This window comes from Paralichthys olivaceus, chromosome 22, assembly GCF_024713975.1.
Source record: "Paralichthys olivaceus isolate ysfri-2021 chromosome 22, ASM2471397v2, whole genome shotgun sequence".
NCBI lineage: Eukaryota > Metazoa > Chordata > Actinopteri > Pleuronectiformes > Paralichthyidae > Paralichthys > Paralichthys olivaceus.
In genome coordinates, this window is record NC_091114.1 from 11,865,566 (window position 1) to 12,007,842 (window position 142,277).

The 142,277-nt window shown below is 42.4% G+C and overlaps 3 protein-coding genes and 2 long non-coding RNA genes across 10 annotated transcripts; 3 read left to right on the top strand and 2 right to left on the bottom strand.

Moving 5' to 3' along the window:
* The first annotated feature begins 625 nt into the window (after nt 1-625).
* On the top strand, nt 626-21,973 carry rell1 (RELT like 1). Its single transcript, XM_020095549.2, has 8 exons — nt 626-862; nt 6,393-6,596; nt 9,435-9,506; nt 12,352-12,406; nt 15,564-15,830; nt 17,618-17,750; nt 18,920-18,971; nt 19,060-21,973. Exons 1-7 carry the CDS (start codon nt 838-840, stop codon nt 18,950-18,952), a joined length of 789 nt encoding a protein of 262 aa, XP_019951108.2. The 5' UTR covers nt 626-837; the 3' UTR covers nt 18,953-18,971; nt 19,060-21,973.
* Nucleotides 21,974-24,929: 2,956 nt separating this feature from the next.
* LOC109634932 (uncharacterized) lies at nt 24,930-35,825 on the top strand. Of its 3 annotated transcripts, XR_011240018.1 has the most exons (5): nt 24,930-25,138; nt 25,743-25,827; nt 26,052-26,148; nt 32,574-32,707; nt 33,915-35,825. It is a non-coding gene; the product is annotated as an uncharacterized lncRNA (long non-coding RNA). The 3 variants fall into 3 exon arrangements; XR_011240016.1 differs by lacking the exon at nt 26,052-26,148; XR_011240017.1 differs by lacking the exon at nt 26,052-26,148 and having other exon boundaries at nt 35,661-35,825.
* LOC109634930 (uncharacterized) lies at nt 26,951-45,106 on the bottom strand. Of its 2 annotated transcripts, none has more exons than XM_020095790.2 (3): nt 44,844-45,106; nt 33,283-33,335; nt 26,951-29,019 (listed from the first exon to the last, which is right to left on the bottom strand). In XM_020095790.2, exons 2-3 carry the CDS (start codon nt 33,312-33,314, stop codon nt 28,209-28,211), a joined length of 843 nt encoding a protein of 280 aa, XP_019951349.2. In that variant the 5' UTR covers nt 33,315-33,335; nt 44,844-45,106; the 3' UTR covers nt 26,951-28,208. The 2 variants fall into 2 exon arrangements, with proteins under 2 accessions (XP_019951349.2, XP_069375316.1); XM_069519215.1 differs by lacking the exon at nt 44,844-45,106 and adding an exon at nt 35,944-36,119.
* On the top strand, nt 45,079-48,512 carry LOC138406624 (uncharacterized). Of its 2 annotated transcripts, none has more exons than XR_011240020.1 (3): nt 45,079-45,213; nt 46,512-46,595; nt 48,114-48,512. It is a non-coding gene; the product is annotated as an uncharacterized lncRNA (long non-coding RNA). The 2 variants fall into 2 exon arrangements; XR_011240019.1 differs by lacking the exon at nt 48,114-48,512 and adding an exon at nt 46,833-48,085.
* Nucleotides 48,513-49,288: 776 nt separating this feature from the next.
* LOC109634927 (NACHT and WD repeat domain-containing protein 2) lies at nt 49,289-89,441 on the bottom strand. 2 transcript variants are annotated; one of them, XM_020095785.2, is made up of 8 exons: nt 89,301-89,441; nt 88,100-88,271; nt 79,816-79,904; nt 70,027-70,143; nt 61,962-62,165; nt 61,073-61,223; nt 59,752-60,341; nt 49,289-56,287 (listed from the first exon to the last, which is right to left on the bottom strand). In XM_020095785.2, exons 1-8 carry the CDS (start codon nt 89,313-89,315, stop codon nt 52,394-52,396), a joined length of 5,232 nt encoding a protein of 1,743 aa, XP_019951344.1. In that variant the 5' UTR covers nt 89,316-89,441; the 3' UTR covers nt 49,289-52,393. The 2 variants fall into 2 exon arrangements, with proteins under 2 accessions (XP_019951344.1, XP_069375309.1); XM_069519208.1 differs by lacking the exon at nt 89,301-89,441 and adding an exon at nt 88,988-89,116.
* Nucleotides 89,442-142,277: the final 52,836 nt, after the last annotated feature.

Here is a 142,277-nt window from a genome sequence, read left to right on the forward strand (position 1 = left end):
ACCTTGCTTCTTTTCACCGCTGAGCTCAAGCTTTTTCACAGTTGGGTGAAGAATTAGGGCTCACACTGTGACATTGTGGGAATGTTTTGTGTTTGTCTGTAATGTTTGTGCAGATCAGCTTCTAATTACTAGAGGTGAGGGACTCAACTCACATTAGACTCAATTTGACTTTAATGACTTGAGATTAGATTTCGACTCTTTTTAATTTACAATGTGTATTTGCGCAACGTAACAAAAAGCACATTTATATTCAATTATATTATACAATTTTACATTATAAACAATATTTTAAATGAAAACTTTATTATTATTGAAATGTATTATTCTTACATTTCAAATCATGACATACTCTATCTCAGGTTTTTTTTCAGGTTTCCATCCTCTTTAAAATATAAATCAGTGCACATTTATAGAAAACACACTTCATCAATAGAAACAGGGACATATACAAACTATTATGTGAAACTATCACTCACAAGTTTTGAGTTATTCAGGTATTTGAATTGATTTCACGCTCAAAACGAAGATTTCTTATCAAGACCCAACGAAACCGGAAACCCTGGTCAGTGACTCCTCTTGCTCTCCTCCTCCTCCTGCTCTCCTCCTCCTCCTGCGTACCGCTCTCTGTCGGGGGGGCGGCGCTGCGCTGGAATCAGGGCGTATCCGCTGTTTGGGAATCAGGAAATACGCTCACGCCCTGTGGTTAAGTTGACTTTAGTTTACTTTGACCACGGCTCGTTAGCGACCGGCCCCTCGTCCATCTCCTGCCCGTCACACGCATCACCCCCGCCCGCCTCCCTGCTCCCGGCTCCCGGCTCCCCGTGGTCCTGCCCTTCCATGGCTCATCCAACCATGGCCACACGTAAGTTTTCCAACTTTATTAACTTTTATTCTTGATGGACGCGGGGTGATGTGACGCCGCTGCGCGTTCTAGAGTCGTTGTCATTGCGTGTCCTCACTTTTACCCGCGGGGAAGTTGTCTCCCGCAACAAAATAAACAAACACATGTAGCAAGCAAGCGGCTAATTCAGCTAACGTGTGACAGCTACACGTCAACACACAGTGTTCACCAATGTGGGAAGATGGAAGAACACACTCGGCTAAAACCATTCAAAGTTATAGCTTCCGAAATACCACTGCTAACTGCATTATGAACAAGAGCTCTGTCAAAGTGATATATTATTGAAAAGTTAAGACACTGCATCTGTGAAACATGCACAGTTTGTAGGATGTTGTTGTTTTTCAATAATGAAGGTCAGTCCATCCTAGTGGACTTGTAATGACTCTTGCAAAGTTAAAGTCGACAACTTAAAGGTTAAGTGTGTGGAGTTGAGTGACATCTAGTGGTGAAGTTGAATGTTGCAGCCGAACACCCCTCACCTCACCCTCCACTTCAAAATATGACAGAGAACCTGTGGGTGCTTCATTTGTCATAAAACCTCGGTGTTTAGTTTGAATATAATGTTTTTAAATATAAAGAATCTCTCTCTCTCTTGTCTTTATTAATGTAGATTTTTGGAATAATTAAGTCTTTGCACAGAAACCACACTCAAATATTCAGTCTTTCATTGACAGCCAAAGATGTCTCATGAGCAACAATTGATTTTTTTTTACACATCCTGATGAAGCCCTTTTTAAAGGTCTCTTGTGGATCTATTTGAAATACAGCTCAGACCACTTAAGCAGACGACTGTATGTGTGTCTGCATCAGCAAGCGTTCTCTTTTAGTTCCAGCCAGTGCTTTGGTTTTCTTCCTAACCTTTAAAATGCCTGGCCTGTTTCTGTTTTCCACGGAGAGTCCACAGGAGTCTGTGGCACGAAAAGGCCAAGGCTGAATCCTCATGCTAATTCAATGAGACCCAGTCATCCAGTGCCTTGGTTTGAAAACAGGAATACGTTTGTGTTACGCATGTGTGTGTGTATGTGTGCTGTAAAAGCGTACTGTTTGTTTTGGATCGTTCCATGTGTCTTCACTTCATTTAAAGCTGAAATTTAGGGTTCGTTTAGGGTCGCAAGAATAATTTTGAGGAGTTACAAAATCATGAGAAGGATACGAGAGGTTATAAAATATCAGCTGTGTTTCATCTATTCATTTATTTTCTCTGGCTTTTAACAGGTTAAAAAAAATTCTGAATAAGTTAATAAATAAAAGGTGCTCTGTTGTCCTGTCTCCTGATTGCAATTGGAGACGAGGAAGCACCCGCACTGAGTGACTAGATGGAGGACGAGGGTTTGACGTGACAGGACTGTCTCTTGTTATCTGAACTCACGTGGATCGTTTCAGTGAAGGGGTCTTAGATTTGCTTGCCAAAGTGCACATGATTTCCTCAGTAAGAGGAAATGCCGCAGTTAGACCGAGTCTTTATGAACCTCTAGTATTCACTGCAGAGCTGGAGACTACAGGATGTCATTCTGATGTTTGTTGGTCAAATGAAAAGCTTTGGTGGTTTGTTTAATCTTTTTCTCTGTGTTGTGTATATTTTTTACAGCTTTTAATTGACTAACTGTGTTTTTGAAGATAACAGGACAAGAAAAGAAAGATTTGAGGTGTAGAACAAAAGTATTTATATTGTTTATATATATATGTATATATATATATATATATATATATATATATATATATATATATTGTATTTTTTAGTTGCACAGTTTGATGTGAACATACAAAATGTGGTTATTCGCATGGTGAGTGAGGAGAGTTTCCATTTCCTTTCTATCTCTACATGACTAAATGCATGAGAGTAATGCAGTTACATATGTCAAAGATCACGTTACAGGCAGATGAGCGAAGAAGTCTGTCACTAAATTCTTCATCTGTTTCTGATTTCCTGTTTTAAAAGCTGTCACTCAGGCTGTAAACGTCTCACAGAGTCAGAACTCCTTCTACAAACTAAAATACATCTGAATAAGGTTCATTTCCTTTTGTAAACATGTAGCCTACTCCCTGATGTCATGTTGTCTGCTGATATCAGTGTGAAGAAACATCACATCCTCTTCTCTGAAATGCTCTTTTGGCTTTGTCTGCAGGTCATGTGTTGACCACTGATGAGTAATACCGTTACTTCTGTGTGCAAATTTGCTGTTAGCAATAGCAGGAACTATGCAAAGTACGATTCATATATTCCAGCACACAAAAGCATTAAAAGTGTTAAACTTTGCTTTTATAAGCAGCTGAAATCATTCCCTGTGAACAGTGGATGTTTAAGAGAGAGGAAGAATACACAGGTTAAATCTAAAACAGCCTACATAGCTAAACTGTCTCACACTTCAGTATTTCAGGTTATTTCTTTCAGGTATTTCCGAACATAAATCACCCCCTTTGTGTTTCTGCAGAGATTGATTTTACATCATCCTGTGAAAGAGGCTTTTGTGGCAGACGTCGATAACCTTCAGGCAGACAACTTCTCACACGCTGATTCCCGATAAAACTGCAGGAAATTAAACCAGCGGAACTGTAATGCTGACCTATTCAGGTGCATCCTACGAAGGATGTTTCCCTCTCTGGATTTGACAGTGTTGACAGAAATACTTTTTGGGAGGATATCACTTATCAAAGTTAGAGCGATATCTGCAGGAGTCGCTATCATATTGAGGTTTGTAGTTTCCAGGGGAATTTGATGTTTATGTGCTGTGATCCTCAGAACAGCAGTTGCTCACTGTAACACAACATGCTTCCCTTGTGGCCAGGGGCAGTTTGACCCCGTCAGCGTTCAACCGAATCTTAAAATGCCCCGTGCAGCACAGTGTGTCACTGTGACCTTCGTGTAAAATGTTTTCTTAAACCCAGATTCTCTTCTCACCCTCTTATCCTGACGTTAGAATAAACACGCTCGCTTCTTCAGGCTTTTTTTGGAGGATATCTGGAACTCATCAGCAGTTTTAATGTGACACTCAAGTATATTTAACAAAGCAAAGACAAGCAGCCTTCAGCATCACAAGTACTCTGTTTATCAGCAGCACCAGGATACCACCCCTCTGTACCACGATCACCACCGAACAGACTCTGGCTCTGAATGGCATCAAAAGATGGCAGCACATTTATCCAGGATATTTTAGCTCCGTTTTTATACAACAGGGGGAAGGGGAGATGCAGCGTTCTATTTATATACAGTCGAATGTCCTGCTTCGTATGAGTCATGGAAAAAAGCATTTGTTCACTTACACTTTAAGTGTCAGCTGAGTCAATATATTTACTACCATTATTTGTAATTTTTTAATTTATACTGCACATGATTCCAGAATGCCTGTCTCTTTTCCTCTGTATAAATGCAGAATTATTATGTGATTCACATAATTACCGTGTGAATCCACATCTTTATTTTTGGCTGGCGCTCTGTGGACTTCCATCGTGGCACCATGCTTTGGTTGCTAAGCGATTTGTGACTCAACTCCAAATCCTCCTCAAGGACTCTCTTCAACCCAGTTTCCACTGTGTGTTTTTTTTATTTGACGCTTTTAATACAATCCTCAATTTGGACTACGATTCCTACTGAACCACGTTGAGAGGCATGGGACTCTGCCAAGACGGCCAATCAGAGCGGCCTCCTCTAGATATAAGCCAGTGGATGCACAACAGTCGGTCACAGTGCGGTCACTGAGAGGACAATAGTCTGTAACAGTGTGTGTTGGGTCTGATGCACGAGGGAAGTGGAACAAACAAAGGAGGAACACAAATGCCTGTATGCATCAGGAGGCACATGGTTAGATACACAGACACATGCCTGTACACAGCACTGCAGCACATTTCAGAATGAGATGAAGATATAGTTTTATTGGAAATGATTGAGATTATTTAAGATTGGCCCTGTATTTCTTTTGGTCTCTCACGCACACACACACACACACACACACACACACACACACACACACACACACACACACACACACACACACACACACACACACACAGACGTGAACAGGAAAGAGGACAATAGCCCTCTTGTGTGTTGTACTGGAATGCCTTATGTGGTGCTCCGACAGCAGGAGTCAGTTTTCTCCTAAAGCTGACCGCAGGTCGCCATCCACACTTTGACCTCTGACCTTTATCCGTTTCACGATGGCTTGACCGAAATCTTATATGAGAGCAGTCAGTCATGTACATGGAGAGCCTTTGAGAGAAATAATAGTAATTAACTTTATTTATGTAGCACTTTTCACTGCATAAAACAAAGTTGTTAAAGCGACGTTTGGATTACAACAAAATAAAGACGTTTTCTGTACATTTTTTCAATTTCTTTGAAGGGATGTCGAGCGGCAGTTTTTTTTAGCATTTTCATAATCGATTAATTGTTCATATTTAAAGCATAAATTAAAAATATTTGCTTTTCTTCGCCATGTAAGATATCATTTCTTTACATATAATAGAATAAAGAGATTAAGCATCACCAGGTGTTTCTCTTGATGAACCAAACTAATATCAGTTGTCAATATCATTAACATTTCCTTTTTGACAATTTATGGTATTTGGATGGAGACTTGCTCACCAAATACATTTTTTACAGATTTACAGCCGTGATCTATATTTAAAAGTATAGTATAAACTCAGGCATTGTTTCAAACACACTTCCCAAGAGCCGTGTTTCACCCTAATGGGTCTAAAGTCTGGTTTGTAGATGGTGGGCATGTGGAAGTGGAAGCAGGAAAATTGTGATTTACCAGTAAAGTTTATGATCCTTGTGTTCCTTTTACTCCAGGTACATAATAAACCCTGAGGTATGACCAAACATGAAGAGGGGCTCTATGAGCTCTTAATCTAAAGTGAATGAAACAAGTGCATATGCGTGTCCAAATCCACCTTTGCTAATTTAGTGGTGGGAATAAAGGTCGCTGCTTCAGGCGAGGGATTCAAAACGTTTGTGCCTAATCTGTGCAACAGCATGACGTGAAACATAAAAACTCCATCAGTCTGAAACTAGCAAAGACACTTGGGGGCATGTGTTATGATAGGGCTCTTAATATTAATTGCACATCAGCAGCAGGACTGTTGCATTTACTGACCTCTAATGTATTTTAATGCAAGAGTCATTACAGGAGGGAAAGCACTGGATTGCTCCCACAGGACACGTGTAAAGCTCTTTTCAACAGCTTTACTCTACAAGTCTTCATTTTGCCTCTTGCACCGAATGCTGTGGAACGAAGACACAACAGGTTTGCATCAGATGCAGAGACAGCAGCAGCCTCGACTGATCCAGGACGAGAACATGAAAGCTCAGTTGTGTTGCAGCTGATAGAATTTAAATCCTCTCAGCTGCTCAGCACAGGCCTCAGGAGTATCCTCCGTGTCAGTGTCGATATCAAGTTACCATCAAGGGCGTTGTGTTGATTCTCTAAACCCTGTGCCGTGTTGCAAGAAATATTAAATTTTTAAATAATCTCTTTCATTTCTACATTAGATGAAACTCCAGTGACTGCAGGAGGAGGGGGCAGCAAACCAGACTACATCGCCTTCGTCCTGGTGCCTGTGTTCTTCCTCCTTGGCCTGTTGGGGGTGGTGATCTGCCACGTGCTGAAGAGGAAAGGCTACCGCTGCACCACAGAGGCCCAGGGGGACGATGAGGTTTTCCATGAAGAAGAGAAGGATCCTGAACTGGGTGACGGTAAAGAAATAAATACCAAGTGCCAAATACCACAAAGTTTTTTTTTCAGATAAAAATTGTCCAACTAAGCGGTAATTTAAAAAAACTTGTCAGACTCTTGGAGATTTGTTAATTATTTCTGTCACACTGATGCTGTCGCTTTTCGGTCAGTGGAAAAAACTAATGCGGAAGAAGAGATTTCTTTTGCAACATTTTCCTGTTAGTCATAGGTCTGCGGGAGGTTTTCCATTTTCCTGTTGTGTGACTTTTGAAAATCAATATGAGACGTTATGTAATAAAGTCACATTGGTTTAATATGCATGCCCTACAGTATTACAGGCTGGTACTACATTCCTGACTCTAATAACTTTGGTATGTACCACTACGTACTGTAGGTGCGGACAGATGATGATGATAATAATAGACCTGTGTGATGTGAGTTCATTTCCTGTTCATCGAACAAGGTTAAAATGCTAAAGTTCTGCATAGGTCAGAGCTTATTGAAGGAATACGTGTGTATTTTCTGCACCACTGAATAAGAAGTGGTTTTCACTAGTTTTGCACTGATGAATGGATCTTCAGGAAAAACCCTGAGCTCAGCGATACAGATTATGCTGTTATTTAAAGTCATCATATCTTTGACTTTTACTGCAGTCTTATCTTATCCATACTCTTCTAATGACAGAAAGCCAATGTCCTTTTTTTTAAGGAGTGGAGGCAAATAGCAACCAACCATCACTCACGCTCTGACTTAACAGGGGTGTGTTCAGTGAGGTGAAGCCAAACAAAGTCTGCGCTTAAGGCCTGTTTGATTTCCCTGGGCTTCGCTGCAGATAATGCTTAATTGTTATGGAATTTGTGCTCATGATGAAGAGTCTTCTGGCCTCCCAGAGAAATAGTAAAAAAATAAAACCCAGGACTCCCCTTTATTTTACAGTACATGGTAAGACTGTCATATAGTCTACAGACGAGAAACTCCTGGCATCTCTTGTTTGCCCTGAGGTGTTTCATGGGCATGAGAAATATAATGGAGAGAAGGGACTGTTTACACGTGAGGCATCTAGCAACTAAAGAAATGGCGGAGAACAAAATGGAGCAGAAAGTAGATTTGTTTCTGTCCTGTCCTCTCAGTAGTTCCCTCTTTCTGCATCGGTCACATCTGGTGCGCTCTTCTCTCCTTTCAATACTTGTGTGCTGACGAAGAACTCCTGGAATCACTGGTTGAACCGAGGGGATTTCACAGGCATGAGAAATGTACAAACTGTTTGTACAAGAGATCCTGCTGTCGGCCTCTCTCGCTTATCTGTTATTGTGCAACTGACCTCTCAACGGTTTTCCTTCTGGAATATAAAGTCTCTAAAGTAATGTTGACCAAAGCTAATAGCACTAATTCCTCCTACCAAATGTGACCACATTTGTTAAGTGGAGTACAGCAGGTATTGTAACCGACAGGTGTAAATCTGGTTTTTAGATTTGAGTTCCCTGCCAGCAGCAGCAGCAGCAGCTCTCTGTGTCTTGTCTTTTGTCAAACAGCCCTACCCTCTCTTCCTCATACATCGAAACAAAAGAGCAGCAGGAATAAAAAACATTTTTTTCCACCCATGTTCAGTTCTTCCAGTCCCCTCTTGTTTGTTAATGAACAGGTTTCCTCTTGCATTGTTGTCTCTTTCTCTTTTTGCTTTTGTCTCTTACATCATCCACTGCTTTTTAGGTTTATACCCTGTGGACAGCTTTTATAGGTCACTGCAATTCAGAGTAATCAGACACGACATGGCAGAGGATTTCCACAAGTTGTGGAAAAAGTATGTTTAGGGGAAGTGAGGAAAAATTGAGAAAGCAATAAACAGGAAACTCTGGGAAGTGCCTCCTAGGGTGTGTTCCGCATGGAAGGGCTGGTTTAAATTTTTGCAGTCAGTGATTGCACATTCTTATGGATTAGTGCGTGGTCTCAGGCCAAACTTAAACATTCCAGTGGTTTCACTCAATACATTGACGCTGATAGTTTCACAATGTTTTGGTGACGAAAATTGATGAATTAATCAATAATTCTTGCATCAACAATGGACACGTTGACAGAATTATCACCCATCGTTTTGGTTTTACAGCCAGCGACTTGATTCTCTCTCACAGCTCTCCTCTATTTTGTTTCTCATCATAACAGGCAGCCTTTTTTATTTGAAAAGTCCTTATTCCAGACAATGTTAGAATCCAGCTGTGAAAATAACGCAGTTAAAGAACCAGATATTTCTCTCAGGAGCAGGTGGAAAACAAAACAGAGCAAAAAGTAGAGTGTTGCTTCATATCTGCCAAATGGGTAGATAGTAAAATAATGTTTGATCACATGATATCAACTTTATAATTCAAATAACATGACAGTGTTGTGTTTATAGCTTGTTACACTGCCCCCAAGTGGCCAAAATTTCAATTAAAGCAGCTTTGCCAAACTTTAATCTCTCGAAAGGAAAACAGTCACACAAAACGCTGCATTTAGTGAACGTGTTGGTTCCCATTATAACTAATTAATTGCATTTCTGCTCCAGTTAAACAATAAAACCCTCGGGAGTCATGTCATCAAGTTCTAATATTAATTAGAGCTTAAGTCCTGATTGTTGGGCTTCTTGTTTTGCATTTACAAGGGAAAGGGCTCCAGGTTGTTAGAGTCCTAAGGCCAAACCTGAAAAGTGCTTTAAAACTAAGGTTTTTTAAACTGAAATGGTCCCGTTAATTAATATGACTGGTCTTTATGAAACCGAAGCCTAAATATTGGTGAGCAATCAAAGCTGCTTCATGATATTCTGTTTTTACTGCTTATTGCTGAAGCAGTAACACAAGTGTTTCCCGTTGTGTTGTTTTTTTCAGAGCTGAACGACACCCTCAGTGAAAACAATGACACAGTCGGGCAGATTGTTCACTACATCATGAGAAACGAAGGTATGTTTCCGACATATTAAAATGACAAACAAACAAAATACACTTCTAATGCCACATTTATAATCCTGACTTTGTATTTCTCATTGTCCTGTATGCAGCGGCTGTCAGATACATTTCAAGCACAGGAATGTTTCACACTTTCTCACAATTCATAATAAAAGCCTTGGAATGCGGCACTGTGAGCGTGTTTGACCCCGGTCAGGTCCGCCCTTTACGAGCCCTCCTTCATGAAGGTGTTACAGCCGGTACTCCATTATCATTTTGGCACTGCCGCTCTCTATTTGGGAAGGAAGTGAGTGTTGACGGGGATCTCTGTGGAAGTCCATTATCAGGACAAACCGTCCGCTGCCAAATATGTGATGATGCTGTTTACGCACAATCGATTCTGTCACTGTTTCTTATCTGAATCACATAAATCTTCATTTAATCGCTGTATTCCTGAAAATGTAATACTGGCATTACTAACAGTTAATTCCTCCTGAGCTGGAAGTGATATAAACGGCAGCACTTATTCCAGATAATTGCTTTTTCTTTTAGTTGATATAACAAAAGGAGAAATGAATAGACCTCCAACAGCTACAGAGTTTCATTGAAATCACATAGACTGTATTTAAGATGTGAGGATGATATGACAGTGCCCGAGGAGTGAAGCAAAAACACCTGTATTGCCCCCTGGTGGCTGGCTGCAGAATGCGTCATAGTCCCAGCCTCCTCCATGTTAGTGGATGGGACATTGGCCAATCTGATCATTTTGGTTTTGATTAGTTATTTAATGCTATGATGATGCGGTGAAACGTCACGGTTGATAGCAGAGACTGACTCACATTTGGTTGAGCATGTGACGGTAGGACGTCGGTAAGACTCTGGGTCCAAGAGACCACAAGCGCAAGATGGCCGCCCCCGTATTAAGTATTTGGTCTGAAGGTGAAAACGAGTGCTTGGATATTCTTCACTTGAGTGTATATCTGTAAATATCTATCAAAAAATAGGGACTTCATCTTGTTTGAGTTATTATTAGGTTACATTGAGGTCATTTCATATCATAGATGTTCATAACAAGATGTAGATATAAATGTTTATTAACAGATAGTAGCGGAATGTGTTTAGCAAACAAGAGGAACAGTAAGACTGGTCCGAAGTGAAAGGAGGTGGAGAGAGACGCTCGAGTCTGGTTGTGTTGCAGCCGGAGAATCTGAACAGACTGAAGGGATTTTGCGTGTACACATACAGATCAAACATTTTGTTCTCAACCACTTTCACTTCATCAAACAGCTCAGACATCACACGGAGCCGGGGGAAGGACGAGGCAGGAGATGAAGGAAAAATAAAGGAGAGAGGGAGAGAAGTACACAGTATAAGATTTTTTTTTTTGGCATGCCACGCCAACTGTTTATGACTGTGAGCTACAAAACATATATCCCTGCAACAACACTTAAATGTAAACTCCTCTCTTATACTTATATACTTAAGGTTGGTTTACGACTAATATAGTAAATCTCTCCAAGTGTTTATGGTTACAGCTATCATCACTCTTATTTCCTCCTTTTGAAGCATCCACACTTGGTACTATATCAACTGGTAATGAATGACAAGCATAGTAAAAAAAAGTTGTAAAAGGGTAAAACTTTAGTTGTGTAAGAATACTGCACATTAATACAAATTTAAATGTCTTTATAATTATGGTGTGTTTTATATGATAAGTGCATGGGTGAGGGTAAAATCAATTCTACGAACTAAGATTATGGCTTTTTAAAAAGAAACAAATATCTCAATGGTTTAGCATCAGTTTTACATTTTATTGTCTTCTTACTTTTTCCCAGCTCTATAAGGTGAAACTAATTCCTTCTGTGGAATCTAAACCTCCCTTCATATCTTATCTAAAGGCTTCACATATGATAACTGATGAAGGCAGTATTGTCCTGTCTCGGTCCCTGTGTTAAAAATTGATTTTTCTTTCCTCCTCTCCTCCTCGTCCAGAGTTGAGCTGTGAGCTGAGTCATCGCTCTTTTTTCTTCTAACTGTAGTATTTGTAAAGTTGGAGTCCGTTAACTGTGACTCACCCTCACTTCAGTTTTGGAGACGTGGAGACGTGGTTCAGGGACTCGAACCATGGAAAAATTCAGTATTATAAGGGTGTGACAGAAGAAATGTGTTTTTTGTTTACCAGCAGCAGTTTAAGATTAACTGTAATTATCACAAAATAAAGACGGGTTTCTCTTGAAAAAGAAACTGCCTGATCAAATAAAGATTAAATAAAAATAGAAACATTACTTTGTGGTTTAGATGCTGAAAAAGTATTTCCATTAAGTTAAGAAAAACATTCAAGATCATAACATCAAAACCTATAAAACTACATAAAAAGTATCTGCAGTAAATCATCAGTAAACTATGTGAATGTGGTTCAATTGGGTTTAATTGTAGCCTAAATATAGCCTGCAACATACAAGAAATGTCTCTGCAAGAAAATTATATAAATCAGCGTCGGAGCTGTTATTGAAGAGATATTAGCAGGTAATTCAAGAAATTCTGAACTTTATCCCTTATTTGACTAGAGGTGAAACTTCTCAGAGTTTGTTTGGTCTGTCTAAAGTTCTTCCAGGTTTGTCACGTTCCCCCTGATGTTGTTGTGTACAGTGGCTTCAGCTCAGTGCCGTTTTAATTGTGTTAAAGAGTTAATCTGTTGTAGCCATCTTCTTCTAAACGCTCTGCTTTTGAAGTCACTGGAGCGTTCTCCTTGCTAATTCCCAACACCACTGTTATCTCTCTCTCTCTCTCTCCCTTCCCCTCTCACTTTTGCATGAGTGTCTAACTCCCCCTCTCTCGCTCTCTCTCCCCCATTTTCCAGCAAACTCCGACGCCCTGAAAGCCATGGTTCATGAGAACAGCATTGATTCTGATGGGTAAGTGTCTCACTCAAAAACAATAAAATTCATCCATGTGTTTTTCAAAAAGACTTCATTTGAGTCTCTCTGATAAATGAATAAACAAGAGTGCTGCTAACCATATCAACCACCAGGTGGCACCATAAGCCTCCTGGACATCCTGAGGTGAGAGCAGTTGATGCAGGGATGTACGAAAACACAAGCAGGCCGTGTGTCTCTGCTGAAACACTTCCAGATTGGCAGGGCCCGATCGAGGGCGAGCATTTGTGGGGACAGTTCCTGAAATGTGGCTGTGCCCCACATCGCTGCATCGAGGGGTTTTTAAAACATATTGAGCCCAGTGGTTGGCATGTTTCCTCACCTGATTTTCAGCCAGAATACACCGAGTGTGACTCTGACTCAAAGTTCAAATGGGAGCAGTGGGCAAAGAAAGAGTGGATATTTACAATCTAGAGCTTTAAAAGTACAGACGCTTTCATCAAAGCTGAAAAAATCAAAACTATTAAGTCTTTTATAAGGTTTCCTGCTTCTGTGCCTCATATCACAACACAAGTTATCTGGAGTATTTTCTTTATCATATTATAATAAGAAATTATAAGTAATTGATAGATTAACTGATTATTTTAATAACTGTCATTCATGACCAGCAGAGGGCGACTCAAGATGTCTATGAGAAACTCTCACTTGATGTGTAAAGTCACTAAGGACTTTATTATCTGATTCTCTACTTTCAAGTCTTCTTCAATACATCAGGTTCATTTAGTAAGTCACGGTGCCATTTAGAGTCAAATAGACGATAAAGCAGCAATATGTGTAGGTGGGCGTGCAGTGTCCTTGAGCTTTCAGTCAGTCCAAATATAAAAAATTCATCTCTAAAACAGAAACCCAAAGGCTCAAGGCTTCAAAACAGAAGCTCCTGAACCATTGACATCACGGTGTGTTAACACAAGTCTCGTGTTCTGTTGCCTCACACATCAGTTAGTCCTCATTTTAAGAAGCCTTCTTCTCATTAGAAGTGAAATGGTCTGTTTTGAATGTGAGCAGCTAAATATTCAGATTATATTTCACTAACCGGCTCTACACAGAACAACGCTGTTCATTTCCACATCCTCTGCATGAATCATGAACTGGGGAGGATGCTGACTTTTTGTCCTCTGAAATCACGGACCCATTGTTTGCAAATGATCTCAGATGTAGAGCGGTTGATGCAACGGTAACTAAGCTACCAATCAATAGAGAAGTATCTGATGAGCTGGATGTTTTTTTTTTTAGCAACACAAAAAAATCTACAGGCCCTGAAAAGGATTTTTTTTTGAGGATCATTCATATTGTCGTCTCAAATCAAAGGCTGTGACCCTGCAACGTAAGAACAGCAGCCGATGGTTGGAGCAGAGATTAGACGTCTACACGTTTCATCCCAGCGTTCCTCTGCGCAGAGTAAATGAGCGAGTGTAGTGCTGAGATAAGAGCCGAGAGCGAGCTGGGCAGATAGACGGATAGAAGGAGGAGGAGATGCTCGCGACAGTGGAGGAGTCTTAAGTAAATCGAGTTAGAGGAGTATGTTTTCCCTCTCTCTCTCTCTCTCTCTCTCTCTTTCCTCCTGTCATCTTTCTTGTCCCGCTGCATATTGTTCTCGGAGGAGAGGAGGGAGATAAAGGAAGGGGAGATGTTCTCTTTTGTTGGGGAAGAAGCAGTGTTGATAAATGGCAGCAGCATTGCCTCGGCGAGGATTAGGTACTGAGGTATTCTGCTCAGTCACATTGGGCATCCTGGAAAGAGAAAATAAAAAAAAATCAGCAGAAATCTGCAATCACCTCCATGCATCATCTTCTGTGCTCTCTCCAGATTTCTTTTCACACGTGTATTTCCGCTCCCATGTTTTGTTTTTTCCTCCTCCCGTCCCTCTTTTTCTGTCCAAATTTCTCTTTGTGTTACTCCCTCTCTCTGTCGCTGTTCATATCAGTCTCTGTTTTTCTCTCGGCCCGGTTGGGCAGCCGGCCAGTGGATCACTTAGAAATGGAGGAATGGTGGGAAGAGGGGGTTTCACCGGGTAATTTATGGGACACTTAAGGGGGGAAAAGGAGGCAGAAGAGAAGGAGGAAAAGGAGTTAGGGATGGAGAGAGGCTACAGGGAGGAGAGAGTGACTGTAGTGTGGCCAGGCCTTGCTATCTGCCTCTCCAGATTCACTACTTCACTTCCCCTCTGCTCACTGCTGCTCTCCCCATCACTACTCCACCTCTCCGACATCCCTCGCTTCCCTGTCGTCTCTCCACAACATGCTCCGTTCACATCAGCGTCTCCCTTTAATCATTTCCTCCTCTCCTGTGTCAAACTCCTGTTTCATACCTCTGCTCCTCAGAGACCCTCACACTGCATATGTACTTCATAAATATTTGCATTTGATTTAAAAACAATGCTCTTGCTCACGCATGTACTTATACGCCTTGTTTATAGTACCCGTCCTGTAAAGCTTGTACCACGTCAACTTTGTTTTAAATTATTTCAAAAAGACACGAAACACCAGAAATCATCTCATAATTGTAAATAAATGTCTTTGTATATTCAGAAAAAATAAATAGGGCTTTAACGTACATACATACAATTTTACTTCCTGTCCCTTTGCGTCATGCGCACGAGTTTCTGTCAGTGAGCGGAGCTGCTGTTTATTCTGCCTTTGTGTGTAAACAATGTGAAGAGCTGCTCTCCAGAGTCATAAACATGCACACGCTACTGCTGCTCTCAAATACATATATGAGAGAGAGAGAGATAGAGAGAGAGAGCAAACAGACGAGCGAGCGAGCCTCAATTAGTGTCTGTTAACACTCTTCTAAGATAAATACAGTACGAGTGGAGAGAAAACATGGACTGTTGGATATCTCGTATTTAATTCTCTACATCTCTCGTGACGTCTGCTCTTTAGAGGTTATTACTTTGAATATAATTACATTAAACATCATTTCCATCTCTGCACTGGTGTACAGTGACATGAAAGAAACTCTGCAGCTCAACTCTGTCAAATGCAAATGTGTCGGACTGAATGTCGTTCAGATTTTGGAAGTTCTCAAAGCCGATCATAAAAAGTTTTTGTTTATGTAATTGAATCGTATGATACTACAACAGGTGCTGATCTCATTGATATTCTAAAATCTCTAACATCTGCTTCCTCTCCCTCAGTCCTCCTCTCACTCCGACCTCCCCCGGCAGCCCGGGCAGCCCGGGCAGCCCGGGCAGCCCCATCACTCCCATCTCACCCGGGGCGCCCCCTGGAGCCCCCAAGCACACCTGCAGCCACCTGCACACCATCGGGGGCCCCGGCGGCCACAAGAACATCTGCACGCGCTGCAGCCAGAAGAAATGGCCGCTGATAAGGAGGCCGTCACCGCGCAAGTCGGAGCATCGTCGCAGCCACTATGGAGAGGTCACGGTCCTGGCTGTGGGCAGGTGTGTGTTTGTGTGGAAAGAGAGTTTATTGCCGTGTTTAATCTCCGGGATTCCCTGGAATCACAACACACAGGGTGCTTTAATTAGCGGAGGTAAATTAAAACTTACACAGTTTGCCCCAAAGCCACATCAGACAAAGGTGCACACAAAACATTAACGATCAAACATCAACTCAGAGTAATTGCCGGTGAAAAAAAATCCACACTTAAAGTAGATTGAGTTTTCAGTGCACTTTGACATTAGACCAGCCACCTGGACAATGACATGGCTGGGCGGTCACAGAGAAGCCTGGGAAAAACCCTGAAGCTGCAGAGCTCAGTGGGAGTGGAGGTTGAGTGTGAAGCGTCACCGGTTGACCTGTGTTGTGTTGCGGCGACCTCTGTTTAAAAACACACCAAACTGGAAAGACAGAGACGGCAGCAGAGAAGCCGGTGATATCTCGAAGCTCTCTGCCTCAGTCTGCTGTTTGAACACACGTCAACAGCAACACTGTTAGTGTACGTTTCCCTTTTTCATAGATTGTATTCAGCTGCAGAAATTGATAATGCAAACTGATGCTGTTGCTTCCATTATATTTATCAATTTTATTTGAATTGCCCGTATTTACAAATCACAATTTGACTCATAGGATTCAGGTTTTTTAATGTTTCTTCATCACAGAACTTTAGGAGAGATTAGTCGATGAAGCAAAATTTAAAATTGCGATTACACAGCAAAAATGTGGACAAACAGGTTAATTTAGCTCAGTGAGCTCTGTCCACTGATTAGATCACTCAGGAGGAATCGTAATACCAGGTCTGAACACAGTCAATGTGTGGGAGGCTTAATATTTTTTTAGGATTCAGGAATCGTAAGGTTTCATCCCAGCTGAACATGCATGTGTGAAAACCACTGACAATGGACAACCTGAAAACATTTTACATTCCTTTCCAGTGTTTTATGTCAAAAACTCCACATCAGGAATCAAAACTCTCTCTCGTGTCATCTGAGCCCTGGATGTTTAAAGTGCAGAGGCAATTTTACAGTCCACTTGTGAACCCAGGAGAAGTGTGCAGCGTGGTCCCCTGTCATGCAGCGAAGAATCCTCCTCATCCCTAATGTCCCGGTGCGAGCTGATTGGGATTCAGAGAGGCTGCCTTTCATTTGCACGCTCAGATGAATGGCTGTGCACGCAGAGGGGTCGGCACGAACTGGATACGAATATTTATTTGCTGATTTAATTAATGTTTTAGAGGGTGTGTGTGTGTGTGGGTGTGCGTGCGTGTGTGCGTGCGTGCGTGCATGTGTGTGTGTGTTCGTTGAGAGAGGTGGTTGAGAGACACACACACACACACCCACACCCCACCCTGTTCCTTCTGTCGACAGTGAGAAGAGGCTGAAGCAGATGTCAGCTGCAGCACAAATGAGAATCACTGATACTCACTGAGATGATGTTCAGAAATATGAGCTAAGCCCTGATGTTATAATTAAAGGGCTATTTCGTAATGGCTTGTTTTATTTTGCTTATGCTCACAAATGTTCTATTGACACAGTGAAAGAACCGAGAGCAAAGTTCTGTTTTAGTTTGACCTAGAAAAATCCTCTTTTTAAAAGTTTGCTTAAAAATGCAGCCATGTAAACTGCGCTGTGTGTATTTTTGTGTCATTTCAGCCACTGGTGTGTCCTCACATTTGAGCAGAGTCTTGTTTTAATGAGCTGACTCTGCTCTGTAGGAGACTTCCTTCCTCATTTGTCTCCCAGGCTGCAACAGCATCCAAGTTCTACATTTATTTCTCCTCCATTTCCAGGTTCCGGGTGACAAAGTGTGAAAAACCAGTCAGGGAGAGGCGGACTCTGTTAATATCAGACTCCAATGGGAGTGTCCCCACATCTCCCACAAAGGTGGAGCCCAAGAGCCGGACGACGTCCGAGTCCCAGCAGGTCTGTGTCCTGGAAACTTAGATTCATCTCGTTCTCTTGTCGTCATTGTTTCTCATTTGCCTCCCCCCCATTAACACCCTGTGTGTAAATAAGCAGTGTGTACGTATGCAGGATAATTTATGTGTGTCAGTGGAGGCGCCGCAGTTGGTCTGTGATTATTATTATTTTTTTGATGATGTGCATGTTCACATCACCTGGTGACATTAACCCCCCTCTGATTAATAGTTTCCCTCCAGTAGAGAGGAATCTGTTCTGAAAGCAAGTGGTGGCCCAACACTTTTACCGACTCTAGGATTCACAAGTGAGGCTGGATTCAGAGAGGGAATTTAATTGAAACTTCGCCAAGGAGGTTATGATTTCACCAACAATTTGTTAAACATTCCTCAGAGAATAATTGTGTGAATTCCAAATAACCTAGATCAAATTAATTTAAATGTGGTTTCATAAGAGGACTGAGAATTATAGTGGACTAGTTGTTTCAGCTTCAGTTTTGACAGGGATAGCACATTCCCATGTGGCCGAACACAAGTTTAATTGTTAACAGACAAACCACATTTTCACCGGCACTTCGACAAACTGTTTATTATCATTGTGGTGAGGTTAATGTGAGTTTAACAGAATAAGTTAAATGAGTTAAACATCCATGATGAAGAGCAGCAGCAGTAATCGGCCCTCAGCGCTGCATATTTCTGTTTACATTACCTTGTGTTCAACACTCGCAGCTGCGTAACGACAAACTGTGTCAGAAACCTCCTCGGAGAACAAGCAGAGAAAACTGCCACTGCTGCTTTAAAGTGAGTCCTGCGGGATTCAGCTCTAATTCGGCCTGTATATTAGTCATCAGGGCTTCATGCATGATATCACATTCAACGGTGCATTGTGTAAGATTTAGGTGAAAGGGATTATTGGCAGAAATTGAATATAAAATAATCCTAGTGATGTGTTCACCAGTGTGTTTCATCTAAATTGTATGAATTGTTGTTTTCTTTACCCTAGAATGAAAAATCCTTTATATTTACATGAGTAAATATAATTGTATTAATTAATTTTATTGACTTTCTAACAATGTTGGGTAAAAACTAAAAGTCTTATATGTGATGTAATACATTGAAACTTAAAGACAAATTCCCAACATCCTTGATCAATGTTTTTTTTCCCTCTACCACCAGGAGCAAACAGACACCACGGACAATGAGAAATGATAAAAGAAAAAAAAATCAGGTAACCTGTCACATATTAAATTTCTTTCATCTGTGAGGTCCTTGTCTCCATTTCTCTGTCTAACATGATTTACTTTCTAACTCCACAGCTTTCTCAAGAGAAAAGCAACATCTGGACGCTTTTTATAAAAACCCAAACGAGAACACTCAAACATCTGCACAAGAGGAACAGAGAGCATCGAACCGAGGATCGTTCCCTCCACACGCTCGCTCCACAGGGAGTGAAAAAGCTGCTGCCGATGAAGGCGAACAATGTTTTTTACAAGTAGAAGAATGGAAAGGTGTGTCTGGTCACGATACAATCCATTTCCTACGAATCTTACAGCCGAACCTTGCTCCAAGACTTCAAGGCAAAGGAACCACGAGCCGGGGCTTTTCCCAGCAAACTAATCAGCCAACATGCCGATGTGTCCATGTTTTTTTTGCATGTTATCAAGCGGTTAATTTGTAAAACGACACCCTCATGAACGGGCGCTGCCAGACTGAGATAAAGTCGTACGGAGTCATTCCAGGAAGAAGGAACAACCTGATATCGTCGTCGCAGAGCCGGGAAAACACAGCGGAGCATTAGCATCAGCGATAAGAGCAGAGCAACAGTAATCACATCCTGTAGAGGTGTGAACATAACGGTATTGATGTTCCCGCTGAGACACATGCTCGACCAATCATGAGTCAGTTTCAGCTGTCAATCATGATGCCACGCCCCGTTGTTATATAGCATCAAATGAAATAAAACCAAACGTCTCAAAAAAAAAACTAAAAAAAAACTCACTTGAACCTTAACCCTCAAAATGACAGAAACCCTCTTTTTGAAAAATGCATTTAACATTTACTTTGAATTTTTATTTTGGACCATGTCTCATCCATTAACCTAGAGGAGGCTAGGTTTATGACTTATACTGCAGCCAGCCACCAGGGGGAGATCAAGACACTTGGGCTGCATTTTTGAGGAGCTGCCATGTCATTCATCTTTATATCGAGTCTATGAGCTGCATTATTGTATTTTTCTGGCCACTTGGGGGCAGCAGTCCAATATTCACTGTGCGTTTGCCTCTATTTTGGTAGCTAACTGCCTCTTCAGCTACTTAATCTGCTAGCTGCTAACTTTGGCGGCCTTGTGCTAAACTGTTATCTTAAGCACAGAAGTCTAGAAATTACGATCAGAGCTGTGAACCAAAATAATAAGGTTGTGGACTGAAGCTTTAGCTTAAAGACACCAAAACGTGACGTAAAGCCACTTAGTTGACCCTTTATACATAGTCATGTGACCAGATGTTAATATAAGACTATATTTTTGTAGCTTTAATTTGTAATAATAAAAGTCATTTAGATTTGAAGTAGGTTTTTGTTGCATGCTATAACATAAATATAATTCACTGAGGTGTAACATTACATTGTTTTGTTTGTAAAACGTTAAAACACTTTTCTATTTAAAGACGGTTGAAGGAAAATGTCGACTATTCTGACTAAACAAACGTGAACGCCTTTACTTCTCCATTTGATCTGTCTCGTCCCTTTCGGCTTCGCTCTCATGTTACAGAATAAATCTTATTCTGTCGAAGCCAAACGAAGCTACTTATTTTAACTCAGCCTGGATTTATCATATTTTACCATGAGCTGCCTTCTTTACATGAATCGTCATCGTAGTAAGAGTTCATGAGCAGATACAAATGACTTCATCCGTTACAGATTACCTGTCCGTTCTTCTGCCAGGATGTAATACTTCCTTTTCTTTTATTGCACGTGCCGTTGTTCGACGAGCGTTTACAGTGTCAAGAACCATTTGACGTGGAGAGCAGAGAAAATGTTTTTCGTCACTTTCATGTTGACTGTTACCTCCTGAAATACGTGTGGTATGACTCTAAATCTTTGTTCGTGTGTGTGTGTGTGAGAGTAAGAGAAAGAACGAGCAAAGATTTGAAATCCTCCCTTTAACACAGCGTCATTTCTTTTTTTAATGGGAAATTCTTATTCTAACGTGTGACGAGTCACGTCAACCTAGAACCTGTCACCACAGATACACAAACGTATGTATATCGTGGCGAGCAGCACAAGCGAATGAAAACAAAGCCCAGACATTAGATGGTTAGCGTGATCCCGTAAAATCAAGACGGATTACCATCTGCCTTGTGATCTAATGTGGACGCGCACATCACATCATTGAAATAACAAGTGAACCTGGAGCCTAAAGAAACACAGAACTTGGTTGTTTTGTCCGAGTTCATTTCCTGAATTTCTACAACAGAGCCGAAGTGCAGCATCAACATGACCCTCAGTCAGAAAGGTCACAGTTATGAGAATAAGATCCAACGTAAGAAATCAAACTTTTTTTCAAATTTACACTAGAAAACAGAGAAAATTACCACGAGAATGTCACAGTTCTCTATCGCCCAGTGTTCTGTAACAGCCTCATCAGTCAAGTTGAATATTTATTTGTTTTTATGCTCAACTTTTTTTTAACGAAGAGTGCACAGGGTCAAGATGTACTTTGTACTGATGTCTTTAGTTTGAAAACTCTACCTCTTTTGTCCTTGTGTGGAAAATAAAATAAAACTGTGGCAGCAGGAACAGGATCAAGGATTGAATTTATCATAAAGTGGCTCTAGTGAATTTATACATAAAATGTTAGTTTACAAGTCACGAGCAGGGTTATCTGCTCCCGGGCTTTGTGACGACGAACATGAAACACAAAGCTTTTGTTTGTTGGAGTCTCTGGAGCTTTGCCCCAAAACCAAAAGATGTTCATCAGAAAACCTGCTGCTTTGTTTTTTTGGGGGGGGTTTGTAGCTTTTTAAAAACCCTTTCTGGGGTTTGACATAATCAAACAAGTAAAATCGTTGTGAAACATATTAAACGTGTTTGTGAATGTCATTTCATTTTAAAAACTGCATTGAAAAACATGCATGTGTTATTTTTCATGTTTTGGGAAAGTTTGCTGTTTTTTATTGTTGTATAATGAAAGAAATAAATCAAATAAAGACGACTAATACATCAAACCATAAATAATTGTCTAACACACTGGTGTGAGTGGCCAATTTAAGTCAATAATGTGAATTTTAGGCTTAAATATGTTAAAATATTATGTGATAGGTCTCTGTCTCTGAAATGTTCTGGACACAACAGGAAAATAACCCGCTGCTATAAATGCGTCTGACCCGGACAGTCTCCTGCTGTGTTCTTAATATCTGCACCCAATTTTCAGGACATTTTCAGCTCCTCTCCCTCCTCCCTCATGTCACCTAACCATCCGTCTTCATATCGTATTCTTCCTCATTTCCTTCTTTCCCCTCGTTCCCTCTCTCTCGCGCCATAATGACAATATGATTTGTCTCCTTCATCTTGAGTAGCTAGTGCGATGACCTCTGTCCTCCATCGTATTATTTCCAGATAATGGAGACGGAGAGGTGTGTTTTGAGGCGACGCGCGGCACCGAGGATTAACAATCCTTGACTCTTTGAGTCCTCTTAACCATCTGATTCTTATCAGGATCACTGTGCGGACGAAACGCCTTTTACTCACGGATCCAAAGACTCTGACCTCAATGGGACTAAAGAAGAAATCAATTAATTCAGATGATGGCTTCATTAAATAATTACCAGGCCTATCTATTCTGAACAACAGCGAGGGCGTGATTAAACGAGGCCTCTGAGTGACACACGGTTGTCGCTGGGGTCACTCGACGACGCTGGTGGACGTATTGACTGTCCGAGTGTTGACAGGGACGGGGAACAGAAAGCCTGACGACACACAGGGCGTCGTCACCCCACCCATCACTGTAGGCTCAAAGCAACACCTGCCTTTTACAAACACACACACACACACACAGGATAGCTTCAGGATGTAAAACCTGTCGGAGCGATGCGGTCGACTGTGCAGGACGTAAATAAGCAGCTCAAGGACCTGGTGCAAATATTGACTCCTGTGTTTACTGTACTTATTACCAGGGAGAGAAATATAAAGCTAATGTTGTTTTTCACTTTCTCACACCACATTGAAGCGGCTAAAAATCCCTCAAGGACATTAGGAATGCACATAAGAACTGCACAGATAACAATAAAGCTTGGTTCTGTCTCTTTTGCACGACTTTCATGAGCAGTAAATTTATCTCAGGCACTGAATTATTAAGGCCTCCAGGCGACAGGATTCCCAGGCCGATGCCAGGCTAAGTGCCCTACATCTTATCTCTGTCTCCCGCTATCAGCCGAGAGGACGGAGCTGTAACTCAGGAGGAGGGAATTCTTTTTCTTTCTTTTTTCTTTATTTTTAGCAAAACATTCAGGACCTAAGGGAGGAAGACGAGTCGATGTTGGACACGTCTGAATCACATCAGAGCTGTGACCTTCTGAAATAGCTCAGTTTCCCGCGAGAGTAGACTGTATATAAAGACGAATCACGTGTCTCCGCTTCCTCGCACTATCCAGAAAAACAATCCGCATGCAAACGCCACAATCTCATGCATTTGAAGCCAGACCTGGTGTCATCACCAAATTAAAACTTCCTGCAATAATCGGCACTTTATTTTACATGTAGTTTGACTTCTTAGCTTGGTCCGTATTCCATCCACTAACATGGAGGAGTATGACCTATGCAGCCAGCCACCAGGTGGCGACCAAGACACTTTGGCTTCACTTTTGAGGAGCTGCCATTTTGAATTTCATGAGCTTACTGACGTTTGTTCGTGTTATTTTGTAAGTTGGGTTTTAATAACAAATACAAAAGAGGTGAAACATCATGATTGACAGCTGAGACTGGCTCACGACTGGTCGAGTGTGTGTGTCGACCGGAATGTTTTGTTTTCAAGCGTCGCCTGTGGTCGTCACCAGAGTTAAACATTACCGGTTTTTAGGGATGTTGGTTGAATTCCAGGATTTTCGACTATTTGAGGCTCTTTGAATGTCCACACTGATTAACAGATTTTCAGGTAGGAGGTTAAATCAACAAACAGTAGAAGGTTGTTGACGGGATGATGGGAACCAGGAAGTACACTGAGAGGACGTCCCTGTTTTTACTGTAACTGGCTCCAGAAAGTCTAAGAACATTTACCACTTTAACAATTTACCACTCACACTATGTTTCAAAGTTTGTAGAAATAATGTTAACCATCGAGAACCTGTGGAATAATTCATCTTCATCCTCTTTAAATACAGTCCAACCTGTTCCTCCGAGACAAGTGCGAGTGTGTGTGTGTGTGTGTGTGTGGGGGGGCAATTAAGTGTGACATCATTAACTCCAACAAAAGCCTTGAGAAAAACAAACATGTTAACTGAGAGCGTGCACACACACACACCTCGGGGACTCTCTAAAGCAAGCTGCCTAATGGACCCAATAAAAACAGCACAGAGGAATCTGCCACAGAAGTGCTCTTAAGTTGCCATCACACACACACACACACACACACACACACACACACACACACACACACACACGCACACACACATCTACTCTCGACGCACTGCAGGTTGTGGCACAGATTAGCTCATTGCAAAGCGACTTTTGTGTTCTTATCTTGAGGCGGGGCGAGGTGCGCTGATTACACGTGAGTCAGTGGAGTGTAACAGTGATGGACACCGAGAGTTAAACTGGTAAAATGGAAAACCAGATAATCAAGAGAGAGGCCGACTCCATTTCCTGCTCTTAGACTTGAGGTCAGAGTTCACACACACAAACACACACACACACACACACACACACACACACACACACACACACACACACACACACACAAACACACACACACACACACACACACACACACACACCTTAAGGCTAAATGACAAAGTGCCTATAATGACATTAAACACATGCACCTCTGCATCCTCATGCAGGTGTTCATGGGAAATGTAGTGCACACTTGTGAAACTTATGAAATCTGTTCCGATTTCCTCATTGCTTTCTGTATACATCTCTCTGGGGACATTGGAAACTATAGCTGTGAACTACATTTCCCATGTGGCCTTGCATGAAACTCACAGGTGCGATTCATTGTGAGCTCTGAGATTCCTGTAGTCAAACATTTGTCCAGATGATGGAGTGGAAACTAAAATATTGTCTTTTTAATCTAATACCTGCAGAGAACTGAAGTGTTTCTTTCTTTTTGAACTCGTCCGTCTTTCACCTTCGTGCTGCTGTGAAACACCTTGAAGACGCTGCGAAGGGTTCCTGACAAAGGTACGAGTTTGATCCTGTTTGAAAAATGGAAATGGAAATCACTGATCTTCAGTTAGAACCATTCAGGATGAAACAACACTTTGTAAGTTTTGATCTTTGCTGAGGAAAAAGAAAAAGAAACGTTATCAACCTCATCAGTTAAATACCCCTCGTCCTCGGACTGAGATATGTTTCAAATTCTTAAAGGCTCCTTAAACTCTCACGGAAAGAATTTAGATTAAATCGAAAATCAAAAGACGAGGCTCAGGACCTGTCGCAACCATTTACTGCTTTAATGTGGAATTTGAATCATTATTTGAATGTCATTTAATAAATCGAAGGATGAGTAGCACTTCCATCATCTCACATCATTTTTGTATCTCAAAAAAAATGAATGCATGTATTGCAAACCTGCCAAAAGTTCATGTTTTTATCGATGTAAGTGATGCAAAACTTGTATTTTTAAGTAATTTAGTTTTGCCCTGAATGTTGAATCATCACATCTTCATGCTCTTCTATTTTATTTTGTCCGTCAGTGTTTAATCTACCTTCCTCAGACTGATTGAAAAGTTCAAAGTAATCTGGTGATGCACAAACTGACGTTCGCTCTGTTGTTTTGCGACAGAACGAGACACTGATGAAGAGATGAGTCACTGGTCTCATCGAGCAGGAGCTCCACTGCGGATCTGTTGTCTTCACGCTCCGTGGATGTATGTAAATATTCCTCTCCTCATTTTTACATGACAGTAACACACCCTTAGTGCAGGTCTGACTGCTTACTCATCTGGGTGCAAACCTAAGTTGTGCGTTCAGAACTTCATAAAGAAAAGAGTTAATTCTGGAAACAGTTTTTTTTATTTTTTATTTTGGAGCAGAATCCAACTTTCTACAACTTCATTTCTTACGCTTCTCCTCTGATCTGCTTTCTCTACAGTCACAAGGTTATCTGGTCCATCATGGGTGGAAAAGTAAAAATAAAAACACAACAGCCTCCTTCAGAGACACACACCTTCTTGTTAAAACGCTTGAAGGTAAATAATAAGAATAAACTGTGAACGTGTCCACACACACACACACACACACACACACACACTCAGGCCTCAGCTCGGTCTGGTAGCGTCTCCCTCCGCGTGACATCATGTTGTATATGACATGAAACTATCTCGTGTTTCAGGCGGTATTGCTGTGTGTGTTTGAAACTCAACACTTAACCAGTACGTGAAGGGATATAATGAAACGTCTAGAAGATATGACGAGCATGAGGAATTGTGGGTAGATTAAAAACTAAAAACCAAAAACCCTCCAAAGTCCAGTTATAGAAGTTTCTGTCCTGAGCTGCTTCCCACCTCCTGCGCTTAGAGACATGGGGGACAGACAGGCTAACAGCCTCTCCTGCCCTGAGGAGTGAGAAGTCAGTCAGCCGACCAGGATTTTTATTTTCTCCTCAGTCGCGGCTGTTGTGGAGGTTTTCAAGGCTCGCTGTGTGTGTTCCTGGCTCAAGTGCCCTGAGGTGTTCATTAGCCGAGGCCCTCTGGGGCCCTGGACGCCGCCTGCCGAGGCTCTAACTGCTGCGATGGCTGGGTTTTAAACACCCGAGTCCCACAGTGACACAACGTGCTCGTAAACAAGTGTTTTGACATCCTGTAGAAACAGAATCACTAAGTCAGTCCATCTGCTTTTTGTCCTTTTCAAGATTTACTACAATTGCAGACGATGTGAAAATACAAAATATATATTATTACTGTTGCCCACTAGGGCTGCCACTTTTTTATTTGAGATTCAACCATTCGTCCTGCTCGTGGCAGAATAAATAAAACACACAAAGTGCCTCAGTTTACATTTTTTAAGTACATTTCTTTATTTTACAATACAAATACAATAAGAAGAAATGATTTGGCAGGCACACGATGACTGATAACTGGAGCTGCACTGAAGCAGATTCAGAACTTCATTGAGCAAACAGAGGATTTAGCTTAAAAATGCTGAAAACTTAAAAAAAAAAGCCATATGTGCAATTTCCACTGCACCGACTGGCCTCAATTAGTTCATTATAAGGCACATAAGCAAAATCTGAGTTGAACTAATGTCACAGGCCAGAGTAGAAACACAAATCCTGACCTATAGAAATATAAAAAATAAACAGGCTGAATCAATAGTTTGACACGTCAGGTGGTGGGTCACACAGAACCATCTCGGAAAGGGCAAGTGCTTTAAAAAGGACTTGGCAGGTGATTTATTAGGTGAACCATTTTATCTTAACCTGCTCCGACTTTTAAAAGGTAAATCTGTCTGCTCATATTCCGCCACATGACATGGTCTCACGCCAAAAATACACAGTGTGTCTGATGAGCACAGTTCGTAAACTAATTCCTAACTTTGCAAGTAGCTATTTTATTAATCTCTTACATTGTGAGGAAATCAAAACTGACTCGTGAGTGGATTCAAGCTACAATCAAGGTGTTTGCGTGTCCTGTCACAATAGATCAAAAATGACGTGGGTGTAGATATCATAAATAACAAAAGAAGATAAAATGGGAACACAAACATGGGCGGCATATAAAAAAAAAAAAAAAATGCAATAATGACCTTTCCTGTTTGAGTGAAACAAGGACGAGATTCCTGAAGAGAGCAAGATATGGCATATTTATTCAGGAAAAACTGATGCTGTATGCTATCAATTAGCATACCGATGGTCCAAAATGTGATAGAAGCAGGTAAGACGTTAATCTTACAGGAGTACGAGCAAAGCAGGGACTGAGTTCACAGACGTAGTAGAACTGTGGAGTGTTAAACAGGACGAACAGGCTGATATGGCAGCAGGCGAAATTCACAGTCTACACACTGGTGTCTCTTTATTTGTGGCTTCATGAAAACCTCGCAGCGTATTGCCTTGTTCACAGGGGCAGGCATTCTCCTCCTTCAGTGTGACCAAGACAGAAAAACATTCCAGTTCAAAAATACATCTGTTTGTCTGTAAACAGAGTTTTCCTTCATTCGTTGCTGATTGAAACCACAGAGTTGTTTCACTCTGTCAAGTCGCATTTAAATCTGAGTCAAGAGATCAATAAGTGAGTGAAAGCGGAGTTGTCCGTCAATCAAATTCCTCCCCAGCTGTGGCGGCTTCGAGGGCAGCTAGAGCCTCGGCCACCATTGAGTCTGTGACGCTCTGCACCTCCTCCTCCTCGTCCCTAGCCTCCTCCTCCTCCTCCTCCTCATACTCGCCCTTCGTCACAGAGATCCCGCTCTCAATGGTGGAAACGTCCGGAGTCTTTCGCAGTCTGAGCTCGTTCCTGGTGTCAGCTGAGGACAGGCTGGGGTTGCTGGTGTGGATGTCCACCGATAGGACGCTACCCTCGTCCCCGGTGTCGCATGGATAATCTGGCGTCCCTCCCACGCCCTCGTCCATCTCAATCTCATCAGCTGATAGGCTTTCACTGCCATTCCCACACTTGCTGATGGAGGTATCCCACTCCCTCCCCTCACGTCCCCGCTTCCCCTCTTGTCCCCACTCACTGTAGCTTCTTTGGTTGTCGTACTCCGTTATATTGGGGTAAACCGGCACCTGGCTCGGTGTCATCCATCTTGGTCCCACAGCGTCTGGTTGGATGATGTACAGACCGCCCTCTGCAGGTAGTCCGCTCGCCTGCTGGTGCAGCTCCTTCGCAGTTACAGGTGCTGCGTGCAGCCTCTGGTTGACGTGGTTGTTGTCCACCTCTAGCTTCAGAGTGCTGTCGTTGGACTTGCTGTAGGCCAGGTTGTTGATGCCCTGCTTCTGCTTGTCGTGGCTGCTCAGTGGGTCACTGCTGGGGGCCCTGCCTGGAAGGTGGTGGGGCTGGTAGAGGGAGCTGCCAGCGGAGTCGGTCTTCCTCACATCCACCGCCACCGAGGGGTCGTAGATGTAGCTGCGAGACAGATGGACACAGTGTTATTTCTCAAGCGAAAAAGAGTTTATTAACTATCATAAATTCACGCTAGCGTTCAAATAGTGAGCGGCCAACACAAACAATTACAAACAATTATTACTTCTTTTACACTCTTATGTTAGTGGAATATTTTTTAGAGGAAAAGGCAAAACCCCTGACGTGAATTTGGACACTGATGGAATTAGTGATGTGGAAATGGACCTTACACTGAGCTAAATACATTTTTTGAGAATGAAGATTAAATTGTCCGATTTTTATTTTCACTGAAAAATTACAACTATATTGTTTTAAAACACTCATGTATTTGTTGCTTTTATTAAACTTTACCAATGCTGTTTTTATACTGTAAATATTTTATTTTAGATTTTCACAGAGCAGCACGGTTGCAGACTTGTAGGGTTTTTAAACTGAATCGATAAAACAATGAAATAGAAAACATTATAATTGCCTTTCTGTCGACCAGATGCAATCAGTAGTTGCAGCTGTAGCAATTTCAGAAAATATAATCTCTCATACTTTATCATTTAAACTACTTATTTCAACTCAAATGTGACTTTGGATCAAAACCGCTACACAGGAAAAATAATTTGTAAACTCATTCTTGGTTTTTAAAAGAGTCAGAGTCATACTTGACTTGGCGTCAGCGTTTCATTTCCTGGATCAGTGTGGCGACAAACGAGCGAGGACTATTTCTGTCTGTGTGACTGATCCAGGAGTCGGATGTTCCCGTAACAATCGATACAAACTGCCTCACAGACTGTTCACTGACGCTTCCTCGTACAGTCAATGCAGTTTATTCAGTGCTACTGTTACACCGACACTCGCACATGATGTTTGCACAGAGCCTCAGCTGTGATAATGCTTGCACAGCTCATGTGAATGTCAGATGTAGTTTATTATGAAGTCTTTAGAGGGAAGGGGGGAGGGGGGGTTAAGATTGTTTCTGTTATTTTAAATTCATATGAGCTGCAACTAGAGCGATAGGTCGAGTATCAGTCTGCGGTCTATCACCCCTATTTTTACTAGATAGACTTATTACGTCAATGGCGGTAGATAGCCGTGGTCAGGTTTGAGCTATCTTGGTGACCATTTCTGGATAGTGGGAGGAAGTGGTGACACGTTATCCATTTTTATTCCCAGTGTATGATGATACTAATGCACATCACACACAAACGCCGATGTGCGTCTTATTCCAGGCTCCGAACAGCTCAGAAAAAAACCCTTATGACAGTTAACAAAATAAAATGAGGAGACGACCTAAATTAGTTGAGAATAACTGATTACTGTGCTGAAGTCCCTGTCAGGCATTAAGAATAAATAAATAAAGGACGAAATCTCCCTCAAAAAAAATTAAATAATAAATAAAATGGCTCTTCAAAGAAACACAGAAAATAATGAGTCCTATTTGTGCCACGCTGTTCCTTAATCAGCTCATTAAAATGAGTGACACGAGCCTGGGAGACTTTTTTTCACCTTCAACCAGCGTAATAAGATTCTATTCTCAATCAGAGTGGATGACAATTAATACTGATCCATTATTTAGCGTAGAGATGATGTATTTCCTGTTCATTACTTCATCACACGCTCTCATCTGCTCCCTCTCTGCTGTCAAATGAGTCCTTTATTGGGTAATTCACTGGAAGCCATGTGTTCTGACAGAGATTTGTCGATTTGTTTATATAATAGAGGTTAATAAAAGTCACAGAAGAAGCGGTGATCATTTAAGTTCTATCCACAGTGGCTTCACCCATCGGCTTGTGTGTTTGAGCCTCAAGTTTGGCGTTTTGTCCGTCGCCGTCGTTATATGGTCCATGGTTGTACATCTTGAATAGCCTCCTATAGGTTGTAATAACCATGTTTGGGGGATTTTCCTATAAGGTTAGAGCAAGTTTGTTCACTCTCACACTCCTGGACAGGTATTAGGAATGTTGGCGGGGGGGGGGGGGCCTTAAAGCATAACAGCCTGTCAGACATCACCTGCTGTGAGAGCCTCATGTTTGTCACAGCCATCTTCCCTTTTCATTTGTTTTCTACTCCAAGCTGCGAGCTTCCTAACCCCCAGCAGAGCTCCCTCCATCTCACAGCCCTCCAGGTGCCTCTCCTCCCCCACCTCCTCGCGTCTCCTCCATTGTCACTGTATTGTAGTTGCAGCTCTCTAACAGACTATTCCTTTGCACTTGACTTCTCCTTGTCTCGAGCGCTCTCCCTCGAGCTTCAATCGTCTCCCTCCTGCATCCTCGAATTGTTTTCTTCACCCTTGTTTTCTGTGCTAGTTGTGTTTTGTTCAGAGAATTGAGAAGTTAACTTTCAAAATGTATTGATCAATCGTCTCCTGGCAAGAGGACATGCTAAAACTTCTCCCGCCCACACGTCTATACCTCTGTGCTCACCCTGCAGCCTCTCTCCTCTGTCTGCCTTGACAGCGGAGAGCTGAGAAAACGTCCTGGCTGCCGAGGTGAAATCTGAGGCTCGCTTTCAGAAAACAGAGCATCGGGCAATAATTCACAAAGCAAGACAAAGGACTATTTGCCAGCTCAATGCTATCACCTGCTCCTGCTATGTTCCATTACTTTTTTTTACCATCCACGCAGAGAATCAGACCTCAGACCACAGTTTAAGCTGCAGTCGTGGTATTCACTGCAGGCAAAGCATATTGTTCTGTTAAGTGTGATGGAAACTTCCATCTTCGAGTAACAGAGAAAGTTTGAAGCTGCAATATGCAGCTTCTCTTGAAGTCAAAATGTAAAAAACATTTGACGCAAAGTTATTGAGTTAACTTTCGTTTCTATTAAAATATAATTTTCTACATCATATTAATGCTAAATCTGCTCTTATCAAAATGTCTACATAATGAAAGCGGTCTCAGTGTTGAACCTACAGAATATTATCACCCAAACCAGCCACAGCTGTTTTCAGTACAAACACTGGTGAGAAAAGCAAAACTATCAGCAGCAGGACTTGGTTCAGATCAAAAACAGACAGAAAAGAAAATGAATATTGGAATTAAATTCACATGCTATTGTTGCTCCATCGGTGCATGTGTTCACAGCTTATTACCACTGCCCCCAAATTAGTTATTAATGTAAAAGCATATGAGAAAAGCATCTATTATAAAATGATTGCAAAATAAGTTTTATCTGCTTTTGTATTCTAGATGTAATTAAAGCAAAATACTGGAAATAAAGATTTCTGCTGCATGGCAGAAAAATATAATTGTAATTGTGTTGTGCATTCTACTTCTTTCAGAAATGCTGATTTAGGCACAAACATGTGGATATAAAGGGACATTGGTTAAGTTCTTTTTTTTTTGTCTTTTCATTAAAATGGACCCAGCGGGAACTGCGGGAAATTGATTTTCTATAAAAAATTAAGTACAGAATGGGAAGAGATCCAGATGAAAATGTAGTTGGTTTAAAATGTGTAAGATAAGAAATGAGAAAGCTTTGAGCAACTATTGGCAGTTTAATGTGCACTTTCAGGATGATTGCTCCGACTTGTTACGATATAAAACACGATATTGTCCTTTTCTGCAGGTTTGTTGGGACTGTGTGAGCGTCAGCCTGCTGCTACCGAGGCCGTACTCTTGACCCAGTAACCTACAGGCCCACCCTGCCAAGCCCAAAACACCGCTAAGCCCAGAAATGTGACACTCCAGACAATTAGGAAGGTATGTGTGCGTGTCACAAGCATTCACATGTGTCTTTGACATGGGAAAGAAAAAAAGAAATGGTGTGGAGGGGGATTACAACTCTGGTATGTGAGTCGCAGCGTGCCCTTTCATTAATCTGCAATCAGAATCTTGTTTCCCTTCTCCTTGTTCACTTTTTGAAAAGCACAGCGATGTCAGGCCCTGACATCCGCGTCTTGTCGGCCTTTAATGAATGGACAGTCCTGTAAAGAAATACAGTAACCAAGGGTGATGGCTATTGGCATATTGACTCACAGTTTGTACAAAGAGCCCCCGTGAGGCTGAGGGTGGAGACGTATTATAAAATGGACCTCTCACTATCTGCATAAAACAAGACAAGAAATCATTATGTGGCCAAGGAGAGATTTGAATTGGCACCGTGGACGAGCAGATAAGAAAATCTACTGCGAGAGGCTGTTACTGAGGGGATGGACCTTGGTCACTGGTTTCACGTATAAACCTTTAAGAATGCGTCCTGACATTATTTTATATAAGAGAGAAAAGAGCAGCGACAGGAAACAAGAAGAGGTGACAGCTGCGGAGTCACTTCTCACCTTTTTATCATCCTGCAGCATCGGCACCCCATTTGGCCAGCTTTGTCGAGGAGCTGTGGAAAGACATTAACGTAGAAATTAAATTCACGACACAAACAAACACTTCGGATAAATGATACAGACAGACGGCAAAACTTCTTCAAAAAACATGAATGTGTTGTTTGTAGCATCAGTGTCTCAGGTTACTCATTAAGTAAACGTATAGGTTGACTGCAGAGCTTCTGGTCTGGACTAGGGAAGACATTTCAAATTAAAAAGATTCATGTATCATATCATATTATATATAATTGACCCATTTAGACTTGATATGCTAGCTTTAGCGGTAGGTTTTTAAGACCAGTCACCAGAAACAAATAAAAACTAGAGAAAATATTTGTTTTTTTTTAACTATGAAAGTCACATAAACTAACTCTAACCATTTATATTTTATTGACCAACAAAAATCTGAAAATCATCATCCTTAGTCTGTACAATGACAAACACACAGAGTCGTGATAGGGTCCAGGACTGTTATTGATCGGTCAGTTCACCATCTTTGACATGTGAGTGGTTTTTAAATGAAGGCTTTTCGAGGCTCTCTTGAAGATTTCACCTCATCAGTCAAGTTTTTCCTTTGCCCTTGGTCTCGACAGTGTTTGGACACCAGGATGAAAACTCTGTCTGCCTGAAGCACCGATAAAGATTTTATTGCCATCCATCACTGCTGTGTGAGTGCGTATTGAAGAGTGTGTATCTATGTGCAGGTCTGGAGTGACCTTTTCTCTCCTGGTGGTGTGTTTCTCTAGGCATTGGCATTTCATTGCCTGAGTAAATAATTAATCACTGGGTCCTGAATGGGTTTGTCTGCAAGCAAAGGAGGGTGAGGGCGACAGAGGCAGAGGACACAGTATCTCTTCGTGGAATAAAAGAAGAAACTCTGCCCACAAGACAAAAGTTTCATGTCTTCAATTTAACTTTCTGACCCTGTCGGCTTTCGTTTTACCTTCGGTAAAATCTTTGAAGAAAACGGAGTAAGAATCAACCTGAGAAGTGTAAATTACACTCGAGTGCCACTGGTGCTCAAACACATTGTCAACAGATGATGAATTATAGTCCTGACGGAAGGCATAATGTGGACACCACTGCCGTAAAAAGAGCGTTGTCTTCCAAATAAATCAAAAGAACAGCGAGACTTCATTCACATTATATGTCGGGCGTTACTCTACATTAATCTTCATGTCAACAAAACCCCCGATTTTGAACTGCTGGTGATTGTACATTTTTTGAAAGTTTTTCTTTGATTGTGCTGCCAATTCAATTTAGTCAAGAAGCCCAACCACTTTATCAACAGTTCATATTTCCTTTTCACTGTGACAGTGATTATTTTGGGGTTGTAAAGGCCGATTTCTTCTTATTTCCCAGAAGTTTACACACACATTTACTAAGATATTGGTTCACAGGATATATGTGTGTATCTTCTGTGTTTGCGGTTTTTAAGCGCAAAAGAAACATTCCTTGTGATGAATTTGTTGTATATGTGACAATACAATGTATTTTACCACTATGAGGTGGAAAAACACAACGCCAGGCACCAGATTTATATCTTCTATATACAGTGATCACATGGGAGCGTATGACTGAGGCCAACCTTGATGGTATCTCTGTTTTGCTGACATCATGTTATTGTTGCTATCAGGAGAGAAATATCTCTAGGTGGAATCTTTTGTTTTCTGTGGTTTTGCGATGTGGGAACAATGTTCTTGAACATTAAGTCGTAACTTTAAGACATTCCTCTGCACTTGACTTTCTACCTGTAGAGTGTCGCTCTACAATGGAGGTGGGGGGGGGGGATATAATTTCTCTTCATGTTAGCATCAATTAAAAAAGCGAATGCATCTCAAGAGGCCCCGCAGAGATATATAACATTACAAGCTGCCTTACAAACAAGGCTTTCAATCTGAGTTTGTAGACTGCACCGACACATTTTGGGTCACACTGTTCTTCATGAGAGTACGATTTATGCAAAATCAACAAAGCGTAACATAGTTATCCCAAGACATCTAATTATCCCTGCTGTGAACCATGAAATAAAAAGACTCCAGAGCCGGAGGTGACTATAAGAAACCGTCTGACAAATGTCCTGAGTAGCGTCCTCTTGTCCCTGAGTGCCCTCTGTTCTCGTCTTAAAAACAAGCTCTTGTGATTTGACTGAAACCTGGCTGGAACAATTCCCACAGCTACACTTTCACCGGGACCTCCGGCACATTCACAGCTGCTGATGAAAATGCCAAGAGGCAGTTCAGAGCAGCGGAGAGGCCCAGTGGCTTCGACAGCACCCTGTTTTACACACTGTTGCTCTGCCAAGTAACCACCCAGGTGAAGTGTCCCTTATCTTCCAGGAGCGGCGCAGGAGAGGAGGTAATTTCCCAGTGGGCATCGGGAACAATCCCCATTAATGGAGTGCCGAATTCCACCGGACAGGGCACCGCGGTCACTATCAGCCGACATGTACAACTTCTATTCCCATTCAAGCAGGTCAGTGATCTTCTGCCATCCTGTAATCTCTATAAACACAAGTGAACATGCAGAACCTGTAGCGAGGGACAAGCCTTCTGGTTTCCGTTTCTAGTTTGAGGTAAATTTTCATTACACGATAGCCAATGGGCTCCGAGATTGGCCAACCTGTAACTCTAAATCCTCCGATCGCTCGAGGTGCGACTGCTGGATTCAGGCTCCACCACCACCAGCTTCTTCCTCCGTCTGATTTCCTCTTGCGCGGCAGCGTTTTCTTGCCTTGTGCATTATGTATATTCCACATGACCACATCCCAGTGATATGTGTGTGTTGCTCTCTGCTCTCTTTACCCTTGGGTGTGTTTTAATGTGCTCGAGTATTGCAGGCAGCACAAATTTGTTTGCAGAGCGTCCTCAAGCTCGGAGCCTCCTATGCCAAATACGACTGCATATCTTTGCTGCAATAAATAGTCCTGAACCTTTTGACATAAATGTCTCTGACTGAACGGCTGTGAATTAATTATAAGGTATGAATAAGTTGAGTTATTTCTTAGCACCATGTTTTCACGACAGATACAAATGCTGTGACAGTACATGGATAACTACGTGTTGTGACAGCAGAGTAATTCAGGAATACTTCGAGTTGAATGACTCACTCTAGATAAACGACGGCAGTAATGTGAGAGTTGCAGACAAATTAAATCGGATCATCTCTAAATATCATCTTTCATCTCTCTCAGTTGAGTTGTTAGACTTAAAAAAAGAGCTAAAAGATCAAGTCAATATTAGACCTGCATTCATCAGATGACCAGAAACTCCAAACGAGTGCCGATGTCTGCATATTAAACACATTTACCACTTGAATAACAATCCTCTTAAAAGGTGTTGAGTGGATTTACGCGATCATTTGTTTTAAGAGTCACAAAACTGTTGCTGCTTGAAATTAGACTCAAACACGTTGGTTTGCTGTGTGGCCTTCACGGCTACAAACAAAAATATTCGACTGTTGTAAAAACACTAAAAATATATATTGTTAAAAAATCTATTTCAAATCTGAAGTTTATCAACTCCACATACAACACATACTATTAGTAAACCATAAATGAATTAGTTTTGTGGTATTTTTGAAATATTATTATCATACTTCTCAATAAAATCCATATTAATCTCACTGTTAACACAACTACAGAGAAATAGATACACAAAACAGCACAGACGGGACAAAATGACCTTTTCAGGCATCTTTAGCCCTGAAGTCTTGAGTCATGACTTTCCCTCTCGTGTCAAACCATGAGAGTTTATAGATGTCTGGAGAAGGAAAAAGCAGGAGGACTGGTTTCTATTTCAATATTGGACTTGGGAACAATGCAGATCATTTGTGTGAGATTAAATAAGCAGCGAACTCTACGCATCAACCTGCTTCTCTCGGTTACATAAGTCTGTGTTGTGAATCCATTGTAAACATTGGAGTTAAATGTGTATCTGGAGTTCAAGAGTCATTTAACTTCACTGCTGCATATTTATTAGACTCCAGGCTGAGACACTAGTTTTATCATAACATGCATTAGTTTAAACTTCCTATAAAGGAATTAAAAAGGAATTGAAACTGGACAGCGATCGGTTTTATGTGGGTTTTAATTTATTCTATGTCTGCTGTATTTTAGCAAACATGTAATTTGTACTTTTGTCAAACCTCTGGTGTGGACGTACAAGTAATGTGAAGAGTGGCTCGCTGACTGAGTTGGAAAAACCTGGTTTGCATCAGAATGGAGCCGATGGCAAATTTGCAAGGCAAAAACCGGCTCTGGGTTGACTGAGCGCTGACAATGTGATTGTGGTGTTACCTGCCTCGGGCTAATCTTTCTGCTGCCGGTCAGCACAAACGGCTCTCAGTCAGAGGGGAGCTAGTCCTGCGGGGCAGAGATGACACACTACCGTCTTAGCCCGAACAGCCAGCAACACGCCTCCAAGCTACATTGGGCTCCATGAGTAACGAGCCGGTCACATCGCTGCACTGATATCGCCGTTAAAACTCAAAGACACCTCCCAAGAACTCTGCCTAAAGAAAACCATAGGGCGAACATGACGAAGCACTCAGGCTGATGTATGCTGCGGCTCCAGTGTGTCTGCACGCAGCTGTCATCTTTGCCACACTGTGTTTGCAGAGTAAATAGCTCCTGATACACATGGAGAGGAAGAAAAGCTAAGAAACGACATGCTAGTGCTGTTAACACACATGAATTCCCATTAATCTAAAGAGGAGACCATATCTAAGACTCAAAGCTATGTTTATGAATTACTTTTATTATTGATTTATCCCACAATAATTTCCCTAATTATTGAATTGATTGATTCGTCTATAAAATATCTTAGAATAAAGAAATATTGCCTCTAGTTTGTTTGTTGGTTGGTGTGTTAGTTAGAAGGATTACCCTAAAACAACAGAACGGATGTCAATGTAACTGGTGGGAGGATGTGCAATGGGTCAGTGTAGAACCCATCCATACGAATAATTCATGGGTCTCGATAAACACATATTTAGGGGACTGATCGCTATCAGTCTGTGATATTTGGTGCAGCTTGATTGAATTGAAGGGGACTGTCGGGCCTTGGTGGAGGTGTGAGCACTATTGAGCTTTTTGTGTGTTTGTCAGCAGCGTTACATCCAAAACTGCTGCATCGATTTCCATGAAGTTTTGTAGAGGGCTGCAGCATGACCCAAAAAATGTCATGATTTGGATAATGTTAAGTTAAATACGTTTGACAGCAAGCAACAGCATTCCACTGAGATTCACATCGGAAATGTGCGAATGACCAATCATGTTGAAATCCCAATGAGATCAAGGATTCAATCTGTGCATCCAATGACTATTATTTATTTAGATATTAGTCATTGATGGCAGGTAATAATAAGTCTTTATCGGCTCCCTCTGCCATTCAATATATTATTATATAGCCCCTGTTTTTATGATTGGGAAGATCGTGGGACGATTACTGAAGGGGAGAGATATTTCAGAGCTGGCAGCTTGGCCCCACTCCCATTTTTTCGCTTCCTGATTTTTCTTCAGAGGAAATTGAAACGTTTAATCTCGGGGAAACAGGTGCAATAAAAGTGAGATTGCAGTAGAGTGTCACCTAAATGTGGATTGGATTGAAATCCAGGGGATACCGTGGAACTGGCAGTCGGGAGTGTGTGTGAAAGATTGCTGTGGGTGGAAAATTTAATTGGGAAAGATGAGGCTTAAAACAATTCTTCTCCAGGACAGTGTCCAGATGAAATTGGTTTTACCTGTCGAGAGTTTAAACACTTTAAAATCAGAGGTAGATCAATATGTGTCATACCTCCTCGTGCCTCATTCATGGTATTTTCTGTAACTAAGCAACCAAATAGAGAATACACAATCAGCTTACTGTTTACGGTACGTGAGACGGAGATCTTTTAAGTTTTAAAACACTGTTTAAAAACTATAATGCATTGTGTCGTAAGAGCTGCAATAAAACAAAGTTTTTAAGCCTAAAAAGTTCCAAACTTGTTGATGCCACCTCAAAACAAGACGAGCACGGTGAGAATGTGAAAACACCAAGAGGTGGATCATTTCTTTAGAGAAAAGACACAACTCTCTCATTCTTGTTGAACCACAATTACACTGTCGCTGAGGAGTGCTACTGTTGCATAATAACACTTTTCAACAAAAATGATCTTTGGCTGAGACAGGCGAGGGTTTGACCAAAACAACCTCCTGTATGAAAAGATTATTTAATAACTGTAGCTGATATAATTTGCCTGTGACCTATTTTTTTTTTTCATAATTCCAAGCAGAAACAGTTTCATAAGAGGTTAAAGGTTTTATAAGATTTAAGTTTACACCTGAAGTCAAAGGAAGAGAAATTAAATAAACCCTCAGATTTCAAACTTTCTGTTCCTGGAGATCTGAACGAGCTTTGGAACTGAACGGTATAGTCAGAGTCATGATTCGATCTGGGGCCTCTCACACCACCTCCGAACACAACAACTCCGTCGCCTCCTTGAGATTGTCTTCCCCCCGTCTCACATATCTGATACCAGCTGTTTTTGTTGTGCCCTTGGACGCCTGAAATGTATCCACAGCCTTTTTCCCTATAACTGTGGGTTTGAGTTGCTGGTCTAAACACTGCACATTCCAGCGTTATAAACCCAAATACAGGTAAACGAGGCTTAGAAATGTGAAAACAGTGAGCTTGAATAACATTAGAGGCCTGTTAGTGCATCATTAAATCCTCTGAAGATATGTACAGACCGTAACTGAGAGCACATGCGGAGCTGTAGCCTCAGGTGAGGACATGAATGTGAGTCTCCAGTGAACTTTTCAACAAAGAGGCAGAGTCTTCTACAGACAAGATGTTGCTGCTCGGTCACCTGATAGATCTCCGAAAAGGTCGGCTTATGTAAGCGGTGGGTTACGTTATAAAGTCATGATTTATTTGATGACACCTACTGCGGGCTGGACTGTGTGTGTGTGTGTGTGTGTGTGTGTGTGTGTGTGTGTGTGTGTGTGTGTGTGTGTGTGTGTGTGTGTGTGTGTGTGTGTGTGTGTGTGTGTGTGTGTGTGTGTGTGTGTGTGTGTGGACAGTGAGAAGGGAGATCATGTTCATGCGGGTGACATGTGGAGGGTGTGGTGATGGAAAAGTGGGCGAACTGGTCTGACATCCATCTCACTCCATCTGTTGTTTCCATAGGGCTGTGTTTTGGAAAGAGTCGGATGATGCGATGCGTAAATCACATATTTAGAAAAATATTAGCAATAATTTAAGTGCGACAATATATCTAAATATATGATTTTTTAATTTGGTCAAACTTTAATTTACATCCATGTTGAGTTCAGTATCTTAAATGTGCAATCTGGGTTCACACTACATATCATGCATTTATATTTTCTCCTTTTCCTCTTAGCTGGACTCACAAAAGTTCATCTTATCCTCGGAAAATATGCTGCTTTAACTGCACAGCCGGACTCGGTGTTGTGTCACAAACTAAAATCTTGAGCAGCCACTTTTCACCACGCAGCCTCTCAGTCTGTGAGACTGGAGACAGGGGAGGTGTGAGACTGAGATACTGTCAGAAGACGGACTGGTGGTGACAACTGTGACTGAAGTGTTGACTCCAGTTTGGCAGAGAAAAGAAAAACAACCGTTTCATCAACTGATCTCTCGAGCTGCTTAGAAATCCACACAGCACAGGGAGATGATTCCGGTTGGTTGATTGATTGATTATCAGATTTTATCAAGTAAAAAGCAGAAACACGTCCCAACCAGTGTTTGTATCATTTACTGCAGCTAGTTATGCAGCTGCCTGCATAGCTAGCTCATTAGCTGTATTACTGGAGCACAATGAATTCTAGGATAGGTTGGCCCAAGAAGGATCCACCTTTCGGATCCCTTGTTGCTTGTGAATGGACGGATGCGTTTGATGGCCCCTGAATTGGGGCACAGCTAATGATTGCTATGATTATGTGATGCCCTGTTCTTGAACAGTGAATCATTAAATATACAAGATTAACTCCACATATGATGAAAATAATGTTGAGTTACAGCTCTAAATAATTCAAAAGTACAGAAATAATTAAGACCGGGACACGATCAGTATCATTAAATCCGGGATCAATACCAGGAACAATCTGTAAAACCTCCACAGTACAAAACTTCCAAAGATGTAGCTAAATTTTATTTCCCATCCAATATCCACCTTCCCTTCACATTCAGAGAGGATTAACTGTCCCTGTCTTTGTTGGACAAACTAATGCGATTAATGAATTCTAAATGTCATCAGCATGAATAATAAGAGTTCAGGTCTCGACCCTTTGACCTCATCTCTTCCCTCTGGTTTCTAAATGAAGTCTGACACCATCGGATCAGAGTTAGACTTTTGTCTCACACACACTATGTTCATGAGAAGCAAAGCGGAAACAAAGCAATTATTGACATAATTTCCGTACAGTAATCAGCGGCCGGTCTGACCCCCCCCATCGCCTCTTGTATTTCTCTGAGAAAAACTGCAGCGGTCGATAATGTGGTCGGTTCGGGCGTCTTATCATCTCCGATCCGGCGTTTAATAACCTGCACGTACAGTTGAGATTAACCCTCCGCACCTGATAAGGCCGAGAGCCGGAGCTGTACGTCTGAGTCACGTTATTGTTTTTCCAGTAATGACTCGCACAAAGAAAACTGAAATAAAAACGTCTCTACGACTTCGGCGCACGTGCAGCGGAGGGTCGATCTCGAGTTGGGCTGATGTGAAAACGCCAGGTGTGATCACGCAAGTGTATCCGTGGGTGGGTCGCCATGGTTACTGATTTCTTTAAGGTCCTTCTCCATTATTTCTGTGAAAACACGATCAAATATTTTGCTCAAATAAGAAGAATCTGAAATGTCAAAATGCATGTTTGAGTGTGTGTGTGTGTCCCGATGGCCTTGAGCAGCAGCTTGATGAAAACAACTCCTGTCTAGTCTCTATTACCCAACATCCCTCACTTATCAATAGCACCCCCCTCCCCCCTCCCCTCCACACCGCCTCCCTCCCTCCCGTTCTCGTCCTCGCTCTGCAAACAGACCTGCTGCTGTTTTCCTCCCGTGGATCCTCCCGGCTCAGGAGCCACGAAATTCTACTTTAGTGAGTAAACAAACCCGAGAGGAGCCCAGGAGCCTGAGACGAGTGCAGTTTTACATGATAAAGAGCCTGTGACACAGACGCCAGTAAAACGAGGGTTAACCACGAGTGGATCTCCAACCTCATAACATTGCATTGAAACCAAAATCTGCTATTCACACATCTTATCTAGGTTTTATGAGAAATTGTACTCTGGGGGGTGAACCTAATCTCTGGGATGAGTTTCACTTGTAAATAATCTAGTGACTAGACTGTAGTCAAAGCCAAAGATGATATCATCTTGTTTTGTCCCAAATATTTTAATTTTTAAAACAATATAAAACATCTTTACACCACAGATGCTGGAACCAGAGAAAATTGTCGATATTGATAAGTTCTATTTTTACATTTAATCCATTATCAAAGTAGTTGCAGATGAAATCCCTGTTTGTAATGGAAGTTGTTTCTGTATCTTGTGTATATTTACATGAATTTATATCAGAAAATGCAAAGACGAACTTCTTTAGCATTAGTTTAGTTGGTGATTAATAAGTGTAAGTGCTGCAGCTGATTATTTTCATTATTGATTAATTTCTCTGTAATTTGTACTTGTCACTTAATCATTCAGTCTGAAAAATATTGATCATAATTCTCTGCAGCTCTAGAAAAGTCTTCAAATGGCTCATTGTGTCCAGTTATGTTTTTTTTTTATTGACATTCCTGAGAAATATATTTCAAAAATAATATTTTGGGCTCTTTGCAAGGGTCCAAAACAGACCAAATATTAGTTCCTGAAACTGAAACTTTTAAAATTGTCATGAATATGTTACTTTGAACTAATAAGACTGCCAGTACAAACTATTTCCCAGGACCACAATGTAAACAACAGTACTGAGCTCCAGCCCCGTGTTTACATCCTGGTTCAGCTGAAGTCACCCAGCAGCAGCTCCTCTGCAAAGCAAACTAGATCTTTGGCAAATATTATTTGCATCTGCTTTAAAAGGCTTGTTCTGTCTAATGAGCTGTCACATGGGTGGAGTCCTGTGCAAAACATCGACCTAATCGAGTCGGAGAAGGATCTGACAGTGATGAAGCACAAGCCGCTGTTAACATCATGTTTAAGAGCGTTTGACAAACGACCAACATGGCAGGTTCGGCCTTACACAACGTTTGTGTGTCTCTTTTAGGTGACACAGGGTGCAGTGACGTTATGTGTTAGAAGTGCAAACAAAGCCCAAGGCCGTGTACCTGAGTTCTGGTTAACTAACTCCAGACCTCTCCTCCTCCTCCTCCTCCTCCTCCTCCTCCTCCACCTCTTCCACCGCAACAAAGAACAAACGTCCCCACATTCACTCATTAACTTCACCTGCTCAGGTTGGGATGGAAAGTTTTAGCTGAAGCTGATTATAATGATATTTGACTGAATCCATATTTACTCACAGAACAAAGTTCAGAATTTAACTAAACTGTGTAAACGGCAGCGTCATTTTATAAATGTACGTCAAATTACAGAAAAATAAATGAATGCACGGAATGAACAGTACAGTGGTGACAGTAGAAAAGTTTTTTTTTTACGCTTGTATGTTTGCTGCTAATAAACAGAGCTATGATATGTCAGTAATGTAAATTTAGTATCTATAGTATCATATTTTTGGGATAATAACATAATTTAAGTCACTTTTAACTAAAAATATTAAACATTTAGTATTAACAGCTTTTCTCTGTGGGGTTTGGACTGAAGCAGCAAATCTCTGTCACTTTAAAGACAAAATTAATTCATTCAAAACAGCCTTAACATGTTTTTTTTTAATAAATAATGTGAAATTTTAAGATAATTTTATATTCTTGTGTTTTGAGACTCGTTATATTGAAGCTTTCCAACTCTTCACCTAATTAATTCCATATTTCATAAAGGATGCAGTATCTTACAAGCGGGATTTTATGGAGAGGATGTTTACAACTGAATTTTGGGAAATAAACTTTACAGAAAGTTAACAGAAGAGGAATTTAAAAAAAGGTAGAAGCCTTGTTTCTGTTTAGAGGGGAAACTTCTCAATATTTTCAGGTACGACCCTGCCCACGTACAGTATATACAGTATTTGAATTTATTGATGTATATATACTTTCTTTGTAGTAAGTTTAGCTCCAGGTGCAACAGGTGTACACTCACCTGCTGGTTAACTTTGCAAATACTACTCAAACATTACTATTTAACAGTATTTCTATTCACTGAAACACGTTACTACACAAATATTATCTATACATTAGTTTTTTTGTAAAAGTTAATATTTTGCTTTGTTGGTTTTTTCCACCGTATGTGTGACGTTACTGTAAATAAGCACCTGAACCAGGGTGAACAGAGGTTTAATGAGACTTCAGCAACACTTTCAGAGGAGTATTTGAAATAAGAGCCATAAAACCAGAGGATGAAAGTAGTTTGAATTTACCTGTAGCTCTAAACGAAGGTGTGGCACTTTGCCCTTGGTATCAGAAAAGCCCGGATAACTTCAGCTGTCATTTAACTTGATGTTGTTGTTGTTTGGTTCCGTTTGTTTTCACTGGTTCGGAAATAAAACCACAGGCTCCGGTCCTCGTCCTCAGCTGCGGGGGACTTCCTGCTCCTGCTCCGGGCTGCGGTGACTCCTCGGCCCCATGTCTCCTGTGTGAACACCGGGCTGCTCGTGGCTCCTGCAGCCGGGAAACTCCTGGAGCCTGTGGAGGTGCACGCAGCGTCACGCAGCTGCTTCCTGTCCACTCCTTCACAATAAAACCTCAACGCGACAACCTGACAGTGCAACTGCACACAGCTAAGAAAAGGTAAAGTTCAGAAAACCATCCACAGGTCTTGTTTGTTGGATTGTTTGTTTAAGATTATGTTCTTTCACAATCTTTCACCATTAGTTTTTCTGTCCTGTCGTTTTATTTTAATTCTCATTTCCATACTGTGTAAAGCGGCCTTGACTGGAACAGCAATATCATAATTTTCATTATTTATATTATTAGAATATATTATTCAGATCATTGTTTAAAACACATCTCTTCTCTTTTGCCTTCTTTTTTTTCGAGTTGAGAACGTTTTTTATCCCGGCAGATTTTATTTTATTTCATTTTATATCATTAGTACTTTGATATATTTTGTGTTCCTTGTTTCTTGGTGTTCCTTTTACTTAGTAAAGCACTTTGGTAACCCAGGTTGTTTTAAATGTGCTATATAAATAAAGTTTATATTGCTATGGCTTTTATTCTGTTTTTATCAAGCATTTTTCAAACATAGTTTTGCTATGAATTCATACATTTATTAATCTATAAAATTGGTGAAAAAGAGCATAACTAGGCTTTTAATAGTGAAAAATTTTACACTGAATTTTAAATATTGTATCATCTGTGAAGAAAAGATGTTACAAACCTTATATAAGCCTGATATATCTCTCAATAATCCACCATAATGTAGCATATAATATAAATATAAATAAAAGAGGGTCACATAAAAAAACATATGACACTCCTCAAGTCTCCTTTTGCTTTTTTCAATATTACATTTCAATGTTACATATTCATATTATAAAGTGATAATACATAAAAACATAAACATAATTGAAAAAAATAAATATTAATGAAACCTGGGGGAAGTATTTTGCCTGCATTTGCCTGACTTTGCATGACTTCCTGTTTTGGTCTGTGAATCTGCAACCAGCTTTACACAACTGAACCTGCCTCTGCACGGTTACCATGGTTGATCATATGACTCGAATGCGATTAGAGTGAAATCGGCCTTTAAGACTTGGTCCCCACTTAACAGAGCTTGGCTTCATCCAGAGAGAGAAGAAAGAACCAGAGATGCACAGAGTCAAACACATTTACTCTGCAAACATGCACAGAAAAAAAAGTTATTATAGAGAAAAGCCATGTTTGTGCCTCAAGAATGAGATCATCCCATCATATGAGCTGCTCCATATTATATTCTACTGCAGTTTAAACTATGTTAACAGGAATGTTCAGAATGCATCAGCAGTGTGAACATAAGCAAAATATCTGATATATAATTATTTTCTGCAAACAAGACTCCCATTTATGAATATGAAGATAATGTATGCTTATATCCTTTTTTTTGGCAGATTGTTTTGTACGAGCTGACAGATTTCCCCGAGGCTGACCCACAATTGAGAAACAGTTAACAGTGTTTACAGCTACATGCACAAGTAAGTTTTTAAGTACGTTAAACTTTAACATAAATGTGTGAGTTAATCGGTTACACAATTTAAATGGAGGTGGTTTTAGGTCCAGATGATTCACGATGAGTAAAAATACTTTAAAAAACCTGATGACATTGAGGAAAGTACGATGGATATACAAGCGTTATATGCATATATGTCTGTACATGTATGTGGCTTGTTTTTATGTGTTGGCACATTCTCATGATTTATGTATGTGTGAAGATATGAGGATTTATGGAGATGAAAATACTGGAGAGGTTTCCCCCTCTGGCTGCAGCTGACAGGATGGTGGCAAATATACAAGCGAAGACACAAAACATGTTGAGTATGTGACACATCAGATGCAAAATGGAGCCGGGACCGTGGTGCTGAATGTGTGTGTCCCTGTTTTTGCTCCACTGCCTCCAAAGCTCCTGGGAAAAAGGAAGGATGAAACTTTGTTGCAGCTGGAAGAAGTTAGAATGTAATAAATAAATCCTAGACATTTGACATTGGAGAAATATACTTTTTTCAGCAGAATTATGAGAAGATCAATTAGCCCCACTGAAGAAATTCTACCTTGCCTGGAAATAATCCAGCAATTACAATTTTTATATTAACCTGAGCTAATATCTCCTGGTTGTAGCTTTTTACTGTCTGTATGGACGATGCATCTCCACTTCCTGATACTATCCAGAAACGACACAAAAATATCCTGGATTGGAACGCTGGACTCGATCTTCTCCACCTTGACACAAAGTTTATCTCCATGTTACTCAACTGATGTTTCCAAGGTCAAGGTTTCAAGGTCTGAGGTCTCGTACAGGGATTTAAGGTCTTTTCTCCTTCAACAAAAACAAGAAATAATTTGAATCTTTACCTTGGGTGTGAGCGACCTCTTTAAATCTTTCTGTTCGTCACTAATTATCATTTTAAAAGGCTTTTCATACCAAGAGCAATAACTCTGATCCGTTGTCAAACATTGCTGAATATGCTCATTGTGTAGTGATGAATTAGTCGGCAGGAAAATTTATGGACTTTGGCAGGTGCTGAGTCATGGCTGGAGAAGTATTTGCCTTTCAAACCATCTCTGACATAAAAGAAGAAGAAGAAAACACAGGATTTAGTTTATTGTGATTATTAAAATCAAAGTCTGTGTGAGTGTAGAAGATGATACAAGACGTTTTAACTTCTTCGTGAACTCTACTTTGTCTTTCTGTCACCATTTTTAATTTCCTCCTCACAGCGGCAGAGTGGACGCCCTAATCTCTTTGACCTATCACAGGCAAACAGCTTTCCTCACATCCCCCATTGCCTACTGTTCACCTGAAATCAAAACAGAGCGGACAGGAGAGCCTTCGCATACTGGAGCCTCTCCCCCCAGCATGCTTCAGAGGAATTAGGTCAGGGCTTGTTGGTAGTTATCTTTCCTAACCGGAGAGTCTAACCGTCGAGGCAACGGGGGAAATGTGAGGAGAGAATACGGGATGAAATGAGCTCTGATCTTTCGCTGTTGTGTTTCAGCGACTGGATTTGTTCTAACTCACCTCAGAGATGGAGAAAGGCACCTCGACTCTTGAGCGGGCTAAAAGTGGCGTGACTTCCCCTGTGCAAACACGCTATATTTAGTGAGCGGCTTGTAGTTGGACAAGCACCGGCTTCTGTGGTAGATAATTTCCTTTTAATATGATTTAAATATCAGTTCCCTGTAATGTTGACGTGAGAGAGAGAGAGGGAGACGAGTGGGGGAGTCTGGGTCATAGGTTTCCCCCATCACTGAGAATACAGGTTACAGGTGGAAGGAAAAAATATAGTGATGACAAAAGGAGGGCCCTGGCTTTCAGACTTTCAGGGCTGCGTGAATAAAAAACAATGTCGTTCTGTACAGGTACTGTAGGACACACACACACACACACACACACACACACACACACACACACACACAGAGAAACACACAGTGTGACCTGTGGGGACCTCCTGCTCAACAAACAAGTGGTGTAATTATATGCCTGTGCGGCGCTGCAGGTGGAATGTGCCAGTGACAGTCAAGCCCTTGTTGTCATAAGGACTGGAAACAGCCCAATGGCCAACAGACGTGAGCTCACCATCATTACAATGAGAGGCGTGGCCAAGCCTGTCGCCGCTGCGGACCTGGTGTTGCCGTGGAGACGGGACACACACACACATGTACACACAAACACACACATAGATTGGTTTGGAGTGACACCGCTGGGAAATTAAAATGGTAGCTCAAAGCAACCGGATTTTATTGGCCAATCACAGCTTGATCTCGGATGTGTTTACCTTGCAAGTTTGTGTGTGTCAATGTGTGTGTGTGTGTGTGTGTGCATGTGTGTGTTTTCACTGTACAGGTGCACCGAACATCTTCTAATTATACTGACAATGTCAGCCAGTGTTGGTGAAATATTCACCACGCTTGTCTAACGTTTGGAATCAAACACAGAGGAACAATTACTGACCTATCAAATAATTCTACAGCTCTGTGTGTGTGTGTGTGTTAACATTAAATCTTAAGGTTATGATTTAAGTTTAGGTTAAGGCTAAGCTAAGTTAAGGTTTAGTGGTTAGGCATGAATTAAAGTCATGGAGACGTGTGTCTGTGTGTGTGCACGCTGTCATCACTGTAGGTAAAAAATAACACATGAATTACCGGTTTCCCAGCATGCTCTGCAACACAACTAATTGCTGCTGCTACATCAAGACTTGACTGTAGCCAATTAGAGTGGAGCTTGTTCACGTCTGAATGTAAATAAAAACACTTGCATGTCTAAAAGCAGAGACGTGATTGCGACGTCTTAAAGCAGCAACCTCTAATTACAGTGAAGAGCCCGAGGCGGAGGAGTGGAGGCAAAAAGTGAACCATTTTATTACATTAAAATGTTTCATACAAACAATGCATACACACTAGTTTCATATTGCTTCAGACATAAGTTTTCTTTTCTGTTTGAATTCCAGTTAAACAACTCTGTAACAAAATGTAAGTACAACATTTATGAAAATATAAATCTCTAAACAGGTAAGTCAGTCTTGACAATACAAAGAATACCATAGAAACATTCATTACCAGTATGTCAACTATGAGTTGCAAACATGTAAGTTATTAAAAGTCATTCAAGTTACTGAACATACAATAATACCATGTACTGGCTTCGATATGGACACATTCAAATATACTCTTAAACTGGCATTCCAATATACTGTATTCTATAAGAGGACTCTTTTTTTAAAACTTTTTAGCAAAGATAGCACATATTCTCTATCATAAACATAATCACAGTCAAACACTGAAACGATTTGGTAACAATATAATTACAGTACAAGCCTCAAAAACGAAATGAGACGGTTAACAGAATAAAACACAAATCTCAGCTGGGACTTTGGCAATTACGTGATCTTTTTTTTTGTTGTTGTCAATTTCGAAACTCTCGAGTTGTTGGGAAATAAAAGTATTTTAAAGCTCGATGCTGCTACCCAGTTTGAAATTATCCAAGGGCCGTTATCTCTCGACAATTAAAACCTAGTAAACGTACAATAATAATGGAATAGCCCTTTAAAAGTATATGTCAAAGTGTAAGTGTGTGGGGTTTGTTTTTCAGTCATGCCTGGCAGATCATAGGTGTCATCGGAAAAAATTCCAAATGCTAATTAGGTTTTGGGTTATTACAGACATGCTTGTAAAAAAGCTACAACCTCAATTTTTTTTTTTAGATTGTCAGCGAACCAGATCTTAGCAATTCTTTTTTTTTTTTACTGTGTGTCAACCTGTCATCATGAGTCAGCATCTATTGGCTCATTTACAGCTTGTAAATGATTCACGATCATTTTTGTATCACATATGTAAACCTACGAAAAAACTCAGCATGAATAAATTTAAGTAACTGTGCAAGAAAAAAATTATTGTGGGGGGAAAAAAACTTGAATTTGGCAAAATAGGTAAAATTGTGAGGTTATTCTAATTATATACAAAAAAATAACTGCTTTTGTGAACGTCTGAGTACAGTTTATTTATTCAGAGTATTTTATTTTGAAGTGAAGAAGGTAAACAGGGTGAGGGTATGACATGCAACAAAGCTCCCAGACCAGACTCAAACATTGCAGTTATGTAGCATGCACTTTAACAATTCAGCTACCGAGACGTTCCTTGAGTACGGATTTAAAGCAGAAGGCACACATTCGTTTTTAAAAAAAGACAGTAATTCAAAATGCACATTTTGGCCCTGATTTAGGTTGTAAAGACAGGGCCAAAGTTTATGAAAACATTTTTGGGTTCAATCTGTACTTGGATGTTCACAAAAGAGTTTTTTTTCCCAGAGTATCCTCATTATTTATATTAATTTTGCCAAATGTGTATGCTGAAAACTTTGTGCCCAAACTTTTCTACAACATTATTTTCCTACACTTTCCTGACTTTTAATTTTTCATGCAAAGTTTTTTCCCACAAAGGTTCACAAAAGTTGATACATCACAAATTTCAGATTTCTCAATTTCTATACAAAATATTATTGACCCTTGTTTGAGCCGATAGATTTGTCCACCTCTTCAGTTCATTGCAAGGATGACAACATCTTTGTATTGTATTGGGACCAGGCATATATGGAGAGACTGAAGCATTTCAGCGAGTCAGCTGTAACCTGCAAGTACGTGGACGGCCTTGTGTATTTTTTTCTCGGCAAATCCACAACCTTTTTAAGACAAATCTAGATCACTTCAAACATTTTTTACAATGTTTAATAATTAAATCTAATAAGTTCTCACAAACCACTCATAAAGTGCTTCCAACTATTGTCTAAATCTCTAAATATATTCACTCCTTGTCCTTTTCTACTAGAACATTTGAACAAACTAAACCTAAAGCAAGTACACTGGTTAAGGCGTGAATGTGTATGGTGCTATGCTACACTGTATGCTCAATAGTGGTGTTTCCCTTAAAACGAACAGCACACAAATCGATGGAACAGCAGGTAAATTCACGTCAAATTTACGGCAACCGCTCCAAGATATTTCTACAACTATCATTACAAAGAGCAATGCCGTCGATCTCTCGTGTTGTTGACTGGTTTTCGGTAAACTGATCGATTAGATTTAACGTCAATGCAAGTATTATGCAACTGTGTGAATACTGTGTTTACAAATTCCCTGCATTTTCATAAATCTTGTAATCTGCCCATAAAGAACATTTTAAATTCCAGGCACTCACTTTGATTGCATTAAGCACAACATAACATTTTTTAAGGAGTTGCACAAATTGCAGCAGCCAAAAAGAGATATGTACATATGTTCATAGTTCTTCCATTTTGTAAAGTACTGACTGATGTAAATACAAACATAAATATACTTGTAAGAACAACATTATGGCTTAATGTGCACAATGTAAATAAATATAATGTACAATGAAAGTGGCTAAGATCACTGGAATGGCTTTGAAAATGTTTGAACAAGACATTTGAATAATAACTTTGTTCTTCAAATGCAAAAGGACACATAATGGCAAACTAATAACTCACGCAGTTTACATTTTTTTTCTTTTCAAAAACATAGTATTTTTCTAACAGTCTTCATGTGTAAAACAAACAGTAACTGTATCATAAGTTGGAAGTAAGTAATACATAATTTGAGTGCAGCGTTTAAGTGGTCGGCCCATTAACTACCCAGAGGGCTGACATCTGCAGCTGAATCACGTGGCTGTAAACAAGAATCAACTGCAACCCCAGAGATTCTAAACTTGGTCATCTTGTCTCCAACCTCCTGTCCAAACTCCACCTCCCTCTTTTGTTCTCCACCTATCACTGCAGCAGTTCAGTCTTTTTTGTAGGCGTTGTTGACTCCACTTCACCGGAGTCAGACACGTTGATGGGACTGTCCCTGGAGAAGACCTCTGTTGACTCCCTCCAAATGCAGTCGGCTACGGTCTTGAAGGAATGGTTGCCACATTTGGGACGCACCTTTTGCGAGGCATTGTTGACAATCTGTCGGCTGTTGGAGGTGGCTATCTTAATCTTGAGGGCAGCATCTACACGGTCCACTACGGTGTAAGTGCCGATGCTGCCGTCTTCAAAGCCGATGATGATGTTTAATGCTCGCTGGGAGAGAGACAAGAAGGTGGGAGTTTTGTAAAGCGAGCATGTACCGATACTCTTACCATCAGCAAGGCGCATCACGATCAGATTGGACACAACACCGGCTTCGTCATCTTCATCACAGTTCCGGAAACAGACATAGACTAGGTAACGTCCATCTCTAGATAATTTCTGACGCCAGATTATACCAGCAGCATGGACAAGCCTCAGCTTCCCACTGTGGAGATCCAGGACGTTAATATTCTCATCACCCTTGGAGACGATTCCTAGTTTCCCATTGGGTGAGATTTGGAAGTCCTCTAGATTTTTGAGGAAGTTGGTTGGTAATTGGACACGCCTGCAAACGGACTCATCTGCCACATTCCAGATGAAGACAGTCTCGGTGGATGTGATGAACACAGCACAGTCGGGGCAGTCAGGAATCAGCTTGAAGTTGACAATGGTAATACCATCATCGCACACAAACTTCTTGGATACGCTCCCCGACCATAGGCTGACAGCAAGGAGTTTGTTTTTGGAAGTTCCCACAAGGAAAGTGTTTGCTGTGGTGACCAGTGCATTTTGGAGGGTGACTAAGATGTTGCACACTTTGTGACCAGTAGCAAGCCTCCAGACTCTGGAGGCGTTCTGCTCACAGAGCGACACCACAAACTGGTCATTGTGGGTGATTAGCAGCTGCGATATTCTCTGTCCATTGATGCGGAAGATGTTTTCTCCAGTGTTGGTTTGCCAAATGTACTGGCTGGACTTGTCATCTGAAGTCACCATGAGATCCCCTGAGGACGTGAGGACACAGTTCTCCACTATACCCTCGTGCTTGAAGATGGTCTCAATAAAGCCTGTGCTGAAGTTCCACTTGTGGACAGCTTCTGAGCCATCCATGGTAAACACGTAATCTTCTCTGCCAGATAGCAGCAAGGTCTGAATCTTCTTGCCTGTTTTGTCAATATTTGACATGGCGGTGATAATGTCAATGTCCCAAACAGAGAGCACTCCACTACTTGCAACAGAAAGCAGCAAGTTGTGGTGAACTGATTTAATGAGTTTGACAATAGCCCCTGAGATCTCTATCAGGCTGGCCATGCACTGTCCACTGTCCCTCCTCCAAACAAAGATGGAGGAGGTGTTCTCCATTGAGGCCACAATACTTTGTCCATTCTTTGAGAGAACAGCAGCAACAAAGCGTTCAGTGCGTTTGGCCTTGAACTTCTCTACCATTTTCCACACTTTAGTATCGAGTACTTCAATACTTGTGGCCTTGCAAATGAGAATGGAGCGCTGGTCCTCTGATAACTCAATGCCCACCACTTCACTGTCATCCCCTCTACAGTCGTAATCCTCCATCAGCCTTGGGTTGTTGATCTCTTTGGTGTTCCATACTGACAAACTGCCTTCATTGTCAATCATCACCATTTGGTTAAGGGTGTCCAGCACAAGGATGGATTTGACGAACCCCCCAGAAAACTCGGAGGTCACAGTGGCCAGCTTGTCCCCATTTCCTAGATGAAAGATGGATGCAGTGTTGAGGTACTGGCCGCAGAAGGCATACATTCCATCCGGAGAGCACTGGACACACGTCACCTCGTACCAGCAATGGAACTGGTAGAGAGGCCAGCCGTAGAGTAGGTCAATGACGTTGACGTCTTTACTAGCCTCAAGCCAAGCCAAAGCGTGATGGGTGGACAAGGTAAAACCATTGATGAAGGCAACCCCACCAGCGACGCCACCATGCTTGGACCCCTTGATTTCGACCTCAGATAAAAGGCAGGACTTGTGATTATCATAGATAAGCAGCGTGTTTTTGGTTGTGGCCACGACCAGATACTTTTCATCAGTGGTTAGCCTGATTCCCAGCACAACAGATTTGGCTGTGTCGATCTGTCGCAGGAGCTGTCTGCTCTCTACATCCCAGGTACTGACAGACCCATCTTCCAGGGCTACGAGGACTATGTTTGGAGCTAGAGTTGGCAAGATCTCCACAATCTGCATGTAGCTAGAGCACAGAGGAAGCCTCTCTGGACTGTAGGTGACGTCCATAGAGGAGTGGAGAGGCACTATGGAGCAGTACTTCGGACCATCTTTGTCACACTCCAAGAGTAGGTGTCTGAGTTTGGGGAGGGAGGTGACAACGGGCAGGAGTCGTTGCTGCAGTTCAGCAGACAGTGATGCTGGATTCTTCAGAACTTTCACCTTGATGCTACGTAAAGTGGTGGCCAAGAACTTTAGCTCTTTCTCTTGGGTGTAGCTGTAAGCTAGGTCAATGTCAGTTAAAGCCTTTTCAAACTGGCCGATCTTGATCATTGTGTAGAGCCAGCTGAAGTTCATGATCACACCAAACATGAGGTCATCGGTGCGCCCACTCCTGGTGAGGTGGTACACCAGCTCTGTCATCTTTCTGTGGTTGACAAAGAATATGTCAGGCTCCAAAAGGTTGCACTGGAACACCCAAGGCTGCTCAGGAGTTTGCCTGTCATAGGAGTACTTATCAGATGATGTTTTTTCATGGGACTGTTGATGGGGATTTTTGTGATGAGATATGTTGAGTGAAGTGAAATGGTTGTTATCGTAAGTAAAGATCTTCTTCCTTCCTCCTGACCAGGCTCCCAGGAAGTACTCCGCTAAAAGGCTGTGCATTTGATGGACATCCTCCTCATTGCTAAGATACAGCTTCTGGGCAATGAGATGCAGGTGCCTGTTGGCCCAGACCATCAGGGTGACGTTTCGTACTTGACGTTCCACCAGATAACCCTCCAGCTCCTCTCTGAGCCTTGCAACCAAGTCATAGGAAATCCTCAAAGGGTTTTTGAGGTAGGTTGCTACAATAACATCCCCAAGAACAATGTTATCCAGAGACAGAATATCCTCCAGCTCAACCTCAGTTAGTCCAGCCTTGGCCATGGTGATGTACCCTAATGCTCTGAAGACAAATCGTTGTCCCAACTTGTTCTCCACTGAGTAGAAGAGCTGCTCTATGCTTTCATGCACTGTGGAACACAAGGACTTATCATCCACATCTTTGTGAGACCTCCAGTGAACTACCTCTCTGTAGATGAGGTTGACAAACATGGGTAATGTACACTTCGCAAGTGCCTCATTGACGTAGATCTGTTGGCCTGAGGTGACTTTCCTCTTCACCCCCAGCAACTGCTGCTTCAGTGTCTGGCTGCAAATCTTGCGGTCTCTCTGAATTAATTCCACGTAATACCCCTCATCGTGGATGAGATGTCGAAGCTTCTGCAGGATCCCGTGTTTATTCGGCAACGTTGAGACTACAATGCGGACTGTCCGGGGCAGGTGTATGGGGAGCCACCACAGCTTGCGAGCTTCATCTGCATCTGAGAGCTGCTCCAGGGCATCCAGGACGATGACCAAGGGCCTGTGGAACGTGGATTCCCCAAGAAGGTTGATCAGGAGCTCCCTCATCTCCTGGATCTTGTTAGGCAAAAAGTGAATCAGGCAGCGGTAGTTAATTGCAATCTGTTCACATATGCTCTGGAGGAGGGTGCGCAGGTCTGTGGAGAGCTGGCTGGAGCCGATAAAACGGACGACAACTACTGGGTCGGTTTCAGGGCCCATCTCTTTCTGCAGCAACGTGTAGGCCTGAAAAACAGCATTGAAGTTGAATATTAATATAAAATAATATATAAATAGAGAATATATTCTTTTCAGCAAGTACTCCATATTTTAATAACTAATATTATTTCAGGATCTAAACTGGAACCCTAATCTGTAAAATCCTCACATTTCTAAAATATAGATTTTGAAATGGAAAACATTTCCCAAAACCACTGGGAGCACACATTTTTTTACGAGAGTAGAATTTACTATTACTCTGTGAGGTCTGGTTAGAGAAACACAGTCAAACAACAAGAATAATGAAGCTCTACAGTGAGGGCAGAGGGATTCAATTAATTGTTATCCTAACAGTATGAGGCAGGGCTCATTAGCACAGCACAGAGAAGAGATCTAATACAGTTTCACCTTATGACCGCTCGTCTCTGCTACACCAACGGTCTATCTTTTATTAGATACAGAAACATATATAACACATAACATGTAAGTTTTTAATGTCCTGAAAACGTCCTCAGTCATTAATACATATTACTTAATATATGAGTAATATTACCATGAGAAATACTCCATGAATGAGCTCTACTCCTCCATCATTGATATTATAATTTCATTCATGAATTCATTACATTTCGCAGCTGAGGTTTCGTGAGACATTAAGATGTTGTGTGACATTTTTAGGGCAACGACGATGATGCCGATTCCACTTTTAGCTGTGAGAACGCGTGAGAGAGAGAAAAACAGAAACGTAGAATCAGCCTGTGGAGTATTTACCATTAGAAAAGATTTTTTGTGTGTGACTGAATTTATGAAACTGAAAATAAAGACCTGAATATAATCTTTTTTCAGCCAGCCTGATATTAATACACTGTTTTTCGCTCATTTATGTAAAGTTACAATAAAAAACAATTATATGATACATCAGCTAATTCCTATTGTTACAATCATCCATAAATGAAAGTCCACACAACTTTAATTAACCTGACTCGTGCACAGCTATTATCACATGCCCGAAATTCAGCAACGTCTCTGAAGACTCGTTCCTGCATCGCCAATATTCTCTAACGGTGCCAAAGCAGCCGTTGCACTGTAAAGAACCTATTAGAAGCTGCTGTATATTAGGCTATAACAGTCTATTTAACAACTAGGGCCCTATCTCACAGCGCAAAGCGGAACAAAGCGTGATGCATGGGCTTGTCGGTCTTAAAATGAGGTGCAGTCCAACGCATTGTTGGCTTGTTGCTGTCATGAGGCGGCAGAGAGGAACTGTGTGATTGACCTAAAAATAACTGGTCTGAAAATCAATGGCTCCATTTTTGACAGTTATTTTATAGGTGCATCATCAAGATAGTAATAAACACCAATACAGGCGGGTGCACAAGGCTCTTACACACAGATGGTCTGCTCTTGCACAAAGTCAAAGTGCGTCATCTCTCCTTATCACAACCTGTGCACAATAAAGTTGAGAATAAAAGTGAAACTAAAAACTAGGAACGTTTTTTTGACCTAGAAACAAACCAAAATGGCAACATCATCGACCTCTGTTGCTTGAAGTAACAGGAGGTAGATGATTCACTAAAGTGAAATACAGAAACGTGAAAGATATACTTTAGGTAGTTATATCCCATCACTACTTTTAACTACAAACAAGCCACAGCTCGGGCTTCTTAAAAGGACGAGAGAGACCTGTATTTTTTTAACAGACCCTGTGTGAGTCCAGCTCAATAGCAAAGACATAAACGCTGCAAGAGTCCAATGAATCAAAGGAAACAGGTTCGATGTAGAATCTCACCCTGTGGACAAAGTCCCCAAAACACCTCTGTCCTCTCTTAGTCCAACAGAAATCTAATAATATCTACCTCTCCTTCAAATCCCAGGGCCACAAGGGATTTTAAACTTTTCAATTTTTAGTTTTTACTTGAGTAAAGCTTAAAAAATGACACAGGACTAATACACAGGCATGTTTTCAGCTGTAGAAGCAGGTTAAAAGAAAATCGGAGTAAAAAATTGGCTTTGTCTTTTCACTAAATCACAAAGTGGACGGATTCAAAAAATATAAAACAGCCCACTCGCAATACGGTCGTGCGATTAATCATTCAGCTCATCTTTGTGTGGGCAATAACATACTTTGCCTCCAGCCGTTTGTTAATCAAGTGTTTGAATGAATCATTTCATTTTGTTTAGCCACAACAGGCTTTTTCTTTGCACGTGTGAAAATGATTCGTCAAGTTTGACTTGATGAAGCAGATATTTACGTTTCCTCTGCATGTCTTGTGCATGTTTCCCCCTTTTTTATTCACAAAAACTGCTGGTGCGACTGTCAAGGAGCAGCCGTGCTACCGTGACGGAAACTGAAAAGATTGAACCGCAATGAAAACTGTTTGTAGCAGCTGAGCATTTTCCAATTCACCCACTGCCGTTGTACAACTTCTCAATTTTTTACAACAGTGATTCGTCCTCCTGCATCCTTGAGTTTGTTTTTCCTTCCCACTCCTCTCATCTATCAGTAAGCTCTGCTGTGTGTGTGTGTGTGTTGGTGTCTGTGTGTGTGTTTGCACTTCCTTTACTTTATGTAACTCTTATTTCAAATTTTCTTATGTGCCTACCTCTGCAATCTTTAACTTTTGCCTTTAGTCCTCCATCATCATTTGTTCTGCTGCTTGTTTTGTTTGTGTTCGTGTATCTTGTAACATTTTATAAATCTACTCCCAGGTGATGTGAATGGCGCTTCTAACAAATCGCTGTATTAATGTGACATTTATAATAAAGCTTGGACGGGAGCAGTGGAAATGTGGGTGTCTCGGCTACGGTGTGATGCTAATGTAGGTGGACGCAGCCAGATGGTACACACACACACACACACACACACACACACACACACAATTTATTTGCACTACAGATGTTCACACCTAAATGTTGAAAAAATATAACTTCTATAAATTAGACATGATGGTGAATATCCCTTGAACATTTTTATTCACATTCATTTGTTTTTAAACCTGGCTTTTCACATTTCCATATTTGGAATGTATTCACAGTTTTACTTTCTTTACTGCACTGTACATTTCCTTGTTAGAGTTTTATGTTCCCAGCTTTAGGTTTAGGAGTCGTGGAGCTCAGGATCATGGGACGTATCTGCTATTATAAGTTTACACCCTCACCTGAGGAAGGCCATGGTGGAGTTTATGATTAGTAATCTTTGTTTTCTAGAAATTATAATCGTTAGCAAGAGCTGGATCTAATTTTCTTTCTACTTTAATCTGCTTGTTTTTCGTGGTATTTAAAATTTGGAATCCATGTCTGGTTCAATCGTTGACTGAACATGATATAGACACACAGATGGTGAAGCAAGTGTCTGATGAGATGGGCATTTGCACAATCCCAAAGATGGACACACGCTCACATCAGACAGACACACAAATGATAACGAACGGTGAGAGTGACACACAAAAGCAGAAGCATAATTTCAACCTGTAACCTCGCTGACACCTTACCTCTTTGGCCACCTCAGACAACAGCAGCGTCTTTCCGGTGCACGGCCCTCCATACACCACCAGGGGGCTCATTCTGCTCCCCTTGGACGGCATCAGATACTCCTGCACGTAATCCAGCGTCTCGGCCTTGTACTCGTAGTGCGCTGCGTAGTTCTTACAGAGCGACAGGTGCTGCAGGATCTCGTCATACAGCGGGTCAGTCTCCGTGTCAAAGTTCTGCTGCACCGTGGCCTGGATGATGTCCACCATGTCCTCGTAGAACTGCTTACACAGACCCTCCACATAGTGGCTCTCCACTTCCTGCGAGTAGCCCAGCTTCATGTCGCAGTGCGTGACCGAGGAGTAGACGCGGAGGTTGGAGGCAGCGACGACCGTCGGGATGAATTCGTCCCGCACCTTGAGAAGGCGTTCGTAGGACTCCTGGTTGCGCATGATGCGGTCGCCACTGACCACGATGTCCATGTAGCGGGTCATCTCGGGGAGCTTGGCGAAACGGTCGAAGTTTGAGATCTTGCGAATGTAGCAGACGCATTTCCTGAGAAAGGCAGGAGTTTGTTTCCCGAGGGCAAAGTCTAGTTCATCCTCTAAGGCTGAAACAAGAGGAAAGCACCAATTTTCATATCTGACGTCATAAAAAAACTCCTACGTTTCCTAATTCTGTAATTTTTGCAGGCAGCTGATAAAGGCCAATCGTAATGTACAACCTGTGAAGATTAAAGTCGAGCAGATGTAGGATTTAGATTTCTTCCTCTAGCAAAGCGGAACAGATTTTAGGAGCTTTCACCCTCCGATTAGATAGATTTCTCTTGAGCCTCATTTAAGAAGAAACAAAGTTGATAAAATCACATAAGCCAGAGCTGCTGAACTGTATCGCAGGCTCCCCCACACAGAGCGGACTGACTGAGACTCTCCTGTCTAATTAGGTGGGAAAATAAAGTGTGAAATGGAAAAGTTTGGGAATTCCAGGAGATGACAGAACTTCCTCTGTACAGCGAAATCAGATTTGTGTTATTTCTAACATGTAAAAGGCAACAAGCTTAAAATAAAAAAACGGAGAAATCACAAAAAACAACAGATAATAAAAAGAACAAATAATGTTTTTCTTATTTGCCGACAGATTCAGTGTCGTGCAGAACGTTCACAGCTCAGATTGAATGCCAAACCAAATTTAACGATGTAAAAATCAATACATTATTTCTAAAACCCAGAGAAGCTGAAGTGAGCTGTGACATAAGTTTCAAAAGGTCAAAAAGAGACCGAATCAAGATTAACGATATGAAAAGACATCAAAGAAAAAGAAGAGCGTGGACCTGAAACTCACCAGAGCAAAGGAATTTCTTGGCCTGAGCGCTCTTCATGGTCCCCTTCTCCTGGAGCTGCAGCACGGCCGTTCTGAAGATCTTCTTGATCTCCTCCGACACGTTCCTCCAGGCCTTGTCGTTCTTGGTCTTGGCCGCGCTGCTCGACTCCATCTGAGCGGGACAGAGGACGAGGGAGGGGACGCAGTGGGTTTACAGTGACACGGAGCATGTCATCATGGGAACGCTGCCGTTCTTGTTTTGACACGTACAGTTACCATAGAGATGTTGCTGCGTGTCTGATGTAGGAAACATTTACGCTGATTGTGTGCTCGTCCCACGCTGGAGAACAATAGGGCAGATTCTTATGGGTGGATTTCCCCATCTTGATTCAAGACTGTGATCTTTCAGTTTGAGAGCAGCGCTTGTTTATTGCACATTCATATTTTGTTATGCTTTCACTCAAAAAGCCCCTGCTTGTGCTCAAACTCAGATATTTTGTTGCTTGGACAGATTTCCTACACTTCAGCTTCAGCTCTTTCCCTTAAACTGCTTCTGTGCGCAGGAAAAACATCTGGATTCTTAATTCTGTGCTCAGAGTCTTCCCTCAAAACTACCTAAAGCTAAACATTTTTATTCAAAAATAACTGTGCTGTTCCTAAACGAATTTTATGAGACAAAACAAATTTGGTTTCTTCTCCATACGGCAGATAAAATGTTCCACTAGGAGAAGTAAATTCAGCTCCAGGACGAGAATCTATTAACTGCACCGTTATAGCCTTCCAGTATGTAAAGTTATCACGTCGTGTGGGTATAATAACACTTTAGAAAGACCAATAACCATCAACAAATCCCCTTTTCTGCCAATAACAGTGTTTAAAAGCGTCTTTTACAGCAGGTGGTTGGACTTACAGAGTTCTGGTAGTTCTTAAGCATTTGGGCTTTGGGTTTGAGGTAGTATGCGGGTGGCACAGAGTTTTCATCCCTGCAGTACCACTCCTCCAAGATGTGTGTGTCCAGCCCGGCCTCCACTGCTGCGTCTAGGATCATCTCAAACTCGGCAGACTCCACTTCCCCCGGCACCCGGATGCTGCCGTACTTTTCTCCCACCAGACCCTGAGGGGAGGGAGGGAGGGAGGAGGAAAGAGGTGGAGGGCAGGGAAGGTGAGAGGGAGAGCAAGGCAACGTGAATCATCCTGATCTTCTAAGCTGTTTTATGGCTCTATTTTTTGGATCAGTGGCGCATGGTGAGTGGTGGAGTCAATGATGCCCACAGTGCAACGCGTTTAAGGTAATTTCCGAGCTGCAGGGTTGACGGGGGTGCATCCAGCAGCCACTTTGTGACATCAGGGACGTACAGGCTGCTGGCAACTCAACATTACAAAGTAGAAATTAAGCTGTATTTACATAATTCATTTTAGAACAAACAAATTACAGTAAATTCTACAAAATAATTGTTGAGCTAAAATTATAAATATAACTTATTTTGAAATACTGAACAATTTAACATTTTTCAGTATTTATGTACGATTCATTATAGAAAAGAATAAAGTAGGACTCTCACACACACTTTGTCTAAATAAACTTGGGTTTTAAAGTTTACATATGACATTCACTGCTCAGTGCGATACGAACAACCTAAAATTAAAAAAAAACTTTTTTAGCTTTCTGTCCAGTCAGAACCAGGAGCATCAATTCCTACTTGTCAATCATCGTCTTAAATAAGAAAACAAGTCGATTTGTTCTGCTGCTGAGACACAAACGTTTCAGTGACACACTGTTATATAAAAGCTAAAGCTTCGGCCAAATTCCCTAATGCTCAGTAATCGGCAGTGTTAAATAAAATGAGCAGATTTGCTTTATATTTAGAACAGATGGCACTGTTTTAAATGAAAGGAAATTAATGCTTTAATTTGAAAGGAGGTCTGTTTATTTGAGAGAATAAATGTCTGGGAGTGTGAAATTAAATTTAAAGGTTATTTTAATCTTAATCACGACCTTCGTCATCATCACCGTCATCATCATCATCGGGCTGACACACCAAAGCCAATTCTGACAATCTGTGTTTAGTCAGAAACCAGAACACTGGGCACAGTCGCTGCATAATTAGACATTATCATATTAAATTGTGGCCTTTTCATTTCCCTATTATTCCCACTCCACATGGCATATCTACTGTAAGCTCCAGTGAGTCTTCCCCTCGGAAAGGATCGGGGCCGTTTCCTGGCCTGGTTCATGAAGTGCTCCATCAGTCACATTCAAGGAAAATAGGAGAAAAGATTGGCAACACTGGAAACCCCCCACCCACACTACATGACCGGCTGATCTTTGCTGCATGTGTCGTAATTCCCATGTAGCTGAAGCCTCGGGGAGGAAGCTGCAGAGCGAGTGAGGGACAGGCCAAGTGACTGTGAGCTCTGATGAGCAGGAAAACTACGTTCGCACGCTCGCGGCAATGGCGCTTCAAAGCCGCGCCACGCTGGACTCCTCGTTCCCTTGGCAGTCGCAGCGGGAACAGATGCAGAGAACGAGCGGAGTCAGTCGATGCGGCATGTGGCACGGGCTGCAGGACGGCCTACTCTCAAAACCCACAAATGCCCGCGCTCGCTTCATTTACATACACAAAGCTTTGCCCATGTTTTTGCACAAATTTGGTACCAAAGGGTCATTTTACAGCATCTTTTGGATGCAGGAGATAGTTTCTATGTAGCGTATCAGTTGTTTCGGAGGAGGAGGTGTCATTTGCACCATTGGGCATTGAGTCCCTTCCATTTTTTTCCCATGTATCATTGCATAAACACAGATTTAATCAGTGAAACAGATTAAGTCACCTGAAATTAAGTTTAAGGGCCACAGACAAACAAAGAGGAAAAAGTAATAAATGAATGTCTGTGACTGAGTCTGCTGTGACTGGAATATTCAAGTTAATCCAATAAGAATGTTAATTTAAGAGCAAAACAAGAGCCGGAAATCATTATGAGTAGCAGAGAGAGGGGGCTGGGATTCCCCCTGTGTGTGATGCTTTGTGCCAAAAATAAAGAATGAAATAGATAAGTAGGGCAGGCTGCTCGCTATCTTCACGAGTGATTGACGGTGGAAGGTCACGAGCTGGATTCAAGCCCGAACTGTTTCCAGTGACAGATGCACCTTTTAGCTCGGGGGGTGCTTCAAAAGAGAGAAAACGTTTAACTTCTTTATTTTTGACAGTCGCTCTGCAGAATGGAAACAGACGGGTTCAGTTCTCAGCAGAAATGTGGAGCAGTTAGCTTACAGTCAGATGAAGTAAGTCAGGAGCACACAACTGATGTTGTATCATGAACGAGGCTTTTTTCTGGCCTGAACCTGTAACATTATACTGCGTAACATGCTACTATAGACTTTATATAAAGATGGACGACGTGTTTCCACTTCCTGCCACTTCCAGACATCGAGCTAAAATATCAAAGGCTGCCATCTTGGACTGAGAAAATCATTTGGAGCCAGTCATCACAGATTAAACAACTGAATTAAACAATTACAGTATGCCGGGCCAATCAGTGGGGATAGTCAGGTCACCTCATCTGCCAGCTTAAGATGAATCGCTATGAGTCACGGTGCTGCAGTGTTGTGTCAGGAGAGGATGAGGGGAGCTGAACTACAGTAATGTAGAGAGAGAGACATACAGTGTGTGAGGGAGAGAGAGTGACGTAGGGAGAACGGTCACTGTCAGCTTGCCTTGTGTGTGTGTGTGTGTGTGTGTGTGTGTGTTTCCAGTCAATATGACAAGAATCAAGTGATCAAATGCAAACACGGACAAATGTGTGTGTGCTTAATCTTCTGTCACTGGCGTCACCCTGCTGACTCGCAAAAGCCAAACTGTAAAAAGAAATGTCCAAATATTTGCTGGGCGGTTTTAACGCGCCTGTCTTAGCCAGAGCTTGTGTGGAATGAGGCCGTCTGAAGTGGATTAGAGCGGCTGACAACTTCACTCCGCCCTGGTGTGTGTGTTCGTGTCGGGGTTGCAGAAGTTCTTATTATATTTTAGAAATCGCAGGTGCAAGAAAGACGGGAGGCTAAAGTGACAAAAGCAAAGCAGATGGGGGCCAAATGCAGTTCTAGTTTTTGCCTCACTCCTCCTTGGCCTCCTTCCTTCCCTCCTCCGCTCCTCCCTCTTCTGGTTTTTCATCCTCTGAAGGGGTTTTTATACTCGGACTAAGTGCACTTTATCTGATGAGCCAGCCGGGAGAGGCGACGGCAGCTAACGCAGCTACAGTATGAATCAACAAATCAATGGCTCACGCAGTCAATCAATCAATGGGGTTCGCAGTCAACTGTTCTGACATTTGCTGCATAAGCTTTGGCACCATGGAGGGAGAAAGAAACAGATGATCTGATGAGAGAAATATTTCATTCTCAGTCACACACACACACACACATGTATATTCATAACAATATAAGGGAGTAAAAAGGTTCATACCCAGATAAACAAATCGTCAATGATTCGTAAGATGCTGATAAAAACATGTAATTGAGGCTTATTATATATTATATATTTTACAGTTGAACCATAATCTTTCTTAAAGATAAAAAGAAAGCACAAAAACAAACAAATATATAAAAACGTGAACTGAGAAAATAAAACAATTTGGCATAAAATGCACATTTCTGCATCTACAAAACAACAGAAATGTTTTCCTGCATTATTAATGCGATAAAATAAAGGTTTTCATAAAGACAGATACTGATACGTCAGGGAAGAAGCTCAAATTGACACCGATAAAACAGTTTGGATCAAACGCTACTCATCAAAACATGCTTTAAAGATTGCACGTTTGATTTGAGTGATCTCTGCACAACCACGCAGGCAGATGCAACTTCAAACCCACGGTCTGTTTTCTTCTTTGCTGGATTCTTGACACCAGTTATAAGGTTTGCACTTCAACCTCCACTGAGGATGAGAAGTAAACCAGCTCTTCCAGGTAGCTCGTCTCATCAGCAGTAACATCTCCAGAGAGAAAATAAGAGCCACAGAGTCCTCTGCTATCCTCTTACCGCCGGTAAATCTGCTGCATAACCAGATAAATGGAGGAAAAAGAAGTCGTGGAACTGGATGAGCAGCTTCACGCTGTTTGTTGATACCCGTCCTTGAGGCGTTTGTCAAGTTTTTAGTTTTTTTTACACGAGGGAATTTGAGACTGTTGCAGAGTAGAGGGGAGGAGAGGGAGAAAAAAAACAAACAGTCAAGCCTCATTGTCATGCTTAATCTCCAGGTCAATGACACCATCTCCATGCCAACCCCTGCCATCGCCATGGAAACCAGCTTTATTGCATCAACAGGTTAGAGAAAAGACCCCCCCCCACCCCTCACCCAGGTGTTGTGTGTCTGTGTGTATCTGTCTGTGTGTATCTTTGTGTGTGTGTGTGTGTGTGTGAGTGTGCCCTTTGAAAGCTGCGATTGACCCTCACTCACAAAGAAAGACTGACAGGTTGAGTGAAGAGCTGCTTATATAACGGCTCGACTCTGTTTTACGTCGAGTATGGTCTTTAAAAATCTGAAGAAAATAACTGAGATATGGATTCCGCTCGATACCTAAACTCTGGGGGTCTTCACAGCCCCCGAGTGATTCGTGAAGGCAAATGAAAACGTGGTTAAGAGGTTTCCTGTCGGCATAAAACACCTACACGACTCCGCACGTCAATCCTGTTTCTTTGTTTCCTCAGGAGTGCTTCTGAGGAACCTGTTCTTCTTCCCACCTCACTTCCTCATCTTGTCTCACACACACACACACACACATACACACACACACACACACACTCCCCCCACCCCCCATTTCTTCTGTTTCATCCCCTCTGATCCAGGCACTGGGCTCTGTGACAGTTGTTGTGGGCTGCAGACCCTCAGAACAACCCTCTCTCTCTCTTTGAAGTCTCCTTTAAATGCTGCATGGGTGTGTGTGTTAGCTCTGGTGACACTTCTGCAGGGGTTACATCTAAAATACACGAGTTAGAAAGGAAATGAAGGGAATGAAAGCAGAGGGAACGGGAATTTGCTGGAATCATGTTTGGTATTAGAAGTGTTTCCATACAGATACCAGCATCTGAAACGTCCACCACGTCTTATTTGAATTTTAAATATCAATGTGTGCGTAGGGGGATTAGTTCTTATGAGACCTTTTGAATTCAGCATAAGACTGTCTGAAGTAGTCCTCCTGATCCAGCAGAGGGCGATCACTCTCAGTTTGACCTATTGCATGCTCTTTTGACCTCCCAGTTAAATAGGTCATTAATAATACGATGCTTCGCCACGAAAATGGAGGACGCTTGCAAGCCAAACCGTCCCGATCGAACAAACATGACACCAGAGCATCTGAGAGGTGGCGTGTGGAAATATCCCTACATATATACTGAATCTAGGTCTACCACCGACGACAAAAAACAACAGTGTTCCAGAGATGGCCCAGACAACCCAGAACTGTCAAAAATGAGGATTCAAGTCCCTGATCAAACAACCCACCACTGCCTCCGCCACTCTGAGCTCTCCAGGGCTGGAAACCGGCCCGTGTGGCAGCGCCGACGGGGAGCCGGGCAGCAGCAGCTGGCTCTGACGTGTCTGAATGGAATTTACTTCTGTCGAGCTCCTCATCAGAAAACGCTGCGTCCCTGCCATCAAGAGCTCATCGCCATAGTATGCCATTAAAGATTTAAACAGCCAGATGGGGAGGACGTGCACTGTACATGCATGTGTGTCTCTTGAGTGTGTAAAGATCCTGGATCGCCTGATTCCCAATCTCAACAAAGAAAACGCTTGGGGTCAAAATGCTCATGGTGTGTGTGAAGATAATGAGAGAATCAAGGTGATTCAGACTGTGTATGTGTCCATTCTCCGTGTGTTGTCTGGTGTGCCTCAGGGTCAGTTGGGGTTAAGATGGTGAAATTGCAGCAGGCACAGTGGGCGGCCGAGCTGATGAGAATGAATGGAATCAGTGGGGCCGGCAGCACAAAGAGGGAGGCCGAGTCGCTTCTTTTCACCTCCGCCGATCGTTTCGGCTGCGTTTGGCCTGATTGAGCTTTTACTTTACAGCCATGCACCACATCACAATGTGTCGATGGGCTTTAGAGGCCGTGACATCAAGTCTCACGGCGAGATCTAAAACTTTTGCACAACTCCCAAAGCTGACCACCTGTCACCTCCTCCAACGAGAGGAAAGACGAGAGGATCAACAACAACTTTATATTTTAGTTTTACAAACACCAGTCTTTCAGAATTTCTACAACACGGGTGTTGGTTTAAAAAATACAAATACGTCTGGATGAAAAGTGGCAGACGCCAACTTGTACAGACGAGGAGATTTGAGAGCTTTAGGTGAAGTGATGTAAACAACATTTAATCACTTATTTATTTGAGGTGTCTTCATTTATATGTACCTGTGTATCTTACAATTGTGCAGCCTGTAGTTGAGGCAGACAAATCCTGCCTGCTGCTCCACTCACATGACTCTCCTCTCCGCACAGTGACATAAATGCAACACACCTTTTCCTGGAGGGCGGCCTGTTTGAGCTGTCAGGGCCCTGCCTCCTCCTCCTCCTCCTTCTCCTCTCAGGTGCAGCCACTCTCATCATCTGCCATGTTTGCTGCAAACACTCACTGCTGCTCTGCACGATGTATTTTGGAGAAACCTGCCGAGGCTTTTATCATGTGGCTTCAACGCAGCTTTTAAAGAAAAGAGGACTGTTCAGCCTCCACGCCGCCTCTTCCTCTGCTGGAGTTTAGATGTTTGTCCACTTTGGGCTGGAGAGTGGAAGCTTCACTCACGTAAGTTACAACCTTTCACATATTAACACATGTGACAACTGATGTCTTCTTCAGTTTTGCCTGGTTTATTGCTGTTATGTGACATTTCTGCTGCCATTTAACTGTCACATGTGCGGAATATTCAACTTTTTGTGGATTCATTTCTGAGCTCATTGCACTTTGCTGTTTTTTGAAACATGCTTCATCTGGCTTTCATGTGAATTATGATCCAAAAGCTTAACTTGAGGTCCATCTCTGAGCTTCATTCAGATATTTGAAGCACATGTCTCCTCCACACGCGTTTCTGTGTCATAGAGAAAAAGAGAACTATAACTTATGAATGAAAGAAGCAGGATGAAGTGGTGCATGCAGGGAGGGAGAAGAAAAAAACGTGAGGAACAAGATTTTTTTTTTTCCTCTCTCTCTCTTGAGACCAGGGGCTCCTGTCCTACCCATAATGCATTACCTCCCCCTGTGATCTCTCACCTCAATTTCAACTTCTAGACACGGATCTGTTCCGTTTGAATAATTCACAATCAATTCCTCTTCCCATCGTCTCTTCGCTCCTCTCCTCGTGCATTTTTTCCTTTTTTTTATGTGGCCTAAAATTATCTCAAAAAGATGACTGAAATGTCAGCTGTAATTACGCATCATGCTGCTCCCTCTCCCTCTTCTTGTACATAACTCATTCATACAAGAGTAATTTTAGCTTTGCATGGATTTCCAGTGCTTTTGCAGTTTTGCACTTTCCTCTGGACACTGGAGTGTCTTTGTCATTTTTGTGGACTTTTTAAATTTCGGTTGAGACTCATGTACTGTCTCTGAAACGAGGATCGCCCCCCCCCCCCCCGAGCAACTGTGCAAGTTAAAGAAAAGATGGAAAAAGAGGTTTTCTCTATTCAAACACACCCGACACGCATATCATGTCTTAGACCTGCAACACGAAGACTTCAAATGGTACTGAAACTCTCAAATGTGACCCAGCTCGGACTTATGCAGGAAAAATTAGATTTCACCCTTATTAGGTATTTTCACAGAGTCTTATTAGAGCCGGAGCGTGGGAACAGACCACATCAGAGCCACCTACAGGGAGTGATGATGGGAGAAACCAACGCCGATTAAAAACTGATTTTCCACTTAAGTGAACTTAAATCTCTAAAAATCCATCACTCGTGTGTGTAATTGCGGCAGCGTGTTAACACTCACAACAAAACAGGGCCCCGCGGACGTCTTCAGACATTCCTCCAGCAGCTTCATCCTCAGTCGCTGCAGCTCCGGGCTGTCCCACTCCTCTGGATCCACTCCCCAGTACAGGTCCACCACCTGAGAACACACACATAAGCCCAGTCAGTGTATTTAATTCAAAGAAGAAACAAATATAGGGAGCATGGACGAGTTTTAGATTCCAGAGGGTCAAGGATTTCTCCCTTGTCCTCATGGGGTAATTACAGACAGCAATATCCACACAAACCTTAGGTGAACGCAAACGCTGGACGATAAATACGATATAATAGACAGAAAATCTTAATAAATGATTTAAAACGCCTTAAGCATTACGTTCTCTACATCTCTAAACAGAGAATAGATAGAAAAGAGATTAAATGGCTGTGTTGAGCCATTTTCAACCTTTAAATTGCCTATTTTTGATTAAATCTTGGTAAGAAACAGTATTTACACCAACGTTTAGTTTACAGCTAGAAAACATGTTTAAATGTGAAGTACAGCAGCTCAAATGAGGTCCCGTGGGATTAAACTCTAAAGTTTTCTAATGCCATCGCTATTTTCAACACTCTCACCTGCTCTGTGTGACTGAAAAGCACAACACCACCCTCAGCATTAGACACCAGCAGGGAGGATCGACTGTACGCACACATGCGACAGAGGAGGTCTCCCACAACACATTCATCACAAGTTTTGGCAGCTGAGACAATTCCAACTGTAAACACGCCACGGGGGGGGGGTCTCCCACCAGAGGAGAGAGAGGTGAGGAAATGCCTGTAAGTGTGTGTGTGTGTGTGTGTGTGTGTGTTTGTGTGAGGCCCACTGCACGCTGCTGCTGGCTCGTCTAAGAGGAGAACAATCGGTCCTGCCGGCCGCTTCCCAAGTCTCTGTTAGCTTTTCGCCTCCTGTCTTGGGCGAGTGCCTCACAATAAAAGATAGATTATGCCTGATGCCCGTTGCTGCTCGGAGGCTCAGGTTTCAGTCCCTAAAACGCATAACGTGAACTATGACACTCTGCTTCTTCTTCTCTGGTGCAGATTTTCTGCAGGTTGCCTTCCCTGATGGCAGAGTGTGATAAGTAAAACGGTTTTGCAGGAGGTGAGGTGATTTAGCGAGGGTGGTGCTGCCGCCTTCTTCGTGCTCCACTGACCACTATAGCCGGCTCAAATGGGGTTCACCTGGCACAATGACTGACAAGTCCACAGCGTGGCAGAGAGAGGCGGTGACTGGCAGCCCCCCCCCCGCACAAACCGGCTGGCACTGAAACTGAGCGTGTGGCGCTCTGTTTTGACAGTTTGGGAGATATTCTCCTCTCCCCATTATTGGCGGCGCCGGCGACAGGAGGGTTGGAGCTCGGCTCATCTGCTTGATTGTCGCCGTGCACCTGTGAGCAGCTGAATCACTGTGGAAGGAGACAGCTGTCAACTCGCTGCACATTCCTCCCACAGACGAGCACGGTGGTGAACAAATATTTTCATTAACAATCAGCCTGCTGGCTTCCTGCCTGTTTGTCTTGTAACACTTTTAAAATTAAGCTTTTTTTTTTTTTTTTTGTAGCTGCGACCTCAATCACAGACAGATCCAAGATATGTAACAATTCTCCATTGAAATAAATAACTTTTGCACTTAGATTTTCAAAATGTCTCCAAAAGTGTTCAAACCCGGAGAAATCCTCAGTTTTATTTAAGTTATGGGGCGTTTTATTTTTGTCTCTTTAATTGCTTCACATCTAAACTACAGTTCTTTAATCAGTGACATACAAATGAGTTTTTATGTTATTCGTAATGGATCAGGATTATCTGAAGACAAGAACTCCCATGATGCCACGCTGCTTCACAACATCATCAAACTAGGAATTTTGTTATTGTTTTGATTAAGAAACCCCAAGTGGCCAAAGCTACACATTGCATGTTTAAAGTAAAGGGTGATACAACCCACATTAAATATCTTTGACATTTAGTTTTGTGAAGCTCCTGGGAAAAGCATTTAACACTTATTCAAACCCTGAACTCTTTTTTTTTTTTTTAATTCACCTTTAAGGTCATAAAGTGTCCCAGAAACAAAAGAAACATCCTAAACTCTGCTCCAAAGGCAAATCAATGATTTCATTTACTTTTGCGTGTGAAGAGGACGAGCAGTAACTCCTCTCGACTGAGGAGCTGGCTCTTGGGACCATTTGTCAGTTTTGCTTGAAAAATGACCTTCATGATTTATGGATTTTAAAAATAGAAGCTGATTAATTTTCCTTCTGCTCAACTCATCGATTGATTATTTTTTAGCTGTAACATGAATGAAACAGTTGCTTACTTGTAAACCAACAGCAAATTCGTACATTTTAGAAAAACGCCTAAAATAGTTATTTGTTATACAAATTCGTAGTTTGTTTTGCCCTAATACCAACAAAGATGTGTGAATGCAGGATAAAAAAAAAGTACAAACAGCCTGATTATATGCGTTTCCCTTGTCGTCCACCGCTAAAGGCTTTTACTTTGGAAAAAATCTCTCCCACTCACTGGTGCGAACATGATGAGCGTCCCTCATGTCGGCCTGTTGTGGAAAACTCAATGTTTAGCGCATCAGTCACCGTGTATCAGTGTCACTAATCTACTTCCAGCTACATGTGTGGGAGACTGCAATCGGCCTCGTGTTGACACCGACCTGAGGGAGGGAGGGAGGGAGGGAGGGAGGGAGGGAGGGAATGAAGTGAGATGAGCGCCTGATTATGATTGGTTTCTACCGGGCTTCAGCAGGTGACTGGGAGGATGCGCAGTAATTAAAAGATAAATGAAGACATTAATCATATCCAGTTGCCGTGAGCGTGTGTGTGTGTGTGTGTGTGTGGGGAGGACAGAGTGATTGAATTTGCCAACATCACCCGCTGCACTTCACTCGGGAAGACGAGTCGGAAACAGCTGAGGAATGCTTTTCCAAAATCGCCATAATCACATAGAGTGAAGTTAGAAGCTTTGGAAGGTGTTCGTTAAAAGACTGGATCCGGCTGGAACTATTTCACAGCTTCCACCCTCAGTTTCTCTTCGTCTTACAGCCAACTTCGTCTTTGCTCTTCTTCATTACTTTCCCTCTTCCCCTCAACTACAGCGTGGAGGGCACCGTCACTTACGTAAGAGCCCAAGCGGCTTCTGCTAAGCTGCTTTCTAATGCCCTTGGAGGGCGTTTGCCCACGGCTGGTCAATCGCAGGAGAAGCAATTTTTTTCTCCTTTCTTTCATTTATTGAATGTTAGACTTTGGGATTATACCCAAGATGCCCAGGAAGAAAGGGCATGAAATCAGGCGGGGGAAAGCCCCACCAACTGAAAAAAAGAGTAAAAATAGATATGGCGCCCACATAAATATATCTTAAGCTCTGTACTGCAGGCAGTTTTATTAAGAACATGTGGTAAATCTCAAAGAATGTTTGACGAATGCAGTTTTCTGTGCGCTCGAGAAAAGTGCAAGTTTTAGCAGCATAACCAGAATCAGATATATTTCTGCAGAGATATGAAAAAACACGTGCATGAAGGTTAAATAGTATTAGATCTTATGTTTTCCTTAATTCAATCCCTGCCTTCTATGATACGAGGTCACATTTTCCCTGCACGACTCTAATAGAATTGATTGAGGTTGTCAATAACGTGTTCCGAGAGAGAACTTCAGACGCACGCCTTGGAGTAAAATCCGTCACGCTCTGCAACACCGGGGTTATTATGGCTCCGTGTTTCAGACGTTATAGCTCCACCAAAGCATGTTGAGGTTAACAGCCAGTCAAAGACACGAGGTAATGAGATCCTCTGACTTGCGGTGGCTTTAATGAGGCACCAGCAACGGAGGGAGCGGCCTTTAGTGCAACTGCTCCGGGAGATACATTTGCCATCACACAAGGTTCCTGATAGGTCACTGTGAAGCTTGCCATACGTTCAAATGATAATTAATTTGGTGGGTTTCTTTAGAGCCTGTCAAAAACAGCTTCGGGGGACTTTTAATGCGGTGTTCACACCAGAGGGCGGAGCTTGAGAGATAATGGGAGCAGGCACAACATGGAAGCTCCTTGAACCGTAGACCGAATATAAAGATGTCTCCAAATCTTCCAACTATTCAGAATGGAAGCAAACATATCCCGGTGCAGATTTTAAATACAATATATTCATTTTCAAATCAATGAAAGATTTTCCAAGAACAGAATATCTCGGGGCGGACAGGCTGTTTTACATTTTAACCGAGCGTAAACCCAGTGGTGTATACAAACGGCTGCTCGGGGGAACCAGCTGCTCGGAGTCCATTCATTTCTCTAATCAGAGAAACACTGCCTGCAGTGTATCATTTGGGGAACGCCGCACTTTGTAAACCAGCGGTTAACTGCAGACCACAGTACAACAAGTGTCTCAGTCAGTTTGCTGGAAACAATTCTACAGTTAAAAATATTCTCAAACAGGATTTATAATCAGGTCAGTTTCATAGATATGGATTTAAAAAAATCACTTTATTTCGATTTTTACCAGACCACTTTAATCCATCTGTCCATCACATTCTGCAGAATTTTTCACTGAGATCCTCGGCTGACAGCCGATAAACTGACAGGGCTGAAAATATAACCTTCACTGTGACAGTAATAAGACATCATCTTCACAGAATGAAGACTTCTCCCGAGAGGTGATGGAGATACAGTGTAAGCGAAGCCTTAAATGTAGTCTCCTATTTGACTTTTGATTATATTTGCTGATTGTCATTCAGCCTCGCTCCTGCAGAGGCAGTTGGCGTGTTTGTGTGTTTCTGTGGAGACGGAGCGGAGAGGAAAGCAGTCTCGGAGCGGGGGCGGGTGAATGAAAGTGGTGGCCTGCTGCTGCCAAGGAACGAAAGAAATGGACTGAGGAGGAAAAGAGAGGTGAAAAAAAGAGAAATATGTGGTGCAGGTAAACAGATGGAGGAGTGATGAATGAAGAGGGTTCACCTCATTTTTCAGATGATGAATTTGTCTTATTCAAGCATCTGAAGTTTGAGCCTGGAAACAAACATATGGTCACGCTGAAGATTTGTTTGGATCGTAAAAGTTATTTAAGTACTTGTGAAAAGGACATTTTAAGGTGGGTGACATTCGAAGAGCACTGTCTCTTCTCACAAAGCCAAGCTGACAGCCACGTTCTCCTTTTTAAAAGTGCAAACAAAAGAATAGGCTTTTTTTAACTGCGTCACATGTTGCCTCATCTCCTCTCCAATCTTGTGAGTTTGAAATGACGCCTGAGTGACAGCCGTTGAATGAATTCACACAGCTGTGGCCTCGGTAACTTTTCTTTTAATTGTAGTGGCTGAGTGTGTGTGTGTGTGTGTGATGGTCTGTGAGTTGGCAACCATAGCGAGCTGTTTCCTGCAGGCCAGCGATTCCATTTAAAGGTCATTTATGTAGATGTTCACTGCCACTAGATGTCGCACTAGCATCACCAGCATCTCGGGCCAAAACAAAAATCGACCACACCTCCAGTGTAAAACGATCGAAATGTGAAGTCTTCAGAACCGCTTTTATGATGCGTTCCATCCCGAGCGTAGCATCCTCGGCTAGCAGCTAACACACTGTGGAGGTGAAGGGGCGGAGAGAGCACCTTCACCTGCACCACTGAGGATCAATCAGCACAGGTGAGAGCTGTTAGCTGATTGATCCTCAGACTTTAAAAGGAGGCAGCAGAGCTGCCTCGAGAGGAACGCACTAGACTCAGAACACTAAAAGGCTCTGAGAACACGGGAGAACACTGAGACTCGAGAGGAACACAAGACACACTGGAGAAGGACACACGGGAGACTGGGGAAGCTGAAGGTCCAGTAAATAGTGCTGGACCGGTTAAGTTACATGTTTTGTATGTTCAGTTTGACCTTAAATAAACGATGCTAAACCCTCAATGGTTGGACTGGTCTGTCTCTGGCGGTCGTGGGGGGAACCCGGTGGCGTGGTCGAACGCCACACACACGTTGCAGAAAACTCGCAAAAATTTAAAGTCAAGCTGGGTCATGTTTGTTTTATCGCTGCCAATAAGCTGAGCCAGGTAACTTTAAAAACATGGAGATGAACAGGGAGGGACTTTCATGCAGCAACATCCACACCAATGCATCTACTCCTAAACTCCCACACGCAGAAGGAGGGGATTATATTGTTGTGCAGCTGGGGGATGGGAAAGCAATGAGGAAATGCTTGTGATTTCAGCCCTGAATCAGTGATGTGTGAAAGGATGAACCTAATTGCAAAACACTGGTACAAGTGACAAAGTGGAGGTCTGGTGGGGAGGTGAGGGTTCTGGAAGGCTGATGGCCGAGGACAAATGGGCACTGGCAGGACGAAGGACAGAGCATAAGAAGGATGAGCTCTGAGCAGGGCTGGATGAGTGTCCAGCCGGCAGGGGAACGAGCGGAGCAGGCTGCTGGGAGCGGAGGTTTGATGAGTGGCCAGCCGGCAGGGTGGTGAGCTGGGGAGCAGGGGGACGAGGCAGGGAGGCTGAGTGATGCTGGAGACGTGTGGAGTTCTTACTCCATGTTAGTGGATGGGACATGGTTTTAATTTATTATTTGATGCTTTAAAAACCAAGTGAAACGCCATGATTGACAGCGGAGACTGACTCGCAATTGGCTAGCGTATCAACGGGATTTCGCAATCGCTACAGCACAGACTCTGGCTCCAAATGCGAAAGATGGCAGCCAGTTCTTATCCTGGATCTTTTTGATTCATTTCTAGACAGTGGAAGCGGGTGGAGACCCGTCGTCCATCTTTATGTACAGTCTATGGTTGAGATGATTGATGGGTTGTCGAGGAAACAAAGGTCAAAGAAAACTGATATTAGAAATCCCATTTGAAATGCCCCATAGATGTACATAGTGATATCCTTGCATCTGTTGTATCCTGGTTCCTGATGCAAAGTCCCACAGATTTATAGGGATTTATAAATATATTTATAATCTCAGGGAATATTTGAGTTTTCTTCTTGTAAATTTATTGCTGTAATCTTGAAGAATTACTTTTTTTTTTACTGATAAATTGATGATTTTAATGTCTCGCAATACCCAAATAAAGGCTCGAACCAACAACGGCACCCGACGAATAATTCAGATGGTGAGTTAATCTGTATTTGAGCGGCAAAACTCGCCGCAAGCATGAAAATCCACTGATCGGTGTTTAACAAATAACACCACATGGCCTGAGAGGAGTTATTTTGTTCCTACCGACTGGAGCGAGCCAAACCTCACACCATCAGTAATCTGTGTGTGTGGTTACACATGAACCGAAACCTTGTCTGACCCTGATCCGTTGTGCATCCACTGGCATCGCTCAGTTGTTGTGTGTCTGCTTTATGTACTTATGCTGAGCATACGAATGAGTGATGAAAGCCAGAAAGAGCAGGAAACGTGGGGATAGACCCCCGCCCCCAACTCCCCGGTCGCTGTTGTGCACTGATTGAATGAGGACGCACCCCTCGGCTCGCTCTATCCCTCCCTCCATCTCCGACGATCCCTCCACATCCTCTTAAGGGGAAGGTTCTGGATTGAAAAGGAGTCGAGTGATGAGGGACCCGGGAGGAGTGGGTTTCGTCAGCTTTGGCATATGTGTGTCACTGTGTGCCAACGGTCGTGTGTGAGACAGAGCCATGCATGTGAAAGGCGGAGGGGAGGTTTGGAATGAAAGAAAAATGAATTGCAAGTAGTAAACGCATACAATTTTCACATGTTAAAAACCTAAACTCACAAGTACAAATCGCTATCAAGCTCCAAGAAACTGTATTTTAGCGAAGGTGCCAAATCTCACATTACGTGGGTGTGGACGAGGAAGAGGTGGGGGGGTTTGGGTAGAGGAGGAGGAGGGAGGGAGGGAGGGTGAGATGAATAAGTGAGTCATAGTAATAACTCCCAGGCCTTCTGCATCATAATTTCAGCTCACGCTTTGTCACGGTGAGCTGAATCACCAGACAGACACGTGGCCACGCACAGCGGAGCCAAGACGTCTCTGCACGGCTTTTCTTGCGTCATCGTTCACGTACGGATCACACAGAGGCGTCAGAGGGAAGCAGGGATGATTGTTACGCCAATTTGTTTGGAATATTGTGATATCTTTGAGATACCGTTTATCATAAACTAGATGCATTCATTTGGGCATTAAATCTGTGATGGATACATTTCTTTGGAGATTTCTAATCAATGACAAATGATCCATGGAAGACAGATATAATACACAGGGTTAGATCGTATATTTTTGATATATGATATAAAATGTTCAAGGTTAAAGAAATAATTAAATTCCTGGATCTGCCCCATTCGTCCGCATCTGCAGCAGAGCTTTGTGACTTCTTCCCAGGCCCCATCCCCTCACAAGTCTGGCGGAAATTGGTTCAGTAGTTTTTGCATAATCCCGTTTGTAGTTATGAAGCTTTGACTGTAAATAATAAGACAAGATTTAACACCTCCTCCGATTCTCAAGTCCTCCAATCGTGCCAGCATTATCAGAAACCTCTGGCCAGGGAAAATATATTCAATTCCATTAGGACTTAGTACTAAGTGCATATTTTACTGTGCATTTACCAGAGAGGCACCTCTGAGTCATTCTTATATTTCCTTGAGATGGACATTTGAAGTCTTTCTGATTTTTTTGACACAAAAAACTTCAACATTTATGACTTATTCCCACGTTTCCTGAAAGTTCTTTATTTTCAACAAAGCAGTTGATATTCAGAATCAGTCAAATCCCTTCTGTGTAAACTACTGGAGGATTCTGTGTGAATAGATGGGATATTCCCAATACTAGTAGTGTGGTACATAATACTATTGCTAGTCTTGTTCCAGGGACGTCCCCAAGTGATGAACTAATGATTATTATTTGATTGTATAATGTTCACTGCCGCTAATCTGTGCAGATGACAGCCACCTTCTCCCTGCACGATGTTATGAACCATTGAGGTGGAACATGGGACTGATGACGTCTCGTAAAACCAGCGTGGTGTGGCAGTCGTGATCTAGAAATTACATGTAGGCTGAGCCAGGATAAAATGGCGTGTAACCACTTGACGATGTGTACCCACATATTGGTGTTAACCTCCAAGGAAACAAGGCTGCACCACTCACCAAACCAATATAACACTGTTTACCTGCAGACGCTGTGATTTTAATGACATTTAGCTGTTTCCTGATTATTTTCTTACTATTAGACTCGTCGACAAGTCAAAACTTATACGTCTATTGGAGGAGATTTGTCGATAGGAACATCTCTCGTCATAACAACTTAAGATGGCATGTGCTCGGAGCTGTTTATGATCTAATCGATCACAAGCCCCTGCAAATCTCCTCAAACCCTTCCAGGAACAATCTGTGACAGAAATCTTTGTCTGACTCCAGGGCGCTCTTGGATTTTGTTTAACAAACAGACCTCTGATAGCAATCTCTCTCTGTACACTGATGCTGATTTGCAATGCAAATGATCTTGATCAGTGAACACCACCGGGGAGAGCTCGGCAATTCTCCGACAACAACAGAGGGAAAGCCCTCACGTTATGCCGCTTTATCCGCAGCTACATTTTTGCCAGCACCTCGCCGATAGAAGCCTTATCTGAGCTGGCCTTCTGTCTGCTTGAAGATACACAGACCTCTGCATGAAGCTCTGAGGGGTTTCCTTCAGGCGACCATGACTGCGTACACCATGATGTAGATTCGGAGGCAATAAACAGTCAGTTCTGTCAAACTCCAGCTCTGGAAGTTACAGATCTTCAAGGCCGGAAGGAGGTGAAGATAAAAGGAGTTAAAAAGCTATTTACCTGGAATTCAATCCCATAGTTCTCCCTGCAGAAGTCTCGTAGTTTGGGGTAGACGTGCTCCTTCAGTGCGTTCCTCTCTGCTTCTGTGTCTGAAAAGAAAACAGGGGGGGATCTTATTGTAGCACTCATGTATAAAAAAACAGGTTTCGCATTCAAATTTCTTTTGTTGACCAACGTTTTAAATGTCAACTCACACGAGTGGCGGATCCTTTATATGTAAACAAATGTCACTTTTGCTTAAAATTTGTGATTAATTCAAAATTAAACAGTCAAATTTTGTGTCGAATGACTAATATTTTCCCATCGAATATCACTCATGCCCATATTAGCAGCAGTATATCATGTACATAGATCTATACATGCACATCCACTAAAAAAATACGATCTCCCAGCAGAGCCAGTGCTGACACACACTGTTGCAGAATTTATGCCACATTACAAAGGCAGTGATCATATTGGACAGTGGCAGTGTCACAGAGCGAGAGCCCACGGCCTGCTGACGTGTCCCACTTTCTTTCCCCCTCACCTCCTCTTTTTCACTGTCTTCCAAATGGTTACTGTAATGTATTTGGACAGGCTCAGTCTCTCCCCCCCCCCGTCCTTTCCTCTGAAGGGAGTGGACGGACGGGTGAGAACAGAAGCGAGCTAGCCCCGCGCAACCACGGCGGACGGAGCGCCGGACATCCCTTTGGCCGCGAAAAACTGTGTCATGCGCCGCGTGAGTGGAGGAGCCCACAGATTTAGTCTGACGTATCGTTCTCTCGTCTATCTTTAGTAAGGCTCCGGGCGGCGAACGTACACGTATCTGCCTACAGCGACCCGAGCAAAATGTCAAATCAAAGCCGTAACGCGTCTGATAGTATGCAAATGAAATAAATGGCAGCTGCTGCCTCAGTGGAGCTCTAGTCTGGTTCCATCAGAGACACGTTAGAGCAGCATACATGTAGAAGGTCTCACAGATGATTTCATGGCTGCAGAAAATAGATTTAGACGAAACCTTGTTTGGGAAGTGTTGGGATTCAAATCTGCACCTCGCTGTCTCCATGTGACCTGACAGACTCAACTGTGTTGCTGTTTGTATTTTCTGCTGATAACAGCAAGACGCTTTTCTCTCTACCTCGTTCTTTCTCTCTTTTTTTTCCTGCTGGATGATGATGAGTTATGGCAGCCTGACGTATGTGTGTGTCTGTTGTGCACACGCCCACATGCAAAGCAACAAAGACCGGATGCTACGTTTGCCCTCTCTCGCTGTGTGTGTGTCCTTCCCGAGGATTTTTCCAATCTGTTCATTTCAATAGTGCAGACCGATCTTTTCTTTTTCAGATATGTCCTTAAAACATTTTTCTCACTTTTCTTTTCTCTCTTCCTCCTCATGGGCGACCAATCGAAAAGAGAAACACAGCCAATCTTCCTGGTTCCTGTCCGTTCTTATCCATCTGTCTTTCATACGCGTTGCTTCAATTCATCTTTTGATTGTTTCACTTTATCTTCAATAATGGGGAAGTGTAATTCTGGGATTCCAATATTCCTTCATATTTGTCATACTTGTCTTAAATTTTGTTCATTATGGTCTTAAAAGGTCTAACTTGTTGAAACCTGCAGAAACCCATGAGTATATCTATCAATAGTATTTAGTGTGACCCTCTAACGTTCTAAGAATTTCTGGGTTTAATACGTTAAAATATTAGAGATTTTCAATAACGTGTCAGACTCCATTCTAGATAAAACAGAGAAAAACTGCAAAACCACATTTTTGAGAAGCTGTAACCAGTGAATATTCATATGATCTGCTTGATAAGAAAAGATGAACCAAAATCATCCCGACACTTTAAAGTTAGTTGCACTGATATCACACTGCCTCAGCTGCCTCCACGCGGCGGTCACTCTTCAGCCGCCCTCTCCCAGGCTCATCAACATGCTTCTGATGAAGCAATCACTCAGCTCTCATCAAAAAACACTAACCGACACTTCAGAGACGCTCAGTGAGCAGAAACTGCTCAGATGCCTGTGATTAAAAGAGAGAGAGAGAGAGAGAGAGACGGCAAAGTCCAAAAGACAAGTGTCCGAGCAAATGAAATGGAAACAATGCTTTGATTTGGTGCATCCAAATCAAAACGGATGCAACAGCGTGCATGTTTGTATCTGGGATGCATGAAGGGTTTGGTTCAGATTCCTTTCCGATACAGTGGAGGGAAAAGGAACTTTTGTCATTATGCACAAAACAGTGAAAAAGTTTAACAAATCAGTTTATGATATGTCATTCGGGAAAATGTTACTCTGGATAATCCACCAAACTTCTTGTGAACCTAACATCTATGCTGCTGCGATAATGGAGCTTAATACTACTCAAATTACCTGCGGGGCTAAACCCTGATGTTTCCAATAATACATTTCAACAACTGTACGTACAGTGTTTTATGAGAAAGACGCTTTGAACCTTAGAGAAGAGCTAGAAAATTAAACAAAGGTAAATTAACCCTTTAAACAAACGTCACAGGTTGAGACCAAGGCTCTTATCATTTTCAATCTAGATAATATATATAGAGATCTCGTTTAGCAGTCTTTAGAATCAGATGCATGTGAGGGGTGGGGAGTCATCAAAATAATCATCAAAATAAAGTTGGAAACACCAGTCAAGCAAATATTTGTTGTTAAGTTAATAACTCCTGTGTTTTCAAACATTTTAAAGACTTTAAGATTAATTACATGGTCGGAAGAATTACAAACAGGTGTATTGACAACTTTTTAGGTTAAAATTCTGCTCACAGCCTCCAGGGCCTTTTTTCTTGCGTTTCACATAAAGCGTGGAACTAAATCACCCCCCCCCTCCGTCTTTGTATACCACAGAAACTCTAATGTGCAGATCTGAAGCTGCACGTCCATGATGCAAACGCACAGTCAGTGAGCAAATCGATAGCGAGTGACCTGGAAGACGCGGAAGGCAAATTGTGGCTGTGAAAATCAGCCATCCATAAAGGCCAGATGTTGCTGCATTTCCTGAGCAGCCCGAATATCACTGAATCCAGACCGAGGAATTCCACTGGTGGTAATTGAGCCACGACCTGAACCTGATGCTGACCACTGACGATGTGGAATAGAAATAACATGGACCTGGATGTTACAGTGACTCGCATCTTGTGGGTGGAGTAGACATCGTCCACCGACAGAAGCAGCCCCTGAAATCGGCCACAACGTCTCTGTCTCTGTAACCATGGACACCCAGAGCATATTTTCATGGTGTGCAGTGGTTTCATATTCAAATGTGGCTCAGAAACATGTGTTCATTAAAGGTGTGATGCTGTTTTAACGTAGGTAACAAGTTCCTGAGCTTCTGTCTTCAGTTTGTGTGAAGAGAGATTTAGTTCATGAATTTAATTTACTCTGAGTCTATTTTTATAAAGCCTCACTGGAAACTCCTAAAGCCAGATGATTACACTTTATTTTCTAATCTAGAACAATTAGTTTTACTCCAAGGAGGATTTCATTGTGGGAATGTGTAAAATCTGAATTCATTTTTAAAGTAAAGTAGCTACTCTTTAGCTATGGAAATATTATCAGTATATATAAGATAAGATGAGCTTTGTTGAGCCCACACGGGGGAATTTTGCAGCCGATTCTCAAAATGTGGTAGACAAGAGAACAAGTGGTATAAAATAGAATAAACTGCAGTAGAGTAGATAATACACAACTTTGACTTCAGTAAGAATAATAGGGTTTGAGAGACGTACTTGAAATGCTGTGGCACAGGATGAGATTATGGTGTAGTTTTAAATAGTAATAGATTCCCAAACTTAAAATATCTTTTAAACAGGCTGTAAATAACATTCATTGTAAGTTACCGGTCACGTTTTTCTAATCTCAACACTATTATGCCTCAAACCCTCCCTGAGCAAAGCCCTTCATGTTCACATAAAATAAAATTCCCATTAGATATAAACCGCTCGCAGACCACACTAGTTTTCCGGAGGTTAATTACGTTAGTTACGAGTGGATAATCACCGTGTAATTTTACTCAGGTGCATCCGGCAGGCTGCTCGCTATCACCTCCATCGCCCCCCGGTGAAGTGTTTTTACTGTGTGTTCCGTGAAATGGTTTGAACACGCAGGGAGTTGGACGAGCGTGAGAGGGCAACTGCTGAATTTGTCGGAGCGACGTCCTGAGGGGTGTGAGATTGCTCCACAGCGATCTGGGAAAAACTCTGGGAGAGGTCACTGGAAAAAACAAAACAAACCCTGCTGCCAAATCGAAACACAGCGAGCTTCCTCGCTCCCTTCAGGACTCGAGCAGGCACAAGGAGGCGGAGAACAACATAAGCTTGCGTCATAAACTTTTAACAGAACGGGGACCTGGCTCATTCGTAAAAAGAACCCGGCACCCACCACATTTTGAGGATCCTTCTCTAAACAAAAGCCGCCCTTGATACAGTCTCTCCACCTGTCCTCCCTCCCACTCGCACCGGCTCTCTTTCACTAGACTCTATTCAAAAAGTGGTTGAGTGGATGAGACTGAAATAATAAATTTTCTTCTTTAAGGCGAGATAATCAGGAATCCAAAAAAACCTTTAACACAAACAGAAATAAAAGATAAACGGAGTGAACAGGAACTTTGGGAATTACCGTGGGATGTAATGATAGCGGCCTCTGTGCTGACATACTAAAGCCTCGATGATGGTGCATGGGAGGGCTGCGATGATTTTATGCATCACATCCCTGAGGCCTCTCGCTTTTATCAACTTTAAACAGCTTAAGTGATAGCTTGCATACAAATAGCTGCCTATAGCACAGGAGCCGATGCCAGAGCCCCTGAGGTGACGACAGCAAAGTAATGGAGATGTCTTGATATGCTTATATGGATTTACACACACGCACACAGCTGAGACTGTCTGCATAATGCACACACAAACATTGAGAAATAAATCATGTCAGGCTTGTTTGTTGCTGTAGTCTGGCCACAGGCCCGAACAGATAGTTGGGAATTTAATTGATCGACTGTAGCTGTCACACACGCACACACACACACACACACACACACACACACACACTACGACAGACGGATTCATCCACCTGAGCCCAAAACTTGGGATTCGTTAACAGCACAGGAGCAGGACGTAAATCCAGTCAAATTTGTTGTTCGGCTTTGACAAACTGTGGCACATACTGAAATACATCTATAGAGTCTGTATCACTACACTGTGAAGTCAGCTTTCAGTTGTAGAATCTGCATTCCGCACTGACATCTAAAGAAATATAGCTGCTTTCAGACATTATTAGTTTGAACAGTTCCTGTCCCATCAACTAACATGGAGGAGGCAGGACGAGAGGTCGTGACACTTTGGCCTCAGTTTACTTGTTGTGTCGTCCATCTTTATGTACAGTCCACGGTCTGGACATTTCCAGGCCTGAAACCCGCTGGAGCATCTTGCCTCTTCATGGACGACACAAACGAACCAGGCAGAGGTCTGTGCAGCTGAATGCAGCAGTGGGTGCGTCACAGTCGTCTGTGGCTTTTTGATTAAGGGCATTAGGGTCAGCGGATTCAGCAGAGCCAACACTATAGAGCACATAAAACTCTCAGTGCTGTAGATCAAAGTAGAGAGTGGCCCCCCTCCCCTTCCAGTCTCGCATACACAATAAAAAAAGTGCTGCTATACGGTTATGATGGTGTGATTATCACTGCAGATAGCATGATTCACCCGCCCTGCGTCTGCTATCACGGATCACACAGTTATGCGCGACGTTTATTTCGTTAACTTCCATTGAGGGAAATTCGTCAACATAAGCGCGATCCTGCTCTGGCCTTGAGTTTCTCCTTCACACATTTATATTTCGGAGACATGAAGGGATAAATACTCTGTGTCTCCTCCACATGCTGGGGAAGAGTTGCAGAGTTGCTACCTCCTTCTCAAGGCCACAGCAGCATTCTGCCAGTGATGGGATTTAAGGAGCGGTTCTTTTATTGCGAGCGAGTGCCATGAAAAATGTGCGTTTATGCATTTGATGCATGTTATTGATTCTCTGCCTGTTGTGAGCACATTATACTGCACAACTACAGCTAAATAAATGCATGGACAGCCCCCTCTAGTGAACAAGGAAATACAGGCTCTGCAGCGGCACTGAGGGCAGACCAGGGTCACACTCATGAATAACGGCACATGAAGTATCAGCAGGGTAGAGTTTTCTACAGAGGAAAGAAAGTTTGCAAGTAAAGACAGTTTGAATGTGTTCTGTTGCTGACCACGTGGCCCCAACTGGAATTACAAAGGGAACTCATCCGTACAGATCTAAACAAACGCAAAGAATACTTCATTATGTGCTTGACTGGACTATTGTGATCTTGCGTTTCTGTAGGAAGACGCTGTGTGGATATCTGGACATCAGCACCTCGCTTAACTGGAAACTAGAGCCCGACCCATTTGTTATCGGCCAACCAATACACTCATCAGTACACGTTTATGTTTGCCGACATGAAAACTTATATTTTACAGAAAAACAATGCAGAAGAAAAGTGCACTTACTTTTAAGTTTAATGTTTCTATTTCTTAATACAAATATATTTAGTCGTATTTGCGTTTTCTTTTTAATTGTAGTCATTTATACTGAAGTTTATGGTTAAACTGTAAAGTATGAAGTCTTGTCTACACTGCTGGTGATATTTTTATTGACCCTCGGTCCACAAAATACTGTAGTGACTTAAGAAAAGGTTCTCTGCAAAATATCTACATTATTGTTGAAAGGGTGTCAATCACATGACAGGTTTTTAGACTGGCTTTTTAACTGTCGACAAATTTTGGAAGAGCCCCCCCATCGGCTGTTGCCAATCGTCCATGTTGGCACAACTAGATTTCTAGCACACTCATTGGTTGATTCATTGTAATAATTACAACAGCCAATCAGAGAGCAGGATGGGGTGACAATTAGTGTCAGAGGGTTGTCATGGTAAAAGGTTGTGTAGTGTATCACAACCTGTCACCAGTACGCTGTATACTGCACAGCGATCTGATGAATTTGAAAACCGTGTAGTCTGAACTTGGCACTATGAATCATTACCAATTTTTTTTGGGAGGGGGGGGGGGGGGATATATAGCGACCGATATTTTGTTGGTGCACATTTTTCACTCCCTGATGTCGATACAGCCATTGGCCCCCAAAAATCCATATCATTTGGCTTCATCTCTGGGATATGGCTCTGCACGTCAGCACCTCGCTTCACTGGAAACATCAGTGCATAATTAGCTCTCTTCACAGCTCAGGCGGAGATGTGTACTTTTCCATTTGAGCGGAAAAAAAACTATTAGAATAGCCTCCATGTTTTCCATCTACATGTACTTTGGGATAGAGGTGGGGAGGGGGGGGTTAAATTTGTGCTGTGACGAGATGATCTGAATGACTGAGTCAGCTACAGGTGGCTACACAACGCCAGACTTTTGTGCCTCTACTGCAGATCATAACAGTGCAATAATCTGAGGTCAATTCATTCATTCTTTTCTGGGTCTGCAGCAAGGGCAAGCAAATGACAGTGATGTATCGACAAAAAACTACCTCCCTTTTTTTAATCCTGGCATGCCCTCCTTCTCTTTCAACCTCTCTCTCTCCCTCATAGCCTACTCTACTTCCCTCGCCTTGTTTACTCCAGTTTTACTGAGCCTATTTTTACCCCCCTGGCCCAAAGGGCATATTCAAATACAGAGCTGCAACTGGGTGTCTCCCTCACGACCCCGGCCGTCTTGCACTCTGCTCACACCGTGCACTCTGTGTCCGAGGCAATCTGTTGTGTTGCCGTGTTGCTGGAATGAATCATGCACCCATTTGTTTCTTTTTGTTGTCATGTGGCCTTGTGTAACCTGATTTAAGGCATGTTCCAGTGGCTCCATCAGGTTAAGTGGGTCTTTTAAATGTCACAGCGCAATGACTGAGCCCAATCTGAGAGTCCTGACTTCCCTTTCAATGTTAGTGCTGCAGATCACCAGCATTTCAATCAAAATGCATTAACCTTATAGATTACACATCACATGCCGGAGCCAAAGTGTTTCCCTGCACTTGTGGGTGAACGCTGCACATTTTTCCTTGAGATTGCTTTTCGAGAATAGATCCCATAAAGCCGGCTACACTAATTTCCTCTGCAGGTAGCTGATGTCAAACACTGCAGAAGCTCTGGAGGGAAACATTTGTAAAATTAAGTGAGAATGCTGCGTCTTGTGTCATGTTGATGGTCCTCTGGCTTGAGAGGAGTGTGCAGGATGGGGGAAACTGAAGGGAAGGGGATATCACGCATGCAGGCTCTTACCGTCGGGGTTGGCACAGATGAAGACACGGACGCTGCGGCCGGTGGGGACGTGGTGCGGCGGCAGGGCGTTGATGTTGCCGCTGACAGCCGCCCTGCGCAGCGCCGACTCCCGCGGGCAGGGCTGCCTGCTCCCCACTCCCGACGGCCACATGGGGGGCGACTTCCAGCGTGGCTGTTGGGACACATACAACAGCAAGGGTTCAACGTTAGCGCGGCCAGGGGCGCACACGCAGGGGTTAGAGGAGGAGGAGGGGGGGTTGGCAAATGGACAGACGTGCAGGTTTGCGCGCAGATTTCCCTGATCCATCCACACGCATGGGGCGTTATTCATGGCAAAGGCATAGAGGTGAAGATGATAGGTTTTTAATTCGCCAAGAACTTTTTTGGCACATTTAGAGACACTGATTTCTAGAGTATAAATGGTGCCGAGGACTTTTAGGACATATCTGGTCCAATAGACTTTAGGACAAAAACAGAGGTTTCTGTGTTGTCCTTCCTCAAATGCTTATTCCTAATGCAGAATATAAATAACAGAACATTTTACTCCAGGTTTGAAGCCTTACAATCGGCTGCCTTGCCTTACCCAGAACGCCCATGCTCCATGCGCATCCACACACCAATTCAAGTTAGGATGGATCTGCCAAATCTTCTCCAAAACACAAGGAATGACACAGAATGTGTTGGTTACTTGCATTCATGTGGTGGGGGTATAATAATAGGATATTACGCACAGCCTACTACCGCCATGGTGCATGCGTAATTTGTACATGTCCTTGGACGCATTCATGAATTTTCATGCCACTGTGCTGGGACAAACAGACAAAACAGAACGAGACGGGACAAAATCTCGGGATAGACGAGCAAGGCAAGCATCCGTCGTGTTCCCACCCCGGAGACGATGCTTGTGAAAGATGCGAATAACCAGCTAAGAACGGTTATGTCGCCGGGAGCAGATGTCAGGTTCGTCGGGTTGTCCGGGAGTTGATCTATCCAGAAAAAAAAGGGCTTTGATTCAAAGGCGGAAAACCTCGAGGAGGACAACAAAAAAGAGGAGCGGGTAAAAGTTTGGGGTAGTCCACTAGTGGCGACTACATGAGATCCTCAGGGGGGCACACAACTACAGATCGCCGCGTCCACACGGGAGGAGATGGCGATGCTGCCGGAGACGGGCACAGAAAACGGGACACTTCTTGTTGCTCACATTCATTCGCTTCATTTCGCAGCTTCGGGAAATATCCAAGCGTCGAGGAGCGCGGTGAGAGGAGGAGAGCGAGCGCGCCCATCAGAGATGCTTCGGCCGAGAGGCGACGCCGGGAGACCGCAGGACGGACGCCGTGTGTCGGAGCGCTTCTCCCCGTGGCATCCTCTTGTCTCTGCGGAGCCGAGCCAGCGGGAAGTGGGAGAAAATCAAAGCCACACTACCGGTGGACCTTTTCAAAGTAAAGCATTGGTTTCTATAAATGCGTCGCAGCTCTCCTGTAAATCCCACAGAAACGCGTGGGAGTGAATATACACATTTGAACACGTGCTTTTATTTGTTTTACTCCGGATAAAAAGCCCCAGACTTGCCTAATTGCACTATTTCTCAGGGTTAATGGTTTTATTTTGAAAGTAAAATATAGAATTCCGGTCTGGCTCTACTTTTTCTTGTCACACTTGACTCACTGCATGTGTCTCAGCGATTTATATTACAACTACAACCGCTTGTGTTGTCGCCAATGACTTTACAGCCCAAGTAAATCAAGTATTTTACTTTATTAAGTCTTTTACTTTATTCCTCACACCCTTATTCCTGGAATCAATTATTTCGTGCCCCACTCTACCAGGTTTCTTGTCAATGACATTGAAGAAATTCTGCACCCTTACATTGTTTTCTTTTCTTTTTTGAGCTGTAAACTAAACGACTGTTTGATTAAATACATTAATGCTGGTTTTTAATATCACATTTATTAGAAAATCAGGGTTTATTGCTATGTAGGTGTACATGTACAAGGAATTGGCTGTGTTCTGTTCTGTGCAAGCAAATAGAAAACAATGTAACATATTATATTGTTGTGCAGCATGAACGAGAAGATATTTACCATTTTAAGTAAGTAGTTAAAGTAAGACAAAAAAGTTCCTACAAACACACCAAGGCAGTCGTTGTTGGCGCCATCTTGAAACAATCCATTGTTGGATGTTTTACTTGATTACAATTTTATATATATATATTTACATGAAAATGTTGGGTGACCCCCACCACCAGCGACCCCTTGTGAGTGGGCATCTTAAAAGACGTACTCAGTATCAAACCCAAGCTGAAACTGAACCCCTACTCCACACCGTTGTCCACCATTCAGAGACATACACCATCCTTGCTTTACAATCCTAAAATGTTATAATAATTATTATTATGAGAACTTGTTACTTTTTTTAAATGAGTAACAAGTTACTTTTTGAGTAACATTATCAAGTGTCCTTTGCAAGATGCAGCAGCCAGGATGAGGGGGAGGAGGGATTTGAATTAATTGCTTTATCGATAAATGTACCTCTGCTCTGCAGCCCATGGTTATTTGCGCTGGAAGTTTAAGTGCATTGGATTTGTACTAAACGGAATTGATTACTGTGCTATTCTCGTGAAGGGGAAACGCTGAACCACATATTCTGCCCACCACTCTGGTTCTCTGTGTTTAGTGGGCAGCAGGACGCGTTTCTCTGAATCTGATGGAGTGTGTCTGTCGCCTCCATCCTTAAGTTCAGCCTCTGCTCCAAAGCTTTTATGTCATAGTATCAACGAGGATTCAGGCCTAAAGATGATAATGTTTCATAAGGGATTTTTAGCATCAAACTGTGCTACAAAGGACTTTGGGGGCCCTTGGCAAAAAGGACCTGGGGGGCTCCTGCATCGAACCACACTGGCAATCTTCCAAAGAAACGAATGATAAGCTCCCAAATAGACACACACACACAAACATATATTTCCAGACATGGTGCCGTTCTTGGGGCACCAGACGATTGCATGTTTTGCCTACCCTTATGTGACGACCCTGCTTCTTTTCTTATACGCAGTTAAGACAAAGATAACAAAGGAAAAAAGAAACTTGGATTTAAAACATCAAAACATTTCAGTATATAAATAGATACTGGATTATATGATAGATAATAGCAGACATTGATGCTGTTTACAAGTTGTTAAAAACTAAATATCTTGGTCAAAATTAATTAACATCAGAAGTGTCAACATTTCATTCTATATAATTGAGGCAGCCCACTACATCAAAAGCAGAACAATATTCAAATCTCAGTCTGGAGGACACATTAACATGAAATGCCACATTTAAAACATTATTTTACGTAAGATAAAATAATTAGGCACGAGATGACTTACTGTTCTGCTGCGGGTCTTGAGGATGCGTCTACGGCTCTGCAGGCTCTCGACGACCCATTTAAGACGAGCCTGCAGGGCTGCCGAGCTCACAATAGAAGAAAATCCAGACTCCGGAAAAGCTCAATTGGAGCACAGGGGACCGGGAGTCTTGTTCCCAGCCGAGCTATGACCTTTCTTTACTTGATTGTTCCGCTCGCTCCCATAATCCTCAGTCAGTTAATCACGAGTGCACCTGCACTGGATAAATACACAGCAGTCTTATGAAAGGATGCACTTTACACAGCTTGTTGGCATGATGTGACGTGGCAGGTGAAAAGAGGGGTTTTGTGTGTGTGGGAGAAGGGGTGCTGCCAGAAGTTCGGCTCACTATATTAATAGCACATGGGGCTTTGAAAGAACAAAAAGTAAAGTAAAGAAAATACCATCTTAGCGATGTCCCATTCCGCCCCTACCTTTAATAATTAACCATCCCTACCCAATTTGGTGCCCTAGTGTCAGTATGTGAGCATGTGTGCACTCAAGCATTTACAGTAATTGCAAGTTGGAGGCGTGTGTGTGAGTGTGTGTGTGTCTGTGTTTTGTGCACGCTCCTGTCCCCCAAACCTTGGACCACTCCAAGCAAATGTGAGTCACCGTTGTGACAAGATGTGATGTGTCACCTGGGAGACGCACACAGACACAAAGGACAGACACTAGCTGTTCACTTGGCAAACATCCACACACACACACTTTACACACCAGCTTCACAAATAGCTGGTGATGGATGGTTGCTTCTGCACAACAGCTGGAAAGAAACGGGGGGGAAGTGGGAGTCAGACGAGACGTTTTGGGAACGTCTATTTCTATGTGCTCCTCTGGCAGCGCTACATTAACTCCTTAATTGAAATGCCCACTCTGAACTGGATATTTCCTGTTAGCTGACTCAGAGATCGAGGGCATTCATCTACACATGGCCCCTTATGGGTTTTTAAGTCATTGATGGGAAATCTGATCTTGGATAAAGTCCCAGTGATTCATGCTTTCATTTAGAGCAACTTGACAGATTAGTTACAAGTGTATGCATTCCTAACTGTTTTCCTGAAATCTTCATAAATGAAAAGCACAGTCAAATCTTACAAAAGGGAATTTAAGATAGAAAAGACAAGATTGTACGTTCTGTTGGAAGCAAGATCAGACGTGACAACATCCATTTTAATCACAACATTTTCATAAAAATTATTTTGGGGGCCACTCAATATGTTTTAAAAAAAAAGTAGCGTGAAATCTTAACGGGAAGCTTTAAATTAAACAAAAGAACTAAAATCTGACCAGAGTTCTTACAAGGCTGCATTTGAAGACCGCTTGTTTAACAGCAGGGAAACTTGGCCCATTTCAAAGACTCGATAAATGTTTCCTGCCATTATTAAGCAATGACCGATCCAACGGGTGAATTCCTCCCTGCGCAACCTATTCCATGATTCATTGCACGCCACTGACATAGCTAACGAGTTGGCTATGTGGGTTGCTGGTCTTCAGTTCTTGCAGCCCCTCAAAATAGCGAACGATGCAATGGTAAGAGCGGCACAAACTGGCGACTCAGATGGGAAATTCTCCCCAGACCCGTCTTTTTTTCGGCTCAGCCTCCCCAGACGATTTGGTCAAATCCTCCGAAAGATGTGGCCCCAGGATGAACTTTAACCCACTGGTGGTATTTGAGTTAAAATCACAAACTTAGTCAACCCCCTGTGGCTCATGAATCAAATTTCATTGTAATCCATCGTGTATTTTTTTCAGATATTAAAGTTTGACACGGATATTCAGAAGCGACTGAAGTAAATGTTACTACACGTAGCTAATTTAAACGGTAATGACCGAACGTTTTATTCCAATTAAAATCTTTTAAATTAAAGTGATATGATTATTCCTCTTGTAATGACATTTCTTTGTGCTATTCATTTCCATCATGCTTATTATTACATGTTGTGTATTCCTGTCAGGTGGACTACAATGTTCCATCACCCAATTAAAAATAAAGCAGCATAAATTAAATTCAAATTATCAAATGTGCTGGTGAATACAGATCATTTGAATGTAATTAATTTGCCGAAACGTACTTCCACCTTTGATCCTCCTTTAGCATTTCTCCAATCCCAAGATGCTCCTGGGTCGTCGCTCCCGTGTGATCATGCTCTGACCCCAACTTATTTCTGTCAGTGTTCATTTCCATGAAGCACTGACTGAATTAGTATTGGCTTTAACATCACCAAGTGATTTCATGTGCCATGACACCTCTGCATCATATTTTGACATTTTTCTAATTTCATTTACATGTTCAGGTTCGACAGCGGTGTTTGAATAATTAGCAAATTTTCCTGATTTTCTGACGCCCGTTTTTTGAGCTGTAAAAGGAACAGATGCTGCATCCCAATTTATTTATGCAAAGCAGATTAACTTTGGCACCTTGCAAATCACCGGGTTTATTCATGAGTGAAAAAATCTACACAATTGATAAACAGCGGCGGCTCTTATGGCCTTGATTGCGATGTGTAAAAATGATTTGGCCACTTCCAGCATCAGGTATTTTTCTATGAGCGCATCTGTCCCTCTCCACGTTTCCTCCCGACAGTGTTTACGTTCACACATCCAATAACACCTCTCCCATAACAAAACCCAGGAGATACCCCGGCTATAACCGAATGCAAACCTGACAGTGCTGGCTTAGTGGGACTCAGACGTAATCCTGCTATTAGCCGAGACAGGATTCCAATCAGGGCTCGACAACAACAGCTTCCCTCGCTCTTTCACTTTTTCACCAGCAAAACAAGGGATTAAGAGGTGACAGGCAACCTCCTGCCCCCACATGTGGGATCAGTGGAAATAAAAACCTGGTTTTAAAGAACAGGTGTTAGTGACACCATCAAGTCATAATTCAAAGGCCAAGGAAACAATTTTTCTTACTTTAACATTCATGGGAAGAATTGCTCAACAACAGTAATCAGACAAACTGCGGTGTATGACAGACAACATGGACTGTATTTCTTACTTTGCATGTAGGTGAACATACTATCACCATTTTGATTAGAACATAATCTTTATGGACGTTTGCACCTATCTCGACTATTTTCAGAAAAGCCCTCAAGATGAAAATGCTAAAGAATCAGGAAAACTTTGTACACTTTAGGAAATAAAAACTGCCGTTAAGTCTAACACTATGTTTTTTTGGCTCCACTTTTATGCTGCAAAATTTGTCTCATCAATTTAAATGCAAAGATTTTGCCAATCAGCAAATAACTGAATATTTCGTGTGTTAATTTGCAAACATTTAGTCATTGACCCTTAACAAAAACGACAGCTAATGCAAACGCTGTAATGTTAATTTTGATAGTGGATGAACAAATTTGGAAAAATGTAATTTTACCCAACAATAGTTCGAAAGGTGCAGGATGATGACCCCCAAAATTTCAAAAGATCTTTGTAGAATCATAATGTCTCAGCTAGTTAATATTAAAACATGCACATCTGGCATGCACACACGCACGTATGCAGGTGCTGGATCAAAAATCTAACTAAAACACATTTGTACCTTCCAGCAATTTTAATCAGCCAAATGCTGAAGCCAAAATAAAGACTGTTCTAAAAGAATTAAGCCAAAATCAAACACAACATGAACAAATCTCCTTTTCCTCCTCGTGCGAAGCCTTTTGGTTTAGAATCACAGTTATTTACGACCACTCATGCCACTTTTCATCGCTCACCAATTAATGGTTTTGTGTCTGCTCTGTGACCTTTGGTGGTTCACTGATTTGGATCTGTCTTTTTTTGCTGTTTATTTTAAGTGGGCTGAAGCTGATTATTGTGCAACACACAGACATGTGCTTATTCATGCCGGGTGCTGAATTTGCACACTGTGACACAATTATGCACACATCCACTCTCAGAAACTAATGTGCATGAACAGGAGCAGCCACAGCGAGCGGAACCTGAATAGTTATGTTTATATTCTGTGGATGAAATCAACACTTGAGAATTAGTTGGCCCAACATTTTAATTTGAGCGGTTAACACTCATAAACTGGATCATTTGATTTATGCCAATTTTCACCCAATCTGCAGGTCATTCGTTGAATGTCATAACTTGTTCTCTGTAACACTGCAGCATTCACACATGCCTGCACTGTGAGGGCTGTATTGATCTCCTGTTGGAGAAGAAGTGTGGTGGTCATTACAGTGCATGAGACCTATAGTCTGACAAGGCTGTACGTACCCTCATATTAAATATAGACAATGTTGTGCAGCAACACTCGAGACTAAAGTGAGCAGACATGAAATCCAAGAGGTAGAGCAAATACACACACATGTGCATGTGCTTTGATTTAGAAATTGTGATTTTAGAAGCAAGGATTATACATTATGACTGTAGTTATTAGATGTTACTGATGTGCTGCTGCAGGAATTACATTAGGCACCTCAGTAATAAAACTAATGGTTGATTCTATATTATCAGGTATCAGGACAAAAATAGTTCTAAAATGCAAATAAATCTAATGATATATTACTATTTATTATTCGGTATATAGTTTATCTTTGTCCAGAGATATAGACCAAATTCATTTTCAGATATGTTGACTACAATTTTGTTTTATGCTCAGAAGAAACTGGTTAAAAAGAAAATGTCCCAGATCCTGTACTAAAAGGTATTTGCCATTTCAAAGTACAAAATACCACAGAAAAGTCTGATTCACATGTTGAATAGCGTAATGCAAAATGTTTGTGCATTAATAATATTTTCTGGATAAATCACAGTGTGCAGTTCGTGGTATTTCATACAGAGAAGCTTTTGTGCTCAAGTACAAAAATGTTGTTATCCACACGAGTAAAAAGTGGATAGCATGAGCTGAATATCCACATTTAGGCAATAACTGACAAACTATGCATCTCAATTGATGACAGGATTCCTCATGTGTCCTCATGCACAATGCGGCAAAACGGATGATTTGCCAGCACGGCCATAGCTGCGAATAGATTCAGTACATTATGTTATCAATCTTGTGTTCAACACATGCTGAGATGGCCCTGGTGCTGAAAACTTCAATCGGTCCTGCTGCGGAGATGCCAAAACAAGAGCTTGGCTTACATGCTACATGTACATCCCTGCTGTCTGTATAATTTAGTGAAGGAAAAACAAACTGTTCCACTTGCTTGCATTACATAGGAGCTTTAACGGCATGAGATCCACGACAGCAGAGCTAATTGGCCCCGGTCCTCTGAAGTTCTTGTTGTGTGCCAGTGAGCAGGATGAAGCTTGTTTGTGTGTGTGTGAGTGAAACAGACAGAGAGAAGGGAACACTATAATTTCTCCTCCAATTTCTCATTAGATCATACTTTGCTGAGATGTTATCCAGAGTGTTAAGGCCCCCATTTAAGGGAGAGTTGACTGTCGAGTGTCACACCCAGGTACCTAGAGGTCTGGGTGGGGGCTACCACAGAGTTGTCAATGGTAAGGTCATGGGGGGGAGAGCCTTTCCCTGGAAAGTAGATCGGTCTTGTCAATTTTCAGGTGGTTTGAAGACATCCACTGAGAGATGTCAGTCAGCAGCAGAGGTTCTTGCTAATGCCTCGGTTTCAGATAAAAGGAAAAGAGAGAATTAGTTGGGTGTCATCTGCATAGCTGTGGTAGGAAAAGCCATGTGAGTGAATGACAGAGCAGAGAAAGGATGTGATTGTGTTTCCGTTGTGTTGTGGCTTTTTTTAGTTGCGCTGTGGTCTTCGCATTTGTGTTGTGTTCACGTTTTCAGTTAATGAACTTGTGTGAGACATCTGGACAATAGTCTAGGGGTGAGGCAAAGACCAGAAAATGTAGCGTAAATAATCTCCACAATTGAAAATGTCAGGAAGCCAATTGTGTGGATGGCAGTAATGACCACACATCTGCATATCTGCTGGATGAAAAAACAAAACCTTTCATTAACATCCGTCCTTTTAACTAATAGGAGAAAGCCCTGTGGTTGTGAATTTGTGTCCTGCTTGTCCACAACAAGTCTCGTCCACTCGTCCAGTCAGATGACACTTCATGTTTCCCGTCATGCTTTCCTCTTCAGGTGCCCTCGGCAGCCACGGGAGAAAATACATTTGTTGTACGCTGCATTATGTATGTGCAAAATGGCAGCAGCAATACGGCTGCTTTAACATGTCGCATCCAATAAGGAATTGGACTTGCATACATTTGCTTTAGGAGATGCAGTCACGCAATGCATTGTGTGCAAAATGGCCTCAGCATTGGTACACATGAAAGGATGATGCTAAAAGAACGGATGAGTAATTGGGAGCGGCACATGAGGGTTAAAATATACACACGGGGAGAAAGCGACAGATGGAGAGCAACACTTCAAACAGTGAAGTACAAAGCAGCCGTATTATGCAGGGATCCGTATATCTTTACAACTTTACCATTTTCGTGTTATGTTCAGTGAGCAGCTCCTGTCAATTAATCCTGTTCGGTTAATCTTGTGGAAACAGTCCCCGGACGCTTCCACCGACAAAAACAAAGCAAGAAAAACAGCTTGTTGGAGCTGAGGAGTGCAGGGAAATGTGGGACTACTGACTGAGCTCAGCTTAGCGGAGAACGTGCGGAGCAGATCCTAAGACAGCCACAACCTCCTGTCACATTAATCTAAAGATGATGGGTGGAATCCAGACTCTGTGTTCTTGTCTCGCTGGATTAATACCATCTCAGGGGACGAAATATAACCCACCATAGTGGAGATAGTTAGTGATGTCAGCTGCTGGAGGTTCGACTTGAGGAGGAAGAGTGAGGGGATGGTTGCTGCTTACGTTTCTCATTGATCTTTGACAGAGACATAAAAATACCATCAATGCGTAAACACGGGAAACGCCATTCCTGGTTGATTCATGTCAGAAAAAAAGTGTTTAAGCAGTGAGTGAAACACATCTCAAACATATGTTCCTCTCCACGCTTGAAAATATGCTGTCATCTCTCATCTGGCTGGAGAACATATTCTCTTTCAAGCCCTGTTCTCTTTTAGTTAAAACCACAAAAGCAGCATTAATATGTTGTTAGTTGGACCTGAGTCTCCACTGGGGAACCGAGGTTAATATGAAGCAGGAAACAGTGGACTCAGATGTCAAAAATCTCCATGATTACATCTTTATTGTAGATATTATTTTCCAGATAGATGGAGACGTGTGTGGTGATGGTGGTGGGAAGCATCAACTTAATTTATTATGAGCCGGCTGCAAGAGGCAACCAAATAATAAGAATTCAACTCACGGCCAATCACATTGGGATGGTATATCGTGTGTGTGTGCACTCCATGTTCCGTCTCCCCCCTTCAGTAAACTTCCCTGTTCATATCTCTGCTTCACTATCAGCTGTTTGAAGAGCCTGGACAGGTGAAGCCTGTGAATTATACTCAACCTGCAGCAAAACCAAATGAGTGTCAAAGGTTGTGATAACAGAGATGATAGAGTGATAAGGTTTCCCACGGCAGCCAATGCAAAAAAAAAAAAAGCACTACACTGAAGTTCTCTCTATGAAAAAAAGATTACATGGAGCCTTTTATATTGAATAAGTCTGAGGCTGTGTTTGAGATGTGTGCAGGAGAGGGAGCACCTATAAAATTCTTTCACGTCTTTGTACAGGTTTCTGTTTATGTTCCGCCTTTGACCGACCTCGATGCCCACTCACATGCACCTGAGAATCAGTAGCTGCAGGAAATACTGAGTGCTAATACACACAACAGAAAATGTTAGAAATATTAAGAGTGAAGCTTGGACACAGTGCATGATTCAGATTCTGTCACCAAAACACAACAGCTTTATATAAAGATGCCGGCTGCAACAACTACTTGATTAAGTCAATTGAAATAATTTTTTTTAACCTCAAAATTTAAGATAACATTCAGGGTTATCAGAGTTCAGCGTTTCTCACCACAGACACTGTAGCACTGAAAGGGTTTCCCTCCTAATCAAACATTCACAAAGCATTTCTTGTAGTATGTTAATGTTACGTACATGCACATGCTTGCATCTGGTATGGCACCGATTGCAGGATACCTAAAGCTTCAGGGTCAAGTATGTTGCTTTCTGGTCGCCCCAGGTCGCCAAACACTTCAATGTGTATGTCAATCACTGTCTTTATTCACTGAGGGTTTGATGACTGGCAAAGAAAGAGTGAGCTTTGATGTAGCTGCACTTCAAACATGTCCTGGCCTCTAGGGTGCGTGTCCCTCCACTGTACCTTGGCTCGTGTTCAGAACTGACAGGAATTCTTCACCCGTTTTCTTTCCCCCGTTGCAGCTGCCTCTTCCCTTTTTTTTTTTTTTATTTCTTCGCTCCCGCAAAAGCTAAATAATTTTCCTCTTCTCCTCAGCTCGTGCAGCCTCTGACAGCTTTAGCTTCGGCGAAATGACAGAAATTCGTGTCGAGTATGTCGAAGAGGATTGGGCCTCTGATCCCCAGTCCTCCCCTGTGGATCCCGGCTGGTTCTGTTCATCCGATTTAGCTCCCTCTGTACTTTTCTGTTATTCATACGTTCTCTCTGGTTATACACAAAACTCGATAGAAGAGCTTTAAGTGCACATTTAGCTGATACTTAAAAATGTGCTCCTTTTACAGTATTTCTATTAGTGCATTTGTGTATGAATTTCTGAACTTGTTACTCGGGCATCTCCCCATGGTCCTCTCCTCAGAAACAACAAATATCTTGATTAATAATCCAGCTTCTTGCTGCAGAGGGTCTGACATGTGTCTGTGTGTGTGTGCTACAGAATAATGCATGCCACCCTGTGATTCTAAATGATCAAAAGCATTTTCTCTCCTGATGAGAGGGATGCAGTGACGACTTTCCGTCCTGGAATGCTGAAAGTTCCCCACAGTGGAGGCACGGGGGCTTTGATCGGTTACGCTGCACTCCAAGAACAGCTAAATAATGGAGCTGTACGTTCACAGAGCTCATAAAACCTGATGCGCTTTAATTTTTCACGTGTCTCTTATACTCTCTTTTCCCACGTGGCGTCATCTGAATGATGGGTGCTCACTCGGAGAGAAGTATTATCCTGAAGCCCGGCGGCGCCTTTAAACAGTCTATATGTCATAAAGACCAAATCCTGTAACAAGAAACCTCCCAATCCGGGAATGAGGCTTGATTTCCACTGAGGTTGCTTTCTCATCACTCAGCACAATCCTGTCTTAATAATCCGCCCCACACAGTCGACACCTCAGTCAAAAAGCCTCTAATTAAAGTCCATATATCAGGATCCACAGGTGGATCTGATTCACCGGTGTCAGGCGGTACGAGCGAGAATCTGGCTTTCACCTCCACACGTCCTCCTTGACTGGGTGGCTCAACTTGTCTTTCTGTAGAAGGGGAGGGGGGGGGTGTTGTAGCTGCGGCTGCCGCACAAATGGAGATGCAAACGTCTCGCAGCCTGTCAGGCAGAGGGGGCTAATTGTAGGAGAGGAGCAGGTGGAACAAAAGCTCTGACAAAAAGGAGAAAACTGTTCAGCCTGGGAAAAGGTTTTTTTCGTCTTTTTCTGTTTGACTCGCCATTAAAGTGGAGGGAAGTTGAGTGAGGGAGCTTCAGTCGAGGCAGGGTTTATTTCTGGTGGAGGGCCAGGTTGGGAGTTTTGTTTTGAAAGGGGCTGTTTGGCTCCTGAACACTCACTTTCAGACATTTACTTTGGAAAGTACTTAAGTAAACTTTTAGTATTAGAAGAAAGTAGATTTATTTTGTATTACTTTCCACTATTCCACTACAAATATCAGTATGTGTACTTTCTACTCCACTATATTTACACAGCATTGTTACATATTCATATTATTACTTCTGTCGAGGAGATTAGATTTTCTTTGAGTTTGAGTATAGGTCTGGAGGGTGACTTGAAGGTTTTACAATTGTGTAACCATCATGCTCATCGCAGCCGCAGTGGAGGACAAAGTGAAAAACCACTGAAAGAAAAAAACAATGGGCAGAGGGATGATCTGCGGGAGGCGCAGCACGACGAGTGTTTGTTTCTGTCTTTGTGCTCCCATTCATTCAACGCAGGGCCACAGAGGCAGAATGCTAAGCTAATGAGCTCCCGCAGGACAGCGCCGGTCTGGCACGCTGACAGATGACTACACCAGCTCCCTTATTACCATCCGACTCAGTGCGGCACAGTCTAGGCTTAGCTTAGTTTAGCTTAGCCTGCCAAATCCCCCTGCATATCATAGGCCGTCTGAACTGTCATCCACCCCAGCTTCCTCAATTACACACACTGTAAATGCAGCTCTATGTTGCATAATTTCCCCCACCTCACAATGCTGGTGTAATGTGCATATATTACTGCATTTATATTGTGTGTATGTATCTGCCTGTGCTACTATTTGCAGGAAAAGCACAGGTACACAGCTTGAAAAACTCAATTGTCTAATTTTGCTTCTCCGCACTGTTGTCTGCCAAAGTATTAATCACAGTCAACGCAACTGTGTATGTATGTATGTGTGTGTGTCTGTGCTCGAATGGACACACAGTCACACACACTGAGCTGCACTTTTAGAAGACATCCTATTTATAATTAACTGCACTTTGCTTCCAAAAACCAGCGATGGCCAGATGGGCAGATATTAATCAGAGAGCTGTGTATAAGTGGGTCAAAGAGAATTCAGAGACTGGGATGATGCTTCAGTTCATTTCTTGACTTAAAAATTAGATTGGTTAAATTGGTTAAAAATGAGAACAGAGATGGAGTCAAAATAATCTCCCTCATTTGTCAGACGAACTACCCCTGCTGTGGAAGTGCACTTTTAGTGAAGTAAAACTATCACTAGACAAGAAAATATGTTTATTTTTATGGTTCGATCCCAGTCTTCAACATTTGCATGCCGAAGAGTCCTTGGGCAAGATACTCAACCCCAAATTGCTCCTCATGGAAAAAGTGCTGCCCATAGATGCACTGTATGAATGTATGTGTGAATGGCAGCACTACTCTATGGTAATAATGGAAATGAGTGGAGCTTCTGGTGAATTCAGTGAGAGGTTGAATTTAAATCAAGTACAGACGTGAACGGTGCTTTTGTCACAAGCAACCCACCAACCTCCAATAAGAAGTTACGATTTGTAATGTGTTTAAGTGTCTTGGATCAGTCGCTACTTTTGTCTTTCACCTTTAGTCATATGAAAGGTTCCCTTATTTAATACTTTAATAGGATTGAGAAAGAAGATTATTGTCCTTCCTCCAGGTTAAATGTTTCTGCTCGGTTCAGATGGCAGAGCGGACCTGGAGGAGCATCTGCAGACACGTCTGGAGACACGAGGATGAGTTATGGACGAGAGCAGAGTTGAATCTCAGGGCTGCTCTCAAACACAGCAAATGAAGATGGATTTCACTGGGACATGGCCGCGTGTGTGTGTGTGTGTGTGCGTGCGTGCGCGTGCATGCATGTGTGTGTGTGTGTGCGTGGACAGTAGAGATGGAGATGACAGTGAAATCTCCTCATGAACCTGTCAACATGATGGAATGTGTTGGTATGTGAGTATAAACATGTACATACATTATGAGTAACTGTGGACATTCATTTGGTTCTTGCATTTCACTTGTGTGTGTGTATTTGTGTGTGTGTGTGTGTGTGTGTGTGTGTAGCTCGCCCTCTTCAAACCACATTAGTGTAAATCTCAAGGACTCGGGTGGATGATTGAGCCACGCTTGCCTCTGCCTGTGTAGTGCGACAGGTTGGGGAGTCGGCTGTTGTTTTGCCTGAGAGTGATTTGGATTGAACTGATAAGAAGGCCATTAGCTGCCGCTTCAGCCCGTTGCCATGACGATGTGTCTTCTGTGGATGGTGCCTCAGGTATCTCTTTCGAAGACGAACCTTTGTGTGTGTGTGTGTGTGTGTGTGTGTGCGTACATGTATGTGCATCACACACGATTAAAACAGCTCCTCGCCGGCATGTGCACTTCTCCCACTGATTGGCTTTTAAAGTGTTTTCCAACATCTGGACCTCCCACCCGCCGCACCTCCTGGGCATAGTTAACATCTGTACGTGTCACCGGCGCTACGATTGGCCGAATGAGCATCTGTCTGTTGTAATGCGCCGTATGATTGGCAGGCGGTGTGAGCAGAGGTCACGGCTTGCATTTCAAAGCCCGCGTCTCTTTTAAATGGCTGCAGTAGACGCCTTAAAGGTCAGAGGAGCGTGGTGACTGGAATCCTGCTCATTCTGCAAACGGGGGAATATGTATGAGACCTGCGTGGGAGGGAGCGAACAGCAGACGTATTGTGAATCTGCCCTTGAGCAATGCAAACGCTGCTTTTGCATTGGAACTCTAGGCAGCTTGTGTGTGCATAGTCTTGGTAACTGCTTAAAAAATAAATAATAAACTGAGAGGAGAGCTGTGTTCAGTCTAACCTTGAATAACAGTGGTTGGAAAAACTGCATATTTCACTTTGAAAGCAAGCAAACAAAAGGGCAAACTATTTGAGTGCTAATGATCCGATTAAAACTTTGTCTGACTGTGTGTGTGCGTGGTTGTTGACAACACCATGGCAACCCACGTCAAGCACTTCCCTCTGGTTAGCGAGGTTGTTTCAAGACCGCCTCCCACTTTCCTCTACCTCGAGGAGGGTTCACCCATCCCCTTACGCCGTCCAGGAAGACAAAGAAGAGGAAACAGTGATTGCAGAGTGACATGCGTGTTCAGGGGGTGACTGTTCATCGTGGTGTAGCTGAATGAGGCCTGTAGAGCTGGTGAAGGGGAAAAATATAGATAGAAAAAGGTGTTGTCACTTTACTGCTCATTTACACATTACTCTTGAATACACTTTTACATTTTGATAGATTGAAACTTATTCTATATTTGGCCTCAACTGCTGTGGAAGAAATATCAGTTCAGCAATAACGTTCCTGCCACCAATAAAACGTGTAACCCGGCAATCAGTGGCGCAGCTGACCCTCGCCATTGCCGAAACCTCCTGAAATGGCAGGGGTGCTGCGCTGTTGCTTAGTTTCTGCAGCGACGTCAGCCGTAATTCGCTCCGCTCAGTCATCCGATGGGCTTGTGAAGGGAGCACCTGTCAAATAAACCCTGACCATTGCAACCTGCCACGAGCCCTCCCCGCGTTTCCCTCCCTTAAACGTACAGCTGTGTTGAGACGCCTGTCACTCTCAGAGACACTTACAGATACACACACACACACAGTGGAGGGAGGGAACAGCCTCAGCTAACAGCAGTTATGTCTGTTCTGATTGATGGTGGCTATCATGGAACAGTGCTGGTTGCAGAGTGAGGCTGCGTGTACATTCTCAGGCTGTTAGCATCATGATGTACGAGCCACAATAATCTCTAAATTCTACTCAGAGATGCTTTTTTGCACTCGTGCCTTAAACATTTTACCGTAAATGAGCAAAAATTAGAAACGGATCCTCCTCTTGTTCCCAGACTGATGAGTCGTAATTATTCATGCGGTTGCAGAAATCATCTCCGTTAACATGGCTCCTCTTCGGGTCTCGGCTCTGTCGCTGATACTCAATGAAGATCTGCTGGGATCTAATAATAGCTCAGCAATAAATCAAGATCGTGTGTAAATGTGAGTGCGGCGAGGTTTTCCAGTATCGTGCAAAGGCAATTATCTGAAGCTCAAGATCCGCGAAGATCTGTGACATGAGCACAAGCTTGTTTATATGAAATATAATATCATATGTTTACTTTGTAAACATTATTCTTTCTAAACCACCGTTTCATCGGGGAATGTTTTGGTTCATTATCTTGTTGCTAATGACGATGAACCCCTGACCGACCAATCTGATCCTCGCATTCTGATGAGCAACAAACGATAACACTTCCAGCCGCGGTGAATTGATGTATTAGTTCAACAAATCACCAACAAACATGCAGAACTTGTTTACTTTAACATTTTGTTGGTGCAGGAAAGTTAACCAGTTTAATTATCCCTGACTAAAGGTCTGTTTCGATTATGTCTTTGCAGTTTTCTCTGACCAATACTTGACAGATGGTCTGAAAGGCTGTTTCACTTCAAACTAGGTGAACTGACAGATAATTTGAAGCCAACCCTTCTATCATCTGTCCAAAAGTCCCCCTGTCACCAGGGACCAAGTGGAGTGCTTTTAAGGACTCCAGGACGAGGACATGAACATGTTGCGTACATCCACTAATGCACACCAGGGCCAAGTTTATTCTGTGATGTTTGGTGGTGTGTGTCCTCGAGGTAGTTTTCTGCAGTTTGTCTTAATGACTAACTCACACACACACACACACGCCCGGGCAATTATTATGTTGACTCCGCTGCCTCTAAGAGAGTTGGTGCCCATACAGTGTGCCCTTGTCATCTCTGGGGAGGGGAAACCATCAGAGAGTGTGAGAAAGCCAGGTTCAGGGTGACCGCACAGCATCTTGGGAATTCGGAAATGAGAACGGAATTAAAAGTGCCGCTGTGTGCCTCAATAACAGTGCATGCATTTCTACCCTCGCTAGCTTGCATATGACTTGTGTGAAAGTATGAGACATAGACAGGTATGTTTGTGTAATAACTAAATGTGTGTTGACTCCTACCTTAGCTTATAGCTACTATTAAAATATCAATAACAGACTCTGAGGACATGATGTTGCACAGACATTTGATCAAAATGATATTAGAAGGATCGAAATGCTCAAAGGGAACCAAACCTCCTGAGTTATGACTATTTCATTATGACAAAATGGGTTTCAATGGAAAGCAATTATGTTTCGCAATGAGTTTAACAACATCATGATAATAAAAAGGCCCAATAATACACATTATCTCAGCGATTATTACGTAATTACACGATGTTACATGCTTTGGTTTGGACTCTCTTGTCGATTTCATTCTCAATTTATCCTGGACGAATGGAAATGGCACAGCAGGAAATTGCAAGAGACGGGTGCACTTTTCACTGCAGCCAGCAATTTTCTCGATATCATATAAAATTTAACCCGGAGCTGCGTTGGGATTTTTGCTCTCAGGTCTAATGTCAGCAGGATTTCTGGCTGCTTCAGGACGGAGACATTCAGAAAGTCTCCGCGCTGACGGCGGCGGTCTCGCGGGTCAGGAAGTCAACCAGCACGTGCAGGTTTAATCAGGCGAGATATATATGAAAATTGGTTAAGAATGCAAAGGACCAGAGATTCATTCTATACAGGATGACTGTGAATTATTTTTTGAGTAATTTTACCGTTATTGATTGTTTAATTTGTGTGAATGAAGTTTTTACATGTTGCCTCAGACCAGATGGAACATGACAACAAACTTTATGAACAAGACTGTTCAGTAAATCACAGCACGGTTATTCACTACAACTCTTATATACAAGTGTTTATCAAGAATTTTTTCTCTCAGCCCTTTTGCATTGCTGTATTAAATATATTATTATGCTCATTGTAATAGCATTGCTGTATTATATAATTATTTCAGCAAAGGATTTTAGTAACTTTATTTAAAGTTTTCCAGCCCTTTCTTAACTACGAACACATTTGCCGTGAGGACTGTTGCATCAGAAGTATTTACATCTGCGACACAAATTGCAGTTATCTCAGTGTTTTGCAGCACAAAAGGACAAGATGATGCCGGTGCAGCAGTGATGCAGACTTTCAGAGCCTTTCAGCAGGTTCATTGTGGAGAGTATGTTCCAGTTGACAGGAAGAGACAAGGAGAGAGACCGCTCACAGTTTTATGTAAATAGCTGACAGCCGTCTCTAAAGTGTGGCAAACCCACAGCTGTTCAGGTTTTTTATTGTGTAAGCTGCTCGTCACTGTCTATAAGCTGGGTGGACATCTGAGCATTTATTCATGAGAACACATGGTTTCAGCTCAGTGACAATAACTGGGCGAGTTTATTATGGATTTTATTGTGGACAAAATGTGCAGACTCAAGATGTAAACTTTAAAATGATTTGAACTGATGTCACCCAGGTAGTTTACTCCATGTGTAATTAATGTTGTGATTGGCTGAGCCTGTCTTCAGTTCAGTTTAAACAAGGACAATGTCACCTATGCATTTTGTTTTATCTTAAATTATATATATTTTTTAAATTAAAGGCAAATCTATCATCCTGAAGATCTAAATGTATGTCAGTGGGTCTTAAAAGTCTAAACAACTGACAGGGAGAGACTAAGTTTAAACAAAATTTGTACAATTATTTTTTCCCCTTCTCACTTCTTGCAAAACTTAGATTTTTGCAAATTATTCTTATTAAAATTGTAAGAGAACAGTGGTGGAAGCAAACGTTGCCTATGTAGCATTAGCAACACTTACAAGTCCTGCTTTTGATTCATGCTGGTGTCATTAAAGATGGGATGAGGATTGAGACTCCCAAGGACTTTGGAGTACGTGTATTGTGTCTGACACCCAACTCGATTTAAGTCGAGGGACCCCCCTAGGTAATCAGCAATCTATAAAAATCTCTTTGTCCCCCTGTGGACCTCAGCCCATCACCGGATCCAATTCTGAGACGGTCCCCATTTGCCCCAAAATATACCTTATTTTAGAGACACACATGCAGGCACAAATAGACTCACACACACACACACGCACGCACACACAATGTCTTTACTCACCGACGAGCTTGCACTCTGTCAGCAGTGGGCTGGGGTCCAGCTGTGAGGCACCCTGCGAATTGCCGGTGATTACAGCGGTTTTGCAAAAAATTCAGTGGACGAGAGAGGAAAGCAATCAATAAATTCTGAGCACAGCCTAAAACTGACTTCTCATCCGTTTCTCTCCATCTGTCTGTGGTTAAGGGCCGGGCTGTGCTGCGCATGGGTCTGAATCAAAGGTATTTGTCGATGGATTGAAATTTCTGAGATTCCTTTTCATGTTTCCAGGCTGAGCATATTCCAGAAAGGTGTGGGGGGGGGGGTTCAATCAATAATCCTTTAAGAGCTTATTTGTTTCCTCCGACTTGAATGGAAGCTGAACAGAGAGAGTTTGGTTGTTAAGGCGATAGATATCATATGCGTGATGTTCCTGTAGGAGCTAATCAATTTTGCTTTTGTCCTAATATTTTTCATATTGCTATGCTAACAAACGTGGCTATTGGCGTCGTTGGCCGTTGATTCTTTTTCTCTCTGCTGGCTGACGATGACGTGAATTTTGAAAAGCAGATTTTAATCAAAGTCAAATCTAATTTTAATTTCAATTTACACCTTTCCCAGACGTGTGGAGTTTCAGCGGACGCCTGAAGGATTCTCCCTCTCTCCTCTCTCTTTCCCCCATCCGCACAAAAGTGAGAGGAGGCCCAGTTCCACACGCTGTCACCCGATGGAGGGAGAATCTGTAAATCACAGCTGGTTTTATGTGGCACGTTGTCATTTATGCTAAGACAGGAAAAAGAAAAAGTGAAATCAAAGGCCTTCGGTTCACATTTTTCGCTGGCTCTTTATTTTCTCCACAGTCTGCATACATTTCCTGTTTCCTGCTCTCTTTGTCTCTTTGTCCTTGTCGCTCAGGTGCCTTATCTGTCATTTTTAATCTCTCGCTCGCTACCTTCTCCGCCCCGCTCTCTCTCGGTTGCATACATGGTCACATGACTAAACTAGTTTCTCACGGGACCGACTGTCCGCTGCCTCCGCGCCTTTTCCTATCTGCCTTGGTTTTTCTGACTGTTTTCTCTCTTTGTGCCAGAAGCTCCAACTCTTTCTTTTCTCTGTGTGTGTGTGTGTGTGTGTGTGTGTGTGTGTGTGTGTGTGTGTGTCTTGAGGCAGGGTGGGGCTGAGCTGTCTGTAACTGGGTATTGATCTGATACACAGCTTTGCGCAGGACTTTCCGTTTATTGTGGTAAGCCTGACCAGAACCTTATCCCTAACCTTAACCATTACCAGTTCATGCCTAACCCAAACCTTAATCTATCCACAATTCACATCTGACCCCTTAAACCTTATCCAGGAGCACATTGACGTTTTGTGACCAGGCTTTGGTCCCCATGAGGTCTGCAGCTCCTGACATGGTCAGTGTCTGTGATGGAAAACGCCTTGAAGAGATAAGAAAAACGACTTCACAATTGCACGTGCACACACACACGTGCACAAATATTCAAAAGGCCCACACACTGTGAGCTACGCTTGCTGAAGGGAGACCCACTGACCTGAGATCAGATCAGACACCGATTCAGCCTCTGTCTGAGATGAACATGCTTTTGATTTTCCAATGCCGTGTGTGTGTGTGTGTGTGTGTGTGTGTGTGTGTGTGTGTGTGTGTGTGTGTGTGTGTGTGTGTGTTAAAGGGACAGTGCTGGATAATGATTGCTGCTAGCTCTGTGTCCCAGAAGTGAAGGTGTGTGTATGGGTGTGCACAAATATCAATGGACTGACCTTTCTATCCAAACATGGTGGCCTATCCTGATCAGACCACAAGTCGATCTTAAACTGCTGTATAATAATATAACCACATTGAATTGGACAACGTATGAAAAGCTAATCGTTATTTTCTTTTTATATCAATGTTAAACAAAGGTACAGCAGAAGCATCAAGCTTCTCTGGAGGCATTTTCAAATATGGAGAGAAGAATGTCAAAAATATCATTGACATTATCAGGATTTAATAAAACCGAGAAAGATCTAGGACTTCATGTAAAGATGGATGACATGAAGCAAGAAGTGAAGCCAGTGCAGCTTGATCGTCCCTCTGATGGCTAGTTGCAGGTCATAACCACGCCTCCTCCATGTTAGAGAATGAAAAAGTCAAAGCACACAGAAATGTGTGTTTTATGGTCGACATCATATTTTGTCATGGAGCATGTGTTGGTCTGAAAACACCAAAGAGGTTTTTGCTGCTTCAAACTTTTGTGACTTGTGTGTTTGCTGAATATCTGTCTCATTATAGTTTGTAACTGTAGCTGGGTTCAGACTGTAATTATGTTTGTTTCTTGAGGAGATGCTGAGGTAATGAGGTTACCACTTGTTTAGTTTCATGTGAGCACAACACAAACGCACAATATTTACAAGAAAATATAAATATACTCTCTGTTGACAAGATGAAATGGCGGAGCTGCTCACTCGTGATGAGTAAACGGAGCTTTCACCCTTCAATCAGATGACTTCACTGTTTACTTTCGTGTCTTCGGCCTGTGTTGACCTTGGACCATAAGCCTCGCCACATGCTTTTCACCGCTCCTGCAAAGCCATCAAAAACAATTCCCAACTGCTAATTACGACGCTGACAACAGTGTGACATAAATCTTCAGCCGGCTAATGAATTCGCACAGATCCGATCTTTCTGCGAGTGTGGAAGAGGGAGGCTGAGTGTGGGGGGGTGGGAATAAAGGAGAAAGCACTGTTGTTTTTGCTCAACTCTCCAAGACCCCATCTGTATTTTCATTTATTGTGGTCGCGCCCACACGCACAGTGGCAGGGAATGACTGAGCGCTCGCTGACCAGGCTGAGCTGCAACAATTAGTGCCTGGAAATCAGAGACTGACCGAGGAGCAAGGACGCAGGAGGAAGTCGTGTGTGAATCAAATCATTAGAGGGTGGATGGATCTCATTATTGCTGCATTTTGAAGAAAGCATTTGATACTTAAAGCATAATTTAATTGTAATTGTAATTATGAACATATCAGTACTCCTGAATTAAAACTAGCAGTATAACATATTAGACTCCTGATATGGAGAAGTGGCAAAAGAAGAGTCAAGTCTGAATATTACAAGAAAAGTTAAAATATGAGAATAAAAAGTCACAATATTACAGAATGAAGTTGAATATTAGGTCTCGTATCACTTTAGACGGGGGACGTCGGAAGATCAGTCTGTTGTCTGCATTAAAATAAGGAAGGTGCAGCTTCAGTTTCACAAAGGACTTCTGGCTCATCAGCTCCACATTATCATACGTGTCAGGAGTTTGAAAAGATTGTGTGAGAAACTGAGTCTTTTCTGAAAGAAAGAATGAAAGAACCACACAGACTTGGTGGAAATTGCTTCTTTTGCGGAGGAGGAAAGGTTTGTTAGTGGTCGGTCGAGTGACGAGCATGGGTTCTTCATGTTGCTTATTCCTCCCAAAAAATGTTTTTTGTTCTTTATTCTCATAATATTAATATATTTTTCTTAAATTAAGACATTGTTCTTGTAATATTACGACTTTCTTCTCAATTACTATTATTTTTACTATTAATCTCAGAATGTATTTTCTTATCTTTGGGCCTAACACAAAAATCTGTTATTGACGGACCATAAAATCAGAAATGCAGCGAGCTGAATCTGGTGACTTTCCTCCTCCAGATATTCATGCTGCTCTCCAGCGGTTTGGTGTGATGCATATTGCAGCACGTGAGAGGAGGTGAATGGGTGTTGTGTTTCGATGCAAACGGCCGGGAGACCATAAAAATAGAGCCGTTAATGCACAAGGTCCTTCTCTTACAATGATTTATTCAGATTCGATACGAGCACACATGCAGCAGCCGTGTGGACGGAGCTGACATGTAGCTGCGGTCTCTGTCTTTATGCTGAATACCTCCACGAGGCGACCAGATACAGCGAGGACAGTATTCATCACATACACACACAGAAACCCTGGAGTGAAGCGAATTGTGCATTGCTGCACTTTGAGAGCAAAACGCTCACTGAGGACGGTCGCTGGTTTCAATTGTGTGTGTGTGTGTGTGTGTGTGGATTGCCCACAGCAATCCCTGTCTTGTGTGAATGACAGTCCTCTGGCATTCTTGCAAATGTCCTTGAGTGGATGTGGTGATGTATTGTCAGCGGACCACCAACACTTTTTGAAAATGCCAGTCATGATAAAAAGCTGTGAATAAAACACATAGTAAACGCAACCATTCAAACATTTGCTGCAGCTCTTCTCATCCTCTCTCTGCTCGTGTCTCTGTCTTTCTGGATTTTACTCCTAAACCGTTTCCCTACTCTCACAGCTCGTTTTTAATTCTCTGTCTTTCTCACTCTCCCACCAACAACTTTGCCTCCCTCCCTCTCTTCTTACTCTCTCTCTCTCTCTCTCTGTCTGCAGCTCTTGACTTGAGCGAAGAGGCCCGCTGAGATAAAACACAATGTCAGAGCATGCCTCAGCTCTCTCCGCTGAGTGGGAAAATTGACTGGGATTGTCTATGGCAGTCCCCACTTGCAGCAGTCTGTGGCCCGTGATGCTTTAAGTGCTGCGCTAATTAGTTTTCTCTGTCCTTCCTTCCATCCAACACACACACTTTCTTTCTCTCTCTCTCTCCCTCTCCCTCTCCCTCTCTCACACACACACACACACACACAATAGTGTCCCACTCTCTTTTGTGCTGCCTTCGCCGTAACCCATCTATTATGTAACAATGTTTGGAGAGTGTGGACTTACCTTCTCAGGGACTTTTACTGTGTGTGGCTCTGCACATCACACAAGCCATGTCTCTTTCTATATTCGCCGAAAAAGCACATGAAGGCCAACAAGACGGCGCATGATGGGGCACAGTGCTCGTAAGGCGAACCTGAACCTGCCATTAGCTTCCATTACATGAGCTTTCATGTGCTTCAGTGGTAATGATGTCAGAGGATGTTTACAAGATGATGAGGCTTGTAAAGAGGTGCCTTGACTTTTCGTTACAGACAAACAGAGCTACAGCAACCAATCTCAAAATTGTACATATGTTGCACAGTTTTCGGTTTAATTTCGGTCTAATTAGGGTGAAACGTCGTGATTGACAATTGACGATATTTTGGCTTCATATTTGTACAAAGGGAGAAAATTGAGATGCCATCATGTACGATTAATAAGCTTAACTTAAACTGGAATATTGAGCCTGGCTCTTTGCAAAATTTAGAAAACTGAATTAGTAGCATCTCTCAAGTTGGCATTAAGTCATGAGAGTAATGTTTCCAATCTGATATACCAGCTTCTTCCAGCTGTAGCTTCACACCGCTGGATGACAGTGTTATATATTTTCTGTAGAAACAACAGGAGGATCTTTTTTTCACATGAGTCACAAAAAAATTATGATTGTGCGTTCACGTGAAGCCAAAAAACAACTAACCCTCAACCCGTGTTGATTCCCCCTCAGAGACAAAAGCAACCAGTCGCTTGAATGAAAGAAGAAAATCATAAATCAAAGTCTCACTTCATCTTATCATCCTTGCCAAACCCAGTTGTTCAGCCTCCTGTCGTCCCCACACAGGTGTTTGGGTCTTAAAGCATCAGGTCGTTCTCTGGCAAAGCGCCGGCACCGATAAGGTGCTGGGATTCTCCGAGGGAAACTGTGACAAAAAGGATTTTATCAGGGAGGAAGTGTTGCTCTCACAGTGTGGCTTCACTCGAGCTGATTTGATCACCAGAGGCAGGGGGGGGGAGGCACTGAGAGGAACACAATAAGCTTGAGACGCCACCACGCTGAATAGCTTTTATATTTTATATCAAAACAAGTGCAAAAATAACGAGTAAACGATGAGCATAGCCTCGCTTTGGTCAATTCATTATCTACAACGTGTGGTGGTCCAACACATTAAAATGCAAGTGCAGTGTTTGGGATCAATATAAGAATAATGCTTGTAAGCTCATTACACGGCTGTAATATACTTACAGTTCAGTGCTTCATGCACTCAACTGCTCACACTCACTCCTCTGATAACCTGCTGACCATAAATATGATGTTTGATAAAAACTTCAGGACGCTATTCGGTAAAACTTGTGTCCACGTGTCATAGTGTCTGTTTGCTCTTGGTAGAAACATAATCTTAGTCTATATTGTTTTTGATTATCAACAATAACTTCGGTGACGTCGCAGATTCTTTGAAGCACAAGACAGGTTGTGAAAACCTGTGATAATCCCATCTCTCAAAATGACTCACTGAAGTCTCTCTTCAAATCAGCACCTGACTCAGTTTAATAATCAATAACTGAATTGATAGCAGGCAGCCAGTGATGAGGTTAGAGAATGGGAAAACACCTCAGTCACTTCATATCGACTTCTAAAAGCATTCCCCTCCTGTAATCACACACAAACCTCTAAAGAGCAGAGCCGACACATTTCCCCACCCTCCCTCCGCTTTTGCTGCACCAACACTTGCCGCTGCATCAAAAGCGCTCGGCGAGAACAGGCAGAATGCTGCGAGGGCTAATGAATTGTGCTGTCAGGGAAGTAACAGATTTATTTACATTTGGAAATGCATATCTCTCTCGGAGCCAGTCCTGGAGAGCTGAGCGGGTGAAACATTGGGTTACGGGGCTCGCTAATGAATGAGGGAAAGAAAAAGAAAAGAACGTGAGGAAAAACTGGACAAAACAATGCAAAGCGTGGAGAAATCTCCAGGAAACTGCGTGAGGCCGAACAGCGTGATGTTTCACTGCACCACTAGGAGTCGGATGGATAATAAAACAGCCAGAGGAAGAGGAGAAATAAGTTGAAGGGTATTAGTTGAAAATCCACTTTTAGAGGTGTGGAGCTGTAGAGACACACAAACACACAGACACACACATGAGCAGCCTTGGAGGCAGGTCGGCAGCACACACATCTGGCTTATTAGGCCTGTTTCGTTTTTCAGGAGGTAAAAAAGCCAGTACAAAAAATTTCCACACACAAATTCGTGCACACAGCTTGTCGACAAGGAAACCAGCTGAGCCTCTTCTGAGGGGAAAACTTAAAATAAACAGAACACAGACGAGTTAAAGGAAAAAACTACCAAAAAAGATGTATAGGACAAAATGAGGGGGAAGATAAAAAAAATGGTGTGTGTTTGGGAGCATTTGATTTAAAACCATGTGACAGGTCTGAGCAAAGTGGACTCATGATCATCCTTCCCCCCCACACACACATGCACACACACATGAACACACTACACAAAACCTTATTATGCTCATTAGGACTTTGCATTAACTTCTGTTCATTGAGGACAGTCTGACCAGAACCTTATCCGTAACCTTAAGCTAACCACAAACCAGGAGCACAGAAATGATTCTTTGCTTTATTAGCTGGAAAAGCTCCGAAAGAGTCAACACACACACAAACACAAAAACAGAAGAGAGAAATAAAAGAGAGAGCAGGTAGATCTGAAAAACCAGTCGGAGGAGAGATGATCTGTTTTTCATCCGTGTCTCTGGAAATCTCAATCCATCTTTTGATCCGTGTCTTATGTCCCTCCTCTTTGTCTCGTGGAGTTTCTGTGCGGTGCTGTTGTGCGTGTGTGTGATTTTTGCAGTCTGTTTTTGATTAGTTGTTGTGTGACAGTGTACTTGGATTATTTGGAGAAAATGAAGCCATGCTGCCCTGGTCCCTGCTCGGCTCAGCACTGAAACAGACAGCGTACGCACTTCTTCCTTTTTCTTTATTTTTTTTATCCGAGGAAGGTGCAGCTCACTGCTAATCAGGGTGCAATGTAGCATGGTGTAAAATTAAACCCTCACAACACAGTGAGAACAGTGTCGGAGAGGGCAGGGAAGGACGAGCCTCCGGCAGTATGTGCATGTGTGTGTGTGTGTGTCCGCATGTGACTGTGTGAATGTGTGTGTTCTTGGATGTTATCAGTCATGTCGGCTGCTGGCCACAGATGAGGTCATTAGGCCCTTTAGCAAGGCAGATTTCTTCCCTCCTGTCTGCTTCTGTTAATAAATCTCGTCGGACGCTCGCATTTTATGGTCACTTGTGTGTCTTTGTGTGTTGCTGTTAGTACATGCATGTCCATAGTTGTGTGTCTGGGGAATCCCTCTCTTTGTGCGCGCCTGTGTGTGTGTGTGTATCATTGTTAAGTGTGTTTGTGAAGCAAGGACTTTGTCTGGATGCATCTTGGTGAAGTGCCCGGGGAATTCAGAGCAGCCAGTTCTGTCTCACCATTACAGTTTTGTGTGTGTGTGAGTGTGTTTGTGTAAATGTGGAGTCTTGCATTGTTTGCTAATGGCTTAAAATACTCAGTGGGCATCTATGCTAACAGATAACCATAGATTATTTACTGCGTGTTTTGGAATGTGTTATAAGCTAAGATAAGAGCAAAAAAACCCAAGAGGTTATCAGTTGTAATAGAATATTCAAATATAATACTCTGAACCACATTCATTTTATTAAAACAAATCCCGTGAGAGGCTGTTGTTCTTTTGGCTTCTTCTTACTCTCGCTGTCTTTCAAAATGAAGTCTATCATTGATTTGATGGTAACTCCAGTAATATGATGTGACTGTAACTCTGTGAAACCTTACTGTGTATATATTAAACACAGCAACAATCATTTTCCTGCCATATTTGGAAATGCAGTTGTTCTTACTTATTCTTTAAAAAGTGTGAATGAACTATACTGCCTGAATAAAGTGCTTCAGAGCTTCCAGGCCAAATTAATGAATTCCAATGGAAAGGCAGAAACATGGAAGAAAGATGGAAGCTCTGAAAAATTAAATGAGGAAAGAGAGAAATTGTAGAAAATAAAAATTCTTCCTGAGAATGTAGCAAATGCTCTTTGGCTCCTTGTTAATATGTCGCTCTCATCTTTCACAGCTTTCACAACCTCTTTGCTTCTATCGGTGCGTCACTTTGCGCTCATTTGTTCTCGACAGCTTCTTTCAGGAAAGTAGAATTGCCTTTTTTACCAAAGTAGCACACGATAATATATTTTTTTCAGGGTTCCACTCTGACAACCTCTTCTGCACTTTTAGACCAAATCCTGCATTTCTTTTACAAAATGCTGGAAGATTCAATTATAACTGTGATTTCGAAAAGAGGCAAAGAGGGAAACTAGTCGACAGGAAGCGTTTTTATGTTGTTTGTGTTCAAAGATAACAGCTCTGAAATATTTTCCTTACTTTTAATTATTTCCTATTTTCAAATCCATCTTTTACCTCACTCATCTGCAGGAATATAATACAACAATTTCCAATAAAGGCTGTCTAATGTCTTATTTAGCCTGGTATCAGTTATACAGACTTTTCCTCCTTGAACCGAAAGTTTCTCTGAGGCTGCGTTTGAAAGAGGAGTAATTATCTCGCCCCGCTGAGAGAGTATTTCAAATATTATAGCAGCAGGAATGTTTAAAAACTGTAAAGCGAAAAGGAGAAAAAAACCCCCCCTCAAGATTAACTTTTCATTTGCTGCGTGACTTTGACTGTCGGTCTCCACTGACGTTGAAAAACACCAACTCTAAATGAGACTGTAATCCTGCGACGCACTGAGCGGGAGAGCGAGAAAGGCGTTAATGCTCAGGGAGGAGGGATAAGAGCAGCCGCTGCTGGCTGGTTCGCACGGCGGCTCATTAACCATGTGCACTTTGTGTGTGTGTTTGTGTGACTTCTCCTTTAATTGGATTTAATGTATGAAGCAGCTCATGTTTAAAACAAAACCATTTGCACACATTTAAATTCAGATGATGGGTTTTCAGGTGCACTGACTGCTCACGTATAAACAGAAGAAGCGTCTGAGGTGTTGTGTTTCATGTCACTGTGTGTTCGTCTAATGAGGTGAGGCCAATGTGTGTGTTGAGTCTGCAGGAGGATGCAGGGAGGAGACGCCTCCGTACAGCTGAGATACTTTAAGGCTACTTTCAAATATGCATTGAACTCCGGATATTCTCCTGTAATTATCCAGAGGGGATGTATGTGACAACGCAAATGTCAGAGTCAGTTGCTCTGGACATTTTCCTGACACTCCCCAAGTAAAATATCAGGAGAGGAGCAAGTGGACATGTTTAAGAAAGCAAATGTCTCAGGATGAAAAAGAAGTCATACACGTCAACTTGGAAAGACAAAATTAGAGACCTTCTGATGATAACAGCTGATATCGATGTGCTGTCATTAAAAATGTACGATTTCCACAGCGGGAAATTATACGTCATCTCCAGCCTCCAGACAATGTGCTATGTTCCTCATATGTGAAAGTCCAGATAATGTCCCCACCCAATTGTCTGGACATTATCCAGAGGTCATGTCTGAACACAGCTTAGAGTAAGAAGAGCTGAATGAGATGTGACAGCCTGCAAAATCATCTTATTTCCACTTGAACGTGTTGTTCTTGCTGTACATGTACAGTGCTCGTCAACCTATCAGTGTTTGTCAGTTCTCTTCAGCTGTTGAGCCGCAGTTGAATGTGCAGGGTTCAGCACCAAGGACAGCGACGACCAGGGCGAACCTAGCGATCGACACAAAAGTCCCATGATTCACTGGGCAATTCTTTCACACAGAGTCACGATCATGTGAATGTGTCTTGTGCTTTGAGTTCAGCTTTAGTGAACCTTGTTTTTCACAGTGAGCTGTAGCGTGGTCATGCCGGATGAACGTGTGTGATCTTTGCTGTACAGCCACACTTAACTGACTGATTCTGAAATTATAAACCTGCATCTTTTAATTGATCATTTCACATTCTGTGCTGCAAAGTTGCTAACTCGTCCCCACAGGACTCTAAAGTTTGCCAAGGTGACCGAGCCACCAACACAAATCCCCCAACTCCCATTAAGTTTTGGTCCCTGTCGTCTCCCTCGCTCTGGAGCGTCGGGCCTCTGAGGCACCTTCATCTTTCCTCATGTTTCTTAAACTTATTTACGCACTTTTTCTATTTCTGTCCAGTCGATAAAACGCACGCCAACGAGGATTGTTGTTTGCACCAGGCCCGAGCCTCTACGTGCTGTTTACGCGCTGCCAGGGTTTGCCGATGCCACACGGAGATAAAAAGTATTGATTGGTAATCCTCTGTTTTGAGAGGAGAAAACACAGATTAATGACCCCTCCTGCAGTTTGTCTACAAACCAAAACAAAAGCCACCGAAAGTTAGTGTTGTTGAAAATGCATGAGCTGCACTTCACGTCGGAGGACTAAACTCTTGCCACCACTTCACAACACATCTGACAAACTCCGTAAAATCTCTTTTTCTGAAAGCATCTTTTCACAGAACCTCGTTTTTCTATCTGCTGTTAATAAAAAGCTCCATTATGCAGATTCTCCTGTGATAAGAGGAAGCAGGTCTGATAATTTCAAATAATGACTCATCCCCAAAAAATGTTATGTCCCAATTAATATTGCAGTTAAGTGTTCATACTTATTTATGTGAGGGTGATAAAACCTCTTCATAACCATTCATATTAACAAATAATACAAATATAACTTGGATGACATTTCATTTAGGCTCAGTTACCCATGTTCAACATTAATAATAATAACTATAACCACCTTCTTTATTCTTGTAGTTCAACAGGTTAAAAATGAAAACTGCTCAGAGTAATGTTGGAAGTGGGAGTTATGTTTTATCATCATATTAGTACTCATTATCTCAATTAACGTTATTACTATTGTGTCAAACTGTTTTTAGGTACTTGCTATGAAGAGCTCATCATGCAACAGGACAAGATCCAGGGCAGCGCTCTGATGACTAAACATCAAATATCTTCAATATAAAAGGTAAGATAAGAACAAACTGAGCCCAAGCTGTCAGATTCTTATAATGCAAGACTGAAACCTTCTAAATGTATTAAAATGTGCATGCAAATCACCACAAATACTTTAAAAGGAAACAAAAAGTCCCCGCTGTCTGCTGGGAAGAAGCTGGTGAAGAGAATTTGAAAACGTCATTGAATAACTCACAAACGATTGTCGCCATTGTCCACGTTTCCCACCATGCTTGTTGTGCTCTGTGAATACCTGAGGGAGAAAATGGATTTCCAGTGTTTCCAGAGAAAAGCGGCGAAACACAAACAAACCACCAGATTAGATTTACAATGCCAACCTAACAAGATAAATGGAGACAATGATGCACGCTGCACAACGGCAGCGTGCATCGAGCCTCCCTCCGGTTTCTTTATTCACGCAGCCACTTCCTGAATCACAAACACTGCGATGTTCAAAACCTACAACAAACTTCAGCTCGCCGGAGCCGACCGCAATGTAAAGTGCAGACTCACGGGTTCTGGACAGTGACAAATTTTCTATTGATTTAGCTTTGTGCTCGAGAACAATTGCATTTAAGATTAAACAATGACTGAGGTTAAAGTGCTGAGTTTCAGCTTCAGGGGTTTGGATGAATATTGTTCGGTTCAGGTGGAGAAATGGAAACTGAACTCCTGCCCAGTGACGGTGCAGTCGTACCTTTAAAACTAGTAAAAAAAAGGGGTGAGCAGGTCTGAAGCTTTGGATGCATGAGGCTCTAATAAGAACAATAATCAGAGTTTAAACACTTTGAAGGGAACTTGCTTAGAATCTAGAACAGTGACCTTGGGTTTGCTGGTTGGTTGTAAGCAAGATAACACAACAACTTTCGTGTTACTTTCTTTATCATTGCAAGATGATTGTTTTATAAAGTCATTTTCAAATGTTAGCTGGAAGTGGAAGATTCAAACAACCGGCAAAGCTACAGACAATAAAATTAAGACAAAATCTGGGGTTCTCATCTGAACAACAGAGGCCTAATGTCGATTCTGAATGTTGTAAAGGCAGCACTCTGAGAGGGAACCAGTTCAGTTCTCGTCGTTAGACTCTCTCCCCATCTGACTGCTTGAAACAGCTCAGACCTTTTATTTCCTCACGCTGAGCTAAAGGTTGCACAAAGTGTTACGCCTCTAAAGCGCAAGCTTTTAATCAACCCCTGTCTGCGGCACGGCTCACACATTCATGCGAAAATCTCTGCGTGTTGTGTGAGGCCGGGCGCAGACCGAAACGTGTCACCCTCGATCCCGCCTCGTTGACGGACTTTCCTGGACCGTTGGAGAGGCTCTTGTCAAGATTATTTCCAATCATGCCGCAGCATTTATTATCTGCGACCTCTTATCTCTCCCTCCCTGTCAGATAAAGACAGTGCTAGAGAAACAACGGGTGACCTTCGTCTAAACCCTCCGCTGACGGCTGCTGTGTGTGCATTCATGCCGTTTTTATGGTTGTGTCACTTGTGATGGACGTTGATTGTAACTTGAGTGTTTATCGCAAACACAATGTTTCCTTCTCTGCTTTATTACTCCTTTTATGTCCTCCTCTCTTATCATCTTAAGCTTTGTCTTAACTGCCTCCTTTCATTAACAAAATCCCAATATTTCATTATTTTCCCCCCCAGAGACTGAACTCTGCCATGTATAATATACTATCCTACGTGGAGGAGCTGAGCCAGTACGACTAGCCGTGAGTGGATGTATAAGGAGCGATGATTAAACGATCTCAGCGGGCTTCCTCCCACTCTCTCATTAAGGTCTTCCCCGCTCCTTTCCGATACAATCACACCAAGGATCTTCCGACTGCAAAATTACACCGGGATTTTCTATTGATCGCTTTGAAACCGAGAGTAAAAAGAGAAAGACTGTGCTTTTATAAGAGCAGTGATTGATTCAGGATTTGTCAAAACTGACAATGACTTCAACAAGGTTAAATTGCTCTGTTTGAAATTTACGATTCAGGCCTGAACCAGTTTTCCAGTCTTCTACTAAATTGTGGTTTTCATAGAGAATTCAAAAATATGTACTCTGGTAAAAAGGCTGTAAACCTGGGGCAAAGGATGTTGAGCAACTTCCATCGATGAAGAAACACTTCACTTGGAATTGTTGTTGCTGCTGTCGTCATGTATGTTAGCTGGTTTGCACACAATCAAAAATACTGAGACAAAGCTGAGGACCAAGGAATCCCTAAAGGTAGACTGTGTGAGGTCGCCGTGACCTTGATATTTGACGTTCAACCACTTGACACAAGCTGTAAGGAATATAAGAGGCTTATTTATGGCACTGATATCTCTGAGTATTTGCAACTTGGTGCAGCTTGATTGAATCTGAGGGGAGTGTAGGGCCTTGTAGTTGTTTTAGGCTCCCAAAAGGATTTTAAAAGATAAACCAACCAAACTACCTTTCACAAAGACGTTTGATGATAATCCCTCACGCTAAAGAATTGAATATACCAGCAATAGGCTGATATTGACTGAAATATGAATGAGGTGGCCAATTAATTAATCAAGGTATATTTATAATAAGTATAATATGGACAAAAACCAAGAATAAAACCCAAAATATCCCTTTAATCGTCAACAAAACCCACAAGCTTTAATTGTTGTTTTCAACAAATTGGTTTGGAAAGTCACAGTTTCCACATTGTTTCTCGTGGCCCATAATGCCTCTGGTTCCTCTCAGCACAACTTTCATGTCCCAGTCTTACCGGGCTACAGGCAAAGCAAAGCAGCCCCCAGGAATGAGATCCGTCTCTCTGAAGCCGATTCACTCCAGCATAGACGTAGGTGCTTTGTAACTCACCATTTATATACGACCGTTTGTTCCACTGACTCAGAATGATTTACATTATCTCCCCAATTAGCAAATGGGAGTGAAATCTGCTGCATTTTCATTGTTACCCATCCTTTTCCTGACGTCTCTCCCCTGAGTTAGCGCTAGCCAGTGTGTTTCTTTTCCTCCCACCCTCCCCTGGTTTTATTCATTATGTTTTTTAATCACTTTCAATCAGATTCCTGCCTATTAGTTTGAGTTCAGCTTCAGAGCATCAGCAGAGTGAATTTTCCCCCAATGGGATGCTCGTACATCAGTGTCAGCGCGGCAGCCTGTGAGTGAAAAATAAATAACGAGTTGTCTGTCGAGGCCATTTCTGACTGAGCGGAAGAATCGTACCCGTCGATGGGGTTTCTCGCCAGCACCAGACAACAAACTCCCGGTGGAGAGTTTGAGAAAAATCGCTCGGCTAAATACAACTGCTGGAGACGTGTTGTCAAATAAACAAGGGTTATTCTAACAGAACAGATTCTAACCAACCACCAATAGATTTACCTTTGTTTCACACAGTAACCTCGCAATTTTATTTCAGGTTTTATTAACAGTCTGGTCCTATTTTTTTTATAGTGTTCATTTCAACATATATATTGGTTTTTCAGCCCAGACAGACACAGAGTCGGGCGACAGCACTTGAGGCAATTTATCAGAAACCAGAGAGCTCCCTCAGGAGACACCAGAGGTTTTATACAACGTTTCAGTGCAGGTTTCCTTTATGAATTTCCGCTGTGAAGGATCCGGGAGGTTCTATCGGCAGAACAGAAATAGTTTTGTGTCACCTGAAATTAAGAATTGCTGTGTTTTCATTTGCTTCAAATGAATGGTTCCTCCTCGATCAAGTCCACCATGTTTCAACATAGGGCAGCCAATTCATCTGTATCGGCCCCCCCTGCCTCCTCCACATTAGCAGATAGGCCACAGACCAAACTAAGAAGTCAAAGTATGTGTCAAATAATATTTTCTCAAATGTAGTTTCATTTTCCGTAGTGCTTATCACACTGATGGGGTGGGGTGGGGTAGGGGGGTGATTTAGGGGCACCACTAGGTAGCACTCAATCCTACACACTGGTCCTTTAAAGGATCATTTGAAGATATTCGTGAAAACCTGTGAATCTGAGTCTCAAATTGACAAACTCTCACCTCTCCACCACTGTGTCTATTCCACAGAATACTAATGCACATACCCAGTGCTGCCGGGCATGTGTGGGCCGACAACTCCAGAAGTCCTTGCCACCTTCACTACTATGTCACATCTTACTATTTTAACATTTAAACCTGGTGCGTGGTCCTCAGCCTGCAAAAGAAAACTCTTGTCTCCCCTAATTCAGCCTGTGGGTGACAACGGTTTCCCAGACTACCTCGCCCTTCCCCTTCTTTTGCTTTGCAGTTACAGTGGCCTTTTTCTCATGTAACTGCATAACACTGTCAAAGTGATGCAGGTTGACGACTGCAGGAAATATGTGTGAGAGGAAGCAGGTGTGTGCAGTGGGAGGACAGGGACATAGAGGAGACTGGGTTTGTCTGGATTTTTCTTACTTCAGTCTCTAATTTTTTAGCTCTGGTAGATTCTGACAGACTAAAAGTTATGCTCACCTCCTTTTATCTCCAGTTTCGTAACATGTCACATGGACCATTTTGCTCGGAAGAAGAAAAAATAACACACAGACAGCACTGGGAGTTATAATGCAATTGTCACAGTGATGTTTTTTTTGTGAAATATTAATGGCTTTCAGAGGCTCCAGTGGGTCTCTGCTGCGCCTGACCGGTCGAGAAACGTCTGGAATAATGCTATGCGAGGAGGGTGAGGTCAGACATCTCTGACTTGTCAGGGAGGATAACCGGATCTGTCCGCTAATGAGCAACTGGGCTACACACATTACAGTGCGCCTCCTCTGCCGGCTGACTGGATGTCTTCACTCGCCTGCAGCCCGGGCTCTTATTATGCTCAGGTATTTATAAGAATAGCCCGGCAATCACAAAGAGGTGTCAAGCCTGGGCTCTGGAGAACACTGGATACCTTATTAGTGCTGTAAAAGTCAGCCAGGCAGAATTCAACAAGAAATCGAAGGTGGCAAAGTTGGATAAGAATTACGAAGCATGTGACTGTCTGTCAACCTCCTCGTACATTTTATAGGTGCAACCAGAAATGGCTTCATTACTCGCTGTTGGAGCTGCCAGCAGAAAATTGACTTTTAAGCATTCTCATTGATATCTATTGGCTTTTGTGTTTCGGTTTGAAAGAGGGTTAGGATTGATTATGCTAATGTTATGAGTCATTGCAGAATTTATGTGTTGTGTTGTGACCGTCCATCCTCTGGGATAAATTTACCTGCTCGCTCTCGGTCTGTCTGACATGTCACTATCGATCTGTCGGTTATATGTCTTCGGTTGCTCTGAGAGATATTTATAGCAATGCATGATCTCTCATTTCCAATGGCTTTTCACAGACAACAGAGGGAAAGAAGAAGATTTGAAGCAGTAATAGCACAAAAACACAAGGAGATGTTTTGTTTTAGCCCCCAGGGATTGATTTACTGTGAGGTTTACTGCTCACTTTAATATTCTTTTATGGATTAAATCTCCTGAGTTTTGTGTTTACTTGCTTTTTCTCTCTAATTAATATTTAACCATCAAGTTGACATTTGAGGATTTTCAGAAATCATTTCAGTGACTTCCTATCATCCTAGTTGGCATGCTGAGGTTAGCATTAAGCTCAGATCACAGAGCTGCTAGCATGGCTGCAGACTTCATTAATGATTTTGACATTTTGGGGAAATGCGGGAAAATAAGTTAAAATTAAATAAATTATAAAATAACTAGAAAAACAACTTTATACAGAAATAAAGACAGTTTGAACAATCTGTGTCTAAATACTGAAAAAGAAAACCACCAACAACTGACTAGCTTAGCTTAGTGTATGAACTGGAAACAGGATGCTGGCTGCATCTAATACACAAAAGATCTTTATGCTATAGCACCTTTAAATTATATTTAGTCTTTTTTAATTTGTGGAAAGACTGAAATGTGAAAATGATAATTCACCCATGTCACACAATATCTTGACCAGGATCAGTTACCAGGCAACCAGCGAATAGTTTGCATCTCAACACATCTGGTTTCCGTAATTTTCAGCAGTACACTATTAAGAGTATTACTGTGTGTATCACTATATACAGAACTGGGACATGTCTTTTGTCTTGTTGATAGTTTTTTTCCTTGGATGTATTTTGAGGCACCATTTACACAACATATAAAAACACACTCACACACACCAACAGGTAGAAGCTGCACATTTGTCCACTCCATGTGCTGCCGCCGCCGCTGCCATCACTCATGTCTGTGTTCCAAGTTGCCGCCGATTAGATATGTGGGAGTGAGTCATGGCCGCTGTCATGCACCGTCCTTTTTGTCCCCAACATGTCTGGCAGGGATGACTAAGACCATTCAACTCTATGGATGTCACTGAGCTTGTGACGCACACACAGACACACACACACACACACAGAGAGACAGACACACACGTTAGAGCTATTTCAGAGAGGAAAGCCCCATGACATCAAGCAGGGTACGCTCCTGGCTCTTGACAGTTGGATATAAATAATACCCTTTATTTAATTTCATATTCCTATTTTTAGATTTTGCATAAATTTCCTGTGCGTGATTTATTTATTAGAGGAAGGGAAGTCGGAAAGTGGAAGAAGGTGGGTGCAATAAATTCCTAAGATGATTCTAATTCATTTAATCAGTCTGCTGCCACCTAATAATACAATATTAATAGGAAGATTGTATGCTCGCATCTGTTCCCGTGCCTGGAATAATTGCACGTGTTGTGTGTGTAAGAAGTAGTATCTTGTTTACAGCAGGAGAATCCTAATTGTGTTTCGACAAGATTGATTCAATCCTTGAGTTCGTGACATAACATTTAAATGGAACATTTAGCTCTCCCTCCTCATGCGCTCTCATTCGAGCACTTAGTGCACACACACAAATACATGTGCACAACTCATCCGCACAACCCCCGAGTGCAGCAGCTGGAACTTGTTAATTGGTAGCGCTAAATTCAAACGCTATCGTTATCTTGGTTGGCAGGGGCATAAATATTAATATATCATAAAGAGCCATAAAAAGCTTGCCCAGCCTCATTTGGATCCATATATATGCAGCTGTTAGTGTCTGTCAGGGAGAAAGGGACACATTTATTGAAGGAGGAGGCGGGGGTGGAGCAAGCAAGCAGGCCGCCACTAAAGAAGCCCCGGCAAAGAAGACAGGAAATGACTCGCTCTCCAAACAGAATGAGAGTGAAGGGGGAGAGAGCCATGAGGGAGGAGGATGCTGGGAAATTGAGCTAACGGCCTCCACCATGCAGGGGCCCAAAAAAAAAAGAAGTAATTCTGACTGAAGTGTTGAGACGTTGGAAAGTGGAAACACATCTGCTCTTGAGGAAAAGCTCCAACTCCACACACACACACACACACACACACACACACACACACACACACACACACACACACACACACACACACACACACACACACGTACACATACACACCTACACCGGCACACTTGACCTGCCCTTGGTCCTCAGCTGTCCGGGACGCAACAGAAGGCAGAAGTGCTGTTGCTGCGGTGTACTGCTGTGCTTGCTGTTCCTCTCTCCGCCCGGCCTGCCGTCTGCCCACAGCCGCCGAGAGCCGAGCAGAGATGGCAGGTGTTGACAGAGTTCCACCTGAAGGGATTTTATCACTTGCACACGCTGCCGCTCCCCAGCTGCTCGCTGCGCCAGCTTAATCAACGCAGGCATGACAAAGTAAAGAGAAAAAGAGGTGGGGACGGTAAAAACAATGGCGCGTGTGTGTGAAAAAAATGGGGGGATTATTCGATGAAAGACAACATCGCTGCCTTCCCCAAAATAAACACAAGCGTAATTAGCCATCGCCGTGCTCCTTAGCTGTAACGGTAATGTCAACATCGTGTCGGGGAAATTCACCAATCAGCAAATCACACTTAAACCAGTGCAAAATATGACAGAAATGAAGTGTCGTGTTACTGGATTAGTGAACGACCCAACTCCTGGTGTGATCATTGTACTAGCAGATCCCAAAATAGTTTGTTCCAGGGTGTCTGGATTGAACTTCACTGTTTTGGTTCAGACAAATTATGTTAAGAAAGTGGAGCAGTCAGCAGGGTTAGTTGGTGGAGACCAAAACAGAGACAAAAGGTGAATATTGAACTCAACAACTTGAAACGAATGCTAAAGTTGCTCTGTGTCTGCCGGATGTCTGAATAAACAACTTTTACTTATGTCAGCGATGTAGATTGACAGTTTCTACTTCCCCCAAGCAGCTAAATAAAGTTAATGTTAATTGTTTATCTTTGTTTATCTCAGTATTTTTGATAATGATCAGACATGAATATGGGACATATGGGATACAGAGGTCATATGTCAGTATTTAAGAATATTTAAATTTACCAGTAAACTTCTGTATAGGATCAAACGTTGGTTAACTTGGCTTTTTTTAATGTGCCGTGTGATAAAGCTGGCATATGTACATGTAGCATGTAGCCTGAGTTCAGACAGAAGCCCTGTTACACACTCTTGTATTTGAAGGCAGCCTTTAATGTGTACAGCACATTAGTCTAATTGATTTTTCTTTGGCATGCGGAGCTGTGTTGTTCCTCACAGCGAGACTTCTTTATCTTATTCCCCTGCTTCTCTTTCTCCTCACCACTGTGATTTATTTGTCCCTGGGTTAGAGGTGTCACTGCCTTCAGAGTCGTATACACTTCCAATCCGTCACAGCGAGGTCCAAGGCTCTCAACTGTCTGCCATGCTTTCTCTTAAGACAGGGCCTTGTGCAGGTGTGTAGCCAATGTGTGTTAGTGTGTGTGTGAATGAGACACAAGGTGTGTGTTTGTGTGTGTGAACAGAGTAGAGCGTCACTGGGACTTGCTTTATGACCGAAGCCGTTTTTCTCTCCTTCCCTGCGTGGCCAGCTTGTTAAGACTAATGTGTTTATCTCAAAGCTCCGCAGTCAGAGAACCTACATCACACTGCCCAAATGCATGCTGGGACACAGCCCTGAGTAGCCTGAATGGCGGCTAATTCCAAACGATGGCGTAACACACACAGACACTCACACATGATGCATTTACGACACAGAATATGAAAAAAAACGACCAGTATGGTGTTTATCTCTTAATAAGGCTTTGGTGTGTGTGTGTGTGTGTGTGTGTGTGTGTGTTTAGCTCGCTCCCTCTGCCAGCAGCTCAGAAGGAATGAGCAATGAAAAGAGGGGGTGAGGGATTTTCTAATTGACAAGCCGTCTAATTCATCCTGTCTTCATGTATACGCACAACACCGCAGTCACCAACGCATTCAGCGGATATGCAAAAGCTAATTGCCCTCGACAGAATGGTGCTGGAATTCTGTTATAATATCTCTAAGAAAGAGTAATGAGTGTGGCCCCTGTCATTGTGGGGCTCCAGCCTCTTTGTTCCCACACAGAGCAGCATTTTAGAAATAATGACACACACACAGATAAATTGAAGCCCAATAATCTTGGTCCGGCGGAAGCACAGCGGCCGTTCTGGTTTTGATAGGTGTTTTAAAGCGCAAGAGATGGGGAAAATAGGGCTAATTTAAATTGCCAGATGTGATTGAGTTCCATTGTGTGGTCTGGCTCGACTTAAGGGTGGCAGTCAAAGGAAAGGCAGGAGGAAGGATGAGAGCGAGGGGGTGAGGCAGAGCGAAAACTGGGGGAGAAAAAGCCTTGATGTGCAGAGCTTATTAGGGCAGGGCTGCTGAATTGGACTTGATCACTGGGGATTCTCTGGCAAAGCCAATATATCAGCAGACGCTCTCGGTGAAACGCCTCAATGTGATTTTTCTCCGCACCAACACACACGCTCATATCCACAAAACGACATACAAATACCATCATGAATCAAATATATATACATATATATATATACAGTTCCCGCCACACATTATACACAGACTGTGTAGTCACACACTCAGTCATAAGATTGCACAGCTTCCCCTTGAAGTCGTGGCAGTGAGATGATCAAGTCGAGGACACTGAGGGAATGTGTATGTGAGGGATCCGACTGGGCTGTGAATGAACCCAGCGGAGCTGCGGTACTCCATCTCTGCTTACTGAGCAGAGACTGAGAATATGTACAGCTTTCATTTGGCACAATATGTCACACCAGCTGGCATCCAATCAAATGTTGTTGTCTCAGTCTGCTCATAACACTCCAATCTTTTCACGCTGTCAACACTGATGGGAAGAAAATGTTGTGTTATCTTGCCTCGCTTGAAGAAACTCAAGAAGATTTTGTAGTTGGTAAAAGTGCTGTCGATTATTTTTAATTAATTAACACTAAATTAAATTTTGAATAAAGTTTGTTCAACCTAAAATCAACTGTTTATACAAGCGCAATTGTTAAATTTAAATTTGGAAAAACAAAATCAATTTGTGTGTTGCTAATTAATGTTGCTCAAACTAGAAATGGAAACCATAATGCTTCCGTCCTCACTGACAGACGCACCACCTACCTACTTACGGAACTTATTTGTGACAAAATCTAATCTAAAAGATACAGGTTTTATTTCAGCGTTGGTAAATTTTACACACTTCTCTCGTCCGCACCTGATTTATTTAAAAAGTAACGAATTCTGTGCTTTTCAGTGCAAAATGGAGTAAAACTACCACAGTGTCACAACAGACAGAAAGAAATGGTGACGCTCACAGAATCCTCTGAACCACGGCTGACATGATCAACCGGTTTGATGATGATAATCATCATTCACTCGCTTCATCACCTTGATGATGACACACATGAATGAATGAATCAGCAGTTAGCCGACAGTGCGGCTTCAAACACAAAACAGCTTCGCTGCCCGAAAGAAGGACAGAGATTAAAAAAAGCAACAAAAAAAAGCCTGTTGATGTGCAGGACGTAACAGGAATATCCCTCATCCTCTCTCATCCTCTCTCTGTCAGTCCCTCCCTCCTTCTCTCTTTTATGTGTCCGACAAAGCATCCTCCAATCGCTGCCACGTTGAACACAAGCCCCTGATGGCTCTTTGGGTTCCGGCTGCCATCTTTACAAATTCCCTCCATCTGAAATTCATAATTTTAAGAAGAATCCTGATGCACAAATATCTCACATGTGGGGCTCGTTGAAGAGTAGGTTTCTTTTGATGATTAACTTATGGAGCTGATAGGTCAAAGGTCAAGGTCTAAGATATCTCCACAAATGACAAGAGCAGATAATCAATCTGAAGTTTATATTGATCAGAAGATTACATTGCAGTTATGATGTACTATAATATTTGGCTTTTTTCATTAATCCCAGTTACATAAAGTGCTCTATGTTGCGTCTTGTGCATATTTTTCATAACTGATGATGAATTCTAGGATTGGTGGCGATTCCATATGCTTTGTTTCTTTTCTTTCACAGCATCTCAGCATTCATTCCACACACAAACCACAATTGATGTTGTTGGTGTTGTTCCAGTAAGATTTGTTTAATTAAATATATACAAATGCACAAAGACACAAACTCTACCTCTGCACCAGTTACCAGCCTCTAAGGACCTTCGCTGTTTGATGACTTCATCTGGAGTAATCCACTGACAATTAAAGAGTGACTAATGCAGTTGCTGTTTGAGAAATTCCATCAGTGTTGGTTTTATGTGAATGCCGGTCCTCCAGCTGTGAGCTATAAACGTCTGCACGTCTTGTAACGTCACAGCGGGTGCTGTCACACTGTCCTGGCACTTACTTACTGTCAATAGAGCAGCTCGAGGATTTGTCACCGGATGAAATAATCATTTCAGTGTCTCTCGGCTGAGCACGGTGACGTAACACTAAAATTTAACAGATGTGACTGTTTCTTTAAGGTGGACACTCTGTACCCATGAGTATCTGTTTGGCAATAGAACAAGTTTAAACTAAGAATAAATATGTTTTTGTACTATTTTAATCATTCCCTCTGAAATATATGTATATGAGCACCATTGTGGTAGAATTTCAAATGTTTCATATGCAATGTCCCTTTTTTATATATATACAATGTGCAAACTAACCCAAATATAAGTATACATATATATAAATCCCTCTGCAAGAGATTGTGGTTGTATGATTCAGCCGCCACACGACAGGGTGCTGCATCTGACATGTGCCAGTCTGACTTGTTTACACTTGTCACTTGCTTAAAGGCACTTCCCAGAGACATGGTGCGCCCAACATGGCAACAGGAGACTATGATTAGATGGTCCTTGTTTGCGCTGCCGGAGAAAAACACACAGTTCAGACAGAGAACGAGGCGCTGTGAGCACGCCGATAATTATGCCTGTTTGTGAACTCGAGCAACAGACATTTGCCCCTGAACCACAGGCATGCATGTTTAAAGACATGGACACGGACTGCTGGGTTGTCCATGCATGACTGTCATGACAAACCAGGCCGCACCAACGTCTGATAAATAATAATTACATTTTTTTTTCTTTATTATTATTATTACATGCCAGTTCTGTTATTCCTCATGTTTTTTCTATTTTTTAATAAAAGGCATCATTAGTAGGAGAATCTGGTTTAAAAATCAACTGAACAGAACAACCCATTTTGGTGAATTCATGATTTGGTGCTGGCCTGGCTTGTTAGCGTTCCTGTTTCCCAGCATCCTCTGGGTAAATACATGCACTGTGAGCCTTGAGGCCCAGCTGTCATCATGAATAAAGTCTGTGAAGGCTCCTGAGGTCAGTAAAACTTACATTATTTTCACCGAAATGATTCTCAGACGGTATAAAATGTCATTCACAACCCAGTGGGGAAAGGTAATGGTGCATCATTGCATACATTTTTTAAATGCTGAATAAAAAGCTATTGGCATAACCACAGTATAGTGTTTGTTTTTCTCTGCTAATGCCAATAGTTAACTGCACTGCGTGTAGCATTGTCTTGGGTAAAGCATAATGATGTATGCAGGAGACAGAAGGAGCGAACTGGCTGTTTACGACCCAGGATAATCGTGTGGGGGGGCTAGAATGAAGGTCAACTCATTTATTTTTGTCAGGCTGTAATATTTCACCGTACACACTGGTATTGAATGTCTGACAAGCTCACTTTCACTTCAGCTAATTCAGAAATGAATTGCCGCCCTGTAGTTGTGTTAATTACTTCTTCAACTGTTTTCCAGCCAACTTCCATGCAATAACACACACGATACACTGTTGTGGCTAACAACGCAATGCCTCATTGGTCGTATTTGCTAATCTGCTCATATGAGAAACCATTGGACAAGCAATTTGTTCAATTGGAGGAATTAAGTCAGAGATTAACTCCTGCAAAATGTGTGGGAGCTTGCTTTCTCAGGGCTCCTACTGGGTTCTTACATCCAGTGTTAATTAGCATCCTGGGCTATTTGTGCCAGAGGCTAAAGGCTAAATTAGCTCCAGAGTGAGAAACAATGACTTAACGATGATGAGTTTTTCACTTTTTAATATTATTTCTGTTTCTGAGATTCTGAGAGATTAAGAACTTTTTTTTTTCCTGTTCGAAGATGAATGTGGGTTTGATTCCGAAAGTTGATTTTGCTAGCTTAAACATATCAATAAAGATGATAGCAGAAATAAAATAATCCTGCAACCTTTTTAAATGTAGCCTCTTGTACCTTGTACCTTGTACCCCACACGTGAAAAGCTAATAAATAAAGTAAACACAATAATTACTACTTTCAGAATTTGGTAGCAAGCTTGGATTTTTACCTCCACTGCTTGGATAGGAGGAGAAAATAGCTCCTATTAGTCGTCAATCTGGTTGGCAATGATACGTAGTGTGAAGAAAACCCATACGAGCATTAGCATAGATTCAATTCATGAGCACGTATTCAATCATTCATGGCATTAATTAGCATCCTGGGCGAAAACGATAAGAGGAAAACATTGGTTTGAATGATAAGCAAAAATGTTGTTTGTGTAAAACAATCCATTTTACGAGTGGAACAAAGAATGTTGCTTTAAATTGGGTTTTCCAGCTCTAATTAGTGTGGATGGTGTGTGCAGGTGTACGCCACCTAACGTAAAGCAAACCCGCATTTGAAGCAGTTATTTCATGCAGATGCATCATACATGTCCAGAAATAAAATGCTGTAGAAAGTTCGCTCACGCCTTATGATGTCATTAAAAATCCTAAATGATGTGCTAATCTTAGCAGGGCTGTGTGTGCAGGGATCGTCCGCATTGAGATGCAAAGCTGCGATGGCAAGCGCCTATTTGCCTCTGCCGTTGGTGCTGGAGCTTTCCTGTTTGACACAGGATTAATAACAACAATACAGAGATTTATTTGCTTGCGTAAAGCTTGAGGTCTCTCTTGCCCTCCCTCGCTCCCATGCTCTCTTTAGCGGTTTTAATATTTGAGTATTTCTCGCATTCCTGCCACCGTGTTCAGGCAGTGGTGCCGGCAGAGGATATTAAGAGCATGGTGTAACCTTTTTGAAGTCATTCTTCGCCTCAAGGTTCTTTGATGATGTTGTGTGTACTATGCGCCCGATTGGAATAGCATAGAAATGTGTGAAATAAATGTCTCTCTGTCTGAATGGAATCTCTCTGAGCTGCATCCTTGTGGACTAATAAAACGTTGCTCGGTGACGCAGTGCTGGATCTCTCTGAGCTTTTAAGAGCGAGAGCCACCATCTCTTCTGTTTTGTCTGTGCAGAACTTAATCGAATTTGTCAAAGAAAACAACAGATGAAAGCTTGTTGGAGGCATTTCCTATCGGTGTGTGTGTGTGTGTGTGTGTGTGTGCATCCATATCCATCCAATCTCCCGGCCGGCCCGCCTCTTGAGAAGTGCTGTGGTAGCTCAATTAGTAAAGCAGCCAGCAAATTACTGAGCTTTTCTCTCCTTCCTTCTCGCTTCCATTTGTGTTGTTTCCCTCTTGTACCAGACTTTTTTTTTTTTTTCCCTTTTCATAACAGCCACAGCCAAAAAGTGAAGTCGAATAAAAGAAACTAGCTCTTTGATTCACACGTGCACAGTCGCTACGAGCCGACACAGAGGCGCGGAGCACCGTATCACCTTTTGGCCTCTGTCTTCTGCAGCACTCTGCCCCGTGTACACTCAGGCTCGATGACCTGTGAAGGTGAAAGCCAGAGGAGCCAATTAGAGCTCACAAAAACCGTTCAGGGCCCCTTTCAGTTTTCTCCACATCTCCCGTATATCCAACTTCCCCATTCCCCACCTCTTACTTTCTCAACTATGTTGGGGAGAAACATTCTGAGGAACTTTTCAATATTATATTTTGTTGTAATTGTTCCTCATGATTTCATAACAATAGTTCCCAGGCTCTTGATTGGCTACAAGTCACGGCGTTTGACAAACGTTCGACCCTGTAACACAGGAGGCTTCCAGCGGTGTCGGTGGTGGCTAATCGGTTCAGTGGCGACAATTTTCATGTGTAATTAGTCTTGAGTGCTTGCTGGAGGAGCTCAGTTGGAACCGTTGACACCTGGCGCACAGTTATTGTATAATTCCACTCTGCCGTGCAAAGTGTTAAAGTCGACTCGAGGCTTTGGTCTTTCCGATTACCTCTCGGGTCATTGAAGGCGATCCTGAAATCCAAGATCTTGTTTTTAATTTTTTTGGCCATAAAGCTGCACAGTGGTTGGTAGCTGACCAAAATAAATAAAACAAAATGTCAAAATTTTGCCTCAAGTAAAAAAGACAAGTTGAGAATCACAATTCAGCTTGAAAAGAATTATTTAGTTTTGACCTGTTTTGACCAAACAGTCCTGAAGATAAAAACACAGAATACATATTCATTTAGGCCAATATGTAAATAATTCCCCTTTGTCCTTGGGTTATTTTGTTTTGTGTGTTTAATGAGTGCATGAATTGTACCTTTTAAAAATCTAACTTCATGGAACAGTGGAGAGATCTGTCAGCGTTGGTTCTCCTTTGTCCAACATAACAAAAAATGGAAATGAAAACAAAATAAAAAGGTCACGGTTTGTGAAAGAATATCAAGAGATGGTCGCTGCTGTGAAAATTTTCATTTATTTCACTTGGTTATTTAATGCAATTACTAAATGTGACCTTGTACCGTATATGTTAGAATAATTAAAATGACCTAGTTTCCTTTTGTTCATGAGTCACATCAGTTAGATTTTCATCTTCAATGGTGATGATACGAAAAACTCCCATGATCCCACGCTGCATCACAACTCCATCAAACTAAGTTGCTATTGTTTTGACTGAGCGGCCCCTAGTGGACGAGGATTTTTTCCGTATAAACTTTGTTTTCACTTTTTCGCTTTCATTTTTACATATGAGACTTCTTTTTGAAAACTTTTGATTGCTTTGTAGTGAATCACAAGCTCTTTTTTATAGAGGACACGAAATGCAGCATAGTGGATCATTTCTAGATGAACATTTTGTACAGTCTTATTAAAGCTTTCTTCCTCAAACAACTTCATCATCAAATGACATTTACTTTAGATCCATTAAATGAACACAAATGTCAAAGCAATTTCCAGATTTGCACAACAACCAGGAAATGAATGCAAAAAACTTTATTTCTCATAGTTTTTAAATCTGATCAATTAAAACATCAAAATAAAGTGTTTTGAAGTTGCCAGGATTAAAACATGAGAGAACAAATGTCAACAGTAGAGGAAATCATTTCACACAGCTTCATTGGCCTTTTTTCTTTCACTCAGCGCCCTCCTCACTGTGGGTCCGCCTATTTCTTACATGTGCACAGTTTAAAGCCCGATAACACGAGTCTACCGGTGGCCGCAAGCTGCGTGTGTGTGCTCGATTTGAAGTTGAGATATTGGGCGCACGATTTGTCGACCTGACTGATTTGCACTGCTCACAGCACTCCCCACATTTACTCTCGCTGTTGGAAAAAAAAACAAGTACCCGCCTCCTTCTTTCGCCCAGCCTGCCGTGGTTTGTCCTGCAATCATTCTGGGCGCGAGCGAGAGCAGCAGTCACAAATGAGACAACCGCCTGGCATCCTCATGAGGTATCAGGTCAATCAAGCACACTGTGGGCGTGCGGCGGCCCCGAGGCTAAACGCTGTAGTACAGAGCTCAATAAGCGGCGGTTGGCCTCAGGGGCAGCTTCCTAAATGAAAGAGGATATTGGGGAGATTGTTTAGTATTATCATTGTTCATCATCGTTCCTCAGTTGGCCGTAACAATATGGTGCTTGGTTATTGTGCTCCCCCTGAGGAAGACTAGCAGCTGCCACTGATAAAGATATATGAGTGGATTGGAGAGATTGGAGGGAGACAGAAATTGTGGTTTGTAATAGAAGTGAGGTACAGAGGCGGGTTTGTGGCGGAGGAGGAGGGAATTTAAGATGAGGAGAGGAAAGAATAAAGGAGTATGAAGTGGAGACGTAAATGAGAGCACAGATGGGCGTTCTTGCTTGGCTATCCCTCCATCTCTTAGCCGTGTGGCTCCAATCAATTAGTTGTGGCTCTTCTTCGCTGGTGAAGCAGCTCTGAAATGTAGGCTGCAGGTAGGATAAACTGGTGGAGAGACAGGCTGGATCCGCCTGGACACCCTGGAGGCAGCAGAGAGGATGAGGATTAAACTGAACTCCATCTTAAACAGCACCACCCACCCTCTCCTCAGAGTAGAAGCCGATGCAGCTGCAAAGCTACTGCAGCCACTGCCTCATTCCTTAAAAGATGCAACCTCGCGGTAACCACAATCATGACTGTGCATGGTCAACTGTCGTGGTCAAGACGTAAGCCTAAAAAATAACAGCAAACAAGTCTCTTTGCAAGAAGGGTAAGAAAAATAAAATATGTGAGGGATGGAGAAAGAGAGGATTTAGGGAACGTTATAAAGGTCACAGGCCTCGTTCAGATTCATCCTGATACAAGTGCACAATGAAGATTTTTAATTTGTTATTTAATGCATTAAAAACTGGTTGAAATGTCATGATTGACAGAGTCTGGCTCAAAATGACATCTTTAGTGCAAGACGGTTTTTATCTTGGCTATTATGGCTTATTTTTGTGTCCATCTTTATATACAGTATATGGTTTACAACTTTTTACACTGCCCCTAAATGCAGTCTCACAACTCTGACCCATCTGCAGCATCTCCCTGTGCTGGAGAACCTGCTCTATATGGTTCAGCTGTTTTGCTTCTCGCACTGACACACACTCACTCAAATGATATCACTCTGCTAGCAACCACAACCCATCAGCTAAGCTGTTGTGTTTGATGGACGGGTTTCCTAGTCGCCTAAAATCACATTTGTTTGGCTTGTCAGAGCTCGTCAGTCGGGACATGTTTAGCCGAGTTTAGCATAAAGATTGCATGAGGGTATAACTTCTAACTCTGCTTGAAGTTGTTAATGTATGGCCTGGGCCCACCAGATTTAAGTGTTTCAATTCAGGGCCTGCATCCTTCGGAGGATGCACTTCGAGACCTATTGTGTCAAAGCAGCGCAACTGGAGTAAAATGCAACCAATGTGTCCTTCCATCCTCCAACGGGTGGATCCTTCCAGGGAAAAACTATGCGAGGATTCATTGCGCTGCAGTGACAAACCATTTTTCAAAGAGGGTAATGGTGCCAGCAAGCGAGAGGAAGTCCAAATCATTACGGTTCTGCCATCACGGTCTAGTCGGCCCACAAAGGAGGCAATCTTCTTGGGTCGGGTAGACTGCGTCCTCCAAAGGATGCAGCCCCTGAATTGAGACATAGTATTAAGTAAATATGTAAATAAGACGTCTGTAAGGTGCATTTGTTTGGACAAAGTTATCTCTTGGCTAAACTAGTCACAGTAACAGTGGAATATGCTTATTAATCCCACAAACGTCTTCTCATCTCATTCCCTATTATTCTATGAAGAAATATAACATGAACTGTAAGATCAACATCACGAGGCAGAAATCAGTGAATCCCAGAGCAGCTCTCAGATCAAAAGTCTGTTTGTGATGACGTGGCGGCCGGAGCTGGAGGAAGACAACATCAGGACGGATTGGCAGAAAAGCACCCCCCAGTCAGTGACTCCATCATGTCCCCGAGTGATGTCACTGGAGCGAGGGCGCACGGTCATCCTTCTGCAGCTTTAAATAGTCCACTGCTTTTCCTTATCTCCCCCCTCCTCCCCTCTTTCCTTACTCACCACCTCTTGTCATTCCCTCCTCCACTCATTCGTCCCCTTTGCCTTCTATCCTCCTCATTTTTCCGCCGCTCACTGAACAATACAGCTGTAGCTTATCTCCCCCCCCACCTCCTCGTTCGTCTCCCTCTCTTTCTTGCAAGTCTTTTAGCGGGAGGAGGAAGGGGAGGAGGGACACGGAGGGGGGGGAGCTGGGGGTTCAGTGCGGTCACATCCCAGGCTTTTTGCTAGATTAATTTGCGGGGGCCCTGGCCTACGCGGCACTGCTTACTGTACGCAGTGAAAGTCACTCAGGGATTAACGGCGGGCAGGAAGGCAGCGGCCCCCACCCACTTGCTGCCTCGACAGAAAAAGACCCTCTTTGCCTCCCTCCCTCCCTCCCTCCCTCCCAAACCTAACCCCCCCCCCCCCACATCTCTCTCTCCTCTCCCACTCAAAACCACTTTCTCTATCTCTCATACCTCCTTCTCTCTTTTTCTTCCCTTCCCTCCATCCCATCAACCCCCTCTCTAGTTAATTACTGTAATGGGCTGGCCGTCCTTGGGGGGTAGTTGGAGGGCAGGGGGTGGGACCGGAGGAGATGCTGCACGGTTCGGCTCCGTCATGCTTCTCGCCTCCAGACACACAAACGTACACACCCCTGAAGACTCAGATGCATGGTCATATGTACTTTAAGATGCTCACTCACACGCATTTGGTCTCAGTTTCCAGCTGCGGATGCTGAATATCGACAAATCCCCAAAGTTGGTGCAACATAAAATGAATCGTGTGAATGCTGCACAAGGAATGAATAGTTTTGCACATGGTTGCATCCAGTGTCTTGTGTTTCCCATCACTGCTTCACAGTTTAAGTCAATGCAAGTCCCTGTCTTGCTAATTGATGGCTTTATTCTGAAGTTTGTCATTTCCCTGTAGTTTGGGCATAAAAATGATTTACTAAAATCAGGGTTTAGCTTGAAATGAATATTTGATTAAGTTAAGGAGAACTTCTTTATTTCAAATATTATAATAAGCGTAGGTAAAGCTCAGGTAGTGATGTAAAAATCGTTGACATTCATTTGGAGAAATCAAACAAATCCTCCAGTCTGTCGTTGACCCATCTTCCTCCTCGTCATTCTATTACATCACCCTGACGTCACTACATATCTTCTTTCTTGGCTGCAGTCATAATTAATACAGCCACTAGAGGATATTGTTGATTTCAGGGCTCTTGCTGAAACGACAGTTTCTTTAATGCAGTTACATAAGGTTTGTCTTTATTTTATACATATATTCTATCAACAACATTGAATTGCTTTCAATCTTGATTTCTGAGAATTCCTGAGTCGATGAAGTCGAAATCCAGCAGAGAAATCGTCAACTGCGAAATGAGAAAATGAAAAGTACATGGAAAGAAATTCTCAAAGTGTAGATACATTAATTGGCTTTTGCAGAAACCATTATGACCGTAATAGTATATAAATGTTGTCTAATTCCCCCGCAAAATATTACACGTTGTAACTTTAAGCTATACAGCATTATTCCACCAGAGATACAGTACTTCACATCACCTTCAGCAGTTTCACAGCAAAAAGTGATCGAGGAAAGAAAATGGCAGAAGAAGAGAAAGTACAACTAATTTGAGTGGGGGAAGGAGCGATGGTTGGAGAGAGTAATGGATGACAGGGTGGAGAGTGATGTGCTGAGATAGATGCGGCAATATACCCAAAGTGTCCACACACAGGGAATGTGGGCTTTTGTGTGGGAACTTATTGGCCCAGTTTAAGGATCAGTCAGCTGAAACACTTTGGCCGAAGCTGACAGCTGTTTGAGAAATGCCAAATGGTGCTGGCAGAACACAAGCACACACACACACACACACACACACACACAATCATTTTCTATCGCACGTCCAATCTCGGAAATACCTCAGAGCACCAACATTGATTTCAGTGATTACAAACGCAATATTTGCAAGTGGACACATGAGCAAACATGACGACGTGCCAGCACAGATGCTCCTATGGAAACACACGTATAGAGAATTGGAAGCACGGCCAAATGCAGATGAGGGAGCATATGCCTGTGCTTAGAGGAGACACCGAGCAGACACGACTTCTCTCAATCAAGCTAGTTAACGTGATCATCCGTCTGGCTGACTTCAGGAAGAAATCCCTTTAACTCTTTCAACGTCTGGACTATTTACGGCCTCGCAGCTGCAAGAGCGGATCCGCAGATACTTCTCATTTAATCAGCATCAATTCTGCCCACAGGTTCGGTTTATTTTGTTTGCTCGCCTCTTAAACACACTGGCAGGAAGAGGACGGGAGACATTTTTTTGGAGCGCCTCCATTTACAACTTGGACAGCAAGAGGCTTTTTAATGGAGAGTTTCTGGGGTTACTGAGTACACGACGGAGGTGTAATGGGGATGTAGCTGAAGGGGGCCAGCTCCATTTTCCAGGAGCAATTCTAACTGTTCAAAACTATTAGTTATACGAAGGCTCAGGAACTAGTCTGTGAACTTTAAAAAAAAAGTGATTCTGCGGTTGTAGCTTAATGGAAGTGTCCTGTTCTTGTCCACGGAGGAAGTTTCCCAGGTTGATTCTGGTGTGAAGCCAATTAATCGAGTATTTGAACAACAGAAAAAAGTCCCTCACCTACTTATTCTGCATATTCACATGTAGAGATTAGCCCGTTGATGATATGTCTGAATGTTTTCTAATATTTAATTTGGGGTTTTTGGGGGCATATGAACGACATCGCAGGACACATACTCTTTAATTAATTAAATCTGCTTATGTAAACACAAGCACCCACATCTGGACAAACACACAAGTGCTAAAGATAATGAAACTATCCTTGACCTTGCGATTACACAGCGTGCTTCATCTCCCTTTCCTGTTTGCTCACGATCATCAGGCTGAATTTGTGTGTTTGTTCATAGATGTTCTGTTTCCCTCCGTCCGTGGGTATTCTCACGGCTGTTTTCACCAATTTAAAGGCCTGTGCAGCCACTCTGATGCTTTTAAGGGAAGACAAATGACAGCTGAGAGATTTGGCATAACAAGAGAATGGGGAAACAAAAGTTGAAAGCGTTGGATAATCAGACAGAAGGAGGGAGAGGCCTTACAGCTCCTCCAAATTGCTCTGGTGCCACTGCTCATTAGGATGATCACGATGTGAATATTTACTGTTCTTCTCCTGCTACTATTCTCCCGCTGTGTGATCGCCTGCAGCTATCAACATCTCAACTGTGGCATTTTGTCACACACACACACGCACACACACTTAAACACTTTACGACATGCACAAACATCACACACGTCGGTCTACATACAGTACGCATAACCCCGCTGAGAGTAATAAAGTATGTCATTTACATACTCCTTGTTGTGAGCATGTAGCCAATTAGCATCACCATTACAGTTAGGGGTCATTTGTGTTTGTACCCAAGCAAGAAATTACTGCCGTAGAAAAGTTGTTGAGGTTTTTAGCAAGTCTGTAAAAAGTTAGTTGGCAAGATAAGATAGGA

Coding starts and splice junctions, on each gene's coding strand:
- rell1 (XM_020095549.2), top strand. CDS start 838: ATGGCTCATCCAACCATGGCCACAC. Junction 863..6,392: donor TCATCCAACCATGGCCACAC/GTAAGTTTTCCA, acceptor TTTCTACATTAG/ATGAAACTCCAGTGACTGCA. Junction 6,597..9,434: donor GGATCCTGAACTGGGTGACG/GTAAAGAAATAA, acceptor TGTTTTTTTCAG/AGCTGAACGACACCCTCAGT.
- LOC109634930 (XM_020095790.2), bottom strand. CDS start 33,314: ATGGGGTGCCGATGCTGCAGGATGATAAAAAG. Junction 29,020..33,282: donor TGCTGCAGGATGATAAAAAG/GTGAGAAGTGAC, acceptor TCTGTCTCGCAG/CTACATCTACGACCCCTCGG.
- LOC109634927 (XM_020095785.2), bottom strand. Junction 62,166..70,026: donor CCGCGGGGCCCTGTTTTGTT/GTGAGTGTTAAC, acceptor CCCTCCCCTCAG/GGTCTGGTGGGAGAAAAGTA. Junction 60,342..61,072: donor CAAGAAATTCCTTTGCTCTG/GTGAGTTTCAGG, acceptor CTCTTGTTTCAG/CCTTAGAGGATGAACTAGAC.